The 139,505-nt window shown below is 46.1% G+C and overlaps 1 protein-coding gene across 2 annotated transcripts; it reads right to left on the bottom strand.

Annotated features, from left to right (window-relative positions):
- Positions 1 to 21,554: 21,554 nt before the first annotated feature.
- On the bottom strand, positions 21,555 to 127,728 carry LOC120931125 (cartilage intermediate layer protein). Of its 2 annotated transcripts, XM_040342289.1 has the most exons (9): positions 127,635 to 127,728; positions 90,307 to 90,423; positions 63,991 to 64,083; positions 63,566 to 63,835; positions 50,727 to 50,912; positions 41,418 to 41,726; positions 30,900 to 31,008; positions 27,997 to 28,154; positions 21,555 to 24,523 (listed from the first exon to the last, which is right to left on the bottom strand). In XM_040342289.1, exons 2-9 carry the CDS (start codon positions 90,365 to 90,367, stop codon positions 22,176 to 22,178), a joined length of 3,534 nt encoding a protein of 1,177 aa, XP_040198223.1. In that variant the 5' UTR covers positions 90,368 to 90,423; positions 127,635 to 127,728; the 3' UTR covers positions 21,555 to 22,175. The 2 variants fall into 2 exon arrangements, with proteins under 2 accessions (XP_040198223.1, XP_040198224.1); XM_040342290.1 differs by lacking the exon at positions 63,566 to 63,835.
- Positions 127,729 to 139,505: the final 11,777 nt, after the last annotated feature.

The following is a 139,505-nucleotide window of genomic DNA, read 5'->3' as shown; positions in this document are numbered from 1 at the left end:
CAGCATTGCCATAATGTCCATGGGGCCTGACTGGACCCCTGGCTCAGGTATGGATGGCGTGGGTCGCCCCGCAGCCGAAGACGGCCCAGCTTCATCATCCTCATCACCACCTGTGGATGACACCAAAAAAAAAATTGTTGCTGGTGCAACACACTTCTCACATGTTCAATTCTACCCCCTCCCATGATGCACAGCAGATATGAAACAAAAATAATAGTTCCATGTTCACTTCTACCCCCAAATATGTTCACTTCTACCCCCTCCCATGATGCACAGCAGATATGAAACAAAAAAACTTACCAGTCCCCAAGTTCCCAACAGTGGAGTCGTACCCTGCAAGTCCCTCCACCTGCTCCTGCACTAGAGTTTGGGCAATAATCTCCTCCTCCTGATTTAGTCGGATCTTACATCGCGGTCCACCTCCCGTGCCACCGGTATGTTTGCGGATAAGAGCCAGTTTCTCCCGGACCCTGCGCCTCATGTCATTTAGTTTTTTCTGGATGTCATCCCAGGAACGCTCTTGATTACCCAGGGCATTGATGTCCAGGGTTATGGCTTCATAGATAGCCCTCCTTTGGGCAACGGTGGTGTTTGGCCGCTGGGCACCATATAGGACTTCTTTATGGCGCTGGAGTGCAGCAATTAGGATGTCCATCTCCGCAGCCACGAAGTTGGCCTTTCTTTTTTTAGTTCCTTTGGGAGGTGCCATCTCTTCAAAATGGGCTAAATTTCCTTGCTCAGGGGGGGTTGGAAAAGCAGGATGAAATTCAGCAAAGAACCTGCGCAAGTCTGCTCCTATTTATTTGCTCAGTGCAAGCAGCTGAGCAGGATTTGCCCTGAAAGTATGATAGGCGCAGTTTGACGCATGCGCAGACGGAAGCGGCATAACTGCGCATGCGCGCGCCCGGCGCAAACCTCTGCTGAGCCGAAAAAAGCTCATTTACATAGGGGCACACCCACTTTCACTTGCGCGGCCTTGCACCCTCAGCTTTGCCTTAAACAGGAGCAAATTAAATGAACAAACGATTCCTGAATCAGGTGGCAATTTGGCTAAATTGCCCCAGCGCAGAGAAATTCAGCTGAGCAGCTCATGTGTAAGTAATGGGCAAATCTACCTGAATCTGGGCCAATGTTCTGATAAAAAAGAGCAACTAGTATGCAGCATGGAACTGTACAGCTCAATTCTGATGACACCGCAGTGAGAGGTATTAATGATCAGTGAAGCCACCACCACATAGATAGCCTCTTACCAGATGGCTAAGAGGGAATAGCCTTAAACAAGATACACCGCTCTCCAGGGGAATCCTAATCACGTTCATCCAAGGGAGAGATCTCCAGGGGAGAAGAACCTGCTATCCAGCGAATCCAATCCTCCACACAGAGAAAGAGTGGCAGCCCGTCCACTCAGAGATCACGTGTTCACGTTGTCCCCAGAATAGAAATACACTAATAGTGTGATACCGTTTGAGGGTGTTTATTAAATAAAAAAGAATGTACTTACAAAGGTTGTAAAAACATCAAGCATAAAAACAAGTGCCGGCCGGCAACGAAAGCCCTTCCTCGTTCACATAAAGCGCGGTAGCGTCACTGAATGCATGTCCCAGACGCGTTTCGTCATAGGCTGACTGTCAGGGACTTACCTTCCAAAATCGTCAGCCCAGCATTGGGCTGAGACAGCGGCGTGCATCAGCGGGACGTGCGCGTGCGTCAGCGGCGCGCGTGCGTGCACGTGCGCAGCGGGAGCGCGCGCGTGCACGTGAACCCTCCTTGGTGCCAAAACGCCTTTAAAAGCTCAGTCCTTGCTTCCTGCAAGTTGCTGTCTGATCTGCAGTCCCTGATTGAACTTGAACCTGAGAACCTGTTTACCTGATTTGAACTTCTGATTGAACTTTGTGACCCGGCTTGTTTGACCATCCGTACCTCTCCGATCCTGACCCCGGCTTCCATTGACCATCTCTTCAGATTGACCTACCGTTGCCAGACCTTCCTGCTTGTACCCTGATTACTCTTCTGCCTGCTGCATCTGATTACCTGAACCATCTGTTGTGACCCGGCTTACCTGACTCTGCTTCCGTCTGCTGTCATTGATCCAATCATCTTCCAGCCTACCCTTCCAGAGGAAGTCAGCACCTGCTTCACCTACCCAGCACGCCGGCACTCCTACCCCGCCAGGCTCCTGAGTCTGCTGTCCCCAATCCGGCAGCTCACGAGCCGGAGCTGTAAGAGAGGCCTCCTCCTACCATCGGGCTCTGGCTACCAGGTACGTGATACATAATAGTATCAGACAGCCATGACAGAGCCTTCAGGAGTGGCCCCGGCCATGGAGGAGATTTGTAAACACCTTGCATCTCTCACACAAGCTGTAAAGAACCTACAGGACGGCTACATGCGACTGGAAGGTCAAGTACAGAACCTATCCGGAGACGCAGCTCCTACATCCGCTGCCAGATCATCTCCATCGGCCGCTGCTCCATCCGTAGTAATGCTACCGCCCAAACCCAGAGTTCCGATGCCAGAGCGATTCACCGGGGATCGTTCCAAATTCCGGGATTTCCGTAATGCCTGTCAATTATATTTTGCCCTTCAACCAAGAACTTTTTCCCTAGAAGCCACTAAAGTGGGATTTGTGGTTTCTCTTCTTCAAGGAGAGCCCCCAGCCTGGGCACACCGATTATTGGAAGAAAATGGCACCAACACAGAGACTTTACTAGCCTTCTTTCGGGTCATGGCACAAATGTATGATGATCCTCAGCGGACTACCACTGCCGAGGCCGCCCTGCTCGCACTTCAACAAGGCCGCCGAGCAGTAGAGGATTATGTCGCGGACTTCCGCCGCTGGAGTGCGGACACCCAGTGGAACAGCGCAGCTCTGCGACACCAGTTCCGCCTGGGACTTTCAGAGGCCTTAAAAGATGAACTGGCTCGCATCGGGGTTCCTGATACCTTAGAAGATTTGATCGACAAGGCTATTCAGATTGATCGACGTCTACGAGAACGACGGGCTGAACGTTCTTCTCATCTGAGTCGTCCAGTTTGGGTCACTACCAAAGCACCCATGCCTGCATCCCGATATCAACCACCTGTCTGCCCAAGTCCTGCCAGCTCTCCTCCAGATACTTCTGAGCCTATGCAACTCGGAGTCATGCGACCCACATTGCCTCCAGAAGAACGAGCACGCCGTCGTCAACTGAATCTATGCCTATACTGCGGTGAGCCCGGTCATTATGTCGCCAACTGCCCCATCAAGATGCGTAAGTGCCGTTCCTCTGTTTCTCTCAACGTTTCCGCTCTCCCAGTCAATACAACCCACCTTGCTCTCTCTCTGTCTTTACAGCTCCAAGGAAGAACGATTCCGGTCAACGCAATTATTGACTCCGGGGCCTGCAGCTGCTTCATTGATGCCGCCTTTGCCAACCTACACAATATTCCTCTTCGAAGAAAGAACTTCAGACTTTCCGTTTTTCTAGCTGATGGATCCCACATTAAATCAGGACAAGTAACACAAGAAACCCTTCCTCTACTTGCTACTACTTCCGCTGATCATAAAGAATTATTAATTTTGGATGTGATCTCCTCTCCTCTATTCCCTGTGATTCTTGGCATTCCCTGGCTCCAGATTCATAACCCTCAGGTTGATTGGTCCTCTGGAACTTTACGATTTCCTTCCCGGTACTGTCAAGAATATTGTTTACCTAAAGTACCTAGCTTTTCTCCCACTCTGCTATGCCTGAACACCGGTCCCAGTTTGCTCCAGTCCGTCCCGGAACATTATCACGAGTTCCTCGATGTGTTCAGGAAAAAGGGGGCCGACTCCCTACCACCTCACCGTCCTTATGACTGCCCGATAGAACTGCTTCCTGGGGCTGAGATCCCTTTTGGGCGCATCTTTCCATTATCCGAGAAAGAACAAGATGCTCTGAAAATTTATATTGACGAAAACCTAAACAAGGGGTTCATTCGGCCGTCCACCTCACCGGCGGGTGCTGGAATATTTTTTGTTGCCAAAAAGGATCAGACCCTTCGCCCATGCATCGACTATCGGGAACTCAACAACATCACGGTTAAAAACCGATACCCGTTGCCCCTAATACCTGAATTATTCCAAAAACTAAGATCCGCCACTATTTTCACCAAGCTGGACCTGAGGGGGGCTTATAATTTAATTCGCATCAGAGACGGTGATGAGTGGAAAACTGCCTTTCGCACTCGGTATGGCCACTACGAGTACCTCGTCATGCCTTTTGGGTTATGCAACGCTCCCGCTACCTTTCAGCATTTTGTCAACGACGTGTTTAGAGACTTTTTAGACATCTTCGTCATCGTCTACCTGGATGATATACTGGTTTTCTCTGGCTCGTTAGACAAACATCGGGAGCATGTCTGCAGAGTTTTAAACCGGCTCCGCCTGCATGGCTTATACGCAAAGGCAGAAAAATGCGAATTTGAGTTACACACCATTCAGTTCCTGGGTCTGGTGATCTCCCCGACGGGAATCGAGATGGACCCAAAGAAAGTGTCTGCCATTCTGGACTGGCCAGTTCCTCTAGATAAAAAGGGACTACAAAGATTTATAGGATTCGCAAATTTCTATAGACGCTTTATTAAAGGTTTTTCTTCCATCGTTGCTCCCATTACACAGCTTACCAGACAAAATTTCCGTTTCCACTGGAACCCCGAGGCTCAGAAGGCATTTGACACTTTGAAGGGACTCTTCACTTCTGCCCCGATCCTCAGTCACCCCAACCCGGTTCTACCCTTTCTCCTTGAGGTGGATGCTTCTGAAGTCGCTGTAGGGGCCGTTATATCTCAACGACTTGGGAACAAGGACTTAGTACACCCGGTGGGCTTCTTCTCCCGAAAACTCTCCCCTGCGGAGAGAAATTACGACGTAGGTGATCGTGAATTATTGGCCATCAAGGCCGCATTAGAAGAGTGGAGATACCTGTTGGAAGGTGCTGCACATCCCGTGCTAATTTATACGGACCATAAAAACTTAGAATATTTAAGAACTGCTAAACGATTGAAACCTCGACAGGCCCGCTGGGCTCTCTTCTTCTCCCGTTTCTGTTTCCACATCACCTATCGTCCTGGATCAAAGAATATCAAGCCAGATGCTCTGTCCCGAATGTTTGACAACCCAAAGGACACCTCTACCCCTGACACCATTCTTCCAGAAAACAGCTTTCTGCTATTACATGCCGATCTTATATCATTACTTAGAGGAGCGTCTTCTGAATCTTCAAAACCTCCCAATATTTCTTTAGAGTCCAGAGATGGATTATTTTGGAAAGGAAGCCAAATTTTTGTACCTGAAAAGACCCGAGTTGAATTTTTAAAACATCTGCACGATCACCCACTGGCAGGACATTTTGGGGTTCGCAAAACTCTGGAACTAGTACGCCGCACCTTCTGGTGGCCCGGCTTGGAGGATTTTTGCAAGTCCTATATCAGATCTTGCCCTATCTGTAACCGGAACAAGACACCCCGAAACCAAGCTTGGGGGCTACTGAAACCACTACCTGTGCCCGATCGACCATGGAAAATGATCGCCATGGATTTTATTGTAGAACTTCCCTGCTCTGAGGGTTGTTCTGTCATTTTTGTGATTGTGGACCGTTTGACCAAAATGGCCCATTTTCTTCCTTTAAAGAATACACCTTCTGCCATTGAGACTGCTCGTGTATTCATTAAAGAAATCGTCAGACTACATGGGGTGCCCTCCAACATCGTGTCAGATAGAGGAGTTCAATTTACCACTCGGTTCTGGAAAGCTCTCTGCAAGACGCTACAGATTGAACTTGCTCTATCCTCGGCCTATCATCCTCAGACCAATGGGCAAACTGAAAGAACCAATCAGACTTTGGAACAGTACATCAGGTGTTTTACAACGTTCTCCCAAGATGACTGGGTGTCTCTGTTACCCCTAGCAGAATTTGCGTATTATAACGCCAGTCATTCTGCTACGGGGCAATCTCCCTTTTTTGCCAATTATGGTTTAAACTTAACCTTTTTACCAGACTTTCTTTCAGAGTCCTCAGTTCTGGCTGTACAGAGCACTATGGAGTTCCTCAACCGCAATAACCAACTGTTACGGGAGACGGTGACCAAGGCCCAGGCTGACAGTAAGAGGTTCTTTGACAGAAAAAGGAGAGGTGAGCTGGATCTGAGACCAGGAGACCAGGTATGGCTTTCTACGAACAATCTTAGACTAGCCTGTCCGTCCAAGAAATTGGGACCAAAATTTTTGGGACCCTTTCCGGTCAAGAGAAAGATCAATACAGTTTCATATGAACTATCCTTATCTGATTCTCTTAAAGTGCATCCTGTGTTCCATGTCTCTTTGTTAAAACCCGCAGTTCCGGATCCTTTTCCTAATAGGGGGTCCTAACCTCCCGAACCGATCCATGTCGATGGCAACGAGGAATTTGTGGTAGAGACTGTCCTGGATTGTAGGAAAAGACAAGGACAAAACCAATTCCTGATCAAGTGGAAAGGTTATGGACCAGAAGACAATTCCTGGGAACCCGAAGGTAATATCCATGCCAAAAGACTAATACGTGCATTTTTTCTCGCTCACCCTGACAAAGTGGCCCGACTGGGCATCCGGAGGTTGCCCCTTGGGGGGTGGCAATGTCAGGGACTTACCTTCCAAAATCGTCAGCCCAGCATTGGGCTGAGACAGCGGCGTGCATCAGCGGGACGTGCACGTGCGTCAGCGGCGCGCGCGTGCACGTGCGCAGCGGGAGCGCGCACGTGCACGTGAACCCTCCTTGGCGCCAAAACGCCTTTAAAAGCTCAGTCCTTGCTTCCTGCAAGTTGCTGTCTGATCTGCAGTCCCTGATTGAACTTGAACCTGAGAACCTGTTTACCTGATTTGAACTTTGTGACCCGGCTTGTTTGACCATCCGTACCTTTTCGATCCTGACCCCGGCTTCCATTGACCACCTCTTCAGATTGACCTACCGTTGCCAGACCTTCCTGCTTGTACCCTGATTACTCTTCTGCCTGCTGCATCTGATTACCTGAACCATCTGTTGTGACCCGGCTTACCTGACTCTGCTTCCGTCTGCTGTCATTGATCCAATCATCTTCCAGCCTACCCTTCCAGAGGAAGTCAGCACCTGCTTCACCTACCCAGCATGCCGGCACTCCTACCCCGCCAGGCTCCTGAGTCTGCTGTCCCCAATCCGGCAGCTCACGAGCCGGAGCTGTAAGAGAGGCCTCCTCCTACCATCGGGCTCTGGCTACCAGGTACGTGATACATAACACTGACGTTATCAATGGGGTTGGGCTAGACAGTGACTCACCGCTATAAATAACCCACCTCGATCTGACATGCAAGGAAAGGTTGAAGCCAAAGCCGCCATCTTAAATGAGGGAAGGCGGCAATATTATGCCATACCTGACTCCTGTGTAGAGACAAGCTGAGTCCGTATTAAATTTAATTGTAAGTGTAGGATCGTAGACACCCTTATCCTGTGTATCGCAACACTCAGAACTATTAACAAAAATAATAAAAACTGGTTAGATTATGACCAGTTGTGATGGGAAAAACGACCAAAAACATAATATTGTAATAATGTGAAAAGAACACTATACGTGCCAATGGATGACCCCTAGTGGGCACCACTAGTAATTTCAACTAGAATGGTCGAAAATTTAAATTCGACTCAAGAAAAAAAAAAAAAAAAAAAGTGACCGTGCTATAAATTTAAATATAAAATATAAACCGTGTCATATTCCTGTACCGATAGATAAAGGCTGCATCGAAACAATACATAGTGTAAACCAACTTACTGGTGGCCAAAAACTTTAAAATGGCCACTAATAAGATAATATGAAAATGTGAAAAAAAAATTAAAATGAAAATATGTGAATAAAAGATTAATATATAATATTACATAATTACATATGGAATGAACCATGTGAAGTGAAGAAAATGCAATAAAAAGAAAACGGACAGTAAAAAATATTTTTATGGAACGCCAACAAATGTGAAGAATATATTAAAAATTCATTTAATGTGAAAAAGATTGTGTGTGTGAAAATAATTAGAATAAAATATTAATTCACCCCAGGAAAGCCTATTTAATAGCTTTCAGAAGAACCGCCAATCTGTGCATGTCACAACTAGGTAGGGGACCCAAAATCAAATCATCACATAAGAATTTAAAAAAAGTTGGATCAAGCATCATTAATAAAAATTGGATCAAGCATTGTTAATAAAAGCATTCACGTCAGTGTCTATATTAAGACCGTAAGGGGTATATGTTTTCAATCTGTGTATCCAGGCCATTTCACATTTTGAAATTTCTCTCACCAGAGAGCTACCCCGCCAATTCGGTTTGTATCTATCAATCCCTAGAAAAAGAGTCCCCTTAGGGTCCTGGTCATGCTTAAGGCGATAGTGCTTAGACACTGAGTGATTTTTAAAACCAGTAAGGATATTGGTGATGTGTTCGTTGAGGCGTACTTTAAGTGGACGCTTAGTCCGGCCCACGTACTGTAGGCCGCACGGGCACTGCAGTACATAAACCACCCCTTCAGTAGCACAAGTAATGAGTGGCTTTATAATGTGTGTCCTTTGAGTGGCTGTGCACAAAAAAGACGTAGATCTCCTGCTCCTACAAGAATTAATGGAACACACTCTGCATCTCCTACATTGGTAGAAACCTGAGAGTTGATCAAAAAAGCCCATAGTGGGAACTAGGGGATTGAGAACGTTAGGTGCAATGAGCCCACGTAGGGCAGGGACGCCCTTAAAAATAACCCTGGGCTTTTCAGGTAGCAGCTCTTTTAACACCACATCATTCCTAGCGATGTGCCAGTGTTTATTAATTAAGTGTTTAATACTCCTGTGCTGGATGGAGTATGAAGTGACAAAAGGCACACCCACTGGAAATGCATCACGATCGTGGGGGCTCTTCTCAGTCAGCAAATCCTCACGGTTCATGGTCCTAACGGATTCCAGAGTGTCACCTAAAAAGCCCCTCTGGTAACCCTTGTCTAGGAAACGGCAAGTCAATACATCAGCCTGTTTCAGGAAATCCTGAGAATCTGAACAATTCCGACGAAGTCGCAAGTATTGACTCTTGGGCACCACTTTGAGCCAAGAACTATGGTGGCAACTCTTTATGGGAATAAATGAATTGCGGTCAGTCACCTTAAAAAACGTGGAGGTGACAAAACGGTTTTCCACTATCCGAATATTTAGATCAAGATAATGAATTTCCGTCTGACTAGCTTCAAACTTAAGATGAATCCCTCTTTGGTTATGGTTCAAAGAGCCCATAAACTCAACCAGATCGGCATGTGGCCTTCCCACAGGAGGAGGATGTCATCAATGTACCTAGCCCAAAGGGCTATCTGGGGTACATCCTCGGAATAGATGACATCCTCCTCCCACTTGGCCATAAAAAGATTGGCTAAGCTAGGTGCGTATTTAGCGCCCATAGCTACGCCCGTTTCTTGTCTATAAAAATTGCCCTCCAGCCAAAAATAATTAGAAGCAGCAGCAAACTTTAAAAGAGACATAAGAAATTGAATCTGTTTGGTAGGAATAGAGGCGCCCTTGACAAGGAAATATTCCACAGCCTCGAGTCCCAGTTTGTGGGGGATAATAGTGTACAATGACGTGACGTCAATGGTGACCATCCATACGTCAGTTTTTGGGGTAATACCAGACAAAAGGTTGATGATGTGCCTCGAGTCTTTGACATAGGATGGCAAAGTCTGAACCAGCGGTTGCAAAAAGAAATCCACATATCTGCCCACCCGGGACGTGATGGAATCGATCCCACTAACAATGGGACGTCCCGGGGGGCAGATTGGGTCCTTATGCAACTTCGGCAGATAATAGATTGTAGGGGTCCGAGGAGCCTTAGGTATTAAGTAAAGCCTCTCTTTTGAGGTTAAGATCCCTTCATAAAACCACTGGCCACCAACGCCTCAAGTTCCCTTTTATACCGGGACTTAGGATCACATGGTAGTACTGAATAAGTGTTGGTATCACTCACAATATTGAACATTTCGTTAAGGTAGTCGTCCCTGTCAAGGACGACAATACCCCCCCCCCCTTATCAGCTGGTCTGATAACTAGCTCCTTATTCCTACAGAGAGAGTCTAATCCCTCCTGTAGGGTTAATCCTATCAAGGTCTCGTAATAGAACGTCTCTAAATACCCTTAACGATGGTGCCAAAGGGCCTGGAGGGTTAAAGAGAGACGAATTAGACAACCCCGAATTAATGTATTCATTGGACACAGTCTGGCTAGTGGAAATACCTGCCATGTACCGTTTAATACTGAGTTTTCTAATAAATTTATGTACATCCATATATGTATGGAATTTATCCATACTTTTAGGTGGCGCAAATTTCAGGCCTTGATCCAAAATCAGCTGTTTAGAGGTAGTTAAAACTTTAGAACTAAGATTGAATATTCCCTGCCCTGTTGTTAAGTTCTTGGTCGTTTGTGCTGCTCTGACCCGCCTCCCCCCTCTGACCCCTCTCCTCTTTCTCCCTGACGTTTTTTTCCTTGTGTGGGTTTGTGAAAACCCCATCTATTGGAGGCATTGGGCACAATGGGGGCCCTGTTAGGGGGCCTATTGGGACCCTGTTGATTGTAGGACCCATATCCCCCGCCCCGATATTGGTGTTGGGGATAGTGACTAGTGGTGTTCCTCCACTCACCGTCAGGTCCATCTCTGTCCATTAGGGGGAAGAAAGAGTTATGTGTGGGGATATTATAATCCCACTCAGGTCCCCCTCCAGAATGATAATAGGAGTGTGACTGTGGGTCCCAATCATGATCAGGACCTTGTCTCCATCCATCGATTTGTTCAGTATGGGGTCCCCTTCCTCTCTGGTTACCATAACTCCACCCCCTACCCCTAGTTTGCTGACCACCGGGGCGAAATGATGCACCCAGATACTGGAATCCAGATTCCTGGGCGTAACCAGCCCCACTAGGAGCCCGGGGGCGGTTAGAAGCAGATGGAGCTCTCCCTCTTTGGTTACTAGAGCCCCTTCTTGGGGATTGATACGGGGGGTAGCTACCCATTTTAGGATACGGTGGGCCCCGTTTGGGGGCTAAAGGTTGGGGCAGTGAAAAACTGGGAGGCCCAACCGCTCCCATCTGTGATGATGAAACCTCCATATCTGTAGTGGCTGCCTTAGCCTGTTCCTCCAACAATTTTTTTTGCCAACTAAATACAATACTCTCATGGTAATCACCCAGATCTCTATTGTACTTCTTCTTTTTCTTGGCCCGTTGGTCCCTATCCTCTTTTTCAAGAGTTTTGAGGAGATTTGGTGATTTTACTTTGTAATCCTCACTGTCCTTGAGTGGATTAAGTTTTTCCTTGATGAGTTTTATTTCATCGTCAAGTTTGGACAATTTAATGGTTTTTCTCCCCACCAGAAATTTTAAAAAGGAGACCCCAGCCTGGTTAAAATATTTATACCATTCCTCAAGGTCCATGTCACCCTTCTGAGGGGCCACATCCCACCTTAAGCTTCTAGGGACCATTTGGTAGCCAAATTTTTTTTTCTTGAGTCGAATTTAAATTTTCGACCATTCTAGTTGAAATTACTAGTGGTGTCCACTAGGGGTCATCCATTGGCACGTATAGTGTTCTTTTCACATTATTACAATATTATGTTTTTGGTCATTTTTCCCATCACAACTGGTCATAATCTAACCAGTTTTTATTATTTTTGTTAATAGTTCTGAGTGTTGCGATACACAGGATAAGGGTGTCTACGATCCTACACTTACAATTAAATTTAATACGGACTCAGCTTGTCTCTACACAGGAGTCAGGTATGGGATAATATTGCCGCCTTCCCTCATTTAAGATGGCGGCTTTGGCTTCAACCTTTCCTTGCATGTCAGATCGAGGTGGGTTATTTATAGCGGTGAGTCACTGTCTAGCCCAACCCCATTGATAACGTCAGCCTATGACGAAACGCGTCTGGGACGTGCATTCAGTGACGCTACCGCGCTTTATGTGAACGAGGAAGGGCTTTCGTTGCCGGCCGGCACTTGTTTTTATGCTTGATGTTTTTACAACCTTTGTAAGTACATTCTTTTTTATTTAATAAACACCCTCAAACGGTATCACACTATTAGTGTATTTCTATTCTGGGGACAACGTGAACACGTGATCTCTGAGTGGACGGGCTGCCACTCTTTCTCTGTGTGGAGGATTGGATTCGCTGGATAGCAGGTTCTTCTCCCCTGGAGATCTCTCCCTTGGATGAACGTGATTAGGATTCCCCTGGAGAGCGGTGTATCTTGTTTAAGGCTATTCCCTCTTAGCCATCTGGTAAGAGGCTATCTATGTGGTGGTGGCTTCACTGATCATTAATACCTCTCACTGCGGTGTCATCAGAATTGAGCTGTACAGTTCCATGCTGCATACTAGTTGCTCTTTTTTATCAGAACATTGACTTTGGACTAATTCAGCTATTAGTTATTTTTAAACATTTGATTTCATGCTTTAAAGTACATTGAACATTTTTCCAGTCTCATAGCTGGTTACTATAGTTGGCGCAGTTTTTTTCCTTTTTTCCATATATGTACAGTAAAACCTTGGATTGCGAGCATAATTCGTTCCAGAAACATTCTTGTAATCCAAAGCACTTGTATATCAAAGCATTTTTTTTTACAAGGTATAAAAGAGAAGAGAGGGGCATCTAAGTGTAGCAATAAGTTACTAAATGTTGTACCTTCATTAACCACTTAAGACCCGGACCTTTATGCAGGTAAAGGACTTGGCCCCTTTTTGCGATTTGGCACTGCGTCGCTTTAACTGACAATTGCGCGGTCGTGCGACGTGGCTCCCAAACAAAATTAGCGTGCTTTTTTCACCACAAATAGAGCTTTCTTTTGGTGGTATTTGATCGTTTTTTTTTTTTTTGCGCTATAAACAAAAATAGAGCGTCAATTTTGAAAAAAATGCAATATTTTTTACATTTTGCTATAATAAATATCCCCAAAAAATATATATAAAAAAAAAATTTCCTCAGTTTAGGCCGATACGTATTCTTCTACATATTTTTGGTAAAAAAACCCGTAATAAGCGTTTATCGGTTGGTTTGCGCAAAATGTATAGCGTTTACAAAATAGGAGATAGTTTTATTGCATTTTTATAAAAAAAAATTTTTTTACTACTAATGGCGTCGATCAGCGATTTTTTTCGTGACTGCGACATTATGGCGGACACTTCGGACAATTTTGACACATTTTTGGGACCATTGTCATTTTCACAGCAAAAAATGTATTTAAAATGCATTGTTTACTGTGAAAATGACAGTTGCAGTTTTGGAGTTAACCACAGGGGGTGCTGAAGGAGTTATGTTTCACCTAGTGTGTGTTTACAACTGTAGGGGGGTGTGGCTGTAGGAGTGACGTCATCGATTGTTCCCCCTATAAAAGGGATGACACGATCGATGCCGCCGCCACAGTGAAGCACGGGGAAGCTGTGTCTACATGCGGCTCTCCCCGTTCTTCAGCTCTGGGGACCGATCGCGGGACCCCAGCGGCGATCGGATCCCGGAGCTTCAGACCGGGTCGTGGGCGCGCGCTCGCGACCCACGGCTGGGTACATGTACAGGACGTACCTGTACGTACATGTGCCCAGCCGTGCCATTCTGCTGACGTATATGTGCAGGAGGCGGTCCTTAAGTGGTTAAATGTAACCATATTGCTACACTAAGGCCTCGTACACACGATAGGTTAACTAGAGGACAACGGTCCAAACCCATCGTGTTTTACGTCACCGCGTTCTGACACGATCGTTTTTTTAATGATGTGTAGGCACGACTGACCATCAGTCAGCTTCATCGGTTAACCGACGACAACGGTCCATCAGACCATTCTCATCGAATGGACCGATCGTGTGTACGAGGCTTTAGAGGCTCCTCTTTTTTTTTTTTATACTCAGTGGCCCAGATTCAAGTAGCAATTGCGCCTGTGTAACCATAGGTTACACAGCGCAATTGCTTACTTGCTCCGGCGTTACGAATGCTCCCGATTCAGGAACATCGTAACGCCGACTGCAGCCTAAAATCTGCGTGGCATAAGGCTCTTATGCCACGCATATTTTAGGCTGCATTCTTGCGATGACCGCTAGGGGGAGCTCCCATTGTGCTCAGTGTATAGTATGCAAATTGCATACTAACACCGATTCACAATGTTGCGCGAGCCCTGCGTACGCAAGTTACGTCGTTTCCGTACGGCGTCTTTAGCGTAAGGCTGCCCCTTCTAATAGTAGGGGCAGCCAATGCTAAAGGATACCCGTCGTTCCCGCATTGCGATATTTGAAATCTACGTCGTTTGCGTAAGTGATTCGTGAATGGCGCTGGACGCCATTCACGTTCACTTTGAAGCAAATGACGTCCTTGCGACGTCATTTGCCGAAATGCACATCGGGAAAGTTTCCCGACGGCGCATGCGCTTTACGATCGGCGCGGGAACGCGCCTAATTTAAATGATTCCCGGCCCCTGCGGGATCATTTAAATTGCGCGCGCTTACGCCGGGCAATATTGCCGGCGCGCCCCTCGCAATTTACGGAGCTACTGCTGCTGCGGGGGCGCAGGGCAAAATCGTTGCCCTGTGCCTCCGTAATTTATGTGCAAATCTTACTGAATCTGGGCCAGTGGTGACATGACGCTACTCTTATATCAAGACATCGCTTGTATACCAAGGCAAAATTTATTAAAACATTTTGCTTGTCTTGCAAAACGCTCTCAAACCAAGTTACTCTCAAACCAAGGTTTTACTGTATTTCGTTGGTGTATTTAGCTATACGTTTGATTGCTTTTTGATTTTTCACCATCCTGCAATGACCCATCAAAAAGAACATTCAGACACAATTAAAATGAAATGAAAGTAGGAAATAAATACTTTGTTATTTACATTTTTTTTCAAGTACAGAATTACAGTTAAACATTTTTTTTTTACTTGAATAATATTCCCCAAAGGAACAGCCATTTCAAGAGAGGAAGTCATCAAACCAGCATGCACAATTTGAACTGATGGAGAGAACACATTTCAGTCCTAACATTTATTGAAACCATATTTTTTTTTCCAGATTATTTGGCAAAAAGCCGCCGGCGTGATCCCATCTCCAGTCCAGGGACCAGTAATTGCTTTTCTTTATTGCACAATCCAGTTTGAACTCTGCTCACCTTATTTTAGGCGCTATTTTGTAATGAAAAGCAAATTTATTTAACATTTTATTTGAAAAATAAAAACAAAACAAAAAATACTTGATATACTTCAAAAGAATGAGTAAGTCCAGAAATCGGGATGACATTGGAGGGCAAAATAAATTAGGTGAAATTTGTTATAAATTCGGGGAAGTGGGAACATATTTCTTTCATGACGTTAATACAGAAAACAGAGATACATCCTCTAATGCAGTGGTTCTCAACCTTTCTGGTGCCGTGACCCCTTGATAAAATTTCCTAAGTTGTGGGGACCCCTAACAGTAAAAATTTTTGTAGCGTGGGTTGTCAACACCCAAGGGAAAACAAGGAATTTGCACCCATAACCCTTACATTTGTGAAGTATTAACACCCCTTAGGTACATTTTAGTATGTACCAGTCTTTGTTCTCCTTTCTTTCCCTTTTATCTCTCTATCCTAATTTCTTCTTTTTTTTCCCTCATCTCTCAATCTAGTCGTCTCTCTTGCTCTCTCTCTCTTCATCTTTCTCTCCCTTTTTATTTGTTGTTCCCCCTCTTTTCCTATAATTTCCTTTCCACGTATGCTCTATTTTTATTCCTTCCCTTACTCCTTGGGGTGGGGAGTTGGGATGAGTGGCAGTGCTGGTGGGAGAGTTGGGATGAGTGGCAGTGCTGGTGGGAGAGTTGGGATGAGTGGCAGTGCTGGTGGGAGAGTTGGGATCAGTGGCAGTGCTGGTGGGAGAGTTGGGATCAGTGGCAGTGCTGGTGGGAGAGTTGGGATGAGTGGCAGTGCTGGTGGGAGAGTTGGGATGAGTGGCAGTGCTGGTGGGAGAGTTGGCATAAGTGGCAGTGCTGGTGGGAGAGTTGGCATAAGTGGCAGTGCTGGTGGGAGAGTTGGGATGAGTGACAGTGCTGGTGGGAGAGTTGGGATGAGTGGCAGTGCTGGTGGGAGAGTTGGGATGAGTGACAGTGCTGGTGGGAGAGTTGGGATGAGTGGCAGTGCTGGTGGGAGAGTTGGGATGAGTGGCAGTGCTGGTGGGAGAGTTGGGATGAGTGGCAGTGCTGGTGGGAGAGTTGGGATGAGTGGCAGTGCTGGTGGGAGAGTTGGGATGAGTGGCTGTGCTGGTGGGAGAATTGGGATGAGTGGCAGTGCTGGTGGGAGAGTTAGGATGAGTGGCACTGCTGGTGGGAGAGTTGGGATGAGTGGCAGTGCTGGTGGGAGAGTTGGGATGAGTGGCAGTGCTGGTGGGAGAGTTGGGATGAGTGGCAGTGCTGGTGGGAGAGTTGGGATGAGTGGCAGTGCTGGTGGGAGAGTTGGGATGAGTGGCAGTGCTGGTGGGAGAGTTGGGATGAGTGGCAGTGCTGGTGGGAGAGTTAGGATGAGTGGCACTGCTGGTGGGAGAGTTGGGATGAGTGGCAGTGCTGGTGGGAGAGTTGGGATGAGTGGCAGTGCTGGTGGGAGAGTTGGGATAAGTGACAGTGCTGGTGGGAGAGTTGGGATGAGTGGCAGTGCTGGTGGGAGAGTTGGGATGAGTGGCAGTGCTGGTGGGAGAGTTGGGATGAGTGGCAGTTCCTCTCGGGAGAGTTGGGATGAGTGGCAGTGCTGGTGGGAGAGTTGGGATGAGTGGCTGTGCTGGTGGGAGAATTGGGATGAGTGCCAGTGCTGGTGACAGAGTTCTGATCAGCCAACTTAGGTGCTCGCGATAAAGGTCATTGGCTGATCTGAGAACTGTAGTGGGGACTTTTGATGGGAACTATAATCACAGGTAGTGTCTCCCTCTTCACATTCCTCACCAGTCAGCTGACCTAGAGTCTCTGCCCCCTCGGCCATTATGTGAACTGAATGGGCAGCTGCAAAGAGGCTGAGTGGGCAGCTGTGGACTCCAGGGACAGCCCCGCTGGGTGGCTGCAAAAGAGGTGCGGGCTTCAGGTACAGCCCAGGATTTGGTGACCCCTGGCAAATCTATTTGTTTGTTGAATTCCTGGCAAATCATCATTTGACCCCCGAGGGGGTCCCGACCCCAGGTTGAGAACCAATGCTCTAATGAGTTATAACCTCCACTGACATGTCAAGACACGATATAAATGGATTCCATTTGATTTTTGTTTGATCACATGGTGCAGCGATGTACATGAGCCAATAACAACCAATCAAAATTTAAAGGTGCAAAAAAATGTTAAAGGGCTGCCATGGGGTCCTAAAGACCACCACTCTTTGTTGAATATTTATTAAATATATATAAAGTATCCAGAGGTGTAACTAGAACCTTCAGGACCCTGATGGAAGAAGCATTGAAGCGTTCCCCCCTTTAAAGAAGCATGATTTTTATACTTTTTATATATATACAGTGAAACCTCGGATTATGAGTAACGCGGTTAACGAGCGTTTCGCAATACGAGCACTGTTTACTGTTTTAAAAAAATCCTGACTCGGTTTGCGAGTGTTGCCTCACGAAACGAGCAGGATTCAAGCCAAAGTGGTGTTCAGTACCGCTTTTAGCCTGAGGTGGGGGGCGCCAGAGACAAGCGGAGCCAATCGGAAATGCTCGGAAAACTGCGGAAATACTCTGTTCCTGAGCCTTTCCGAGTTCAGCTAAGATGTCCTTGGGCCTTTCGGAGCGTTTCCAAAGGTCTCCAGCACCACCACCCCCACCTCTGACCACATGCGGTATTGCATGCCATTGAAGTCAATGCGGAACTAATTATTTTCGTTTCCATTGACTTTTATGGGGAAACTCGCTTTGATATGTGAAAGCTTTGGATTACGAGCATTCACCCAGAATGGATTATGCTCGTAATCCAAAGTTCCACTGTAATATACATATATCAGCAAAACATTTCAAACTCAACTTAAAGTGGAAGTTAACCCTCCTATCGTTTTAAGCCAAGGAAGCTGCCATCGTGACCTCTGTTTAATCTACAACTGGCATGATGCTGTACATCAGCTATGACACCAGCCATTGGATGGTTTGTCTTGGTTACATTCCCGGCACGTGGCGGAAATGTAAGTAATTTGAAATGGTTAATTGGATGGCTTTACTTCCGCTTTAAAGCAGATCTCAACCCAAAAAGGGAAGCTCTGCTTGTTTGTTTCCTCCTCCCTCCACTGCCACATTTGGCACCTTCCGAGGGGAAGCAGGTACCTGTTTTTAACAGGTACTCGTCCCCACTTCTGGGAGACCTTGCCACGGCGAGGTCCCCATGAAGTTCGGCCCTCCATCTTCCTTCTACCGCCACCGTGCCACTCAAAATGTGCAGCACGCTTTGCGCATAAGCAGTAGGGAAACGGCTATGAAGTCGTAAGGCTTTTCAGCCGGTTTCCCTTACAAGAAATAGATAGGTTGGCGCAGCCTATTGCATTAGGGTGTGCACCCCAAAGCTCAAACACATATGGATTGTAAATATTTACCGGCCTCATCCCCGCTCTCCATCCTGAAACAATGGGATGAAGGGGGAGCAAGGGAGCACATGGGGGACGCGGGCAACAGAAGGAAGATGAACAGGGATGGGGGTGGCATATCTTAGTACCGATCCCCTATATTTTCCTCCTGTAGCTGCCTACTTTCAGCTGCTGCAGGAGGAAAACCTCAGATCGGTTCCACTAAATTTCACCCCTCCGCCACCTCTCCTGCCCAGGTTCTGAGGAAGGATTGATTGTGGTTTACCTGTCACCTGCCCACCATTGATAGGTTGCCAATCCCAGGATTAGGGTGTGCCTAGGCTCACCTGGCACACCCCTTGCGCACGCCTATGCAGAGAAGGTAAGTTAAATTTTTTTTTAAAAAAAAATTCGTTTTAATTTCATCTTTACAATCACTTTAAATAAGAAAGTGTTGAAGCCATTGGGTTAGCTCAGTGTTTCTCAACTCCAGTCCTCAAGGCGCCCCAACAGGTCATGTTTTCAGGCTTTCCATTATTTTGCACAGGTGATTTCATCAGTTTCACTGCCTTAGTAACTACCACAGCCGTTTCAACTGAGGGAAATCCTGAAAACATGACCTGTTGGTGCGCCTTGAGGACTGGAAATGAGAAACACTGGGTTAGCTTATAAGCCAAACAACTAGTAGAAATGGCAGCCCCAATATTTATCTTAGGAAAGGATACTTATTTTTAACGGTAATATACAAAATATTGTCCAAAGTATTGGGACGCCTGTCTTTACACACACATCCCAGTCTTAGTCCGTAGGGTTCAATATTGAGTTGGCCCACTTTTTGCAGCTATAACAGCTTCAGCTCTTCTTGGAAGGCTGTCCACACGGTTTAGGAGGGTGTCTATGGGAATGTTTGACCATTCTTCCAGAAGCGCATTTCTGAGGTCAGTATCTGATGTTGGACCTCGCAGTCTCCGCTCTAACTTATCCCAAAGGTGTTCTATCGGGTTCCTTCACCCCAAGCCAGTCAAGTTCCTCCACCCCAAACTCGCTCATCCATGTCTTAATTGACCTTGCTTTGTGCACTGGTGCGCAGTCATGTTGGAACAGGAAGGTGCCATCCCCAAACTGTTCCCACAAAGTTGGGAGCATGAAATTGTCCAAAATGTCTTGGTATGCTGACGCCATAAGAGTTCCCTTCACTGGAACTAAGGGGCCAAGCCCAACCCGGAAAAAAACAACCCCACACCATAATCCCCCCTCCACCAAATGATTTGGACCAGTGCACAAATCAAGGTCCATAAAGACATGGAGGAGCGAGTTTGAGGGGGAGGGAGGAACTTGACTGGCCTGCACAGAGAACCTGACCTCAACCCAACAGAACACCTTTGGGATGAATTAGAGTGGAGGCTGCGAGCCAGGCCTTCTCATCCACATTTGTACTGGTGTGTCCCTATATGTGAAGCTGAAGGAGGCAACACTGCTGGGCTCTGAGGAAGAAGGTATCCCTTCGAAACACGTCAGCCGGCAGTGGCCTTTTGAAATCTCCTCTGGTACCATCTGGAGTCTGTGGTCTTCAGGCCAAACACTGTCATCCAGAGATTACTCTTATCGTGAGTTTTTTTTACCATCTGTTTGTGAGTAGTTCTTTATACTTTACTTTTAATAAAATATACCTAAGATAGGGGGAGCAAGGGAGCACATGGGGGACCCAAGCAACAGAAGGAAGATGAATAGGGATAGGGGTGGCATATATTAGTACCGATCACCTATATTTTCCTCCTGTAGCAGCCTACTTTCAGCTGCTGCAGGAGGAAAATACAGATCGGTTCCACTAAATTTCACCCCTCCGCCACCTCTCCTGCCCAGGTTCTGAGGAAGGATTGTGGTTTACCTGTCACCTGCCCGCCATTGATAGGTTGCCAATCCCAAGGTTGGTGCGCCCTCTTTTTCTTTTCTCATCCACATCAGTGTCTAACCTCACAAATGCGCTTCTGGAAGAATGGGCAAACATTCCCATAGACACACTCCTAAACCTTGTGGACAGCCTTCCCAGAAGAGTTAAAGCTGTTATAGCTGCAAAGGGTGGGGCCAACTCAATACTAAACCCTACGGACTAAGGCTGAGATGCGAATAAAGGGCCAGATTCACAAATGAGATACGATGGCGTATCTACTGATACGCCGTCGTACCTCTGTTTCTAACTATGCGACTGATTCATAGAATCAGTTACGCATAGATAGCCCTAAGATCCGACAGGTGTAATTGAATTACACTGTCGGATCTTAAGGATGCAATTCTAGGCCGGCCGCTAGGTGGCGAGGCCATTGCGGCCGGCGTAGAATATGCAAATGAAGACTTACGGCGATCCCCGAACGTCCCGAACGGCCCGTCGATCTAAATCTACGTAGTTTCCGTCGAGTTACGTCGCGTAAAACTAGGGCTGAGTCCTATTTGACTAAGCCATGGTAAGTATGGCCGTCGTTCCCGCGTCGAAATTTAAACCTCAACGTCGTTTGCGTAAGACGTCCGTGAATGGCGCTGGACGCCATTTACGTTAACGTCTAAGCAAATAACGTCGGTGCGACGTCAGTTAGCGCAATGCACGTCGGGTAATTTACCCCACGGAGCATGCGCAGTACGTCCGGCGCGGGAGCGCGCCAAATCTAAATGGGACTCGCCCCATTATTGGGTACGCCTTGCGCCGGACGGATTTAAGTTACACCGCTGCAAATTTCCAGGTAAGTGCTTTGTGGATCGGGCACTAACTTGGGAAATTTGCGGCGGTGTAACTTAAATGGGAAAAGTTAAGTTGCGCCGCCTGGCTGTGGATCTGGCCCAAAGTTCATGCATGTGTAAAGGCAGGCGTCCCAATACTTTTGACAATAAAGTGTATCTATTGGAACTGTAATTTTGCTTTAATGCAGCATAATAGCTTTATAGCAGAGTGCTTCCAAAGCTAGGCTTCATAAGGACACAATAGCCGTTCTCTCTTGTAAACTGGAATTTATAGACTACTTGTGTCTGCAGCATTCTCATAGACTGTAATAGATCATGTAAAGATCATCATTGGGCCCATGTACAAGGAAGGGTATTTTTTTACATTTATCAGCCAATTCTCTGGAGGAGGAGGGGATTGCATTGCTGAAAAGTACAAACTACAGGATGACAGTAGGAAGGAAGTCATTAAGTCGGACAGACATACTATAATTTAGGTCTTCTCAGATGAAATACTAGAGGTAAAGAGTCTGTGTGCCATTAGTGATCTCAATCAAAGAAAGAAAAGTATTTTCTGAAGTTCTCCCCCGACTGCGGAAAGGTTGGAAGTTAGTAGATCGGTGACAGGTCATTATTTTATTTCCTTTTTACATGAGTTATGTTGATTCCTGTGGTTCTTGGGTGACCAATGGAGAAAGCCTTGAGTACAGGTATTGATAAGTGTATATATTCAGTTTATTCATTTGTAACTTTTTCCAAAACCATCTCGGCCAATGACTTTTAAAATGGACTCATCACTTGTGTTAGCCATGGCCATTAACAGAACACTTTTTAGCATGTCAATGAAGGCAAATGGTATGCTATAAAAACTGACTTGGCGTTCGTTCACTCTCTACTGGGTATTGCTGCGCTGTCTGGTAGCTAAGAGAGCCCTTAGTCTATTTGTTAACCTAGGTCCACTGCTTTCTCTTTGTTGTCTTCCATTTCTGCCACCCTGTCTGGCGGCGCTTGCAGCGGCCAGTCCATTCCCAGCACGGAACACACTCTGCTGCCCAACATCTCTGTCCAAGCAGTTAAAAGTAAGAGCTACTCCTACATTGCTCTTCATGACCCTTGAAGTCCCATCAGAAGTGCCATCAAAGCATCTGCCAAGGGCAATCTCTTTAGCAGTTCTTGGATCCTGATCAGTGACCGTGTAGATACCATAATTGTGCCCAAGAGGGTCAAGAGGAGCTAACATTGTATACTCATTGGTGTCGTTGTTGACAGCCATGGGTACGTGGTTGATAAGATATTCATGCAGCATGGTGTTAATGGCTTCTCTTTGACAACTTCCTTGTGGAACAATCTTCACCAGTGTACGGTCAACTCGATCTTGATCGTACAACATGCCACTACATTTGAATTCAATGCATGCTGAAGACAGATTGGATTCCTCCATATCTCTGGTACTACGCACATCTCTAATGCCATACAGCTGACCAACTGTCTGGGGGTGTGTGCCACCCGTGTTTCTAGACCTCACAATAATCTCCTGAGGACCAATAATCTTAACTTTCATGTAGCAAGCTCTATACTCCATTGGCTTTGGCCACCAAGCTAAATAGTCTGCAGTCCAGCTCATTGGGTCATCTTCGTTAAAAGATACAGAATTGAAGTCATACCGGTCACCTTCCACTCTGTAGAATCGAAAATGTGCAGCATTGTAGGGTGCCTCTTCACACTCTAGAAGTTTGTCGTAAGCATAAACAGGACCGTTACTCTCTTCGGCAGCATTGGGACTTGGTTTAGCTACATTGATGCTAAAAGCTGTCTTCTTGACCTTGGGATCGTCATGATCGGTTCTTCTGTAATTCAGTTTATTCAGATAGGGCTGTGGAACACCAATAATATTTGGGTTGAATTTGGGAGAAGACTCTACTGGCTCCAGTTCTTCTCCTCCCAGTGTGGCTGTTACAAATGCCGAGTAGGCATCTGGGCTTTGGTCATCACAAAACGCAGGCAAACAGGCTCCATTCGAGCCAGTTATGGCACTGTCAAAACGACCCCAAGCACGGGGATTGGAAGAGAATCCTGGTGTAGGTTCCATATTTATTAAGTTCACCACTACACCTTCTATTTGTTCACTTGGTAGAAACCTTTCGCTTCGGTAGGCACGGATTTTAACATAACATCTTCGACTTTCAGGAACATCAAGGTTAAAAAGTCTTCTCTCTCTTATTTCCATGTTGCCAACAAGGAAAGTTCTCTCCTCTCTTTTACCACGTCGAACTGCACCTTGCACAAAGTCTCCTTCTTCCTCCCAGAGCCCAGTTTCTGGGTTTAGGGACCATAACTTCATTTTCTCAAGGTGTTCCGACATTTTGACTTGTGTGGAGTCAAGGAAGACTTTAACTGCTCCTGCATTCAAAGATTCTATACCTTTCTCATCAGTAAAGTCAACAGAGAACATTCCATAAGATCTTAGTGGCATGGTATCTCCTTCCGCATTGACAAAGTTTAAGTCACTCTGTGCAGCAGGAGCAGTTGATACATTTCGTGGATCCAAAAATGTGACGCTGGCTTTGACCTTTCCATTGTAGGGCTCTCCATTCTGTCGATAGAAAGAGTTTGGTGGAATTTCCAGTTCGGCTATCGGGTCACTGTTTTCTACTTCTCCGAGTGCTATCTGATTTGTATTCATTGAGTCTAATATCACCGGTTCTTTTCGCCTTAGAAGATGAATCTCATGAAAGACGGTGCCCCCCTTTTTATTGAATGGAAGAACTTTTGTGGTGTTAACAAATTTCTGTAGCCGGTCAACAAATGTCAGAACCAACCTTTCTGTGTCTGCAGGAACTTGGATGGAGAATGTGCCTTTATATCCTGTCATGCTGACTCTGGCATTTCCCATGTATATGTGCCCAAATCTCATGGGCTCCCCTGTATCAGAAGCAATTGCTCTTCCACGGACAATTATTTTGGTCTCTGCGCACTTGAGACAACCACACTCAACAGCCACTTTCACTGGAAGAACATAGCCTTGACATGAGATCTCTTTCTCTTGTGTCTTAGTGGTTCCACAACAGTAAGGTACTGCATCTTTACACCGCAGTCCATTCTCCAGATCTCCAGGACAGGAAGTGGAGGGGCACTTTCCCACATTGTAGTAAAAAGAATTGGTGCCGTTTTGAAAACAGTCATGAGGAAGCCTAATGAGATGTTTCTCTGGTTTGGAATTGCAGGCATGTTCTTCATTAGCTGAAAAAAATAAACATTGAAAATAATTATTGAAAAAAATTATAAACACAGAGGGCCAGATTCACGTAGCTCAGCGGATCTATAGATCCGCTCGTTCTACGTGAATTAAGATCCGCTCCCGCAAGTTTAGGAGGCAAGTGGCTAATTCACAAACCACTTACCTCCAAACTTGCGACGGCGGATCCTAAATCCCCCAGCGGAATTCAAATTCCGCGGCTAGGGGAGTGTCATATTTAAATCAGGCGCGCTCCCGCGCCGATTTAAATACGCATGCGTCGTCCGGGGAATTTCCCGGCGTGCATTGCTCCCACTGACGTCAATAGGACGTCAGTGGTTTCGATGCGTACGCAAACTACGTAGTTCCGTATTCGAGAACGACTTACGGAAACTACGTAAAAAAATACAAATCGACGCGGGAACGACGGCCATACTTAACAATACTTACCCCTGCTTTTAGCATGGGTAAGTATACGACGGGTACCGCGCTACGGAAACGACGTAAGAACACAGCGTCGGGTCCGCGTACGTTCGTGAATTTCGCGTATCTCGCTGATTTACATATTATTCAGTGTAAATCAGCGGGAACGCCCCCGGCGCCATTTTTAATTCAAAAAAAAGATCCGACAGTGTAACACAGTGTGACACTGTCGGATCTCAGCCCTATCTATGCGTATCTGATTCTATGAATCAGGTGCATAGATAGGACTAGAAAAAATCCGAGATACGATGGTGTATCTGAGATACACCGTCGTATCTGCTTCGTGAATCTGGGCCTATAATTATATATATAATACTATATAAAACTATTAATACAACACTAAACAATAGTTGTTGTATTAATACACTATCATCTAGATTACAGGTGTCAAACACAAGGCCCGCGGGCCGAATCTGGCCCTCCAGGCCATTTCATGTGGCCTTCACACCCCTGCAAAGAAAGATAACGTATATGGACAGCCGCACACTCCAATAAGTCTAAAAAAGACGTGGCCTTTATTGGATAAAAAGAAATGCACTACAAAAAAACAGCATACAGTGGGAAATAAACAGTTGACGCGTTTCACATTAAATTTCAATGCTTATTCATAGCTATGAGGGCCCTCACACCCCCCTTATCTACGCTCCCACCTGGTCTCAGCAGTCAGCAGCATAGAGGACAGGACTCCTCCACCAGATCCTACACTTCTCTGTGAAGCCCTCCTGGCAGTAGCACAAGGCAAGGAGGTGCACATATGTAAGGGATAGTAGGGGGATGCTTGACTTCTGATGGTGGGGGGGGGGGGGCCTGACATATGATGTAAGGTGGGTGGGGTGCTAATACAACCAGCCCTTTGAGGGAAACCATAATGCTGATGTGGCCCGCAAGGAAATGGAGTTTGACACCCCTGATCTAGATCAACGGTCTCCAAACTGCGGCTGGATGTGGCCCTTTGCTTGCCTTTGACCAGCCCTTGAGGCACTTTTCCATTCCATCCGCTAACACCAATGATGGGGCACCATTCCTACCACTGACACCAATGATGGGACACTTATCCTTCGACAGACACCAAGGACTGGGCATTATTCCTCCCACTAACACCAATGATGGGGCACCATTACTACCACTGACACCAATGATGGGGCACCATTACTACCACTGACACCAATGATGGGACACTTATCCTTCAACAGACACCAACGACTGGGCATTATTCCTCCCACTAACACCAATGATGGGGCACCATTCCTCCCACAGATGCCAATGATAGGGCACTATTCCTCCCCTAACTACTGTAGAGCTGTATTACATTAAAGTATAATTGAAGGCAAAACTTTTGTTTTAGTTCTGGATAGAGGGGAGAAGGATTAGAACCACTGTCAGGTTTTTATTGCTGTCTGTGCCCCTGTTAGCAAGATGTACCCTCTCTATTGTCCTGGTGACTTTTATCATTGAAAGTGAAAGAATATCCCAAATTTTCGGAGCCAGCAGATGGAGCTCTAGGCTCTTTTTCACATGTTTACCTGTCTATCCTAAGCCTGATGTTTTCAGAGCAGAAATTCATCCCTTTCCCTTTTTCCGAATCCTCACCTTCCAGACTGCCCTTTATGATGCCTAAATTTAAAAATGACAGAGCTTCTGCTATGCTCTTGCTTTTGAAAACCCACAATGCTCTGTAAATCATAAATCATGTGTCACAATGCATTCCGACTTTATACTTGGATACTTGGATACTTTATACTTGGATACTATAAATAAATACTAAATAACACATATAAAATAGTTTCAAAGGCATTACATAAAAATAGCCCAAACCATTACACACGCTATTTAACCACTTCCCGACTGCCGCATGTAGATATACGTCGGCAGAATGGCACGTACAGGCACATTGGCGTACCTGTACGTCCCTGCCTAGACGTGGGTCGGGACCCCCCCCCCCCGCTACATGCAGAGGTCGGATTCCCGCGGGGAGCGATCCGGGACGACGGCGCGGCTATTCGTTTATAGCCGCTCCGTCGCGATCGCTCCCCGGAGCTGAAGAACGGGGAGAGCCGTATGTAAACACGGCTTCCCCGTGCTTCACTGTGGCGGCTGCATCGATCGAGTGATCCTTTTTATAGGGAGACTCGATCGATGACGTCAATCCTACAGCCACACCCCCCTACAGTTGCAAACACACACTAGGTGAACACTAAATCCTACAGCGCCCCCTGTGGTTAACTCCCAAACTGCAACTGTCATTTTCACAATAAACAATGCAATTTAAATGCATTTTTTGTTGTGAAAATGACAATGGTCCCAAAAATGTGTCAAAATTGTCCGAAGTGTCCGCCATAATGTCGCAGTCACGAAAAAAATCGCTGATCGCCGCCATTAGTAGTAAAAAAAAAATAATGAATAAAAATGCAATAAAACTATCCCCTATTTTGTAAACGCTATAAATTTTGCGCAAACCAATCGATAAACGCTTATTGCGATTTTTTTTACCAAAAATATGTAGAATAATACGTATCGGCCTAAACTGGAGGAAAACATTTTTTTATATATGTTTTTGGGGGATATTTATTATAGCAAATAGTAAAAAATATTGAATTTTTTTCAAAATTGTCGCTCTATTTTTGTTTATAGCGCAAAAAATAAAAACCGCAGAGGTGATCAAATACCACCAAAAGAAAGCTCTATTTGTGGGGAAAAAAGGACGCCAATTTTGTTTGGGAGCCACGTCGCACGAGCGCGCAATTGTCTGTTAAAGCGACGCAGTGCCGAATTGTAAAAACCCCTTGGGTCATGTAGCAGCATATTGGTCCAGTCCTTAAGTGGTTAAGGAGAACTCTCACCAAAGTTTTTTTTTTTCGTCCCCCAAACAACCAAGTACATATGGGACCAAGTACAACACGCTCTTGGTCCCCATAGGAGTTAAATACGTTTAAACATGTTGGTGAGACATCTTCTTTATCACATGAAGTAAGCTCCACCCTTTGTTTCATCTCACCAATGAGCTTGAGCTTGGCAGGACTGGATTTCACGAATCCAGCATCATTCTTGGCCTTGCAGTAGTACTCCCCAGCCTGGCTCGTTTTCAGCTTCCTCAGAACAAGTTGGTTATTGGATTTATAAATGCTTTGATCCAGCAAAGTGCCATTATGGTACCTGTAAAATAAGAATGATAAGAGTTCTGATATTAATATAAAATGTCTTTAGTAACATACATTCCCAGCTGCAACTCTTCTACGCTTCCGCGGGTGTGCTGATTAGGAACCTGCTAACAGAATAACATTAACCATTAGACTACCGCCTGCCGTCAAATGACGGCGGCACGATAAGCCTCTCCTTCTGGGAGGACGTCATATGACGTCTTTGCCTTCCCGAGCCACTAGGGGGCTATGCCCGGGCCACTAGGGGGCTGTGCCCGACGGCCGCGATGGCCGCCGGGCACCCGCGATTGCCCAGTAACTGAGCAGGACCGTGGATCTCGGTGTGTAAACACAGAGATCCACGTCCTGTCAGGGAGAGGAGACCGATGGTGTGTCCCTTGTACATAGGGACAGGGCGCCGCCATTAGGAATTTTGGGGCCCCTTACACAGCTTCAGGCATGGGCCCCCTGGAGCAGAGAACCAGGGGGGTGCTGCCGCTGCAAATTGAGAAGTGGGGGGAGTGTCACAAGTTGAGAAGTGGGGGGGCGCCGCAAATTGAGAATAGGAGGGCCGTCGCAAATTGAGAAGCTGGGGGGGGGGGGGGGGGGTGCTGCTGCTGCAAATTGAGGGGTCGGGGGGCTTTGGGTGCTGACGAAAAAAAAGGGGGATGCCATCCGGGGCCCTGAGGACCACCGGCCCCTTAGAGGTTGGGGCGGGGGGGCTTTGGGTGCTGTGACGAAAAAAATAAAAAATACATAAATGAAAAAGAAAGAAAAAAAGGGGGATGCCATCAGGGGCCCTGGGGACCACCGGGCCCCTTACAGGTCTACTGCCTGTACCCCCCCCTGATGGCGGCCCTGCATAGGGACACAGATCGGTAACCTTCCCCAGTCAGTGCCCTCCCCCCACAGTTATAATCACTCCCTAGGGAACACATTTAACCCCTTCAGCGCCCCCTAGTGTTAACCCCTTCCCTGCCAGTCACATTTACACAGTAACAGTGCAGTTTTATAGCACTAATCGCTGTATAAATGTGAATGGCCCCAAAAGTGTCCAATAAAATCGCAGATCAACCCCATTACTAGTAAAAAAATTAAAAATAAAAATGCCATAAATCTATCACCTATTTTGTAGACGCTATAACTTTTGCGCAAACCAATCAATATACGCTACCAAAAATATGTAGAAGAATAAGAATTTTAAATTTTTTTGATATTTATTAAATCAAAAAGTAAAAAATATTTAGCCAGATTCAGAGAACGTTACGCCGGCGTATCAGTAGATACACCGTCGTAACTCTGAATCTGCGCCGTCGTAAATTTAAGTGTATTCTCAAATTGAGATACACTTAAATCTAGCTAAGATACGACCGCGGGCGCCGTTGTATCTTAGCTGTCTATTTAGGCCAGCCGCTGGGGGCGTGTACGTGGATTTACGCCTAGAATGCGTAAATCAGCGAGATACGCCTATTCATGAACGTACGCTTGCCCGTCGCAGTAAAGATACGCCGCTTACGTAAGGCGTTTTCAGGCCTAAAGTTATTCCACCAAAAAGATGGCGCAGCCAATGTTAAAGGGGTGGTTCACCCTAAAAACTACTTTTTTTTTATTACACTGGCCCCCCACATTACAATACGATTAAGGCTATTATTATTTTTTTGATGCTGTACATACCTTTGTACAGCATATTCACCCGTGGCTTCCGGCTTGCGAGTCCCGCGGGAGTGGGCGTTCCTAACATGTCTGATTGACATTTTGACCAAAAACGAGCTCCCCCCCGTCGCGTAAGCCGCGTCACGGTAGGCGAAAGGAGCCAAACGGCGAGTCGGCGCTATACTGCGCATGCGCATCGCCGTTAGGCTCCTTTCGCCAATCGTGACGCGGCTTACGCGACGGGGGGGGAGTTCGGTTTTGGTCAAAATGTCAATCACAGACATGTTGGGAACGCCCACTCCCGCGGGACTCGCAACCCCGAAGCCACGGGTGAATATGCTGTACAAAGGTATGTACAGCATCAAAAAAAAATAATAGCCTTAATCGTATTGTAATGTGGGGGGCCAGTGTAATAAAAACAAGTAGTTTTTAGGGTGAACCACCCCTTTAAGTATGGCCGTCGGAACCGCGTCAAATTTTAAAAATTTTACGTTGTTTGCGTAAGTTGTCCGTGAATGGGGCTGGGCGTAATTTACGTTCACGTCAAAACCAATAAGTCTTTGCGGCGTAATTTGGAGCATGCGCACTAGGATATGTCCACGGACGGCGCATGCGCCGTCCGTTCAAAACGTCAATCACGTCGGGTCACGATTCATTAGCATAAAACATGCCCAGCTCTTCACAATTTGAATTAGGCGCGCTTAGGCCGGCACATTTACGCTACGCCACTGTAACTTAGGACGCAAGTGCTTTGTGAATACAGCACTTGCCTCTCTAACTTACGGCGGCGTAGCGTATGTGAGATACGCAGCGCCTGCCTAACGCTAGGCTCATCTACGTGAATCCAGCTAATTGTGTTTTTTTTTTAAATTGTCGCTCTTCTTTTGTTTATAGCGCAAAAAAAAAAAAAAAAAACGCAGAGATGATCAAATACCACCAAAAGAAAGCTCTATTTGTGGGGGGGAAAAAACATAAAGATTTCATTTGGATACAGTGTTGCATGACTGCGCAATTGTCATTCAAAGTGCAACAGCCTTGAAAACTAAAAATTGGTCTGGGCAGGAAGGGGGTGAAAATGCCCTGTATGGAAGGGGTTAACATTACTCACCACAGGTACTGTTCTATGGCTGGTTCACCTACAGCATTACAGCAGAACGTCACACTTTGACCCACTCTTCTGACTTTGGTCTCTGGGTTCTCCATTATATAAGGCTTTTCTGAGAGAGGGAAAAAAATTAAAGAATGTAAAGTAGTTTTGAATTGTGGTAAATAAAATAATGAATCAATAATCAAAAATTATTTTGGGCCAGATTCTCAAAAGAATTACGCCGGTGTATTTACATATACACCGGCGTAATTCGAAAATCCCGCCGGCGTATCATTGTTTTGTATTCTCAAAACAAGGGGCCAGATTCACAAAAGAGATACGATGGAGTATCTCAGATACACCATCGTATCTCGGATTTTTACTGGTCCTATCTATGCGCCTGATTCATAGAATCAGTTACGCATAGATAGGGCTGAGATCCGACAGTGTCACACTGTGTTACACTGTCAGATCTTTTTTTTGATTTAAAAATGGCGCCGGGGGCGTTCCCGCTGATTTACACTGAATAATATGTAAATCAGCGAGATACGCGAAATTCACGAACGTACGCGGACCCGACGCTGTGTTCTTACGTCGTTTCCGTAGCGCGGTACCCGTCGTATACTTACCCCTGCTAAAAGCAGGGGTAAGTATTGTTAAGTATGGCCGTCGTTCCCGCGTCGATTTTGAAATTTCCTACGTCGTTTGCGTACGCCGATTCACGAACACGCGCGTCGCAAGTCCCGCTCACGTCGCAACCACTGACGTCCTATTGACGTCAGTGGGAGCAATGCACGTCGGGAAATTCCCCGGACGACGCATGCGTATTTAAATCGGCGCGGGAGCGCGCCTGATTTAAATATGACACTCCCCTAGCCGCGGAATTTGAATTCCGCTGGGGGAGTTAGGATCCGCCGTCGTAAGTTTGGAGGTAAGTGTGTTGTGAATTTGACACTTTCCTCACAAACTTGCGAGGGCGGATCTTAAAACACATAGGTTACACGGATCTAAAGATCCGCTAACCTTTGTGAATCTGGCCCAAGATATGCCAGAATTAGGCTAGAATCCGACAGGTGTAAGTCACTTACACTGTCGGATCCTAAATGCAATACTACGCTGGGCGCTAGGTGGCTTTTACGTCGATTTCAGCGTCGCATATGCAAATGAGCCGAATACGCCGATTCCCGAACGTTTTTGCGCCGCCTCGTCGTCGTTTACGTCGTTTCCGTAAGCGTAAACGTACCCCTGCTATATGAGGGGTAAGTTTACGAAGGTCCGTCGTATGCCATGTTAAGTATGGCGTCGGGACAGCGTCGTCTTTTTCCGTCGTTTCCGTCGTTTTACTAAGTCGTTCGCGAATAGGGCTTTACGTTAATGACGCTCACGTCGGCTTTAATGACGTTTTCCGTCATGAGCTGGAGCATGCGCACTGGGCTATTTTTACGGCCGGCGCATGCGCAGTGCGATCGGCGCGGGGCGCGCTTAATTTAAATACAAGCCGCCCCCTTTGAATTACGCGGCCTTACGCAGGGCCATTTACACTACGCCGCCGCAAACTACGGAGCAAGTGCTTTGAGAATACGGCACTTGCTCCAGTAAGTTCCGGCGGCGTGGTGTAAATGGCTTACGCTACGCCACCACAGATTCTACGAGAATCTTGCCCTTTGTGTTTTCATATGCAATCAGCAGGTTGAGCTATACATCACCCTTTTCTGAGAGAAGACCATAGTTTACAGAGCTCAGTAGCTCAAGATTAAATTTACACACATGAATGTGAATGAGATAGTGTTGGTGGAGCACCAGACCCACAAGGTAAATGTAATGAAGTGCGTGGTCTCCAGTTCTAAGAGGCAGCTCTCTAACATATGGGGTCTCCCTACGGGGTTGATTTATTAAAACTGAAGCTTTCAAAATATGGTGCAGCTGCGCCTGGTAACCAATCAGCTTCTAACTTTAGCTAAAACCTGGAAGCTGATTGATTTCTATGCAGAACTGCATCAGATTTTTCACTTTTCAGTTTTAATAAATCAACCCCGATGGGTTCCCAGAGAGGTCCAAAGAAGATGGAAAGGATGAGGTGAGAGCACCACAAGTTTACAGTAAGTCCAGTACAGTGGAACCTCGGATTACGAGCATAAGCCATTCCAAGAGAATGCTCGTAATCCAAAGCACTCGCATATCAAAGCAAGTTTCCTCATTGAAGTCAATGGAGACAAAAATAATTTATTCCTCATTGTCTTCAATGGCATTCAATACCGCATGCGGCAGTAGAGCCTCGTAAACAGCCAGAAAGGCCAGAGGACAGCTAGGCTGACCTCGGCAAACCTCAGAAAGGCTCGGGAACGTAGCATATCCTAGTCTTTCCGAGCATTTCTGAATGGCACTGATCGACTACGCTCGGCTCGGCTCCGGCGCCCCCCCACCCCACCTCAGGCCGAACGCGGTACTGCAAACCAATTAGGCCTGAATCCTGCTCATTTTGCGAGACAACACTCGCAAACCGAGTCAGGATTTTTCAAAATACAGTACTCGTATTGCGAAACGCTCGTTAACCACGTAACTCGCAATCCGAAGGTCCACTGTATACGTTTATTGTTCTTGACGTCCGCACTGCCTTTCATATTAAAGCGGAGGTTCACCCGCACATGACACTATTTCCCCCTAGATGGATGCTCGTTTTGTCTAGGGGAATCGGCTAGTTGTTTTAAAATATGATCCGTACTTACCGTTTACGAGATGCATCTTCTCCGCCGCTTCCGGGTATGGGCTGCGGGACTGGGCGTTCCTATTTTGATTGACAGTCTTCCGAGAGGCTTCCGACGGTCGCATCCATCGCGTTACGATTTTCCGAAAGAAGCCGAACGTCGGTGCGCAGGCGCAGTATAGAGCCGCACCGACGTTCGGCTTCTTTCGGCTATGAGTGACGCGATGGATGCGACCGTCGGAAGCCTCTCGGAAGACTGTCAATCAAGAAGGAACGCCCGCTCCCGAAGACCCATACCCGGAAGCGACGGAGAAGATGCATCTCGAAAACGGTAAGTTTCATATTTTAAAACAACTAGCCGATTCCCCTAGACAAAACGAGCAGGAATCTAAGGGGAAAATAGAAAAAAAAACATAATTGGGTGAACTCCCGCTTTAATCTATTTTTATTTTCCTGTATTTGTTCTATCACTGCCAGTACTCTTCTCTGATAAAGGGGAAGCTGTGAGCCTCTGAAACACATTGGAGGTACCCTTTTTTAAGACCAGGGGTCTCCAAACTTTCTAAACAAAGGGCAAATTTACTGTCCTTCAAACTTTATGGGGGCTGGACTGTGGCGAGTTGGAGTAGAAAATGTCCGGGTGTCAATGGGAGTGAACAATGCCATTATGCCCCATCTTTCGTATTAGGGGGAGGAATAGTGTCCCATTGTTGTTATTGGGAGGAATGGTGACCCATCATTGGTGTCAGTGGGAGGAATAATGCTCAATCGTTGGTGTCAGTGGGAGAAATAGTGCCCCATCATTGATGTTAGAGTGGTCAGAATAGGGCTTCATCATTGGTGTCAGTGGTAGGAATAAGGCCTTATCATTGGTAACAGTGGGAGGAATAGTGCTCCATTGTTGGTGTCAGTGGTAGGAATAAGGCCTTATCATTGGTAACAGTGGGAGGAATAGTGCTCCATTGTTGGTGTCAGTGGTAGGAATAAGGCCTTATGATTGGTAACAGTGGGAGGAATAGTGCTCCATTGTTGGTGTCAGTGGTAGGAATAAGGCCTTATCATTGGTAACAGTGGGAGGAATAGTGCCCAATTGTTGGTGTCAGTGGGAAGAATAAGGCCTTATCATTGGTAACCATGGGTAGGAATAGTCCTCCATTGTTGGTGTCAGTGGTAGGAATAAGGCCTTATCTTTGGGGTGGATTCAGTAAGCAATTGCGTCTGCGTATCCATAGTTACGCAGCGCAATTGCTTAGTTGCGCCGGCTTAACGACTTTTCTGTATTCAGAAAGCTTGTTACGCCGACTGCAGCCTAAGATATGACTGCCATAAGGCTCTTATGCCATCGTATCGTAGGCTGCATTCTTACGATGGCCGCTAGGTGGCGTTCCTGTAGTAGTCAGCGTAGAGTATGCAAATTGCATAATAACGCTGATTCACAACCGTACGCGCGCCCTACGTACGCATTTTACGTCGTTTGCGTTCGTCGGGTTCCGCGTAAGGCTGCTCCTGCTATTAGCAGGGGCAGCCAATGCTAAGTATACCCGTCGTTCCCGCGTCGCGATGTTTGAAAATTACGTCGTTTGCGTAAGTGAATCGTGAATGGCGCTGGACGCCATTTACGTTCACGTTAAAGCAAATGACGTCCTTGCGACATCATTTGCCGCAATGCACGTCGGGAAAGTTTCCCGACGGAGCATGCGCACTACGTTTTTATTTAAATGATCCACGCCCCCTACGGGATCATTTAAATTACGCATGCTTACGCCGGCCATTTTTAAGGAGCGCCCGCGCAAATTACGTAGCTACTGCTTCATGAATGAAGCGTAGCGCAGGTAATTTACAGAGGCGCAGCGTTAAAACGGTATGCTGCGCCTCCGTAAGAGGGCGCAAGTCGTACCTGAATCCACCCCATTGGTAACAGTAGAAGGAATAGTGCTCCATTGTTGGTGTCAGTGGTAGGAATAAGGCCTTATCATTGGTAACAGTGGGAGGAATAGTGCCCAATTGTTGGTGTCAGTGGTAGGAATAAGGCCTTATCATTAATAACAGTCAGTGGCGTCTCCAGCTTTCATATTTTGAGGGGGCACATGGGGGGGACAGGGAAAAAAGTAGGGGGGGGGCAACTATAAAGTGCAATTATATATATATATATATATATATATATATATATATATATATATATATATATATATATATCTCCTGGGGCCCTTTCCTTCGGTTGTGGGGCCCTTTATTATGATCCCGCAACGAGACGCTTTTACATGTTTTGCAGTGAGCCTCCTTCCTACTGTATTGGGGCCCACCCAGGGTGGCATAAAACAAGAGGTATGTCACCAGCACAGTCCTTCTTGAAGTCGCTCTCCTCCCTGCCAATGAGGATGCAGGGAGAAGGAGCAGATCGGGCGGCGGCCGTGGCTATGCAAGCGGCTCTCGCATTATGCATTGCACAGTGTCAGTGAGCAGAGGGAGGTGGAGTAATGCCCGCTGGGACACTCTGCCTCTCAGAAGAGCCTGTTTCGACTCCGTGGCGACCCAAGCAAGATTGGGGGCACCCACTTGTAACGCTATTAGCGTTAATTTGTGTACAAGGAGCGCAGCTTTACCTACTATGACAGCTGCGCTCCATTCACGAAGACATCCGCGTCACTTCCGGTACGCGGACGTCTGCGCTCCACGCTGGAACGCGGAAGTGCGTTCCAGTGTGTGGCGTTCGGCGTGCATGGGAGACCGGGCTATTTAAACCTCCAGCACTGGCGGCAGGTTGTTGGAATATTCCTGTTGGACCCTGCCGCCACCTGGAGACCCTCCACCAACCCATAGCAATCTTGAAGTTCACTTGTGGGACACTTGCATCCAGATCTCATTACTATACTGGATAGAAGGACCACCAGCTCTGCACCTGTGCTAACTTTCCCAGTCTAGACTACCTCCTAACCGCAAGTATATAGAGCATATTACTGCATGTTGGGATTACCATCTACTCCTGTGCAAACAGACCTGGTCCACACTACCTCTTAAACTGCATAAGTATATAGAGCATATTACTGCATATTGGGATTACCATCTACTCCTGTGCAAATAGACCTGGTCCACACTACCTCTTAAACTGCATAAGTATATAGAGCATATTACTGCATATTGGGATTACCATCTACTCCTGTGCAAATAGACCTGGTCCACACTACCTCTTAAACTGCATAAGTATATAGAGCATATTACTGCATATTGGGATTACCATCTACTCCTGTGCAAACAGACCTGGTCCACACTACCTCTTAAACTGCATAAGTATATAGGGCCAGATCCTCAAAAGAGATACGGCGGCGTAACTGCTGTTACGCCGTCGTATCCCTGGTCCTAACTATGGAACTGATCCACAGACTCAGTTTCCCATAGTTAGGACGAAGATCCGACATGTGTAATTGAATTACACTGTCGGATCTTAAGGATGCAATTCTAGGCCGGCCGCTAGGTGGCGAGGCCATTGAGGCCGGCGTAGAATATGCAAATGACCAGTTACGGCGATCCACGAACGCTCCGACGGGCCCGACGCTCTAAATCTACGTCGTTTACGTCGAGTTCCGCCGCGTAAAACTAGGGCTAAGCCCTAGTTGTCCTAAGCCATGTTAAGTATGGCCGTCGTTCCCGCGTCGAATTTTAAATTCTACGTCGTTTGCGTAAGACGTCCGTGAATGGCGCTGGACGCCATTTACGGTAACGTCTAAGCAAATGACGTCGGAGCGACGTCAGTTAGCGCAATGCACGTCGGGTAATTTACCCGACGGAGCATGCGCAGTACGTCCGGCGCGGGAGCGCGCCTAATTTAAATGGGACTCGCCCATTTGAATAGGAACGCCTTGCGCCGGACGGATTTAAGTTACAGCGCCGCAAAATTCCAGGTAAGTGCTTTGTGGATCGGCACCTAACTTTGGAATTTTGCGGCGGAGTAACTTAAATCAGAAAAGTTACGTTGCGCCAAGGCTTTGTGGATAACCCCCATAGAGCATATTACTGCATATTGGGATTACCATCTACTCCTATGCAAACAGACCTGGTCCACACTACCTCTTAAACTGCATAAGTATATAGAGCATATTACTGCATATTGGGATTACCATCTACTCCTGTGCAAACAGACCTGGTCCACACTACCTCTTAAACTGCTTGTGTTTAAAGACTATTTTGCCACACAGATAGTGTTGCTACCCATACTCTGGGCTATCTCCTTCTCACTCTCTCAGAAATGCATATTAACTGTTGAGATACTTGCTCTAATTATATTGGGACTTCTTTCTATATGTTATATCAAGAGTGCTAATTTTCTCTATGACTCAAATTCACTACCTATATATTCAGAAAGCACCTACTAAAGACTTATCCTTTTTATTTCTCTAGATAAAGGTTACAACATAGTTTAACAAGTATTAAACTATTACTACATGTTTTGCTCCAATCAGAGGATATGATGATATAGACCCCATACTCTTATAGTTCAGTGAGAGTGAGCTGGTGGTTAATTCTGATAGGCCTCTTCAGCTGGAGTTTAAACTTGAGACAGAGTGTTCTCAGAATCAGGGTCGTAACATAATATTCCAACCCCTTTAAAAAAAAAAAAAAAAAAAAAAAGAGAACATTCAAGATGGATCCAGCTGAACTTGCGAATCATTTAGTTACACTCTCTCAAAGAGTGGATAACCTGACTGCTAACATGAATGAATTGCGTGTTCAGAATGATACCTTACGCAATCTCAATCATGCACATGCTAGAGACAGACCTGAAGCTAAGGTCTGCCCACCAGAACTTTTTTCTGGTGAAAGGAAGAATTATAGACAATTCATTAGTTCATGCCGTTTGATGTATGAATTACGTCCGCGCACTTATTACTCTGATAGAATAAAGATCCTCACTTTAATTACCTATCTCAGAGGTGAACCCAGAGTGTGGGCTGATACATACATAGAAGAACATGGAGATCTTTTGGGAGCTTTTGATACTTTCATTAATGAGATGTCTCTCTTATATGAAGATCCTAACAAACAGCTAACAGCTGAAAATTCAATCAGAACCCTCAAACAGGGAAAGAGGCCTGTGGAGGACTTTATTTCAGAATTTAAATGCTGGAGCAGGGAGACCCAATGGTCAGAGATTGCTCTTAGAAATCAATTTCGTTTGGGATTATCAGAGGCTATGAAGGATGAGCTTGCTCGCGTTGTGCTTCCTGATACTCTAGAAGATCTCATGCACCTATCAGTGACTATCGATCGCCGTCTGCGTGAGAGAAAGGCGGAACGTGCAAACACATACCCAGTTACTTCCTTCAGGAGATTCAGATCGCCTTCAAAAGAGTCTCCAATGGAACTTGGAACTATAAGAGGACCTTTGACTCCAGCAGAAAAGCAACGCCGTAGAGCCAATAATCTTTGTCTTTATTGTTCAGCTCCAGACCACATCGTCTCTACCTGTCCTCTACTTAAGAAAAACTCTGAAGGTAAATTTTCCCACATTAATAAATTAGACTCATCCCTTTCCACATCTAATCGATATATCTTTATCCTTCTTACTCTACAGTGGGATCAAGAAGAGATTTCCATTGAAGCAATGGTCGACAGCGGAGCCTGCGGCAACTTTATAGATTCAAGTATTGTAGAATCAAATAAAATTCCCTGTGTGTTTAAGCAAAATCCAGTGTAACTCACTTTTATTGATGGGTCCAGTTCAACTCAAGATTCCTTCAAAGAAACTTGGCCGTCAGTACACGGGACCTTTTCCAATTTCCCACATCATCAATAATAATGCTGTCAGATTAATTTTACCCTCCGATTGGAAGATTCATCCATCCTTCCATGTTTCATTAATTAAACCTTACAAACCAAACCCTTTTCCAAACAGAGATCCACAACCTCCTCCACCAGTTCAAGTTTTTGGTGAGACTGAATATCAAGTAGAGAAGATTTTGGATTCTAGGAGGAGAGGTTCTTCCATTCAATACTTGATTCGTTGGAAAGGCTATTCTCCCACAGATGATTCCTGGGAATGCTCATCAGATATTCATGCCCCTAGACTTATTAAGCAGTTCCATCACAAATATCCTGATAAACCATCTCCTATTAGGCGCCCCGGATGGGTCCCCTTGAGGAGGGGAGTATGTAACGCTATTAGCGTTAATTTGTGTACAAGGAGCGCAGCTTTACCTACTATGACAGCTGCGCTCCATTCACGAAGACATCCGCGTCACTTCCGGTACGCGGACGTCTGCGCTCCACGCTGGAACGCGGAAGTGCGTTCCAGTGTGTGGCGTTCGGCGTGCATGGGAGACCGGGCTATTTAAACCTCCAGCACTGGCGGCAGGGTGTTGGAATATTCCTGTTGGACCCTGCCGCCACCTGGAGACCCTCCACCAACCCATAGCAATCTTGAAGTTCACTTGTGGGACACTTGCATCCAGATCTCATTACTATACTGGATAGAAGGACCACCAGCTCTGCACCTGTGCTAACTTTCCCAGTCTAGACTACCTCCTAACCGCAAGTATATAGAGCATATTACTGCATGTTGGGATTACCATCTACTCCTGTGCAAACAGACCTGGTCCACACTACCTCTTAAACTGCATAAGTATATAGAGCATATTACTGCATATTGGGATTACCATCTACTCCTGTGCAAATAGACCTGGTCCACACTACCTCTTAAACTGCATAAGTATATAGAGCATATTACTGCATATTGGGATTACCATCTACTCCTGTGCAAATAGACCTGGTCCACACTACCTCTTAAACTGCATAAGTATATAGAGCATATTACTGCATATTGGGATTACCATCTACTCCTGTGCAAACAGACCTGGTCCACACTACCTCTTAAACTGCATAAGTATATAGAGCATATTACTGCATATTGGGATTACCATCTACTCCTATGCAAACAGACCTGGTCCACACTACCTCTTAAACTGCATAAGTATATAGAGCATATTACTGCATATTGGGATTACCATCTACTCCTGTGCAAACAGACCTGGTCCACACTACCTCTTAAACTGCTTGTGTTTAAAGACTATTTTGCCACACAGATAGTGTTGCTACCCATACTCTGGGCTATCTCCTTCTCACTCTCTCAGAAATGCATATTAACTGTTGAGATACTTGCTCTAATTATATTGGGACTTCTTTCTATATGTTATATCAAGAGTGCTAATTTTCTCTATGACTCAAATTCACTACCTATATATTCAGAAAGCACCTACTAAAGACTTATCCTTTTTATTTCTCTAGATAAAGGTTACAACATAGTTTAACAAGTATTAAACTATTACTACATGTTTTGCTCCAATCAGAGGATATGATGATATAGACCCCATACTCTTATAGTTCAGTGAGAGTGAGCTGGTGGTTAATTCTGATAGGCCTCTACAGCTGGAGTCTAAACTTGAGACAGAGTGTTCTCAGAATCAGGGTCGTAACACCACTAGATATAGAAACAAAAGGTGTTTTAATTGAGGGGGGGGGGGGGGGGCACAGCATAATGTTGGGGGGGGGTCAGGGCCCCTTCTGGCCCCCCTTAGTGATGCCACTGGTAACAGTGGGAGAAATAGTGCCCCATTGTTGGTGTCAGTGGAGAAGATGGCACAGTAAAGTAAAAGAAAACCTGAAAAAATTGCCTGTTGGGGGTACTTGAGGACTGAGGTTGAGAACCACTGCTCCAGGGCAATGAGCATGCAGCCCGGAAAACTTTCAGGGCTCCATTAGACCCCATTTACCAAAATGATAATCGCCCCTTTGGGAACCACCGAGGTTCATACCCCAGATATCGACAAGAGGAGCAATCTCACCTTTCCTCTTCAATGTGACGGCGATAGAGTCGGAGGTGCTGTTACTCTTGGGTATCTTCAGGTTGACCACGGAATATTTTTCCATTTTCAGCTGTAGTGTGCTGTCAGGACACAATCCCACCGCTCGGAACTTCCCCAGGGAGTCTGATATAGCTTTCAGTTTGGGTTTTTTAGAGATGATATAGACGTTTGCGCCCACAGCAGGAGCTCCATCCGGAAGTGTTACTGTGCCATACAAGACTTGGTTTTTGCATTCGCAGACACTGCAGTCAGCACTCGCTTTACCTACAGGACAGCTCATATTGCATTCTGTCCAGTACAAGAGAAATAAGAAATGACACATTAGTACAGTTCATAAATATAATAAAAATTAACCTACGCTTATCCCACCCCTTCTCAAACAAAGTGATTAACTACTTACGGACCGCTGTCATTATACGTCGGCTCTTTGACGTTAAATACCGGGGTTACGCCAGCAGATAGGTATCTTTTTAAACAGCGGGCAGTCCGCTTTCAGATAAAAGTGGTCTCTGCAGTGGATTCGCCACAAGATTTTATCAGGGGCGCGAGAGGCCCCCCCCTCCCGCCGCTCCCCAGTGGTCTCTGACGCTTACTGAAGCTGTCAGTAGCAGTGGAGACAATTGGGTCCTTTCCCCTCTGAGGCATGAAGTTGAGTGAGAGAAAGATGGCCCCCACTCGGCTCCATACCATTGGATGACAGAAGCGACGTCAAACATCTGTTCCACCCAATGGCCTTAACCACTTTCATACCGCGTCATTGTGAAATGACGGCGGCAGGAACCCCTCGCCGATCCGGGTGGACGTCATATGACGTCCTGTATTCCCGGCGATCTAGAGCGCGCGCGCCCGCGGCAGCGCTCGTGACCCGGCGCGCGTGCCCGGCGGCCGCGATTGCCGCCGGGTGCCCGCGATTGTCGTTAATCACGGCAGGACTGTGGATCTGTGTGTGTAATGATGGGGTGTAAACACACAGATCCACCTCCTGTCAGCGGTGAGGAGACCAATGTGTGTTCCCAGTACGGAGGAACACACATCGGTCTCCTCCCCTTGAGAGTCCCCTCCCCCCTACAGTTATAACACACCTTAGGGAACATATTAACCCCTTCAACGTCCCCTAGTGGTTAACCCCTTCCCTGCCAGTCACATTTACACAGTAATCAATGCATATTTATAGAATTAATTGCTGTATAAATGTGAATGGTCCCAAAAACGTGTCAAAAGTGTCCGATGTGTTCGCCGCAATGTCACGGTCACAGTAAAAAAATCGCAAATCGCCACCAATACTAGTAAAAAAATTAATAAAATAAAAATGCCATAAATCTATCACCTATTTTGTAGACGCCATAACTTTTGTGCAAACCAATCAATATACGATTATTGCGATTTTTTTTTTACCAAAAATATGTAGAAGAATACGTATCGGCCTAAACTGAGGAAAAAAATGCTTTTTTTTTTTTTTTTTAATTGTGATATTTATTAAATAAAAAAGTAAAAAATACTGTGTTTTTTTTTTTTAAATTGTCGCTCTTCTTTTGTTTATAGCGCAAAAAATAAAAACCGCAGAGATGATCAAATACCACCAAACGAAAGCTCTATTTGTGGGGGGAAAAAAGATTTAGTTTGGGTACAGTGTTGCATGACCACGCAATTGTCATTCAAAGTGCAACAGCGCTGAAAACTAAAAATTGGTCTGGGCAGGAAGGGGGTGAAAATGCCCTGTATGGAAGGGGTTAAAGGATACTTTTTTTTTTTTTTTTATAAAATTTTTTTGCTTTTAAGTGTAAATGTGAGATCTGAGGTCTTTTTGACCACAGATCTCACATTTAAGAGGTCCTGTCGTGCTTTTTTTCTATTACAAGCGATGCTTACATTCCGAACGCATACGCAAGTCGTGCTCGCATATGAAAACCACACATGTGAGGTATCGACGTGATCTTTGAAGCAAGAGCAATAATTCTAGCAAAAGACCCCCTCTGTAACTCAAAACCAGGGCCGGTTCAAATTTTTTTGCCAACTCAGGCGAAGGCGCATTTTGAGCCCCTCCCCCCCCCCCCCTGGCGCACACGCACGCACAGGGCACAACACATCAGGGTATAGTGCACATCAGGGCACAGCACATCAGGACACATAAGAGCACAGTGAACATCAGGGCATAGCACATCAGGGTACAGCACACCAGGCCACATCAGGGTAAAGGGCACAGCACATCAGGGCACAGGTCACAGTACATCAGGGCACACGACATTGAGGCACAGCAGACTGGGGCACAGGACATCAGGGCACGGGACATCAGGACACATGGCACATCAGGGCACGGGGCACTTGGCTCACATCAGGGCATATTGGCACACATCGGGGCATATTGGAGCACATTGGGACATATTAGAGCACATTGGGGAACAGCGTTTACCCGGCAGCCAGTATGCAGGAAGCATCTGTGATAAGTTTTCTCTCATGTCACGCTGACCCGGCGGCCTCTCCTCTCTTCTCGTCCATCCCAGATGATGTCACAAGCAAATGGGAATGGACGAGAAGAGAGGAGGGGCCGCCGGGGCTGGCGCCGTAAGGCAAGTGCCCATGTTGCCTTGCGCTAGCGCCGGCCCTGCTCAAAACTGGTAACTTGTAGACATTTTTTAACTTCACCTATGCAGATTTTTAAGGGTAAAAGTTTGTCGCCATTCCACGAGCGGGCGCAATTTTGAAGCGTGACATGTTGGGTATCAATTTACTCGGCGTGACATTATCTTTCACAATATAGAAAAAAATTAGGCTAACTTTACTGTTGTCTTATTTTTTTATTTAAAAACCTGTATTTTTTCCAAAAATAATTGTATTTGTAAGACCACTGCAAATACGGTGTGACATGAAGTATTGTGAAGACCGCCGTTTTATTCTCTAGGGTGTCTGAAAAAAAATATATATATATATACTTATGTAATATTTGGGTCTCTGGTGAATGCTCTCCTTGCCCGACCCGGTCAGTTTAGGTGTCTTGGTAGGTTTGCAGTTGAATGAATGAAAAAAAAAAAAAAAAAAAAAAACTTATATAGCGCGGCACATGCGAACTGAATCGCCTCTGTGCCATACTCTTTCTATTTTCGGATGATGGATTGAACAGAAGCTCCGTGAGATGTTCAAAGCTTGGGAGATTTTTTTTATAACCTAACCCTGCTTTATACTTCTCCACAACTTTATCCCTGACCTGTCTGGTGTGTTCCTCGGCCTTCATGAGGCTCTTTGTTCATTAAGGTTCTCTAACAAACCTCTGAGGGCTTCACAGAACAGCTGTATTTTATACTGAGATAAAATTACACACAGGTGAACTCTATTTACTAATTGGGTGACTTCTGAAGGCAATTGGTTCTGCTAGATTTTAGTTAGGGGTATCAGAGTAAAGGGGGCTGAATATGAATGCAGGCCACACTTTTCACATATTTATGTAGCGCCCTGCTCCAGATGACCAATGTTCAAATTTAGTGAGTGTGAGCTGATAATTAGCTCAGACTTTGTTAATTAAGGCTAAATCAGCCCCTGTTCCAGCTCTGACTGTGCTTGGAGGGATTTCCCTTTGTTTTCCTATGGGTGGCGTTGCCACCATGGGCCAGTGTTGGATCTCAAGCAGGTCAGGGTGTATTGAGTGTCTTTCTTCGCGAACAGCCCAGTGGGAGTGGTCTCCCCACTGGGCATGCTGGGGAAGGATACTCAAGGGGCAGAAGCCATTTTTTGGGGCCCTTTTCCGCCTCGTGGCCCTCCTGGCGCCAGGTATGTGCTGCATGATTTTTGTCCTCGGGACCATGCTGGCCCGAGGCTGCGTTCCCACCAGGTAGGCCCCGTTGTCCAGACTGGGGCCTATGCTCTGGAGGGTGATCCTGTGCTGTCTGTCCTGAGGGAAGAAGCCACTCAATGGAGGAAACCAGGGGAAGACCTTTCCCGGAAAGGACCGAGCGGAAGGCTGGTACTTTGGGAGAGGCCTGGTAACCTTATTGGAGGATGCACCGTACTCTACAAAACCTTAGGCTTCGTACACACGACCGAACATGTCCGCTGAAACTGGTCCGGCGGACCAGTTTCCGCGGACATGTTCGGTCGTGTGTATGGCCGACCGGACAATTTTCCGGCGGATCGGAAAGGTTTCCAGCGGACAAATGTTTCTTAGCATGCTAAGAAACATGTCCGCTGGAAGCCTGTCCGTCGGACATATTCGGTCGTCTGTACGACTCACCGGACATGTCCGCTTGGCCGAAAGCCCTCGCATGCGTCGAAGTGATTCGACGCATGCGTGGAAGCATTTACCTTCCAGGGTCGCGCACGTCGACGCTCCATCGTCGCGGCGACGGCGCGGCCACGTCACCGCGTATCCCCTCGTATGTCCCCTCGTGTGTGTACGAGGCCTTACAGTTATGGGTTGGCTTAAAGGCTCTAAGACTGTAAGGCTGGATCTCCGGGTACCAAATCCTGTGGCAGAGGATTCCGGACTGTTCACTTTGTTTGCAACCAGTCTGTGGCAGAGACTGTTACTGATCGTTGTTCGTGCTTCATTCCGGCTGCTAGGCCATGGGAGAGGGGCCTATTTGGGTGAGCAATACCCACTCGAGAGGAAGTGGTGAGTGACTAAATTCATAGCTCCCAACTGTCCCTGATTTTGAGGGACTGTCCCTGATTTGGAGCAATGTCCCTCTGTCCCTCATTCCTCCTCATTTGTCCCTCATTTTGGTCTGATCTATATAAATGTATATAAAATGCACTTTTTAGCTATCAAAAAGTGTTTCCCAGCGCTAAACATTTCTTCTGATTTCTAAATTGCTGCATTTGTAAATTCTAGGGTTGTCCCGATACCACTTTTTTAGGACTGAGTACAAGTACCGATACTTTTTTTTATGTACTCGCCGATACCGAATACCGATACTTTTTTTTATGTACTCGCCGATACCAAATACCGATACTTTTTTTTTAATGTGTCCCCAAATGCAGCCATGTCCCCCCACATATGCAGCCATGTGCCCAAACATATCCAGCCATGTCCCCAAACATGTTGCAGCCATGTCCCCAAACATATGCAGCCATGTCCCCAAACATATTGCAGCCATGTCCCCAAACATATTGCAGCCGTGTCCCCCATATATGCAGCCATGTCCCCCACATATGCAGCCATGTCCCCAAACATATGCAGCCATGTCCCCAAACATATGCAGCCATGTCCCCAAACATATGCAGCCATGTCCCCAAACATATTGCAGCCATGTCCCAAAACATATTGCAGCCATGTCCCCAAACATATTGCAGCCATGTCCCCAAACATATTGCAGCCATGTCCCCAAACATATTGCAGCCATGTCCCCAAACATATGCAGCCATGTCCCCCATATACGCAGCCATGTCCCCAAACATATTGCAGCCATGTCCCCAAACATATGCAGCCATGTCCCCAAACATATTGCAGCCATGTCCCCAAACATATGCAGCCATGTCCCCAAACATATGCAGCCATGTCCCCAAACATATTGCAGCCATGTCCCCAAACATATTGCAGCCATGTCCCCCATATACGCAGCCATGTCCCCAAACATATTGCAGCCATGTCCCCAAACATATTGCAGCCATGTCCCCAAACATATTGCAGCCATGTCCCCAAACATATGCAGCCATGTCCCCCACATATTGCAGCCATGTCCCCCATATATGCAGCCATGTCCCCAAACATATTGCAGCCATGTCCCCCACATATCCAGCCATGTCCCCCCACATGCAGCCATGTCCCCCGTACCTAAATGATGCCGCCGCCGCGCTAATCACCGCGCGGGGAACATTACAGTCAGCTTTCGTTTGAATAAGCTGTTTTCCCTGCCGCGCTGTGTATAGAGACACTCCCCCTTGCTCGCGATTGGACAGATCCGTCCAATCCCGAGCAAGGGGGAGTGTCTATGCGCGGCGGGGAAAACAGCTATTCAAACGAAAGCTGACTCTAATGTTCCCCGCGCGGTGATTAACGCGGCAGCGGCGGCGGCTTTGCGATATACAACGGCAGGGGGGGGGCAAGTATTCTATTTAGGCATCGGGGGGTATTTGCGGGAGTACAAGTACTCCCGCAAATACTCGGTATCGGTCCCGATACTGATACTGGTATCGGTATCGGGACAACCCTAGTAAATTCCAAAAGACAATATAAAGAAATGGTAGTTGTAAAGAAGTACTGGGTTTACATAATCTTGTTTTTTGTATGATTCTCCTTTAAGGGGGTGTGGCAAGGGGTGTGCCCTATGCCTGCATACTTTTGCTGATAGGTGTCCCTCATTCACATCTCAGAAAGTTGGGAGGTATGTAAATTGGAACTTAGAAGTTTTCCCCAGTGATCTGTGCTATGCACCTGAACTTTCCCCTGCTCCTCCATCCTTCTTGCAAGTTATGAGAAAAATAAAACCTAACAGCTAAAGGTTTTACAACTTGTGTGGACATTGGGGTTCTTTACAGACTTTCTTCCCCTAGACAACGAACGTTGAGGTAACGTGCAAGACCCAAAACGAATCCAGCAGCTCCAATGGGGGCAGTGCTACATTTATTTGTTTAAAAAAATGGAAAACCATTTATCATTTTCCTTCCACTTCACAATTATGTGCCACTTTGTGTTGGTCTATCACATAAAATCCCCAAAAAATACATTTACGTTTTTGGTTGTAACATGAGAACATTTGGAAAATTTTGAGGGGTATGAATACTTTTTCAAGGCACTGTACACCCCCTCCAACTTTCTTTTTACAAATAAATGTCCTTTTATGTGACAGAGTGCAACAAATGCCATGCTGGTGGAAAGGAAGCTTCAAAGTATCTGGGGCGCACACCTTAGTAAATGCCTGGTGCCAGGAGGAAATATTCTTTGGCCAGTCAAAGGGTCCTCAACAGTGGCGGCTGGTGCTCAAAATGTTTGGGGGGGCGCAAACGAAAAAACAAACAAAAAAAAAAACAATTGCAGCCTCACTGTGCCCATCAAATTCAGCCACTGGGCCCATCAAATGCAGCCACTGTGCCATCAATTGTCACCACTGTGCCATGCCATCAATCGCAGCCACTGTGCCATCAATTGTCACCACTGTGCCATGCCATCAAACACAGCCACTGTGCCATCAATTGTCTCCACTGTGCCAAGCCATCAAACGCAGCCACTGTGCCCATCAATTGTCGCACTGTGCCATGCCATCAAACACAGCCACTGTGCCATCAATTGTCATCACTGTGCCATGCCATCAAACGCAGCCACTGTGCCATGCCATCAAACAAAGCCACTGTGCCCATCAATTGTCGCCACTGTGCCAATTGTCACCACTGTGCCACTGTGCCCTTTAATTGTCGCCACTGTGCCAATTGATGCCACTGTGCCCTTTAATTGTTGCCACTGTGCCCATTGTCGCCACTGTGCCAATTGATGCCACTGTCACTGTGCCAAATGTTGCCACTGCGCCAATTGATCCCACTGTCACTGTGCCGATTGTCGCCACTGTGCCAATTGATTCCACTGCCACTGTGCCCATTGTCGCCACTGTGCCCATTGTCGCCACTGTCACTGTGCCAATTTTTTTGTCCCCCTCCGCCCGGCACTTACCTTTCTGGGGTCGGCCATCCTCTTTCCACGTCCCTCGATGTCTTCTCCCGCCCTCGATGGCGCTTCAGCCAATCAGGTTACCGGTAACCAGACCTGGTGCACCTGATTGGCTGAGAGGCCTGTCAGTCTTATCCAAGGAACGCACCCCCCGTACGTCCCTTAGATAAGTATCTGGAAGCCAAATACAGCCTGATAGGCACTTCCACACAGCCAACCAGCTGCCGTTATTCAGATGGCCGGCGCTCACCATCCGGCCGGCCATCTGATTAGTCGGCGGCAGGGGCAACAATACATAGATTCATGCAATGCATGAATCTATGTATTGTAATCAGTGGCGGCAGTGGCGTCACTAGGGTTGGTGTCACCCGGTGCGGTAAAACATGGTGTCACCCCCCTCTGTCTAGGCTGCCCAGCACCAAGCAGGCAGCGCACGGGCAGCACCCCAAACCAGCCCCTGTAAATGATAGTATAGGGCAGTATAGTGGCAGGTTAGGGTAGTATAGAGTGGTATAGTGGCAGGTTGGTGTAGTGGGGTGGTATAGGACAGGTTAAGGTGGTATAGGGCATGTTGGGGTGATATAGGGTAGTTTGGGGTGGTATAGGGCAAGTTAGGGTTGCGGTAAGGCAGGTTGGGTGGTATAGGGCAAGTTAGGGTGGTACAGGGCATTTTGGGGTGGTATAGTGCAAGTTAGGGTGGCATAGGGCAAGTTGGGATGGCATGGGAAAGGTTAGGGTGGTACAGGGCAAGTTAAGGTGGCATTGGGCAGGTTGGGGTAGTATAGGGCAAGTTATGGTGGCATAGGGCAGATTGAGGTGGTACAGGGCAAGTTAGGGTGGCACAGGGCAAGTTGGGGTGGCATGGGAAAGTTTGGGGTGGCACAGGGCAGGCTGGGGTGGTACAGGGCAGGCTGGGGTGGCACAGGGCAGGCTGGGTGGTACAGGGCAGGCTGGGTGGTACAGGGCAGGCTGGGGTGGTACAGGGCTGTTTGGGGGGGGGGGGTACAGGGCAGGCTGGGGTGGTATAGGGCTGTTTGGGGTGGTACGGGGCAGGCTGGCGTGGTACAGGGCTGTTTGGGGGGGGGTACAGGGCAGGCTGGGGTGGTATAGGGCTGTTTGGGGTGGTACAGGGCAGGCTGGGTGATACAGGGCAGGCTGGGGTGGTACAGGACAGGCTGGGGTGGCACAGAGCAGGCTGGGATGGTACAGGGCAGGCTGGGATGGTACAGGGCTGTTTGGGGGGGTACAGGGCAGGCTGGGGTGGTATAGGGCTGTTTGGGGTGGTACAGGGCAGGCTGGGTGATACAGGGCAGGCTGGGGTGGTACAGGACAGGCTGGGGTGGCACAGAGCAGGCTGGGGTGGTACAGGGCAGGCTGGGATTGCACAGGGCAGGCTGGGCATGTCAGCTAAAAAAAATAAGGGTGTCACCCGGTGCGGACCGCACCTCCCTAGCAATGCCTCTGAGTGGCGGTGCGAGAGCCAGAGGGGGCGGCACTCCGGCGCCCTCTATGGACGCACCGCCACTGGGACTCCTCAAACAAGTAAAGGTATTCCATATCTGCACTCAGAACAAAGATCTGGGCGTGGATGTGGAATACTTTTGAATGGAAAGAAAAACGTAATCTCATCATGATATAGTAAATTCTTCAGCAGTTGCAGATATAAAATCGTATGTGTGTTTCCGACTCTCGATTACCTGTACATGGCTGCCCAGTACACCTGCGTCCCTCCTCTGTGGGGCCATTACAGTGTTCTTGCCAATGGTCCTCTGCTAAGCACGTCCTTCTCCGGATCTGCATGCCTGTGCTGCCACATTTGGCGGAACACTCGCTCCAAGCTGACCATTCTGACCAAGGTTCTTTTGGGAGAGAGGTTGTTAAAACTGAAACAAATGGACATGTTTTGTTATAGAGATATACATTGGAATATCCATGTACCTACAATATCCAGAGAGAAGGAAATAAAAGAAAGGAAAATATGTAAATAGTTGGTGGCAGAAAATGGCAACTGCTTCATCCTAGGATCTCTATAAAGTGGAACACAGACACATTTTGGTTGATTTACTAACAGGGCCGAGAATCGTCATGCAATAAATTGTATCGGGGTTCATCTGAAGTGTAGAACCTTTCATCAACTTCAGTCCAGCCACTGGAGTATGTTTCAGGGCTTTCTTGTCCACTTTTATATATAAATGGTTCCTTACAGGAAGATTCTAACATGGGTTGCACAATCATGATGTTGGTTGCCAGCAAAATGTGTACCCAGGGCTGGAGGCTTCATCCCACGCAATAATCTAGCAAATCTACGGGCTCCAGAACCCATACCAGGCTTTACGAACCTTGGAAAAAACTGATACCAGTATTCTCCCAATGATGGGCAAATCCCAGAGCCTCTCAACCTACACGAGTGCCAGTTTTCTCCCAATGAGACATACATCTCGGAACTCCTCAACCTACACGAGTGCCAGTTTTCTCCCAATGAGACATACATCTCGGAACCCCTCAACCTACATGAATGCCAGTTCCCTCCCAATGAGACGAACATCACAGAGCCCCTCAAAATACTTGGGTGCCAGTTTTCTTTCAATGAGACATACATCCCAGAGCCACTCAACCCACTGCAGTGCCTATTTTCTCCCAATGAGACATACATTCCAAAGCCCCTCAACCTACTTAAGAGCCAATTTTCTCCCAATGAGACACACTTCCCAGAGCCCTTCAACCTACTTGAGTACCAGTTTTCTCACAATGGCACACATCCCAGAGTCCTTAAACTTACTTGAGTGCCAATTTTTTCCCAATGAGAAACACATACCGGAGCCCCTCAACCTACTGCAGTGCCAATTTTCTCCCAATGAGACATACATCCCAGAGCCCCTCAACCTACTTGAGTGCCAGTTTTCTCACAGTGAGACACAAATCCCAGAGTCCTTCAACCTATATGAATCCCAGTTCTCTTACAATGGAACACATATCCCAGAGCAGCTCAACCTACTTAAGTGCCAATTTTCTTCCAATGAGACATACATCCCAGAGCCCTTCCATCTACTTGAGTACCAGTTTTCTCACAATGGGACACACATCCCAGAGCCAATTAACCTACATGAGAGCCAGTTTACTCCCAATGAGACATACATCTCCGAACTCCTTAACCAACACGAGTGCCAGTTTTCTCCCAATGAGACATACATCTCGGAACCCCTCAACCTACATGAATGCCAGTTCTCTCCCAATGAGAAGAACATCACAGAGCCCCTCACAAAACTTGGGTGCCAGTTTTCTTTCAATGGAACACATATCCCAGAGCACCTCAACCTACTTAAGTGCCAATTTTCTTCCAATGAGACATACATCACAGAGCCCTTCCACCTACTTGAGTACCAGTTTTCTCACAATGGGACACACATCCCAGAGCCAATTAACCTACATGAGTGCCAGTTTTCTCCCAATGAGACATACATCTCGGAACCCCTCAACCTACATGAATGCCAGTTCTCTCCCAATGAGACGAACATCACAGAGCCCCTCAACATACTTGGGTGCCAGTTTTCTTTCAATGAGACATACATCCCAGAGCCCCTCAACCCACTGCAGTGCCTATTTTCTCCCAATGAGACATACATTCCAAAGCCCCTCAACCTACTTAAGAGCCAATTTTCTCCCAATGAGACACACTTCCCAGAGCCCTTCAACCTACTTGAGTACCAGTTTTCTCACAATGGGACACACATCCCAGAGTCCTTAAACCTACTTGAGCGCCAATTTTTTCCCAATGAGAAACACATCCCGGAGCCCCTCAACCTACTGCAGTGCCAATTTTCTCCCAATGAGACATACATCCCAGAGCCCCTCAACCTACTTGAGTGCCAGTTTTCTCACAGTGAGACACAAATCCCAGAGTCCTTCAACCTATATGAATGCCAGTTCTCTTACAATGGGACACATATCCCAGAGCACCTCAACCTACTTAAGTGCCAATGTTCTTCCAATGAGACATACATCCCAGAGCCCTTCCACCTACTTGAGTACCAGTTTTCTCACAATGGGACACACATCCCAGAGCCAATTAACCTACATGAGAGCCAGTTTACTACCAATGAGACATACATCCCAATGCCCCCAACCTACATAAGTGTCAGTTTTCGCCCAGTGAGACATACATTCTGGAGCCCCTCAAACTTCTTGAGTGCCTGTTCTCTCCCAGTGAGACACATGTCCCAGAACCCCTCAACCTACTTGAGTGACACTTTTCTCACAGTGAAACACAAATCCCAGAGTCCCAGAATGCCAGTTCTCTTACAATGGGACACATATCCCAGAGCACCTCAACCTACTTAAGTGCCAATTTTCTTCCAATGAGACATACATCGCAGATTCCTTCCACCTACTTGAGTACCAGTTTTCTCCCAATGGGACATGCATCCCAGAGTCCTTCAACCTACATGAATGCCAGTCTTCTTCCAATGAGACACATTCCATAGCCCCTCAACCTACATGAGTGCCAACTTTCTCCCAATGAGACATTTTTCCTGGAGTCCCTCAAACTATAGAAGTACCAGTTTTCTCCCAATGAGAGACACATCCTGGAGCCCCTCAAACTTTTTGAGTGCCAGTTCTTTCCCAGTGAGACGCACATCCCAGAGCTCCTCAACCTACTGTACATGAGTGTCATTATTCTCCCAATGAGACACATATCCTGGAGCCCCTCAAACTATACGTGTGACAATTTTTTTTACCAATGTGACACACATTCTGGAGCCCCCCTACATGAGTGAGAACCCTTGGTGACACCCACCATGCATTTTTAAGCCCCCCCCCACTTCAAATCAAATTAACCACTTGAGACCCGCGCTATTGACAAAAGACGTCAACAGCGCGGTTCTCAGGTGCCAAGTGGACGTCTTTGGACGTCATTTGAAAGCATTACCCGCGGGCGCCACTGGGGGGCGCGCGGTGGGTAACCACTGTGCCGCCGCATCGCTGGGGAGCTGATGCGTGTACCTGGCGGCCGCGATGTCCGCCGGGTACACGCGATCGTCGGTGACACGGTCGGTAACAGCAGGGACGTGGAGCTCTGTGTGTAAACACAGAGCTCCACGTGCTGTTAGAGGGGAGGAGACCGATCTGTGTCCCTTTACATAGAGACACAGCATCGGTCACCTCCCCCAGTCACCCCCCACACAGTTAGAACACACCTAGGATACACATTTAACCCCTTCCTCACCCCCTAGTGTTAACCCCTTCCCTGCCAGTCACATGTATACAGTAATTAGTGCATTTTTATAGCACTGATCGCTGTATAAATGTGAATGGTCCCAAAATTGTGTCAAAAGTGTCCGATACGTCCGTCGCAATATCGCAGTCCCAATAAAAATCGCAAATCTCCGCCATTACTAGTAAAAAAAATTATGAAAAAAATCATAATTCTGTTCCCCATTTTGTAGGCGCTATAACTTTTGCGCAAACCAGTCGCTAATTGCGATTTTTATTTATTTTTTACAAAAATACGTCGAAAAATACGTATCGGCCTTAACTGAGAAAAAAAATAGTTTTTTTAAAAAAAAATTGGGATATTTATTATAGCAACAAGTAAAAAAAAATATATATTTTTTAAATTGTCGCTCTTTTTTTGTTTATAGCGCAAAAAATAAAAACCGCAGAGGTGATCAAATACCACCAAAATAAAGCTCTATTTGTGGGGAAAAAAGGACGTCAATTTTGTCTGGGAGCCACGTTGCACGACCGCGCAAATGTCAGTTAAAGAGACGCAGTGCCAGAAGCTGAAATTTCGCCTGGGAACGAAGGGGGTTTATGTGCCCAGTAAGCAAGTGGTTAAACCCTTAAAGCTGTGCAGATTAAAGAACAATGTAGCACAACATCATACACTTTGACAGTGTTTTTTTTTTTTACTATAGGCAAATCCACTTTGCACTACAAGTGCAAAGTGCACTTGAAATTGCACTGAAAGTGCACTTGGAAGTGTAGTCGCTGTAGATCCGAGGGATACATGCAAGTAAGATAAAAAAACAGCATTTTAGCTTGCACATGATTGGATAAAAAAACAGAACAGCTTTCCCCCATTTCAGATCTACCCCTCAGATTTACAGCGACTGTACTTCCTAGTGCAATTTCAGTGCAATTTCAAGTGCACTTTGCACTTGCAGTGCAAAGTGGATTTGCCTTTCGTAAATAACCCCCCAATGTTTTACTGAAGTGTGATGTAATCGGAACTTGTGTTCAATTTAATCATCCAATCACATGCAAGAAAAATTCACTCCTTATAATATTCCATTGCATGTGTTTGGATATGTGAGGTGAACACAGTTTCTAATCAGAAATCGTTTTGTTTGCCCGCTATCTTATAGTTACTTTCATAGGCATGCGCACAGGGTGTGCCGGCTGTGTCCAGGCACATAATCACCCCATGCGCATTAGTATCATCACTCTGTGTAGCAGCAGGCACATGGGAAAGATCTCCCTCTTACCAGCTCTGCCATGAGAGAAGTGATTACACTCTTCTCTTTCACTATGCCGGCAGTGAGATAAATGTGCCGGGGTCATATATATGTAGGCATGCATGCGTGTTTGAGCTTTCGCGTGCACACCCTAATGCAATAGGCTGCGCACACCTATGGTTACTTTATCTGCATAAAAAGGAAAATTTAAGCCAGCGCCACTAAAGCATAAGCAGAGGCAAACAGGTAAACACACATCTGTAATACATATCAGTGAACTGCTTTAAATCAGTGGTCTCCAAACTGCGGCCCTGGGGCCAGATGCGGCCCTTTGCTTTCCATGTATCCGGCCCTTGATGCTCTTTCTACTGACACCAACAATGGGGCAAAAATCCTCCCATTGTCACCAACAATAGGGCTCATAAATCCTCCCACTGTCACTAACAATGGGGCCTAGATCCTCCCACCGTCACCAACAATGGTGTCATAAATCCTCCCACTGTCACCAACAATGAGGCCCATAAATCCTTCCACTGTCACCAACAATGGGGCCTAGATCCTCCCACTGTCACCAACAATGGTGTCATAAATCCTCCCACTGTCACCAACAATGAGGCCCATAAATCCTTCCACTGTCACCAACAATGGGGCCTTGATCCTCCCACTGTCTCCAACAATGGGGCCAAAAATTCTCCCACTGTCACCAACAATGGGGCCTAGATCCTCCCACTGTTACCAACAATGGGGCCTAGATCCTTCCACTGTTACCAACAATGGGGCCTAGATCCTTCCACTGTCACCAACTGTTTCTCCCCCTAATACCAAAAATGGGGCATTGTTTTCCCCCACTGGGCACAGTCCGGCCCCCCTAAAGTCTGAAGAACAGTGAACTGGCCCTTTGCTGAGAAAGTTTGGAGACCCCTGCTTTAAATCAATAAAAAAATCAATCAACCAGCACAGGGAATAGCCTAATATCATTGCTTTTTTTGCCCTGTTCGCACAGAATTAATGCATATGCACTTTCCCCGGATGAATTACTATGTGATTTTTTTTTAAATTAAATACACCCCATACAGTGTACACAATTCCTCCAGTTTCCGGGGGTACAAGGGAACAATATTTAACATTTGGTCAGTTTTTAAAGTCATAGTTAGGTGTAAATTGAAGGTATTGTTTAATAACATTGCATACAAATATTGCTTGTGTAGCAATAATACAGGTGAAACTCGAAAAAGTTGAATATCGTGCAAAATGTTATTTATTTCACAAATGCAACTTAAAAGATGAAACTAATATAGGAGAGAGACTCATTACATGCAAAGCAAGATAGTTCAAGCCGTGATTTCTCATAATTGTGATGATTGTGGCTTACAGCTCATGAAAACCCCAAAACCCCAATCTCCAAAAATTAGAATATTGTGAAAAGGTGGAATATTCTCGGCTCAAAGTGTCTCACTCTAATCAGCTAATGAAGCCATAACACCTGCAAAGGGTTCCTGAGCCTTTAAATGGTTTCTCAGTCTGGTTCAGTAGGAATCACAATCATGGGAAAGACTGCTGACCCGACAGTTGTGCAGAAAACCATCATTGACACCCTCCATAAGGAGGGAGAGCCTCAAGAAGTTGGATGTTCCCAAAGTGCTGTATCAAAGCACATTAATAGAAAGTTATGTGGAAGGGAAAAGTGTGGAAGAAAAAGGTGCACAAGCAGCAGGGATGACCGCAGCCTGGAGAGGATTGTCAGGAAAGGCCATTCACAAGTGTTGGGGGCTTTCACAAGGAGTGGACTGAGGCTGGAGTCGGTGCATCAAGAGCACCACACACAGACGGATCCTGGACATGGGCTTCAAATGTCGTATTCCTCTTGTCAGGCCTCCTGAACATCAAACAACGTCAGAAGCGTCTTCCTGGGCTAAAGGAAGACACACCTGGTCTGGTGCTCAGGGGCCCAAAGTTCTCTTTTCTGAGCAAATTTTGCACCTCATTTGGAAACCAAGGAGCCGGAGTATGGGGAGGCACACACTGCAAGATGCTTGAAGTCCAGTGTGAAGTTTCCACAGTCTGTGATGGTTTGGGGAGCCGTGTCATCTGCAGGTGTTGGTCCTCTGTGCTTCATTAAGTCCGGGGTCACCGCAGCCGTCTACCAGGAGATTTTGGAGCACTTCATGCTTCCTCCCGCAGACGAGCTCTATAGGGATGATGACTTCATTTTCCAGCAGGACTTGGCACCTCCCCCACACTGCCAAAAGCACCAAAACCTGGTACAATGACCATGGGATTATTGTGCTTGATTGGCCAGCAAACTAGCCTGACCTGAACCCCATAGAGAATCTATGGGGCATTGCCAAGAGAAAGATGAGAGACATGAGGCCGAACAATGGAACAGCTGAAGGCCACTATTGAAGCATCCTGGTCTTCCATAACACCTCAGTAGTGCCACAGGCTGATAGCTTCCATGCCACGCCGCATTGAGGGGCCCAAACCAAGTACTGAGTATTAGACATGTGCCTTCGTTTTCGTCCGAATGCATTTTTGTCCAAATTTCAGGTATTTTCGTTATCGTTTTAACAAACGATAACGAAAGCACAGAGAACGAAAACCGAAAGATCCGACATAAACAAATGCTTTATTTTCGTTTTCGTTGCGGTTGAATGCGCCTGACCTTAACTCTATTAGTGCAATATTATTCTACATAAAGAGAAAAGATTCGACATAGAGAGAAAAGATTCGACATTATAGAGACATAAAAAAGAGTCGACATAGAGAGAAAAGATTTGACATAGAGAGACGTGAAGATTCGACATAGAGAGACATAAAGATTCGACAGAGAGACATGAAGATTCGACATAGAGAGACATGAAGATTCGACATAGAGAGACATGAAGATTCGACATAGAGAGACATGAAGAGTCGAATTATTATTATTATTTTTTTAAAGATTCTGTCGAATCTTCTTTTTTTTTTCTTCTTAGAACATTCGACAGACACCATAAGCCTTCAGTGACAGATTCGACCTTAATTGTGCCTAACCTTAACTCTATTAGTCCAATATTATTCTACATAAAGAGAAAAGATTCGACATAGAGAGAAAAGATTCGACATTATAGAGACATGAAGAAGAGTCGACATAGAGAGAAAAGATTCGACATAGAGAGACATGAAGATTCGACATAGAGAGACATGAAGTGTCGATTTTTTTTTTTTTTTTAAAGATTCTGTCGAATCTTCTTTTTTTTTCTTTTTTTTTTTCTTAGAACATTCGTCAGACACCATAAGCCTTCAGTGACAGATTCGACCTTAATTGTGCCTAACCTTAACTCTATTAGTCCAATATAATTCTACATAAAGAGAAAAGATTCGACATAGAGAGAAAAGATTCGACATTATAGAGACATGAAGAAGAGTCGACATAGAGAGAAAAGATTCGACATAGAGAGACATGAAGTGTCGAATTTTTTTTTTTTTTAAAGATTCTATAGAATCTTCTTTTTTTTTCTTTTTTTTCTTCTTAGAACATTCGACAGACACCATAAGCCTTCAATGACAGATTCAACCTTAATTTTGATTTTCGGACGAATGCATTTTTTAACGAAAAACGAAATAAATAAAAACGAATTTCGGGAGTAACTAAATAAATTTATTTTTCGGACGAAAACGTAATTACGAAACAAAATATTTCAGTGTGCACATGTCTACTGAGTACATGTGCATGCCTCTACTTTTCAGAGGTCCGATATTGTTCTATGTACAATCTTTGTTTTATTGATTGCATGTAATATTCTAATTTTCGGAGATTGTGGATTTGGGGTCTTCATGAGCTGTAAGCCATAATCATCACAATTATGACAAATCACGGCTTGAACTATCTTTCTTTGCATGTAATGAGTCCCTCTCATATATTAGTTTCACCTTTTAAGTTGCATTAGTGAAATACATGAACTTTTGCACGATATTCAAATTTTAGAGTTTCACCTGTATATGTGATCATTTTTTGATAAAAGCAGAGTTACCCTTTAAAGCTGAACTCCAGGCATACAGCCAAAAACACAGCAATGCATATGTGAACTGTTTTACCTGCCACGGGATTTGATTATCTGTTAAGCCAATCTTCAGCTCCAGGAAGCCCCTACAATACAGCACAATCAAGCCCTGAACTATGTATTTATGCAACAGAGATTGGTCCGACCTCCGCTGGTGCAGTGAAGAAGGTGCTGCACACTAAGGGCTAGATTCAGGTAGCCGGGCGCATTGTTACGGCGGCGTAGCGTATCGTATTTACGCTACGCCACCGTAAATCAGAGAGGCAAGTGCTGTATTCACAAAGCACTTGCCTCCTAAGTTGCGGCGTAGCGTAAATGAGGCCGGCGTAAGCGCTCCTAATTCAAATGAGTATGAGGGGGGCGTGTTTTATGTAAATGGGTGGTGACCCAACGTGATTGTACATATCCCAGTGTGCATTGCTCCAAAGTACGCCGCAAGGACGTATTGGTTTCCACGTGAACATAAATTACGTCCTGCCCTATTCGCGAACGACTTACGCAAACGACGTAAAAAATTCAAAATTCGACGCGGGACATACTTAACATTGCGTACGCCTCATAGAAGCAGGAGCAACGTTACGCCGGAAAAGACTTACGCAAACGACGTAAAAAAATTCTGCCGGGCGCACGTACGTTTGTGAATCGGCGTATCTAGGTCATTTGCATATTCTACGCTGAAAACAACGGAAGCACCACCTAGCGGCCAGCGTAAATATGCACCCTAAGATACGACGCCAGTCGGATCTTAGGCTAATTTCGGCGTATCTTGCTTTCTGAATACAGAAAGAAGATACGTCGGCGCAGCTCTGAATTTACGTGGCGTATCTATAGATACGCCGGCGTAAATCATTGCTGAATCTAGCCCTATTGATGTAGAGGGGTGTCAGGGCAGAAATAGATAATTTCCCTTTACTGCTAACCCCTATTTCTTTGTGTGAACTGCAGGCACATCTTTTACCACTAGGGGTCCCCCTCTGGAACATGTTATATATAGAACTGGCTGGAGGATAGAGGTTGGTTGGAGTAGAGATAGGCGTACTGCAAGAAGTAAGTTCAGTTTATCTGTGTCCCCGTAGGAAGGTCTGGGGGCCTCCAGTCCCAAGATGTAGGAGCTCCATGTACTGGCCTTCCCCTGATGGGGGGTACACTGTGGAAACTCCCCATCCAAGTGGGACATCATTGTTCTGCAATGGACATTGCTGTGCAGTTTATGGACTGTTGTGTCCATAAACGATCGTGTCAGAACGCGGTGACGTAAAACACAACAACGTGCTGAGAAAAATGAAGTTCAATGCTTCCGAGCATGCGTCGACTTGATTCTGAGCATGCGTGGATTTTTTTTTTTTAACATGTTAAAGTTTTAAAGAAATTATAGCAAAATTTACATTGACTTTTTTAGTAGCAATACAATTTCTTATTCATACAATAATATCACCAGTATGTCTGGGTAGGCATCAAATTGCCAATATACTGAACAATGAAGACAAAGGACCTGCCCATGGGTACCAGGAACATGGTCAGCTAGACTTCCCAGCTACACTGCCCAGCAGGCTGATCCATGCTTCTACCATACTCTTCCTGCCCCTTCTGAGCCCGGGCCCTTATGCCCTGTACACACGATCGGTTCATCACGGTCACCCTCTTCTTCAGGAGAAAGGAAAAGGGGGGACCAAACACTGAAAATAATGAAAAACATAAATATAGAGCATAATATTATATTAATAACACACATTATGCATATCATGCAACTGTTCACTTAAAGAAATGGTATAGACGATCTTTACCCAGTTCGCCCAGAGGAATTTGCCTTGGTGCCTCCTTTGTTTGCCGACCTACTTGGATCAGTTATTGAGGTAAAGATCTTCTATACCATTTCTTTAAGCAAATAGTAGCATGATATGCATAATGTGTGTCATTAATATATTATGCTATATATTTATGTTTTTCATGATTTTTAGTGTTTGGTTCCCCCATTTCCTTTCTTCTGAAGAAGCGGGTGATGACGAAACATGTTGAGAGCCCGGTGTTCTACACCTTCATACTATCCTTGGAGGTATCTTTAGGTAGAAGTGACCTCCTAATAGAGGTGTAGTGTCCATTAAGAGGGGCCTACTATGAGTTTGAGTGTCTTTTTTGACCCCCCTTTTTTTTTTAGTAATTTTGACTATTTATGTAAAATAAAATGTATTTGGTTTTAAAGAAGTTGGTTGTAATGTCTCATGAATTGTACTTCTTTACTCCAAAAAAAAAAAAGTCAGGGGGACAATCCAAAGTTTATCCAGTACATTTCAGGGGTCCAAAAAATGCCCCTTTTGTCAGGCCTAGGGAAAACATAAGGACAACTCCATATCAATATCCACTACTCATGACATTTTTGTTGCAGATGATGCCAAAAATATGACTTGTATCTTAATGCAGACTTCTGGGAAAATCAGTGAGCCAATAGCACAAGCAGGAAATTAGATTTCTGGGGGGTGTTCTGTATATCATCTGTATACAGAACACCTCCAGGTTGCCATATTGCATTTTACAGAGAAATACAGAGCTGCAGTTTGAAAAGGAAAGGTCATTTTAAATAATATTCAATTACAATATGTCTTGTGTCGCTATTGTATATGCTATATTATTATTTTTTTTTTCTATTTGCTGGTTTTCTCCCCCACAAAAGTGGATTTACCCCTTAAGATAGTAAAACCAATAAGATAGCCTTGCGAGTCCAGCAATAATTTTCCTCTTTCCAGGCCTCTTTAACCCCACAGACACTCTAGTGCGGGAAATGGCTTATCAACCACCACTAGGAGGTGCTATGATGAGGTGCAAAGCAGAAGTTGCGTTGCTTTTGGCTATTTTAGTGTTTTTTCATAGCATAAATATAAGTAGAAGCTAGGCTCAGGGCCGATCCTAGGCAGGGTGCACAGGGTGCATTGCACCCAGGCGCCTGCAGAGGTGGGGGCGCCGAAGTGCCAGAGTTCTCCCCTCCCTCCTTCTCTCCTTGTTTGTGTCCGTCCAGAACTAGTGTTCTGAGCATAGGTATGTGTCCGTCCAGAACTGATGTGTGAGCATCGGGCAGCCCGTCCAGCCTGGCAGTGCTCGGGGGAGGGGCCGCTCCTCTTCCTGACATGAGAGTTCTAGTTTTCAGTGGTTGCTGAGTGCTGATGTGCAGGAATGAATTCCTAACACTGAGAGTCTTGGATCCCGCACTGTCTCCACCAACTCCAGTTGGAATGCCTCCCACTCCCATCTCTATCTCAGGCTGCACAGAGAGAGAATCAAGGTGAGTCACAGTGTTCAGTGTGCTGTGTGCTAGGGGATGGCATCCCCAGCATCCCTTTACACGTGCTCTGGGCTGCCCCTGCTCTAGATGTTTTATGGCATGATAGATTGCATAGGATACACAGCCCCTGCCCATTCCTGCGCCTAGTCAATCTACAGATGTGATGTATATTGAGATGTAAAGGGGAGGAGTTAGTAAAATGACAACGCCCATGTGGGGGCGCCAGAAATATTTCTGCACCCAGATGCCTATGACCCTAGGATCGGCCCTGGCTAGGCTTTTCCTAATCATAGGCTAATTAACTTGTTGGACTGGTTTATGATCTCAGAACAAGTGATGCTACAGGAAGGAGAGGGAGGGGAAAAAGGACTTGCACAGTCATGTGCTCAAGACAAAGGAGCAGCACTAGTCATTTTTGAGGACTTTTAAAGCAGAAAGAATCACGAAAAGCAAAACAGAAGGGTCCTGGCTCAGAGTACTGCTACACCCTTCCCCAGCCAGAGTGCTGCTGTGCAGGGGATCACAGGAGGCTGATACCAAGACCGCTTCAGTTCCTTATGCTATTTCCATATAAAAATAATAATGTAATACTATTTATAGATTAAAAGCATGCCTGGATGTTTGTATCTCCTGGAATTCAGCTTTAGTATACCGTATATAGAAATGCTAAGCAGCAAACTACGTTTTGCTAAATGTTTTCTGTGTGACCAAAAAAAAGAGAACCAACCACTTTTGTAAATAAGTGAAATAACAGAGGGGGGACTCACCCACTGGGCACAGGAAACGAACGGAATAGTTAGAGCAGTTTTTGCCCTCAGGTTGCTCCTTATTGATGCACCAGAAGCCCCTGGCCAGACTGTAGTGCACCACTTCTCCTGTCTTGCCTGCTGGCACCCACTCTGTGGTCCGAGCCTCCATGCGGAGGGGCTTTTGGCAAACTCGGCTTGGGTAGTAAAATCTGATAGCATCAAGACGTTCATAGTCTCCATTGCCACCTGGGTGGTCAATGTTGAACCAAGTTGTCCACTCCTGAAACTCTGAAATTTATAGGACATGGATTAGGATTAGGTGAACGGGGAAGTAATGTCCATTGACAAGGCACACACAGGAAACCAATGCTTATAGATAGCGCTAAAAAGAATATTCATGAACCACAAAACAGTGACAACACAGAAGTGATGTTTTTTTATACCATCTTTTTTCTTCACTAGAGGGCTGAGACCTTTCTTGCCGACTCGAATTCTTCTTGCGGAGTGATTCAGCACGCCATCGCTATTGCGAGATCCTAGAGTATAAATGAAAGGATATCAGCCCAGGGGAAAAAAATAAATGGTTTATATCTGTTTTAATTTGATAAATTAATAGATCCTTACAAAGACAGATAACGTATATACTCGAGTATAAGCCGATCCGAATATAAGCCGAGGCACCTAATTTTACCACAAAAAACTGGGAAAACATATTTACTTGAGTATAAGCCTAGGGTGTCCATATGCATGCCTTACTGTGCCTTACTGTGTCCATGTGCATGCCTCACTGTGCCCATGCCTCACTGTGCCCATGGCTCACTGTGCCCATGCCTCACTGTGCCAATGCCTCACTGTGTCCATGACTAGACTTATGTTTAACATGGGAGTATATGGAAGAGGTGCCTGGCTTTGAAAAATCGGTGCTCCCCGGCCGTAGGTCCTCCAGACAGCAAACTTTGCACACTTGTAGAGGAGAACATGTGTGCCAAGTTTGGGGTCCAGGGGACCTACGGCCGACCGGTCCCCAAAGTTACCGGAGAAATGACCGTTTAACATGGGAGTCTATGGAAGGGGTGCCGGCTTTGAAAAATCGGTGCTCCCCAGCCGTAGGTCCCCCGGACAATAAACTTTGCACACTTGTAGAGGAAGAGTGGGGCTATAAGTGTGCCAAGTTTGGGATCCAGGGGACCTACGGCCGTTACCAGGTCTCCAAAGTCCGGGAGATCAGGCGCAAAAAGGTGACTCGAGTATAAGCTGAGGGGGGCATTTTCAGCACAAAAAAATGTGCTGAAAAACTCGGCTTATACTCGAGTATATACAGTATATACAGTGTTTTCCCCAGAAAATAAGACCTAGCCCGAAAATAAGACCTAGCATTATTTTCAAGGACGGCTGCAATATAAGCCTTCCCCCGAAATTAAGGCCTAGTTTAAAAAGCTTGTAAAATCCATGTACAATGTGTGTGTTTCTGTAATATAATTGAAGGGGAAGAGAGCTCCGGCGGGTCACAGAAGCGCAGAGCGGCGCTATAACGAAGGTATTTGCCACAATTATATTACAGAAACACACACATTGTACATTATACTGTATACTACTGTAATAGAGCGGAGTATAGGAATTTACAAGCATTTTAACTCAGTTCTCACTGGGGATTCCTGTTAGGCAGAGAGAGGGGGAGAGAAGACATCACATTACATGGTAAGACCTACCCCGAAAATTAAACCTACTGTGGGCCAGATTCTCAGAAGAGATACGACGGTGTATCCAGGGGAGGGCTGGCAGCCTTAAGCCTGGGGGGCCAGTCAAGTCCAGTCAAGTGGCCCTTTGAACCGCTGAATCAGCTCACCGTCCATGGTCCATCTGGTTTTTCAATGCAGCCTCACCAGTGCCCATCAATGCAGCCTGATCACAGGGACAGGTTACACGGGGTGTATGGGGGGGGGGAATGGGGGTCAGCTAGGGGTGGTAGGGTCTCTCACCTCAGTGATCTCAGCAGGTCCTTGCACGCCACGGCCTCCTGGGGGGGGGTAATGCTCCTGGTCCTGGGGTCAAGTTGCAGCCAGCGCCCAGCCCTGCAGCCCTGCGCCCCCTGCGTCCAGACTCCCTGGCATGCCCTGCCTCTGCCTGCTTCCAATTATCCAGTCCCAGGGAGTTCTCCACAACTCCTGGAATGCAACAGCTAGTGGTCTGCCCGACTTCCAAGACCAGAATAAAAAATAAAATGGTAGTGGGCATTTTGAACATAAGTTAGGGCGTCCTGGGAGGCAATTGCCACCCTGCCCCCCGGCCCAGCCCTCCCCTGGGTGTATCTCAGGAAACACCGTCCTATCTCTGTTTTTGGCCCCGGGTATCTATGCGTATGATTCATAGAATCATTTTCGCATAGATACGGCCTAGATCCGACAGGTGTAAGTCACTTACACCGTCGGATCTTAGATGTAATTCTACGCCGGCCGCTAGGTGGCGTTTACGTTCAGTTCTCATTTGACTATGCAAATGAGCCTGATACGCCGATTCCCGAACGAATTTGCGCCGCGTCGTCGTCGTTTACGTTGTTTCCGTAATGCCGCGTACACACCATCACTTTATGTGATGAAAAAAAATGACGTTTTTAAAAACGTCACTTTAATTGACCGTGTGTGGGGGAAAACGTCGTTTTATGTCTTGTAAAAAACGACCAAAAAAAATTGAAGCATGCTTCAATTTTATGTGTCGTTTTTCAAAAGTGCACTTTTTACTTCACAGAAATTGACCGTGTGTAGCAAAAAACGTTGTTTTCTAAGAAGTTTTTTCATCCACGCATGCCCAGAAGCAAGCTTCAATGGTAAAACGTGGTGGAACGTAACCTCACTTTGCAAGATCATTGTGAGAAAACGATGGTGTGTAGGCAACTTCGTCTTTGAAAATTGAAGTTTCAAAAACGTCGTTTTTTACTTCACAGAAAGTGTCGTTTTTTTCCATCACATAAAGTGATGGTGTGTATGCGGCATTAGAGTAAACTTACCCCTGCTATATGAGGGGTAAGTTTACGCCAGTCCGCCGTATGCCATGTTAAGTATGGCGTCGGGTCCGCGTCGTCTTTTTCCGTCGGTTACGTCGTTTTACTAAGTCGTTCGCGAATACGACTTTTCGTCAATGACGCTCACGTCGGCGTCATTGACGTTTTCTGTCGTGAGCTGGAGCATGCGCACTGGGCTTTTTTTCTGCCCGGCGCATGCGCAGTTCGATCGGCGCGGGGGTGCGCTTAATTTGAATACAAGCCACCCCCTTTGAATTACGCGGCTATACGCCGGGCCATTTACACTACGCCGCCGCAAATTACGGAGCAAGGGCTTTGCGAATACGGCACTTGCTCAAGAAATTTGCGGCGGCGTAGTGTAAATGGCTTACACTACGCCAACGCGGGATCTTTGAGAATCTGGCCCTGTGTCTTTTGTTGCCAAAATTCATATAAGACCCAGGCTTATTTTCAGGGAAACATGGTACATATCTAAGTCCATTTATATTTTATATTTCTGTATCTTCCTACTGTACTCCTGTATTTTTATGTAGACTAATACATTTGTTAAATGTTATATGTGCCATTACTTTCCTCCAATCCCCACTGTGTATGACTTATAGGATGTGACATAAGTAAAAATACATATGGCGCTCATGAGCCACTTAATGAACAGCTGCACAATTAATCGTTAAAGAATCGAGATCGCAAATTCTACACCCCCCCCCCCCCTGCAATATCAACCACTTCTTCCCCAGAAGGATTTACCCTTTTCCTGACCAGAGAATTTTTTGTGATTCCGGACACTGCGTCGCTTTAACTGACAATTGCACGGTCGTGCGACGTTGTACCCAAACAAAATTGACATCCTTTTTTCCCCCACAAATAGACATTTCTTTTGGTGGTATTTGAACACCTCTGCGGTTTAAAAAAAACGCAATAAGCATATGTAGTGCCTGGTTACTTTCCAGAACTGGTGCAAGGTTAAATTTAGAGGGGGTCAGAGAGCTTGGGCTGTGCTGTGGGCTCATTCTGTCCTTTCTGGGGTGCTGATCACACCCCAGGTCGGCAGGTGGCAGCAGTGGAGTCAAGGATTGGGTGCTCTTACCCAGCAGCCTATCAGGAGGGTTTGGCCTTGCTGTGCATGCTAGGAGACAGTATTTATGAGGCAGACGTCATCTTCCTGGGTCTCTCCTCGTGTGGCGCCCACCTTTAGGGTAGCCACTCCACGCGCCCCGGCAAATGGCCTTCCGGGCCGGGTTGCGCGTGCAACGCAGAGATCCTGGCTTCGGGACCACGTTGGCCCGGAGCAACTGATCTGCCGCTTGGGGACTCAGTAGTCGACTGAGTCCCACCTAAGGAGGTCCTGGGCTGTCTGTCCAGTTGGAGGAGACTGTACGGTGGAGAGTCTGCCTGAGGAGTACCAAGAGAGGCTGGTGTTCCGATAGGGGCCTGACCATCCATCGGGGACCAGAGGGGCTGGATGTTGGCTGCCTATCAGTCGGTACCCTAATTTAAAACTACCTGAAGGAGATCCAGATGTCAAGTCTGCTAAGGAGGATCTGCTGTTTCAACCATAGGGAGGGTCTGTGGCAGAGACCTATTTTCCCAAGTTCCGAGTGACATTCTGGCTGCCAGGCTGGTGAGAGAGGCCTGTCCGGGTGCACTATACCCACTCGGGCTGGAGTGGTGAAAAAGGAAGTACAGTTGGAAGCAGGACTGTTTCCCTATTGCTCACACCTGAATCTGCTATCTCCACTTTCGCTAACCCCTATTCTTCACCAAGTTTTATTGTTTTTACCCGGCTGGGTAATAAAGAGCACAGAAAAAGACATGCGCCGTCCCGTGGACGCATCCCAGTGCGCATGCTCACAATCACGTCGGAACAACTGCCTAAGATACGCCGGATCACTGCCTACGGCGTGAACATAACCTACACCTAGTCAGGTTATGTTGCTGAGTTACACCTGCCTTATGGGGCTTAACTTTACGCCGGACGTACAACTTACGCGCACCAGTCGTAGCCTTCACGTACGTTCGTGAATTGCCGTATCTCCCTCATTTGCATATTTGAATACAAAATCAATGGGAGCGCCACATGCGTCCAGCGTAAATATGCGCCCACTCTACGCCGGCGTAGGCAAGTTACGTCGGTGAGATGAAGACTGTTTTTAGGCGTATCTTAGTGTGTGGGTCAGGCGCATAGATACGACGGCGCATATTTGCACTTACGCGGCGTATCTGGAGATACGTCAGCACAAGTGCTTTGTGAATCCAGGCCATAGTGTCTACAAAATAGAGGATAGATTTATAGGGCCAGATCCACAAACGAATTACGCCGGCGTATCTATGGATACGCCGCGTAATTTTTAAAATGTCCCGTCGTATCTTTGTTTTGTATCCACAAAACAAGATACGACTGAATCTGGGCTTGATCCGACTGGCGTACGTCTTAGTACGCCGTCGGATCGTAGGTGCATATTTACGCTGGCCGCTAGGTGGCGTTTCCGTCTAATTCCGCGTTGAGTATGCAAATTAGCTAGATACGGCGATCCATGAACGTACGTCCGGCCGGCGCATTTTTTTTACATCGTTTACGTTAGGCTTTTTTCAGTGTATAGTTACCCCTGCTATATGAGGCGTATCCTATGTTAAGTATGGCCGTCGTTCCCGCGTCGAATTTTGAAAATGTTACGTTGTTTGCGTAAGTCGTTTGCGAATAGGGCTTTGCGTAAAATGACGTCAACGTCGTAAGCATTGGCTTGTTGCAGGTTAATTTCGAGCATGCGCACTGGGATACCCCCACGGACGGCACATGCGCAGTTAAAAAAAATACCTGTGTTTTACATAGGAATCTCCCCGTTCTGCCTTTCCTCACCACAATAGCTGGCCGCTGGTAAACATCGAGTTCGCGGGACACACCGGCATGCTCCTGCGGTGTGCCTGCTAGGCGGCAAATTCAAGGGGACGTACGAGTACGCCCTTTTGCCTGCCCGTGCCATTCTGCCGACGCATTTTCCCGATTCTATGTAGAGTTCTCTGCTCAAGCCGACAGCTGTCAAACCCCCCCCCCCCCCCCCCCCCAAAAAAAAAAAACAGGCAGCCTGCCAAGTTTATTACAACATTGCTTAGACAACGATAAAGAGAAACATTGTAACACTTTGTCCTTTTAGATCAAAGGAATGAACTTCGGTCTGCAAATGAGGGAAGTTTAACCAATTAAAGACTAAGGGCCATATTCTTAGAGATCTCCGGCGGCGTAACGTATGTCCTTTACGTTACTCCGCCGCAAGTTTAACTGGCAAGTGCCTGATTCCCAAACCACTTACCTGTAAACTTGCGGCGGCGTAGCGTAAAGTCCACCCGCGCAAGCACTCCTAATTCAAATGATCCTGGTAGGGGGCGTGGATCATTTAAATTAGGCGCGCTCCCGCGCCGATCGTAATGCGCATGCTCCGTCGGGTAAATTACCCGACGTGCATTGCGCTAAATGACGTCTCACGGACGTCATTTGTTTTTACGGTAACGTAAATGGCGTCCATCGCCATTCACGGACGACTTACGCAAACGACGTTAAATTTTCAAATTTCGACGTGGGAACGACGGCCATACTTAACATTGAGTACGCCACCTAGGGGGCATCTTTATCTTTACGCCGCGTATCGCTTACGGAAACAACGTAAAATCACTACGACGGGCAAGCGTACGTTAGAGAATCGGCGTGACTAGTCATTTGCATATTCTACGCTGACCGCAAAGGAAACGCCACCTAGCGGTCAGCATAGATATTGCAGCCTAAGATACAACAGCGCAGGCCGTCGTATCTTAGGCATGTTTAAGTGTATCTCAGTTTGAGAATACACTTAAACATACGACGGCCTTAGAATCGGACTTACGTCGGCGTATCTCTGATACGCCGGCGTAAATTCATAGAGAATATGGCCCTAAACCTTTTTCTGACACTTTATTCTTACAGGTTAAAGTATAACTGAAGGCAAAACTTTTTTTTAATATATTTTTGGATAGGGTGGAGAGGGATTAGAACACCTGTCATTTTTTATTGCTCTCTGTTCCCCCGTTAAGGAGATTCACCCTCTCTATTTGTCCTATTTGTTACCATTATCATTGAAAGTGAAAGTAAAAGAAAATCCCAAATTTTGGGTTGTCCCCAGAAAAGTAATAGAGGGGAAATCTTCCAATGGGGACACTAGTTTTGGTGAGCAGGGGTTCCCCAAGGAATTCCCTTTAATTTGCAGGGATTTCCCTTCACTTCCTGTTTGGCAATGGGACAGGAAGTGAAGTAAAATCTCCGCAATGGGACACGTAGGGCAAAAAATAAACTCACAGGGGTTATAACCCTCCATTACTCTATCCAAAATTAAAAAAAAAAAAAAAGATGTCGCCGGCGGTTGATGTAATAGGTCAGTGGTAGACAACTTTGATTTATTTTGTCTATAAGATGCGTGATGTGATGGCGGATCACTTTTCCATGTTTTGGCAATAAGTCATCTGGCGGCGGAATGTCTCTTAATTTATTCTGATATTTACCCAGGGCGGGGATTCCACTTATGACAGAGAGCCGGACAGACGTTACCATTGAGATTCAGCCAAAGTATATATATGCCAGACCTGTCACTGATCAGGTTCACCGGCAATGGTTTGTGTAGCCTATCCAGCCGTATACTCCTGTGCCACCAGGAAGATGACTTTTTTTTTTTTTTTTTTTTTTTTTTTTTACTGAGCGTAGGCTTCAACGTAAGTAAATATTTTAAGAACAATTTCACCCTCTTGAATAATTTTTATGATGCAATTAATGTCACACAAAAAAAAAAAAGTTTGTAAAATGTTTTTTTTTTTTTAACTCTTATTTAAAGTGATACTCAGGGCCATCTTAATGGCATCATGGGCCCCTGGGCAAAGTAATGCTCTGGGGCCCCTACAATGGAAACAGTGCAGGTAAACAGAAATCAAGTAGGTAGGAGGTAGGGGATATCTAGGCTGTAGTGGGGTCAGAGTGCTGGGGGGGGGGGGTATCTGGGATGTAGAGGGGTCAGAGTGCTGGGGGGGTATCTGGGATGTAGAGGGGTCAGAGTGCTGGGGGGATATCTGGGATGTAGAGGGGTCAGAGTGCTGGGGGGATATCTGGGATGTAGAGGGGTCAGAGTGCTGGGGGTGGGTATCTGGTATGTAGAGGGGTCAGAGTGCTGGGGGGATATCTGGGATGTAGAGGGGTCAGAGTGCTGGGGGGATATCTGGGATGTAGAGGGGTCAGAGTGCTGGGGGGATATCTGGGGTGTAGAGGGGTCAGAGTGCTGGGGGGATATCTGGGATGTAGAGGGGTCAGAGTGCTGGGGGGATATCTGGGATGTAGAGGGGTCAGAGTGCTGGGGGGATATCTGGGATGTAGAGGGGTCAGAGTGCTGGGGGTGGGTATCTGGGATGTAGAGGGGTCAGAGTGCTGGGGGGATATCTGGGATGTAGAGGAGTCAGAGTGCTGGGAGGATATCTGGGATGTAGAGGGGTCAGAGTGCTGGGGGGATATCTGGGGTGTAGAGGGGTCAGAGTGCTGGGGGAATATCTGGGATGTAGAGGGGTCAGAGTGCTGGGGGGATATCTGGGGTGTAGAGGGATCAGAGTGCTGGGGGGGATATCTGGGGTGTAGAGGGGTCAGAGTGCTGGGGGGATATCTGGGGTGTAGAGGGATCAGAGTGCTGGGGGGGATATCTGGGATGTAGAGGGGTCAGAGTGCTGGGGGTGGGTATCTGGGATGTAGAGGGGTCAGAGTGTTGGGGGGATATCTGGGGTGTAGAGGGATCAGAGTGCTGGGGGTGGGTATCTGGGATGTAGAGGGGTCAGAGTGCTGGGGGGATATCTGGGATGTAGAGGGGTCAGAGTGCTGGGGGGGTATCTGGGATGTAGAGGGGTCAGAGTGCTGGGGGGATATCTGGGATGTAGAGGGGTCAGAGTGCTGGGGGGATATCTGGGATGTAGAGGGGTCAGAGTGCTGGGGGGATATCTGGGATGTAGAGGGGTCAGAGTGCTGGGGGGATATCTGGGATGTAGAGGGGTCAGAGTGCTGGGGGGATATCTGGGATGTAGAGGTGTCAGAGTGTTGGGGGGATATCTGGGGTGTAGAGGGATCAGAGTGCTGGGGGTGGGTATCTGGGATGTAGAGGGGTCAGAGTGCTGGGGGGATATCTGGGGTGTAGAGGGATCAGAGTGCTGGGGGGATATCTGGGATGTAGAGGGGTCAGAGTGCTGGGGGGATATCTGGGATGTAGAGGGGTCAGAGTGCTGGGGGGGTATCTGGGATGTAGAGGGGTCAGAGTGCTGGGGGGATATCTGGGATGTAGAGGGGTCAGAGTGCTGGGGGGATATCTGGGGTGTAGAGGGGTCAGAGTGCTGGGGGGATATCTGGGGTGTAGAGGGGTCAGAGTGCTGGGGGGATATCTGGGATGTAGAGGGGTCAGAGTGCTGGGGGGATATCTGGGGTGTAGAGGGATCAGAGTGCTGGGGGGGATATCTGGGGTGTAGAGGGGTCAGAGTGCTGGGGGGATATCTGGGGTGTAGAGGGATCAGAGTGGTGGGGGGGATATCTGGGATGTAGAGGGGTCAGAGTGCTGGGGGTGGGTATCTGGGATGTAGAGGGGTCAGAGTGCTGGAGGGATATCTGGGATGTAGAGGTGTCAGAGTGTTGGGGGGATATCTGGGGTGTAGAGGGATCAGAGTGCTGGGGGTGGGTATCTGGGATGTAGAGGGGTCAGAGTGCTGGGGGGATATCTGGGGTGTAGAGGGATCAGAGTGCTGGGGGGATATCTGGGATGTAGAGGGGTCAGAGTGCTGGGGGGATATCTGGGATGTAGAGGGGTCAGAGTGCTGGGGGGGATATCTGGGATGTAGAGGGGTCAGAGTGCTGGGGGGATATCTGGGATGTAGAGGGTTCAGAGTGCGGGGGGGGGGATATCTGGGATGTAGAGGGGTCAGAGTGCTGGGGGTGGGTATCTGGGATGTAGAGGGGTCAGAGTGCTCAGGGGATATCTGGGGTGTAGAGGGATCAGAGTGCTGGGGGGGATATCTGGGGTGTAGAGGGGTCAGAGTGCTGGGGGGTATCTGGGATGTAGAGGGGTCAGAGTATGGAGGGGAGATCTGGGGTGTAGAGGGGTCAGAGTGCTGGGGGGGGTATCTGGGGTGTAGAGGGGTCAGAGTGCTGGGGGGATATCTGGGATGTAGAGGGGGTCAGAGTGCTGGGGGGATATCTGGGATGTAGAGGGGCAGCCCAGGCTCAAGGACCAGCTGCTTTGGGGAAAGAAGCAGGGCCCCACTATGCAGATGGGGCCCCTGGGCAGTGCCCAGGTGTGCCCTCTCATTAAGACAGCCCTGGTGATACTAAACTGAAAATTAGTTATTACCATAATATGGTGTAGGCGGAGTCAGAGATGATTGACACTAGCTTACATTTTGGCTCTGTTTTTACTTGACAGGTTTTAGCAAATACATTTAATATGATTAACACTGTTTTATATTAAAACTAAGCATTTCTTAGTGAATGTAAATAGTTAGCATATTATATCCTGACCCCATAGTATTTAGCAATAGGAGGACATGGAAGAGGAGGGAGGGAGGGAGGGAGGGGAGTGTCATTTACCACTGTGTATAAGCCCACGTGGGACTCTATAGTCATGTGGTCTGCACAGATAAGAAAAAGGAGGAAATTAAGAGCTTGGAAGGGAACTGAAACTGCAGGATGCTCAGTAGAGGACACCAGCTGGTCTACACAATCTCAGTGGGGGCAATCTTTAGTGGGGACACAGAGAATATGGGAGGGGCAGCTAAAGGCAGGATCAACCAGGTATATTTCACGCTACACAAAATGAAAGCTTTAGGCCCGGATTCACAAAGCACTTACGCCGACGTATCTCCAGATACGCCTTCGTAAGTACAAGAAAGAGAAAAAAGTTTAAAAAAAGTATCAAGAAAAAGTATAAAAAATGTAAAGGAAGAGAAAATATAGAAAAAAAGAGAAATAGTATCAAAAGGAGAAAAAAGGTTTGACAAAAAAAGAGAAAAAAGTAAAGAAAGAGAATCAAAAAAGAGAAAAAGTATTAAAAAGGACAAAACTGTTTAAAAATAATGAAAAAAAAGTGTAAAAAAGTGTAAAAAGTATAAAAAAATTGAAAAAGTATCAAAAAAGAGAAAAAAGTTTAACAGTATAAAAACATAAACAGTGTAAAATGTATCAAAAAAGAGAAAAAGTATCGAAAGAATTAAACAAAGAAAAGAGTTTTAAAAATGATATAAAAAAAGAAAACTTATAAAAAGTATCAAAAAAGAGAAAAAGTATAGGGACTCATTAATGATGGGAATAGTACCACTGGATTGGCACAGGGCCAATGAGGTGTCTTTATTTAAAAATTGAACAGAGGGCCAGATTCTCAAAAGAATTACACCGGTGTATCTACAGATACACCGGCGTAATTCGAAAATCCCGCCGGTGTATCATTGTTTTGTATTCTCAAAACAAGATACGCCGGAATTAGGCTAGGATCCGACTGGTGTAAGTCACTTACACCGTCGGATCCTAAATGCAATACTACGCTGGCCGCTAGGTGGCTTTTACGTCGATTTCAGCGTTGCATATGCAAATGAGCCGAATACGCCGATTCCCGAACGTTTTTGCGCCGCTTCGCCGTAGTTTACGTTGTTTCCGTAAGCGTAAGGTTACCCCTGCTATATGAGGGGTAACCTTACGTCGGTCCGCCGTATGCCATGTTAAGTATGGCCGTCGGGACAGCGTCGGGTTTTTCCGTCATTTACGTAACTCGTCGCGAATAGGGCTGTGCATTAATTACGTTCACGTCGCAACCAATGTATTTGCGGCGTACTACGGAGCATGCGCAGTGGCCTACGTTTAAGGCCGGCGCATGCGCAATTCGTTCGGCACGGGGGCACGCTTAATTTAAATACAAGCCGCCCCTTTGAATTACGTGGCGATACGCCGGGCCATTTACACCACGCCGCCGCAAATTACGGAGCAAGTGCTTGGAGAATACGGCACTTGCTCCAGTAAGTTGCGGCGGCGTAGTGTAAATAGCTTAAGCTACGCTACGCCGGAATCTACGAGAATCTGGCCCAGACTCTTTACCAAGTAACTATAGACCTGTTAGTTTAACTTCTATAGTTGGGAAGATACTGGAGAGATTAATAAAAGACCACATAGTTCTTGCTGGAAAAAAAAAAGTATAAAAAATATCAAAATAGTAAAAAGTCAAGAAAAAGTATCAAAAAGAGAAAAAAGTATAAAAAGAATCAAAAAAGAGGAAAGAGTTAAAAAAAGAGTAAAAAAAAAAAAAGAAAGAAAAAAGTATAAAAAGTATCAAGAAAAGAGAAAAAGTTTTAAAAAATATCAAAACTGAAAAAAGTAAAAAAAAGAAGTGTCGAAAAGAGAAAAAGTATAAAAGCAGGAAATCATTATTAATTATCAAAGATATATTATGTTGGGCTTATATTATTTAGAAGATATCTTATGGTAGACTTACTTTTGAGCTAGTTTTGGGCAAATGGCGTACGTCTACTTATTTTTTTTTTTATTGGAAAATGTTATTTAAAGAATCCACCATGTGTCTGGAGAAGACAATTCTTCATCTATTATTTGACAGCAATGAATGTCAGGCTCCCAAAATATAACCATGGCCACTTGATCTGAAGTCTTCTATAGATAGACCTGGTGAGAAGGTTGTGTTTTAAGGATAATAATGGCCCCAGAATTCCAGAGATGGACGGCGGCCGCGTCAGGAATCACACAACAGCTGCACTCCGCAGAGAAAAGCTAATTCAGGAAGTGAAGACGGCACTCATGTGATTGACTTCCTCCCCTGTTCTCTGGGGGTCACTGGTGACTGTGGGGCCCATTACTCTGCTATGGTTCAAGCGGTATTCAACCCAAAACCAAAAATGTGATATTTTGTAGCTTACCAATTTTTAGATTTGGCAGCTGCATTATGGATCATTAGCGGTTGGGAGGGGGCAGCAAAACTCCACAGCTGAGCCGTGGTTTTACCATGCCCCAACCACTCCCTCTTTAGCTGCAACCGGGGATGTACACACGCTACAGCTGTGACGCTTTGCTTCGTTACTGCGGCAGGAATTATACCTTCTGTTGCGTTTCGCGACTGCCAGATGCAATACATTTAAGTGATTTAACCACTTCAGCCCCGGAAAAATTTACCCCCTTCCTTACCAGAGCACTTTTTGCGATTCGGCACTGCGTCGCTTTACCTGAAAATTGCGCGGTCGTGCGACGTTGTACCCAAACAAAATTGACGGCCTTTTGGTGGTATTTGATCACCTCTGCGTTTTTTTTTTGTGCTATAAACAAAAATAGCGCAACAATTTTTAAAAAAATTCTATATTTTTTACTTCTTAAATATCTTAAATATTACCAAAAAAATCGATAAAAACATTTTTTTTCCTCAGTTTGGGCCGATAAGTATTCTTCTACATATTTTTGGTAAAAGAAATCGCAATAAGCATTTATTGATTGGTTTGCGCAAAAGTTATAGCGTTTACAAAATAGGGGATAGTTTTATGGCATTTTTATTAATAGTTTTTTGGTTACTAGTAATGGCGGCGATCAGCGATTTTTTTCGTGACTGCGACATTAGATCGGACACTTTTGACACATTTTTGGGACCTTTCACATTTATACAGCGATTTAGTGCTATAAAACTGCACTGATTACTGTATAAATGTGACTGGCAGTGAAGGGCTTAACACTAGGGGGCGCTGAAGGGGTTTAGTATGTTCCCTAGTGTGTGATTCTAACTGTAGGGGGAGGGGACTCACAAGGGCAGGAGACCGATGTGTGTTCCTCTGTACTGGGAACACACATCAGTCTCCTCACCTCTGACAGGAGGTGGATCTGTGTGTTTACACCCCATCATTACACACACAGATCCACGGTCCTGCCGTGATTGCCGGCAATCACAGGTGCCCGGCGGACATCGCTGCCGCCGGGGCACGCGCACTGGGTCACGAGCGATGCCGCGGAGCGCACGCGCGCCCCCTAGACGGCCGGGAAGCCCAGGACGTCATATAACGTCCACCCGGGATAGGAGATCACATATGTGTAGAACAAGGGGGGGAATGAAGGTGGGACTCTGTGTGAGGCAATGAGGGATAGATTCATGTGCCTCTATCCCTAATGTATTTGAACAAGGGGGGGGGAGATTGGTGGGACTTTAAATGAAGCACACTGCTAAAAATTAAAAATGCGTTTATGTTTATTGATTCCTGATACATAATTGTATACTGGTAATGACTGTAATAATAATAGTATAGGATAACAAATTAATGGTTGATGTGCATACACATATATTCCAGCATAGATAAGATTAGTAAATACATATAACCATATATTGCCATAGCCACAGTAAACAGTTGAATCTCAGACATAGTTTTGCAATGTGATAGCATGTAACCGTCGTTGAGTATCTCTACGCGTTTCATGGGTTTTCCCAATCATCAGGAGCGGTTCAAAGCAAAATGATCTATTATAAAACATAACAATGAGAATAAGTGCCATATACCTTCATGGATGGGACAAGGGGGAATGGTTGAAAGAGGGGGAATGAAACATATATATATTAATGTTGACGGCTGGAGAAGCCATGGATATGCCACCCCCCCGGAGCTGAGGCTACATAGTCCAAGGCCACGCTGGCTGACCAAACACAATGTGACGACATATCAATGGGTGTGACACGTGTGCAGCCGCCTCGGATCACGCAACATGACGTTGGTGGATACCCTCGGTTTGCTGGCATGACCAACATTTTTCACTGATGGAACACTCTCCCACTTTTACCTCTATACAGCGTGCAGGTTGCACGAGGTCTGGTTATTTCCACTCCACGGTTCCAAGGTATTCACTCAATTTCTGCCCTCCTATCACTATTTCTGGTGAGGTTTAGGTTCCCTCCTACACAGTGGTGTCACTTTGTCACAGGCTTTCACAATTTTCTATGCCCTTTGAGCTATAGTCTATTTCTCCGCCCACGTGCAGGTTGTATCATTTATTATACATTGTCTCCTCCACAGAAATTGTCTGGGAATCTTATACAGTATTTACAAATACTATGTATCCTGCCCCGTGGGCCTCACACCCATTGATATGTCGTCACATTGTGGTCAGCCAGCGTGGCCTTGGACTATGTAGCCTCAGCTCCGAGGGGATGGCATATCCATGGCTTCTCCAGCCGTCAAGATTACTATATATATCATTATATTACCCTCAGGTAAGAGTGTTTTGGAAATGTTTCATTCCCCCTCTTTCAACCATTCCCCCTTGTCCCATCCATGAAGGTATATGGCACTTATTCTCATTATTATGTTTTATTATAGATAATTTTGCTTTTAACCGCTCCTTATGATTGGGAAAACCCATGAAACGCGTAGAGATACTCAACGACTGTTACATGCTATCACATGGCAAAACTATGTCTGAGATTCAACTGTTTACTGTGGCTATGGCAATATATGGTTATATGTATTTATTTATTTACTAATCTTATCTATGCTGGAATATATGTGTATGCACATCAACCATTAATTTGTTATCCTATACTATTATTATTACAGTCATTACCAGTATACAATTATGTATCAGGAATCAATAAACATAAACGCATTTTGAATTTTTAGCAGTGTGCTTCATTTAAAGTCCCACCAATCCCCCCCCCCCCTTGTTCAGATCCCATATGTGGACGTCATATGACTATGGGTGGGTAGGGAAGTGGTTAAGTTAAAATTGTTACTGCCCTAACCCAATAAAGAAGAATAAAGAAAACAGCTGCTACATAGGAATGTGACAAAAATTCGAAGTAAAAGATGTTGTGGAATGTAGCGCTAGAAGTGATGTACAGTGAGAGTGTACCAGTGATATGTAAGTGGTAATTGGTTGATAGAAATCAATCTCCAATATAATAATCATACGTAAGTGAATAGAAACTCATATAAATCAAGTCCAAAAAGGGAATTAATCCTGACGTGAGCATAAACAGTCCACCACAAAGAAGTGGTTATTCCCAAGCAAATACTGGTGATAGAGACAAGCATGTAGGACATCCGGAATAATATGTCATCCAACCAATAAGAGGAGTATGTACTCTTACCGGAAAAGGTGGACTCGAGTGTCAGCAACAACTAGTCAGTCAAGCAGGGGTGCCCGGATCGGCAGGTCTCCAAAGCGATCAAAGAAGCCCAAGGAACTCCAAAAGCAACTCCAAAGGATCGTGTGGGTAACCGCCAAGATGAAATTCTGATGACCAAACTGGACAGCCAAAACACTCTAATCCAGGTGGTTTGAAAATAAAAAAATGCCTCCAATGGTGTAGGTCAAAAACGAGTGTTTTTAATTAAAAAAAAACAAAAAAAAAACATATATACTCGAGTATAAGGCGACCAGAATATAAGCCTAGGCACCTAATTTTACCACTAAAAAAATGGCAAAACGTATTGACTCGAGAATAAGCCTAGGGTGTCCATCTGCATGCCTCACTGTGCCTCACTTTGCCTCACTGTGTCCATGTGCATGCCTCACTGTGCCCATGCCTCACTGTGCCCATGACTAGACTGACATTTAACATGGGAGTCTATGGAAGGGGTGCCCGGCTTTGAAAAATCAGTGCTCCCCAGCCGTAGGTCCCCCGCACAACAATCTTTGTACACTGTAGAGGAAGAGTGGGGCTAGATTTCTGCCAAGTTTGGGGTCCAGGGAAAAATTGTGCTGAAAATCTCGGCTTATACTCTAGTATATACGGTACATGGATAAAATGTGATCACAGAGTAAAAGAAATGCGGGGAGCAATAAGCCAAGCCTGACGTGTTTCGTCCAAATAGGACTTCTACTGGAGCAGATAGAAGTCCTATTTTCTGAAACTCGAGTCCACCTTTTCGCTGAAACTCGAGTCCACCTTTTCGCTGAAACTCGAGTCCACCTTTTCGCTGAAACTCGAGTCCACCTTTTCGCTGAAACTCGAGTCCACCTTTTCGCTGAAACTCGAGTCCACCTTTTCGCTAAAACTCGAGTCCACCTTTTCGCTAAAACTCAAGTCCACCTTTTCGCTGAAACTCGAGTCCACCTTTTCGCTGACACTCGAGTCCACCTTTTCGCTGACACTCGAGTCCACCTTTTCGCTGACACTCGAGTCCACCTTTTCCGGTAAGAGTACATACTCCTCTTATTGGTTGGATGACATATTATTCCGGATGTTCTACATGCTTGTCTATATCACCAGTATTTGCTTGGGAATAACCACTTCTTTGTGGTGGACTGTTTATGCTCACTTCAGGATTGATTCCCTTTTTGGACTTGATTTATATGTGTTTCTATTCACTTATGTATGATTATTATATTGGAGATTGATTTCTATCAACCAATTACCACTTACATATCACTGGTACACTCTCACTGTACATCACTTCTAGCTCTACATTCCACATCATCTAATTCATTTAAGTGAATGAGGCCACTCTGCAAGTGCCCCGTAACAGCGTGCAATGCATGTGGCTGTGGCCGCGGCGTGCTGGTGTGCAGTCCAAGGGGTTAAAGCAGACAGTAAAGAGGCAAAACAACGCCTCCTCGCCATCTGTCAAACCCCTCTGAAAAGCAAAATAAGTGCAAAAGAAGGTTGACCGCACTCCAGTCTTCAGAGAAATTAGAGCTTTATGCATTAAAATCTAGTTATGGTGGCGATCAGCGACTTGTAGCCAGACTGCGATATGGTAGCGGACAAATCAGACACTACCTGACACGTTTTTGGGGACCAGTGACACTAATACAGTGATCAGTGCTAATAATATGCACTGTCACTGTACTGACACTGGCTGGGAAGGGGCTAAACATCAGGGGCACTCAAAAGGTTAAGTGTGTGCCTAGGTAGTGCTTGCTAACTGTGTGCCTAGCTAATGTTTCAGTGTAGTGGGGGAGGTGCTTTTACTAGGGGAAGGCATGGATCGGTGTTTCTGCTTTGCAGGAAACACAGGATCCATGCCTTCTGTACTGACTGAATGACAGTCTGCCTAGTTTACATAAGCAGACTGCCATTCTGCCTGTGTACTGAATGATCAGCGGGACGTGCTGATAAGCTCCCGCTGGTTTTGACAGGTACCCTCTGCCACTTCCGGCTGACTGCGACGCAGCAAAGTCATACAGAATTACATACATTCACAATGCCCAGCGCGGTTCGAGCATGCGCAGTTGGAAATGGCTTCACAGCCGGTTAAACTTCCCTGAAATGGCAGCGGCAGCACCTGAGAGTTGATTAAAAAAAAAGACCGGTTGAAGACACCGCTGGATCCCTGGACAGGTAAGTGTCCTAATATTAAAAGTCAGCAGCTACAGTATTTGTACCTGCTGACTTTTCATGTTTTCTGAAGGAGCCCGGAGCTCCTCTTTCAGCTTAGTTAGGTTTGCCTTCCACTTTAAAGCGGAGGTCCGGCGTTAAAAAAAAATAAAAACAAACGTCAGCAGCTACAAACACTGTAGCTGCTGACTTTTAATAAGGAGACTTACCTGTCCGGGGTACCCGCGATGTTGGCAGCCGAAGCCGAACAATCGCTCGAGTCTCGGCTTCCCCCGCCGCCATCCTCGGTGAGGGAATCGGGAAGTGAAGCGTTGTGGCATCACTGCCCGATTCCCTATTGCGCATGCGTGAGTCGCGCGGCGCTACGTGAATGGGCGGATGTCTCCTGGGACACACACAAGGTCCCAGAAGACACCGCTCCCCATTTCCCAGGAGGCAGCGCGACAAGGAGAAGAAAGAAGACCACCGCGGACAAGGAAGAGGCAGATTAGGACGATCTGCCTAGTAACAGCCATTTCTGGTAAGTATAATTTTTTTTTTAAAAATTTAATTAATTTTTTCAATTTTTTTGTAGCATTTTTAGCTATTTTTTTTTTTAGGGTGGACATCCGCTTTAACCACTTAAGGACCGCCTCCTGCACATATACGTCGGCAGAATGTCACGGCTGGGCACAAGCACGTACAGGTACGTCCTCTTTAAGTGCCCAGCCATGTCCCGCGACCCGGTCCAAAGCTCCATGACCGCGGCCGCGGGACCCGCGGACCCGATCGACGCTGGAGTCCCGCGATCGGTCCCCGGAGCTGAAGAACGGGGAGAACTGTGTGTAAACACGGCTTCCCCGTTCATCACTGTGGCGCTGTCATTGATCGTGTGTTCCCTGATATAGGGAAGCACGATCAATGACGTCACACGTCCAGCCCCGCCCCCCTACAGTTAGAAACACATATGAGGTCACACCTAACCCCTTCAGTGCCCCCTAGTGGTTAACTCCCAAACTGCAATTGTCATTTTCACAGTAAACAGTAAGTAGCATTTTTATAGCATTTTTTGCTGTGAAAATGACAATGGTCCCAAAAATGTGTCAAACTTGTCAGATGTGTCCGCTATTATGTCGCGGTCACGAAAAAAATCGCTTATCGCCGCCAATAGTAGTAAAAAAAAAATATTAATGAAAATACAATAAAACTATCCCCTATTTTGTAAACACTATTAGCCAGATTCACGTAGAGTTACGCCGGCGTATCAGTAGATACGCCGTCGTAACTCCGAATCTGCGCCGTCGTATATTTAAGTGTATTCTCAAATTGAGATACACTTAAATGTAGCTAAGATACGACCGCCGGCGCCGTCGTATCTTAGCTGTCTATTTGCGCCGGCCGCTAGGGGCGTGTACGCTGATTTACGCCTAGAATGCGTAAATCAGCGAGATACGCCTATTCACGAACGTACGCTTGCCCGTCGCAGTAAAGATACGCCATTTACGTAAGGCGTTTTCAGGCGTAAAGATATTCCACCAAAAAGATGACGCAGCCAATGTTAAGTATGGACGTCAGAACCGCGTCAAATTTTTTAATTTTTACGTCGCTTGCGTAAGTCGTCCGTGAATGGGGCTGGGCGTAATTTACGTTCACGTCAAAACCAATGAGTCTTTGCGGCGTAATTTGGAGCATGCGCACTGGGATATGTCCACGGACGGCGCATGCGCCGCTCTTTCAAAACGTCAATCTTGTCGGGTCACGATTCATTAGCATAAAACCCGCCCACCTCTTCACAATTTGAATGAGGCGCGCTTACGCCGGCACATTTACGCTACGCCGCAACTTAGGATGCAAGTGCTTTGTTAATACAGCACTTGCCTCTCTAACTTACGGCGGCGTAGCGTATATGAGATACGCTACGCCTGCCTAACGTTAGGCAGGTCTACCTGAATCTGGCTATATAAATTTTGCGCAAACCAATCGATAAACGCTTATTGCGATTTTTTTTTTTACCAAAAATAAGTAGAAGAATACGTATCGGCCTAAACTGAGGGAAAAAAAATAATTTTATATATGTTTTTGGGGGATATTTATTATAGCAAAAAGTAAAAAATGTTGCTTTTGTTTCAAAATCGTCGCTCTTTTTTTGTTTATAGCGCAAAAAATAAAAATCGCAGAGGTGATCAAATACCACCAAAAGAAAGCTCTATTTGTGGGGAAAAAAGGACGCCAATTTTGTTTGGGAGCCACGTCGCGCGAGCGCGCAATTGTCAGTTAAAGCGACGCAGTGCCGAATTGCAAAAACTGGCCAGGTCCTTTACCTGCATTTTGGTCCGGGGCTTAAGTGGTTAAGCTTTCAGTTAGCACTTGCTGCCATTAGAAGTTCATTAACAAGTTCAGCAGAAATTCAGTAATGAAATGCGGAATACTTTTTTTTTTTTTTTCAAGAAAATAACTTCTAACCCCAACATTTGCAGAGAGATGAATTGATGTTTCTGGAGTTGAGGGAATCCCATAGCTGGGAAATACACGTCCCTTAGAATACAGCCAGGAGGAAATCAATCAATAATGATACATTAGAAATGAGTTTAAAAGGTAAGTCCCTGCAGTGTACACTGCAAGGTACAAGGGAAGAATAAATTATTGATTCTTTCGGAATTTCTTTGAACGTTTATTATTTAGCGCTCTTCTATGAGGGATTGTACATTTAGTAGAGATCGTTATACTATTAGCAGTTATAGGCCCGGATTCAGAAAGCAGTTACGACGGCGTATCTCCAGATACGCCGTCGTAATTCTGAGTGCGGGCCGTCGCAACTCGGCGCCTGATTCATAGAATCAGATACGCCTCACAGTTGCCTAGATACGAGCGGCGTAAGTCTCTTACGCCGTCGTACCTCAGGGTGCAATATTTACGTTGACCACTAGGGGCGCTTTCCAAGACTTCCGCGTTGAATATGCAAATTAGGTAGGTACGCCGATTCAGAAACGTACGACCACCCGGCGCATTTTTTTTACGTCGTTTAGGCTTTTTCCGGCGTAAAGTTACCCCTGCTATATGAGGCGTAGCCAATGTTAAGTATGGACGTCGGGCCAGCATCGAATTTTCCGTCGATTACGTCATTTGCGTAAGTCGTTCGCGAATAGGGCTTTGCGTAAGTTACGTTCACATCGAAACCAATGAGGCTTTGCGGCGTAATTTGGAGCATGCGCACTGGGATACGTCCACGGACGGCGCATACGCCATTCGTAAAAAGCGTCATTTACGTGGGGTCACGAGTAATTAACATAAAACACGCCCACCTCCTCCACATTTGAATTCGGCGGGCTTACGCCGGCCCAGTTACACTACGCCGCCGTAACTTACAGCGCAAGTTCTTTCTGAATACGGGACCTGCCGCTGTAAGTTACGGCGGCGTAGTGTATCTGAGATACGCTACGCCCGCCGAAAGATACGCAAATGTATCTGAATCCGGGCCATAAGAGTCTTATGCCGCGTACACACGACTGTTTTTCGGGTTGTAAAAAATGAAATTTTTAAGGGTCTAGAAACAACTATGTTTTTTTTCAACCCGATCGTTAAAACGGCCTTGCCTACACACGACCGTGAAAAAAAAAAATGCTCTAGCAAAGCGCGGTGAAGTACAACACGTACGACGGCACTATAAAGGGGACGTTCCATTCGGATGGCGCCACCCTTGGGGCTGCTTTTGCTTAAACCGCGCTTTTCTGTCTGTTACAGCGTGATGAACGAGCGCTCCCATCTCATAACTTGCTTCTGAGCATGCACGTTTTTTTTCATGTGGTTAAAGCCCACACACGACCATTTTTTACGACGTTAAAAACGACAACGTTAAAAACGTTGTGAAAAAATTAAAGCATGTTCAAAATTTTTAATGGCCATTTTTTACATTGTGAAAAATGCTCTGGAGCCCACACATGATCGTTTTTAATGACATTAAAAAAAAACGTAATTTTTTACAACCTGAAAAACGGTCGTGTGTACGCAGCATTAACCACTTAACGACCTCCGCATGTATATATACGTCCACAGAATGGCATGTACAGGCAGATGGGCGTACCCGTACGTCCCTGCCTTTCCGCGGGTCGGGGGTCCGATCAGGACCCCCCCCCCCCCCGTGTTACATGCGGCGGTCGGTAGCTCTGGGAGCGATCCGGGATGAGGGGGCGGCTATTTGTTTCTAGCCACCCCCCCCCCCCCCCGCGATCGCTCCCCGGAGCAGAATGACGGGGAGAGCCGTATGTAAACACGGCTTCCCCGTGCTTCACTGTGGCGGCGCATCGATCGTGTGATCCCTTTTATAGGGAGACTCGATCGATGACGTCAGTCCTACAGCCACACCCCCTACAGTTGTAAACACACACTAGGTGAACCCTAACTCCTACAGCGCCCCCTGTGGTTAACTCCCAAACTGCAACTGTCATTTCCACAATAAACAATGCAATTTAAATGCATTTTTTGCTGTGAAAATGATAATGGTCCCAAAAATGTGTCAAAATTGTGCAAAGTGTCCGCCATAACGTCACAGTCATGAAAAAAATCGCTGATCGCCGCCATTAGTAGTAAAAATTTTTTTTTTATAAAAATGCAATAAAACTATCCCCTATTTTGTAAACGCTATACATTTTGCTCAAACCAACCGATAAACGCTTATTGCGATTTTTTTACCAAAAATATGTAGAAGAATACGTATCGGCCTAAACTGAGGAAATTTTTTTTTTATATATATATTTTTGGGGGATATTTATTATAGCAAAAAGTAAAAAATATTGATTTTTTTTCAAAACTGTCGTTCTATTTTTGTTTATAGTGCAAAAAATAAAAAACGCAGAGGTGATCAAATACCACCAAAAGAAAGCTCTATTTGTGGGGAAAAAAGGACGCCAATTTTGTTTTTGGAGCCATGTCGCACGACCGCGCAATTGTCTGTTAAAGCGTCGCAGTGCCGAATCGCAAAACCTGGCCTGGGCTTTTAGCTGCATTTTGGTCCGGGTCTTAAGTGGTTAAAGTGATTATATATGAAGCCAAAAACTTGCTTTTATTTTATATCATTGTTCATTTGTAGCCTACATATTGTCTGGATTGCCATAGTTTGCCTGCACATTGTCAAGTCACTGATAATTAGAGGACCATATTATTACAATATATTCTCCTGCAGGCCTTTCACTATCAATAACCCCACTATTACCCTCATCATAGGCCTGCGCACAGGGTGTGCCAGGTGTGCCTGGGCACACCCTAATCACCCTTTGTGGTGCACATTCCTGGTGTTTAGACTCCCGATATTTCACTAAAGACCCCTATTGGGGCTCCTAAAAAACGTTTTTAACCACTTCCATACAGGGCACGTATACACCTTCCCGCCCAGACCAATTTTTAGCTTTCAGCGCTGTTGCACTTTGAATGACAATTGCGCGGTCGTGCTACACTGTACCCAAACTAAATTTTTATCATTTTGTACCCACAAATAGAGCTTGCTTTTGGTGGTATTTGATCACCTCTGGGATATTTATTTTCTGCAAAAAAAAATAAAAAAATACCGAAAATTTCAAAAAAATAAGTTTTTTTTGTTTCTGTTATAAAACATTGTAAATAAGTAAGTTTTCTCCTTCACTGATGGGCACTGATGGTACTGCACTGACGGGCACTGATAAGGCGGCTCTGATGGGCACCGATGAGGTGGCACTGATGTGGTGGCATTGATGGGCACTAATATGCAGCACTGATGGGCGGCACGGATGGGCACTGATAGGCGGCACGGATAGGCGGCACGGATGGGCTTGGATAGACGGCACGGATGGGCACAGATAGATGGCACAGATGGGCACAGATAGGCGGCACGGCTGGGCACGGACGGGCACGGATAGGCGGCACGGACGGGCACGGATAGGCGGCATGGATGGGCACTGATAGGCGGCATGGATGGGCACTGATAGGCGGCACGGATGGGCACTGATAGGTGGCACGGATGGGCACTGATAGGCGGCACGGATGGGCACTGATAGGCGGCATGGATGGGCACTGATAGGTGGCATGGATGGGCACTGATAGATGGCACGGATGGGCATAGATGGGCACTATTGTATGTGTTGTACTAATGGATGCCAATCAGTGCCAAACACTGATTGGCATCCATTTTTTGTGTCCTCCTCATCCCTGGTGGTCTAGGGTGGCATCCTTTTTTTTTTATCCCTGGTGGTCTATATGGCCATCCCTGGTGGTCCAGTGGGCATCCTCGGGGGGAGGGCTGTGCTGATGATCGATCAGCACAAACCCCCCCGTCACAGGAGCAGCCGATCGGCTCTCCTCTACTCGCGTCTGACAGATTACCGGCTTTTCCTATTTACATCGTGATCAGCCGTGATTGGACACGGCTGATCACGTGGTAAAGAGTCTCCGTGAGAGACTCTTTACCTTGATCGGTGTTGCGGGGTGTCAGACTGACACCCTGCAACAACGATCGCCGCGATGCGCGCCCCCGGGGCTCAGAATCCTGAGGACGTCATATGACGTCCAGTCAGGATTCTACAACCACTTTGCCGAAGTCAATATGTCATTGGCGGGCGGCAAGTGATTAAAAACCCCCAAAAAATTTTAAAAAAATAATTGTAAAAAAAAAAAAAATATATTTTTATGTCTAAATATGAGATGTGAGGTCTTTTTGACCCCAGATCTCATATTTAAGAGGACCTGTCATGCTTTTTTCTATTACAAGGGATGTTTACATTCCTTGTAATAGGAATAAAAGTGATCAATTTTTTTTTTTCCAGTGTAAAAAAATAATAAAATAAATAAAAATAAATAAGAAAAAAAAAAAGTTTTAAAGCGCCCTGTCCCGACGAGCTCGCGAGCAGAAGCGAACTCATACGTGAGTAGCGTCCGCATATGAAAACGATATTCAAACCACACATGTGAGGTATCGCCATGATCGTTAGAGCGAGAGCAATAATTCTAGCCCTAGACCTCCTCTGTAGCTCAAAACATGCAACCATTAGAATTTTTAAAACGTCGCCTATCGAGATTTTTAAGGGTAAAAGTTTGACGCCATGCCACGAGTGGGCGCAATTTTTAAGCGTGACATGTTGGGTATCATTTTACTCGGCGTAACATTATCTTTCACAATATGTAAAAAAATTGGGCTAGATTTATTGCTGTCTTATTTTTTAATTAAAAAAAAGTGAATTTTTTCCAAAAAAAGTGCGCTTGTAAGACCGCTGCGCAAATACGGTGCGACAAAAAGTATTGCAATGATCGTCATTTTATTCTCTAGGGTGTTAGAAAAAAAAAAGATATAATGTTTGAGGGTTTTAAGTAATTTTTTAGCAAAAAAAAATGTTTTAGTCTTGTAAACACCGAATCTGAAAGAGTGGTTAATGCAGTGCTAAAAGTCATTGGCCCGGATTCAGGTAGATGTGCGCTTTTTTTACGGAGGCGCAGGGCAACGTTTTTGCCCTGCGCCCCCGCAAATTTACTGCGCTGCCCTTGATTCACGGAGCAGTAGCTCCGTAAATTCCGTGGGCGCGCCGGCAAAATGCCCGGCGTAAGCGCGCGCAATTTAAATGATCCCGTAGGGGGCGGGAATCATTTAAATTAGGCGCGTTCCCGCGCCGATCGTAGAGCGCATGCTCCGTCGGGAAACTTTCCCGACGTGCATTGCGGCAAATGACGTCGCAAGGACGTCATTTGCTTCAAAGTGAACGTGAATGGCGTCCAGCGCCATTCACGAATCACTTACGCAAACTACGTAAATTTTAAATTTTGCGACGCGGGAACGACGGGTATACGTAACATTGGCTGCCCCTGCTATTAGCGAAAGATGCCGTACGGAAACAACGTAAACTGCGTACGCAGGGCTCGCGTAACGTTGTGAATCGGCGTTAGTATGCAATTTGCATACTATACGCTGAGCACAACGGGAACGCCACCTAGCGGCCATCGCAAGAATACAGCCTAAGATATGCGGGCATAAGAGCCTTATGCCGCGCATATCTTAGGCTGCAGTCGGCGTAACGAGGTTCCTGAATCAGGAGCATTCATTACGCCGGGGCAAGTAAGCAATTGCGCTGTGTAACTATGGTTACACAGGTGCAATTGCTTCTTGAATCCGGGCCATTGTTAAAAGTTGATGGAAACAATTAGCGCATTCATGTTGTCAAAGTTTCTACAATCAGTCATCAGGTATGAGAGAAAGTTATCATTCTGACATTTAGCCGGCAGCTGCGGAAGAAGAGAAAACATAATTGCCCAAAATATTTCCTGGTTGACAGCAAGGAAATCTGGAATTTCCATTTCTCCCTCTTGATTTATGGAAGACATGTGCAGCCGCCGGTGCGGATGGTTTCCTCTTGATGAGAGGTATGTCTCTGATTCGGGACGCTTGTTATCACGTCAGTACTAACCTTGTCCAGACACATAGGCCACCTCCAAGAACAGCAGGCAAGCCAGCAAACCGGACCTCATCTTACTCTGGGGTTGTCCTCTCTCCGGGATCACGCGGGTGGGAGATGTCAGAGCACCTGCCAAAACATTTTAACAACATCCTCTTAACGCTGTTCTGTAATGAAACACTCTACACACTCTACATATTATTACCAGATCCAGGAATCCCAAATGACCAAACATTGCTTTCTAATAGGGATGAGCTTCGTGTTCGAGTCGAACGTATATCGTATGTTCGATTGTTCTTCGAAATACGAACAAAACGGGTCATTCACGCCAAATTCGAGTGACGCGCCACGGGCCTATAATTCACTGCGGCTAATGATTGGCCAAGCATGCACTATGACCCGCATGCTTGGCCAGTCACAGCGCCGCCAGTACAGAGAGCCGTAATTGGCCAAAGCCACGGTGGCTTTGGCCAATTATGGTTTAGGGCATGGGTGCTCAACCTGTGGCCCTCCAGCTTTTGCGGAACTATAAGTCCCATGAGGCATTGCAAGCCGCTGACAGTTACAAGCATGACTCCCAAAGTCAGAGGCATGATGGGAATTGTAGTTTTGCAACAGCTGGAGGGCCACAGGTTGAGCACCCATGGTTTAGGGGGTTTAGTACATGCCCCACACTATAAAAGGCCGCCTGCAGGTCGGCCATGTGTAGTGTTTTCCGGCGCTGGTTAGAGAATAGATCGGTCAGAGAGAGAGAGAGAGAGAGTCATTTTTTCTAGGTAGATAGAGCAGGCAGGTAATGTTACAGTGTGTAGAGGATATATATACATCCCAGGTGTTGTACATATATTTATACACTGTATAGCTTAGCTAGATCAGTTCTTCCTAATTTACTGGCAGGTAGTTGATTGTGCTAGCTGCAGTATTCTCACGTGTTGTATTGCCTGTGTCCTCTGCAGTGTGCACCTAAAGCTACACAGGCATGCTATAGACACCCAGCAGGTATAATATTTAAACTAATTTTTCATTTTTTTTTAACTTAAGCATCATGATGCTTAACCACTTAACGACCGCCGCATGTAAATGTACGTCCACAGAATGGCACGTACAGGCATATGGGCATACAATTACGTCCCTGCCTTTCCGCGGGTCGGGGGTCCGATTGGGGGTCCCGCGGGGAGCGATCCAGGACGATGGCGCGGCTATTCGTTTATAGCCGCTCCGTCGCGATCGCTCCCCGGAGCTGAAGAACGGGGAGAGCCGTATGTAAACACGGCTTCCCCGTGCTTCACTGTGGCGGCTGCATCGATTGTGTCATCCCTTTTATAGGGAGACTTGATCGATGATGTCAGTCCTACAGCCACACCCCCTACAGTTGTAAACACACACTAGGTGAACCCTAACTCCTACAGCGCCCCCCTGTGGTTAACTCCCAAACTGCAACTGTCATGTTCACAATAAACAATGCAATTTAAATGCATTTTTTGCTGTGAAAATGACAATGGTCCCAAAAATGTGTCAAAATTGTCTGAATTGTCCGCCATAATGTCGCAGTCGCGGAAAAAATCGCTGATCGCCGCCATTAGTAGTAAAAAAAAAATAATAAAAATGCAATAAAACTATCCCCTATTTTGTAAACGCTATAAATTTTGCGCAAACCAATCGATAAACGCTTATTGCGATTTTTTTTACCAAAAATATGTAGAAGAATACGTATCGGCCTAAACTGAGGAAAAAAAAAATTATATATGTTTTTTGGGGATATTTATTATAGCAAAAAGTAAAAAATATTGCATTTTTTTCAAAATTGTCGCTCTATTTTTGTTTATAGCGCAAAAAATAAAAACCGCAGAGGTGATCAAATACCACCAAAAGAAAGCTGTATTTGTGTGGAAAAAAAGGACGCCAATTTTGTTTGGGAGCCACGTCGCACGACCGCGAAATTGTCTTTTAAAGCGACACAGTGCCGAATCGCAAAACCTGGCTTGGGCATTTAGCTGCCTAAAGGTCCGGGGCTTAACCGGTTAAATAAAAAATAAATAAAAAAATTAAAAATTCCTTTAAATATTGTACCTGCTGGGTGTCTATAGTATGCCTGTGAAAACGTCTTTGAGAACCCGGGTCTTGCCCCAGGGAACATGTATCAATGGAATTTTTTTAAAAAAAATGGTTGTTTTTTCTGGAACAGTGTTTTTAATGATGCTGCATCATTATAATCGCTGCTCCAGAAAAAACGACCGTTTTTAAAACTTTTTTCCATTGATACATGTTCCCTGGGGCAAGACCCGGGTTCTCAAAGACGTTTTCCGTCAATAACTTGCATATGGGGCTTTAAAATGAGCACTTTTGAATTTGAACGTTCGAGTCCCATTGACGTCAATGGGGTTCTAAATGTTCGCGCGAACGTTCGGTCCGTTCAAAGGTTCTGGTGCGAACCGAACGCGGGGGGGTTCGGCTCATCCCTACTTTCTAATAACAGATCACTGCATTGGGACACTTGGTTCCTGAGTCATAGCACCCCATGTCCTTGTGTAGGGATCTGCTGCCCTCTACTGCCAGCTGCTAATATCACACTGTAATGTAAAATGATGTAAATCACTTCCTGACTCAGGGGGGTAGTTGGGAGAAGATCCTGGAAGGAGGAAGGGGAGAGAGAGAAGGTCTCAGCCACATGTCCTGTCTATGCTGCTAATACCAAATCAAGAAGGATGATCATGCAAGTATTTCAATGCTCTAATACAGGGATCTCCAAACTGCTGCATGTGGACCGGATGTGGCCCTTTGCACGCCTTTATCCGGCCCTTGGGAATTCCTCCCACAGATAAGAAGCGTTGTTCCTCCCACTGATATTGACAATAGGGCACTATTCCTCCCACTGATACCAATGACCTCCTGTCCTGCAGACTCAGCACTTTCTGCTTACCCACTCCATCTCCAGCTTCTTCCCAGCAGCAGCACAAGGTAAAAGGGGGGGGGGTGCACTGTGATGTAAGGGAGGGTGGGGGACTCTTGACTTCTGATGGTGGGGGTAGCTCTTCACATCTGATGTAAGGGAGGGTCTAGTCTTACAGATACAACCGGCCCTTTGAGGGTGACCACAATGGTGATACAGAAAGCGATGAGATTGAGCTTCACACCCCCCCCCCCCCGGATCACCCCTGATCATTCCAATGGGCAGGGGCAGTGTAGCAGCGCTGTAGATGCTGCTTGTAGGACTTTTTTCCCCGTCCTGCAAGTGCACCACACCCAGTGTGAAAGCACTCAGACTTTCACACTGTGGAGGCATGAGAGGCAGTTTTCAGGCGCTTTAACCACTTCAACCCCCGGACCATTTGGCTGGCCAAAGACCAGGCCACTTTTTGCGATTCGGCACTGCGTCGCTTTAACTGACAATTGCGCGGTCGTGCGACGTGGCTCCCAAACAAAATTGACGTCCTTTTTTCCCCCCACAAATAGAGCTTTCTTTTGGTGGTATTTGATCACCTCTGCGGTTTTTATTTTTTAAAGCGACGCAGTGCCGAATCGCAAAAAGTGCTCTGGTCTTTGACCAGCAATATGGTCCGGGGGGTTAAGTGGTTAAGAAAGTTGAAAAACAGACTTACTGGCTGGATCACAAGGGGAAAATAAAGTAATAAAAGAAAACGAATGCAGCCACCACATCTAAGGAATGGTAAGCTGCAATAGGATACATCTCTGTCTTTGGGTTTTCAGCATAAAATATTCTACTTCAATATTTCTCTAATAAGTAACAAGCCTGTGTTGAGGACATGATTGATATCCTGCATGCTACAGATTTATAAATCTTGGGCCAGATTCTCGTATCCTGGCGTAAAACTATGCGGGCGTAACGTATCTCGTTTACGCTACGCGGCCACAAGTTTTACGGGCAAGAGCTTTATTCACAAAGCACTTGCCTGTAAAGTTGCGGCGGCGTAGCGTAAATCCTCCGGCGCAAGCCCGCCTAATTCAAATGATCCAGGTAGGGGGTGTGGATCATTTAAATTAGGCATGTTCCCGCGCCGAACGTACTGCGCATGCGCCGTCCCTGAAATTTCCCGACGTGCATTGCGCTAAATGACGTCGCAAGGACGTCATTGGTTTTGACGTTAACGTAAATGGCGTCTAGCGCCATTCATGGACGACTTACGCAAACGACGTACATTTTTAAATTTCGACGCGGGAACGACGGCCATACTTAACATTGGTTGCCCCTCATATAGCAGGGGCAACTTTACGCGTCGCAAATCTAACGTAAACGTCGTAACTTCACTGCGTCGACCGCGCGTACGTTCGGTAATTTGCATACAGACGGAGGCGACACCTAGCGGCGAAAAAAAAAATTGCATTTAAGATCCGACAGCGTAAGAGCCTTACGCCTGTCAGATCTAATGGATATCTATGCGTAACTGATTCTAATGCCGCGTACAGACGGTCGTTTTATGCGATGTAAAAAAACGACGTTTTTAAAAAACGTCAATTTAATTGACCGTGTGTGGGAGAAAACGTCATTTTATGTCTTCTGTAAAACGACCCAAAAAAATTGAAGCATGCTTCAATTTTATGTGTCGTTTTTCAAAACGTCGTTTTTTACTTCACAGAAATTGACCAGGGGCCATATTCTCATAGAAGTTACGATGGAGTATCTCAGGATACTCCATCGTATCTCCCTTTTTTGGCCCGTGTATCTATGCGACTGATTCTTAGAATCATTTTCGCATAGATACACTTAAGATCCGCCATGTGTAAGTCACTTACACTGGCGGATCTTAAATGTAATGACGCCGGCCGCCGCTAGATGGCATTTACGTGAAGAACTCATTTGCGTATGCAAATGATCCTTCTACGCCGATTCCCGAACGAGTTCGCGTCGCGTAACCGTCGCTAACGTCGTTTGCGTAAGCGGAAACTTACTCCTGCTATATGAGGAGTAAGTTTCCGCAAGTCCCACGTAGGCCATGTTACGGATGGCGTCGGGTCCGCGTCGTGTTTTTTCGTCGGGTACGTCGTTTTACTAAGTCGTTCTTTAATACGACCTTACGTCAATGACGCACACGTCGGCGTCATTGACGTTTTCCGCCGAGAACTGGAGCATGCGCACTGGGCTTTTTGAAGCCCGGCGCATGCGCAGTTAATTAGAATCGGGGGCGTGCTTAATTTGAATACAAGCCGCCCCCTTGGAGATCCGCCAGGCTACGCCGGGGCATTTACACTCCGCCGTCCCAACTTATGGAGCAAGTGTTTGGGGAATACAGCACTTGCTCCTGTAAGTTGGGACAGCGGAGTGTAAGTGCCTTAAGTGCAGCCCGCAGATTTTTAGAGAGAATATGGGCCCGTGTGTAGCAAAAAACGACGTTTCAAACAACGTTTTTACACCCGCGCATGCCCAGAAGCTAGTTATGAAGCGAGCTTCAATGGAAAAAACGTGGTGAGAACGTAACCTCGCTTTGCTAGAGCACTGTGAAAAAACGATGGTGTGTAGGCAACATCGTTTTTGAAAATTGAAGTTTCAAAAACGTTGTTTTTTACTTCACAGAAAACGTCGTTTTTTTACATCGCATAAAATGACCGTCTGTACGCGGCATTAGAATCAGTCGCATAGATACGCCGGCCCAGATTAGGACTTGCGACGGCGCAAATGGCGTTGCGCCGTCGTAAGCCCTTTGAGAATCTGGCCCCTTGTTTTCTTGCACAACATTATTTGCCTCTAATTGATTCTGCAGGACCGCGGCCTTTCCCTGTGTTCCCAGGGTCTTGGTGCAGATATGGAAATAAAACACCGTCTCTCGGGGGCCCCTGGCGGGTCAAGGTATTTGCTGAAATGTTTAATGTGGATGTTTTTCGGCACACAGACATTCTCCTCCATGTTATTAGGTAGTTCTGGGATATACATTTCCACCCACACACACCGCAGATACAATTGTTATAGCAGTTCATGTTTAACCACTTTACAACCGCGCCTATTTTGGCACTTCTCTCCTTCATGTAAAAATCACGCTTTTTTTGCTAGAAAATTAATCAGAACCCCCGAACATTATATATATATTTTTTTAGCAGACTAAAAATAGGGAATAAAGTGGCGGTCATTGCAACTTTTTTACTTGCACGGTATTTGCGCAATAGTTTCATGAATTAAAAAATAACAAAACAGTAAAGTTAGCCCAATTTTTTTGTATAATGTGAAAGATGAAAGATGATGTTACGCCGAGTAAATAGATACCTAACGTGTCACGCTTTAAAATTGCGCACACTCACGGAATGGCGCCAAACTTCGGTACTTAAAAATTAAAAAAAATTTCCTTTAGTGACCCTTTGGGCTAGATTCACATAGATCAGCGGATCTTTAGATCCGCTCGATCTACCCGATTTAAGATCCGCTCCCGCAAGTTTGCGAGGCAAGTGGGTAATTCACAAACCACTTACCTCCAAACTTGCGGCGGCGGATCGTAAATCCCCCAGCGGAATTCAAATTCCGCGGCTAGGGGGAGTGTACTATTTAAATCAGGCGCGTTCCCGCGCCGATTTAAATGAGCATGCGCCGTCCGCGGAATTTCCCGGCGTGCATTGCTCCCACTGACGTCGCTAGGACGTCAGTGGTTTCGACGCTTACGTAAACAACGTCCATCCGTATTCGAGAACGACTTACGCAAACGACGTAAAAAAAAATTAATTCGACGCAGGAACGACGGCTATACTTAACATTGGCTGCGCCTCATAGAAGCAAGGGTAAGTATACGCCGGGAAAGCCGCTACGGAAACGTCGTAACAACACTGCGTCGGGTCCGCGTACGTTCGTGAATTTGCGTATCTCGCTGATTTACATATTATTCAACGTAAATCAAAATTGAAAATAAGATCCGACGGTGTAACACAGTTACACCTGTCGGATCTTAGCCCTATCTATGCGTAACTGATTCTATGAATCAGGCGCATAGATAGGACCAGTGTAAGTCAGAGATACGACGGTGTATCAGGAGATACACCGTCGTATCTCTTTGTGAATCTGGCCCTTTAAGTCTGGAATTGCTGCACTTCTCTCTTCTGCAGCTGGGTGGCCGGGTACCAGGAGACATTAGATAAGAGAAGGGCAAAGCAAGGACAGATTAGGAGTATATGGGGTATCTCAGGCAATGGAGGTTTTTTTTTTAAATCCCTTGGCCTGCTGGGAGAACCCTTTATATTTGGGCAGGGTCAGGTGATCATTGTTCTGTGCCACCTGGATGGCGCTGTCTGGGTGGACGTGTGTTGTACAGCCCGGGCTGCTAGGCCCGGAGATTGGGTCTAGCCCAGGCACATCTGTCTGTTAGACTGTCTGAGGGCCTATCCAGAAGCAAGAGTGCAGCGCAGGGTTGGGATTGTGGCTTGCAGTCCAACCAGAAGTGACGGTTCTGCCGGCCGGGGAGCCTGTCGTGGTCAGAGGTAGAGGGGAAGCCACTAAAGGTCCAAGGGTCCATCGACCTTATTATCAGGGACCACAGTGAGCAGCTGAAGCAAGTACCGAAGCATTATTCTCACCAACCGGGGACCTTGAAAAATCGGGAAACTTCAGCAGGTGTCAAACCAGGGACCCAACCAGCGGAGGTGAAGCTTGCAGAGCAGCCTTGTGTGTCAAGCCAGGGACTGAGGAGGGAAGCGGGGATGACACTTGAGAAGTATCTGGAGTGCCAAGCTAGGGATTGAGCAGGGAAGCGGGGGTGATGCTTGAGAAGTATCTGGAGTGCCAAGCAAGCTAGGGACCCAGCAGGGAAGAGGGGGTGACGCTTGAGAAGTATCTGGAGTGCCAAGCTAGGGACCCAGCAGGGAAGCGGGGTGACGCTTGCGAAGTATCTGGAGTGTCAAGCTAGGGACCCAGCAGGGAAGCGGGGGTGACGCTTGAGAAGTATCTGGAGTGCCAAGCTAGGGACCCAGCAGGGAAGAGGGGGTGACGCTTGAGAAGTATCTGGAGTGCCAAGCTAGGGACCCAGCAGGGAAGTGGGGTGACGCTTGAGAAGTATCTGGAGTGCCAAGCGAGGGACCCAGCAGGGAAGCGGGGGTGACGCTTGAGAAGTATCTGGAGTGCCAAGCTAGGGACCCAGCAGGGAAGCGGGGGTGACGCTTGAGAAGTATCTGGAGTGCCAAGCTAGGGACCCAGCAGGGAAGCGGGGGTGACGCTTGAGAAGTATCTGGAGTGCCAAGCTAGGGACCCAGCAGGGAAGTGGGGGTGACGCTTGAGAAGTATCTGAAGTGCCAAGCTAGGGACCCAGCAGGGAAGCGGGGGTAACGCTTGAGAAGTATCTGGAGTGCCAAGCTAGGGACCCAGCAGGGAAGTGGGGGTGACGCTTGAGGAAGATACTTGAGGGAAGATTGGAGGAGCTCAGTGGCAGTGAATCAGCAAGTCTAGTGAGAGAGACTGGGAGCTCCGTAGGTTGAGAACCTACAAGAAGTGACTGTAGAAAAAGTAAAGGAGTTTGTTACTACTTGTGTTAGGAACTGTTCTAAGACTGCTGCTGCCAGTCGCATTTTCTAACATCGTCTCTAGTCGGCTTTTTCCGGCGTATAGTTAAAGCTGGTATTTTGCGGCGTATAGATAGACTTGCCATGTTAAGTATGGCCGTCGTACTGGGTAAAATCGGGTGATGTGGGGTGAAGTGATTGAATCCTGGAGAGGAATGGGAGGCGGAACACTTGACAAACTTCCGGTGGTCTCATGGGAGGGAGAGTGGGAGCTGAGCAAAAAGGGGGGGGGGGGTTAGGGTGTTATGTTAACTTAATGGCGGGGTGTGTAAGTAGGCCATGTTGGCCTTTCACCGGCCCAGTGTTGTGCTGGGGCGGCTGCCTTTTTATTTTATGTTGTTTTTTGTTTTTGTGTTATATAAACTGTCAAAATCAATAAAAAGAATTTTACAAAAAAAAAAAAGTATGGCCGTCGTTCCCGCGTCGAAATTTGAATTTTTTTTCTTGCGTAAGTCTTCCGTGAATAGGGATGGACGTAACTCACGTCTAAGTTCAAAAAATTACGTCGTTGCGACGTCATTTCGCGCAAAGCACGGCGGGAAATTTCAAAACGGAGCATGCGCAGTTCAATCGGCGCGGGGACGCGCTTCATTTAAATGAATCACGCCCCCTACCCGCCGATTTGAATTCCGCCGCCAGAAATACACTAAGCTGCCGTAACTTAAGGCGTGAATTCTTTGAGGATTCGAAGATCCGCCAGGTAAGGTACGACGGCGTAGCGTATCTCTGATACGCTGCGCGGATCTAATTCTATGTGGATCTGCCCCTCTGAGTCTGCTAATTAACATTGCAACTAACTAAGGGTGTCCTGGCCCTAACCCTCTCTCCCAAAGTTCTGTTCTAGAGAAATAAAATCTCTTTGCATTCAAGAAGTGTCTGGCACCCATGAATCTATCTTGCATCACACCCACTATGCCTTACGACCCACTCTGTACAGAAGAATGTCAGCAGCTCTTGGCTCTGGAGGTTCTCATTAGACAAAAGGAGGCCTAGGATCTTGCTACATAGAGGAATCAGGACTCAGGACCTCATAGTGATATAAAGATCTATATAGAGGAATCAGGACCTCCTCCCTCCTGCTGGTGATCCTTCTAGTGATATAAAGATCTATGTAGAGGAATCAGGACCTCCTTCCGCCTTCTGGTGACCCCTCTAGTGATATAAAGATCTATATAGAGGAATCAGGACCTCCTTCTAGACATGTGCATGACGAAAAAATGTGTTTAGTTTCATTTAGATTTGTTAATCTAGTTATTTTGTTTCTTTAAATTCGGTTGATTCGTTCAATTCGTATTCGGGGATTTATATTTGGAATTCGTTTTATGTCTTTTTTTCTAACTTTCTTTGAATTTACAGATTTTTTTCGATTCACAACACATTGGAATTCATAAATTTTAAATCGGTCGAATCGAAAACTTTGGATTTTGTTTTTTTCCGATCTAAATGTGTCAAAGCGAACAAACAAAAGAAAAATCTTCATCAAATGATTGCAATGACTCTTTAAATCACCTTTGGCCTAACAAAAACAGTATTATTTCGAAATGGTACTCTAATAACACACACACAGGCCCGGATTCACAAAGCACTTACGCCAACGTATCTCGAGATACGCCGCGTACGTGTAACTATGCGCCGTCGTATCTGTGCGCCGTGCCCACAAAACTAGATATGCCTGAAAATAGGCTTCATCCGACCGACGTAACTTGCCTACGACGGCGTATCGTGGGCGCATATTTACGCTGGCCGCCTCATTGCAAATATTCAAATGAGGGAGATACGTCGATTCATGAACGTAGTTGCGCTCGGCGCATAATATACGCGGTTTGCGTAAGGCTTACGTCCGGCGTATAGTTATTCCCCATCTATGAGGCACAACTCAAGCAAAGGTATGGACCAGGGAACAGCCGTCATAGTTTACGTAGTTTACGTAGTAGTACGTGAATAGGGCTGGGCGTAGGTTACGTTCACGTCGTAGGCAGTGATCCATCGTATCTTAGTTCCGACGTGATTCTGCGCATGCGCACTGGGTTGCGTCCACGGGACGGCGCATGCGCGGTACGTTATTCGTATCTTTATGACGCTCAGTCCATCATTTACATGGGGTCACGCCTCATTTGCATGGCTCACGCCCACTTCCACCTACGCTGGCTTACGCCGAGGAAACCCAGCGTAGATTTGGGGGCGAATGATTTTGTGAATCCAGTGCTTGCATCTGTGCGCTGCGTCGGCATAGCGTATATTGGATACGCTACGCCCGCATAAATATGCGCCGATGTATGTGAATCCGGGCCACAGTCTTTGTTTTTGGAAACATGTTAACAGTTCGAATTTGACTGTAATTCAATGTAAAATTCGATTCAAATTTCAATTAAAATTTTGGAAATTTGGATGAATTTAATTTCATCATTTGGAGAATTCTGCAAACTTTGTAATTCAGGTATTCGAACATATCTGAATCTTTGAAGAATGAAAAACTTGTCAGAATATTTATTCGGAACAAAACTAACCGCACATGTCTACCTCCTTCCTGCTGCTGGTGATCCCTCTAGTGGTACCTAAATATCTGTATACAGGAATCAGGACCTCATCTTCCTGCTGTTGATCCCTTTTTTGATATCTAAAAATCTTATATAGAGGACCTCCTTCCCCCTAATGGTGATCCCCTCTAGTGATATAAAGATCTATTCTGAAGAGTCGTGACCTCCTTCCTCCTGCTAGTGATCCCTTTAGTGATACCTGAGGCCGCGTACACACGACCGGTCAAAACCGATGAGAATGGACCGAAGTTCAGTTTCGTAGGTCCAAACCGACCGTGTGTATGGCCCATCGGTCTTTGGTCCTTCGGACCAAAATTTTAAAACTTGCTTTAAAATCGAACCGATGGACCGCTGACCGATCGGTCAAAACCGATGGTTAGTACAGAAAGCATCGGTTCAAAACCCGCGCATGCTCAGAATCAAGTCGACACATGCTTGGAAGCATTGAACTTCGTTTTTTTCAGTACGTCGTTGTGTTTTACATCACCGCTTTCTGACCCGATCGGATTTTGAACTGATGGTGTGTACACACATCAGACCATCAGGCCACTTCAGCGGTGGACCGATGAAAGTGATCCGTCGGACCATTCTCATCGGATGAACCGGTCGTGTGTATGCGGCCTAAAGATCTTTATAGAGGAATCAGGACCTCCTTCTTCCTGCTGGAGATCCCTCTAGCAATAACAAAAAATCTATATAACGGAATCAGAACCTCCATCCTCCTGCCGGTTACCCCTCTAGTGAAAACTGAAGATCTATATAGAAGAATCAGGACCTCTGTTCTACAGCTGGTGAGCCCTCTAGTGATAACTAAAGATCTACTAAGATTCTACTTACAATTACATGTAGAGTCCCTCAAGGATCACCCCTGTTGCCCATACTCTTCAACATCTACCTCCGCCCTCTCCTCAAAATTATCAGCAAACAGGATCTGCTCTATCACTCTTATGCTAATCACACCCAACTCTACCTTTGCGTCACTGGCAAAAAAGACCAAAACCACACACTAGACAATTGGATGACGGAGAGTTCCCTGAAATCTAATGGATCCAAAACAGAACTTCTCTTTCTTCACGCAAACCGAAAGAAAAACTCTAGGACGACATGGTCACCACCCACCATGCTTGGACAAACCATCACCCAAGCACCAAAGTCAAAAGCCTCAGAGTCATCTTTGACTCAGACATGACTATGGAGTCACAAATAGGATCAGTAGTCAGCGGATCCCATCATCTTCTCCACCTGCTACGTAGACTCATCCCCTTCATCCCAGAAGAGGACACAGCAGCAACTATGCAAACTCCCTCTACCTCGGACTACCAAAATACCAGATTTTGCGTCTACAAGTCCTCCAGAACACGGCAGCCAGACTGATAACAGGGGAAAAAAACCTGTGAATCAATCACCCCGTCCCTGAGGTCCCTTCCATGGCTAACCGTAAAGCATAGGGTCACATTCAAGACCCTCTGCCTCACTCACAAATGCGCACAAGGAAAAGCCCTGCAATACCTATGCGAGAAAATGAAACACTACAACCCTGGTCACGCCCTTCGGTCGTCGAATCAAAACCTGCTCTGCATCCCCAAGATTCGCTACAAATCTAAAGGAGAACGAAGGTTTGGAGTTCAAGGGCCACGGCTATGGAACGCGCTACCAACGATCATCCGCACGGAAGAAAACCATTGCGCCTTCAGGAAAAAAATTAAACCCACCTCTTCCGAAAGGATCAGGACGACTCGGGATGCAAATCTCCTTGAGGCGATTTAGTTTGCATTTGCAGCGCTATACAAGTTCTCACTCATTCACTATATAAAGGAATCAGAACCTCCATTCTCCAGCTGCTGAGCCCTCTAGGGTAAGGTGACCAGATTTTTTAAATGAAATCCGGGGACATATATATATATTTTTTTAATTGTTTTTATTGAAATATTTCACATAGTACAAAAGAAAACAAAACAAACAAAACAAAGCACATATAGCTCAATTGCGTACAGTACACACAGGGAAATATCTGGTACAGTAGATTGCTGCAGTGCGTTCATGTTAACAAGTATACAGGAATGGGGGTGAGGGTGTATCCGATCTCATTCTAGGCGTAGCCCCAGTGAGCCCATAAATCGGCTCAGCCGAGACCACTCACAGGGGTCAGGTCACAAGACAATTACTCCAATCATGCTATTCAGCCAGCAGTCTCAGACTCTGCCAGCCAGGCACGCCAAACTTTGTCGTATTTCTGCGGGCAGCCACGATTGGCATATGTGTCTCTGTACAGGGGAAGGCTGGTGTTCACCAGACGCCTCCACTGCACCAGAGAGGGGGGTGTGGGTTTCTTCCAGTGCATGGCAATATTTTTACATGCGTAAAAAAGCAACAGACTGATCAAAGTGCATTTTGCGGAGGTCGGAACAATGTTCTCAATTATACCCAGGAGACATACCTCCATTTCCAAGGGCAACTGAACCACAGCAATTTTATTAGTCATTTCCAGCACCGCCTCCCAGTATTGTTTCACCGCAGGGCACCGCCAGAAGATGTGGGAGAAGTCGCCAGGGGAGGCGCCGCACCTCCAACACTCCGGGGAATGTGCGGGGTTCATCTTGTGAAGCCTGTGTGGGGTGAAGTATGCTCTGTGAACAATCTTATATTGCACCAACCTGTCTCGAATAGAGACCAGTGTGCGAAAAGGGAGATCCCAGACATCATCCCAGTCGTCAGCATCCAATGTAGGAATGTCCCCCTGCCATCTGGATCACAGCCCGTCAAGGGGAGGGAGAGACACAAAGAGCAGGTACGAGTACAAATGCGAGGTGGGTTTTACATCACAGTTAAATCTAAGTGTTCTCTCCAACTCCGACTGGGCCACGATGCAGAACGACAGCGGGAACTGTGCTGTGAAAGCATGTGGAATCTAAAAAGATAATGGAGGGGTAAGTTAAATGTGGAAGAGAGCTCAGTGAAGGGTATCAACTTATTTTGTGAGACGATGTGCAAGACTAGTTTAACGCCATACTTCGACCACGCAAAGGGATCTAAAAGTTTATAGAAGTGGGTTAAGCTAGGATTTATCCAGATCAGGGCATTAGGGGAAACTTCAGAGGGTTTGCACTTCTCAATGGCTAGACCAGTTTGCCACGCCCGCAGGGTGGTAAGCATGGAGGGGGTCAGGGGGTACGGCGCACAGGGGCCCCGGAACAGCAAAAGCTGGAGGGCCTCCAACGAACCAACCAACGAAGCCTCCAGGGCAGTGGATGCGTTCGTCCCATACAGCAGCAACCACCAAGCCGCAGTCACCAACTGGGTGGCCAGGTAGTACTTATAGCAGTCCGGGAATGCCATGCCACCCTGCGTCCGCGGCCTCATTAATGTTGCTAGTCTGTACCTGGGCGGGGAGGGGCCCCAAATGAAAGAAGAGAAAATTTGAGTGGTGGAAGAGGTAAATAAGCTTAGGGACAATCTTCATCTTAATAAGATTCACCCTTCCCCAAACAGACAGAGGGAGATTGCTTCATGCCTTAAGCTTGGATTGGGCTTCTAGCAGTACCGGAGACAGATTAAGCAAAATAAAATCAGAGGCCGAGGCAGAGACGTGTACACCTAGATATTTAAAAGAACTGACCCAGCAGAGAGGGCTATCAGGCGGGGAGGTGGATCTGGCCGCCTGGTTAATTGGGAAGAGCAGGGACTTGGACCAATTCACCTTGAGTCCAGTGTCTGAGGCAAATGTCTCAAGAACAGTCAGTGCACCCCGCAGCGAGGGGCCCGTGTCATTAAGGAAAAGTAACATGTCGTCCGCGTACAGGGCCACCCTCTCCTCCAGCAAGCCCACCCGGAGACCTTTAATATGCGGTGAGGTGCGGAGAGCCTTCCGCCACTGGTTCAATGGCAAGGGCAAATAGGGCCGGAGAAAGAGGTTAACCCTGTCTAGTTCCCCTGAAGAGCCTAAAGGGGACGGATAGTCCACCACCCAGGCGCACCGAGGAAGTGGGGGTCTTGTATATCACCTGGAGCCACTTGATAAAAAGTAAAGGGAATCCCATCCTACGCAAAGTTTCCCATAAAAAGGGCCACTCCACCGTGTCGAAAGCCTTTTCAATGTCTAACAAGGCCACAGTTCTCGTTCCTTCAGTAATATGTTGATTGTGTATATTAGTGAAAAGCCTCCTGAGGTTGACCTCGGGGGCATGAAACCCGTCTGGTCCGAATCTATCACCGTGGGCAACATGGGATATAACCGAAGGGCAAGAAGTTTAGTCAGTATTTTAAAGTCTGTATTTAGAAGTGCAATGGGTCGGTACGAAGCACAGGAGGTGGGGTCCTTGGGAGGTTTGTATATACGCGACATATTTTTTTTTACTAGTAATGGTGGCAATCAAAGACTCTCTACCCGTCGCCGCCGCCACCCGCCTCACAGCCTGTCAAGCCTTACTCTCCGGGTATTGGCTACTACTGGGTGGGGAGCGGGGGAAGATCACTCCACCAGTGAAGGCGAGGAGATAAGCAGGCAGGCGGCTGGCCGGGACTTGAGCCAAGGCAGAAGAACATGCGAGCGACGCTGAATGGGCATGAGCCCAAAACTGAAGAAATATTTCCTCCGCTCCGACCAGCACATGATCATCAGTAAGGGGCACAGATAATGGAAAACAATAGACCCCCCCCCTAAGCTAGTAGAAGCGGGGGTCGGGTGTAATTAAGATTTTTTTGAATTAATCCTGCACTGACTGTCCTTGAATTTGCCCCAGCCCCTTTTCAAATCCAATCCGGGGACAAAACTGGGGACAGACTTGGTCTGGGGACAGTGTCCTCAATCCAGGGACTGTCCCTGAAAACCGGGGATGTCTGGTCACCCTACTCTAGGGATACCTAAAGATCTACAGTATATACGGGAATCAGGACCTCCTTCTTCCTGCTGGAGATCCCTCTAGTGATAACTAAGGAAATTAAAGAGGAATCAAGACCTCCTTCCTCCGGCTGGTGATTGTTCTAGTGATGCATCTTAGAATTCTATTTGCTTTTCCCACTGCATGGCCACACTGCCCATTTTGCAATAATCTGAAATAAGTACCCCAAAATATTTTTCCTTATATGTTGCTCTAGCACTGTGAGGAAGATAGGTGAAATTGTTCACTGACTTTATATGCCAATTTTATCTCCTCAATGAAAAAACATCCAATTTCTTAATTAACCTGAAATTCTTTTTTAAGTTGGGTGGAAAGACAACCCTTAGTGTCCGTTGAGACATTACATCAGTTGCGATGTGCTTAGCCCTCAGTAACAGCCTAGTTCCTATTGACATTTCATGTTGTTTCCATCCATGTCTCACATAGCTTGGAAAGTCCATAAAGCCATCTGCTGCCTACACCCTCTTCTATATCCATTCAAAAGGTATCAAAGCCAAAATTTGTCCAGAGGCTGCAAATCCAGAGGTATTTAAAAGCCATTAACGGCTGGTTCACATACCTCAACACGGCCAAGAACAACCTCCAGATATCAGCAAGAGGGCAGCTCATCTGCAGAGTTCATCAGATGGAGCAGAAAACGTTTAGCAGATTTGAGAAACACATTTGGGATCTGGAATTCCTCTTGTTCAACTTTTCACACTGATATAATCTAATATATATAATCTAATGCAAAAGGGAAACGATTTGCCATGGTTTTCACTGCAGCCAAGTACATGATTGTTTTTAAAATGATACATTGGAATTTTTATTGCTAGTTTTGATTGCTTAAAGCAGGGGTGGCCAACCGGTGGCCCGGGGGGCCACATGTGGCCCGCGGAGCCCTCTGATGTGGCCCGCGGAGCCCTCTGATGTGGCCCGCGGAGCCCTCTGATGTGGCCCGCGACCTCCTGCTCTGGAATGGTGGGTTGGCAAGCAAAGATCGCAGGTTGCCGACCCGCCATACCACAGCATCAGTGTTGTGAATAAAGCTGGTGGCAGAGGAAGAAAACGGCTGCGGAGCAGAGCCCCATAAGCCGATGAGTCCTCTACAACACCGGCTTTTGCCACAGGCGGGGTCTAAGGCAAAGTTCAGCTAACCCGCAGGATAGACACAGCGCCACTCGCGGTGTGGGTAAACCGCAGCACAACAGTGTGAAAGCAGTCTTAGGCACTTTTCACATGATCAGCCCGACCAAATGGGACCCTCAATTCACCTCTACAGAGCGACACATGCCCGTTTACGCCAGCCTACCTTCAATCTGAAAAACATTTGTTCCCTTCTATCTGGGCGGATTAGAGGGCCTATAGAGTAGCCGTGACCTGTCATCCGTCCGCTCCGCTCATTGTGGCCCTCGACTGGTCACCAAGTTGCTTAAGTGGCCCTCACTCTTCAAAAGGTTGGGCACCCCTGACTTAAAGTGAATATGTGGCCAGGCTATAGATGTTTAAGAATTTGCATCTTCACAACAAGCCCTCACTAACTTCTGTAGCTACATTCACTGTGCAGCAATTCATCCTCAAATTTCAGAGTAAAGGGGCTAAAGTCAAGTTCTAGTTCATTTTTTAAAGCTGAACTCCAGGAGAAGAAAAACATGCTCCTTTGTAGAACTTGGTGATTAAATACCACCAGAAGAAAGCTCTGTCTCGAAAAAATTACCAAAATATCATATGTGTACATCGTTGCATGATCGCGCGACTGTTATTCAAAGTGCAAAAGAACTGAAAGCTGAAAATTGGCCTGGGCAGGAAGGGGGTGGAAGTGCCCAAGGCAAGTGGTTAAAGCGGAGTTCCACCTAAAAATGCTTTTCGGAACCCTCTCCCCCTCTGGTGTCACATTTGGCACCTTTCAGGGGGGAAAGGGGAGCAGATGCCTGTTTTATACAGGTATTTGCTCCCACTTCCGGGCATAGATAGCCGCAGATAATGCGGGTAAGTACCCCACGTCCGGCGCCTCCCCCGCTGTCTTCTGGGAGACACAGGTCCCAGAAGACAGCAGGAACCATTCGGATCGAGCAGCGCGACTCGCGCATGCGTAGAATCCGAGAGCCGAGGGACCGATCGACTTCAGGGGCTGACTTTGCGGGCGCCCTGGACAGGTAAGTGTTCTTATCTTAAAAGTCAGCAGCTGCAGTATTTGTAGTTGATGACTTAACCGCTTGCCGACCGCCGCATGTATATGTACGTCCACAGAATGGCACGTACAGGCATATGGGTGTACATGTACGTCCCTGCCTTTCCGCGGGTCGGGGGTCCGATCGGGATCCCCCCGCTACATGCGGCGGTCGGATACCCGCGGGGAGCGATCCGGGACGAGGGCGCGGCTATTCGTTTCCAGCCGCCCCCTCGCGATCGCTCCCCGGAGCTGAAGAGCGGGGAGAGCCGTATGTAAACACGGCTTCCCCGTGCTTCACTGTGGCGGCTGCATCGATCGAGTGATCGCTTTTATAGGGAGACTCGATCGATGACGTCAGACCTACAGCCACACCCCCCTACAGTTGTAAACACACACTGGGTGAACCCTAACTCCTACAGCGCCCCCTGTGGTTAACTCCCAAACTGCAACTGTCATTTTCACAGTAAACAATGCAATTTAAATGCATTTTTTGCTGTGAAAATGACAATGATCCCAAAAATGTGTAAAAATTGTCCGAAGTGTCCGCCATAATGCCGCAGTCACGAAAAAAATCACTGATCGCCGCCATTAGTAGTAAAAAAAAAAAAAAAAAAAATACCCCCTATTTTGTAAACGCTATAAATTTTGCGCAAACCAATCGATAAACGCTTTGCGATTTTTTTTTACCAAAAATAGGTAGAAGAATACGTATCGGCCTAAACTGAGGAAAAAAAAAATTATATATGTTTTTGGGGGATATTTATTATAACAAAAGGTAAAAAATATTGCATTTTTTTCAAAATTGTCGCTCTATTTTTGTTTATAGCGCAAAAAAATAAAAACCGCAGAGGTGATCAAATACCACCAAAAGAAAGCTCTATTTGTGGGGAAAAAAGACGCCAATTTTGTTTGGGAGCCACGTCGCACGCAATTGTCTGTTAAAGCGACGCAGTGCCGAATTGTAAAAACGCCTTTGGGCATTTAGCAGCATATTGGTCCGGGGCTTAAGTGGTTAAAAAAAAAAAAAATTGGCGGACCTCCGCTTTAAGCTGGTATCTTAGATCTTTGACACAGTGTTCTTTACTTTTAGATTTGGTGATATTGAATATTGCTCTGGATGCATTCTACTCATTGGGCATGCCTGTGTTCTTAGATATTACTGTAAAGCCAAGGGGACCACCATAAGCATTCTGACTTTCACAAGTAATGACATAACTTTGAGCATCAAATTCCAAAAGCTGGGTAATGTGCTGCCGCCCTTGCAAAAGCACCCTCAAGGGCATTGGAAGTGTGCTTTGTTGCTCGCTGAAATTCTCCAACACAAGGAGAATGTAATAGAATCTCTCTGTGTATGCAATAAATTTACAAGAATAGACATACAACAGGACATAAAAGGCTTTAGTTTTGACACAGCACATGAGAACTTCAACATCAACTCTAGAAAAAAACTCTTCTCCGGAGTGAACTTTGGCTGTTTTTTTGCTCAGACCAGGCGACTCTGGATTTAAGCGCCTTGAGGTGATTCGGTTCGCATTTGTCAGCGCTATACAAGTTACTCACTCACCAATGTCTGAACATTTACCCAATTGATGAGTGCTGAACATCAGGTATAATTGTTGTATTAATTCCACTATCACACATGATGAGATTCGGCACTGCGTCGTTTTAACCACTTAACGCCCGCCGCACGACTATTTACGTCCGCAAAATGGCACGGACAGGCAGAAGGGCGTATATATACGTCCTTGCCTTTCCGCGGGTCGGGGGTCCAATCGGGACCCCCCCCACTACATGCGACGGTCGGATTCCAGCAGGGAACGATCCGGGATGACGGCGCGGCTATTCGCGATCGCTCCCTGGAGCTGAAGAACGGGGAGAGCCGTATGTAAACACGTGCTTCACTGTGGCGGCTGCATCGATCGAGTGATCGCTTTTATAGGGAGACTCGATCGATGATGTCAGACCTACAGCCACACCCCCCTACAGTTGTAAACACACACTAGGTGAACCCTAACTCCTACAGCGCCCCCTGTGGTTAACTCCCAAACTGCAACTGTCATTTTCACAATAAACAGTGCAATTTAAATGCATTTTTTTGCTGTGAAAATGACAATGGTCCCAAAAATGTGTCAAAATTGTCCGAAGTGTCCGCCATAATGTCGCAGTCACAAAAAAAAAATCACTGATCGCCGCCATTAGTAGTAAAAAAATAAATAAAAAAATAATAAAACTATCCCCTATTTTGTAAACGCTATAAATTTTGCGCAAACCAATCGATAAACGCTTATTGCGATTTTTTTTTCCCAAAAATAGGTAGAAGAATACGTATCGGCCTAAACTGAGGACATTTCTTTTTTATATATGTTTTTGGGGGATATTTATTATAGCAAAAAGTAAAAAATATTGCATTTTTTTCAAAATTGTCGCTATATTTTTGTTTATAGCGCAAAAAATAAAAACCGCAGAGGTGATCAAATACCACCAAAAGAAAGCTCTATTTCTGGGGAAAAAAAGGACGCCAATTTTGTTTGGGAGCCGCGTCGCACGACAGCGCAATTGTCTGTTAAAGCGACGCAGTGCCGAATTGTAAAAACCCCTTGGGTCATTTAGCAGCATATTGGTCCGGTTCTTAAGTGGTTAAGCTTTTGATTTTCTATTCTCAGTAGTATAACGGTGTAATATACTCCGAAGAAGAAAGGTTCTAATCCCGATGGGGAAAGCGCGCACTCTCTGTGCTGGTAGAAGGCAGGAAGTATTTTTATGTCAGATAACTTTGCAAGCCTTGAAATTCGGAATCTTCTGCATTGCTTTTAGCCTTATAGAAATGAATTCTATGAGACATGAAAAGCCAATGTGCTGCTTGTTAAACTCTGCGTCTAATCACGGCCCATTCTAAGCAGATGATTGCACGGAGGTGTGTGACATCATTCTGTAAAATCCGCAATTGTCTAAAGATGTCATGACAACTCAGGTATTTATAGAAATCAGTAGCAGGAAAATGAAATGTATTTCAGATCTAAAAGAGAAAGAACCCTTCCTTGTCTCTCTCGGCTCATTAAACTGTAAAACTATTCATAGGCTGAGAATGTTTGCCGCTTGATCTATTCAGCAGCTAAAATAGATGTCTGGATGTGTAGGTGGACGTTATGTATACAAGTCTTTAAAGCAGTGGCGGCTGCCCCCCTAATCCATAGTTCCCAACTGTCCCTGATTTCGAGGGACAGTCCCTGATTTGATGTCCCTCATTCCTTCTCATTTGCCCCTCATTTTGGTCTGATCTCTATAGTTAGGGTGACCAGACATCCCCGGATTGAGGACACTGTCCCCAGCAGTGGCGGCTGGTGCTCAAATTCTTTGGGGGGCGCAAATGAAAAAAAAAATTGCAGCCTCACTGTGCCCATCAAATGCAGCCACTGTGCCATCAATTGTCACCACTGTGCCATGCCATCAAACGCAGCCACTGTGCCATCAATTGTCACCACTGTTCCATGCCATCAAACACAGCCACTGTGCCATCAATTCGCACCACTGTGCCATGCCATCAAATGCAGTCACTATGCCATGCCATCAAACGCAGCCACTGTGTCATCAATTGTCACCACTGTGCCATGCCATCAAATGCAGCCACTGTGCCATCAGTTGTCACCACTGTGCCATGCCATCAAACGCAGCCACTGTTCCATCAATTGTCACCACTGTGCCATGCCATCAAACGCAGCCACTGTGCCATCAATTGTCACCACTGTTCCATGCCATCAAACACAGCCACTGTGCCATCAATTCGCACCACTGTGCCATGCCATCAAATGCAGTCACTGTGCCATGCCATCAAACGCAGCCACTGTGTCATCAATTGTCACCACTGTGCCATGCCATCAAATGCAGCCACTGTGCCATCAATTCGCACCACTGTGCCATCACATCAAACGCAGTCACTGTGCCATGCCATCAAACGCAGTCACTGTGCCATGCCATCAAACGTAGCCACTGTGCCATCAATTGTCACCACTGTGCCATGCCATCAAACGCAGTCACTGTGCAATGCCATCAAACGCAGTCACTGTGCCATGCCATCAAACACAGCCACTGTGCCATCAATTGTCACCACTGTGCCATGCCATCAAACGCAGCCACCGTGCCCCTCAATTGTCGCCACTGTGCCAATTGTCACCACTGTGCCCTTTAATTGTCGCCACTGTGCCCAGTGTTGCCACTGTGCATGTCACTGTGCCCTTTAATTGTTGCCACTGTGCCCATTGTCACCACTGTGCCCATTGTCACCACTGTGCCCTTTTCACCACTGTGCCCATTGATGCCACTGTGCCCTTTGTCGCCTCTGTGCCCATTGTCGCCGCTGTGCCCTGTAAAATGCACTTACCTTACTCCTTATGTCCTCTTCTCCCGCCTTGGTGACGCTTCAGCCAATCAGGTTACTGATAACCAGAATCGGGGAACCTGATTGGCTGAGACGGCCGTCAGTCTTATCCAAGGGACGCACCCCCCGTGCGTTCCGAGACTAAGACATCCGGGAGCCGAGGGCTGGCTCTGATAGGCACTTCCGCACAGCCAACCAGCTGCCGTTATTCAGGTGGCCGGCACAAAATTTTCCGGTCATCTGAATAGACCAGTGGCAGCTGGCAACAATAACATACATTCATGCAATGCATGAATGTATGTTATTAGACTCAGTGGCGGGCGAGAGCCAGAGGGGGCGGCGCTCCAGCGCCCTCTATGGACGAACCGCCACTGTTTTGGTCTGATCTCTATAGTTAGGGTGACCAGACATCCCCGGTTTCCGGGGACAGTTCCCGGATTGAGGACACTGTCCCAAGACCAAGTCTGTCCCCGGTTTTGTCCCAGCATTGGATTTGAACAGGGGCTGGGGCACTTTCAATGACAGTCAGTGCAGAATAAAAATAAAAAATCTGAATTACACACTCCCGCTCCGCCGCTCCTACTAGCTTAGGGGGGTGTGTTTTTTTCCATTATCTGTGCCCCTTTCTGATGATCATGTGCTGGTAGGGGCGGAGGGAATATTTCTTCAGTTTCGGGCGCATGCCCATTCATCTCCGCTCGCATGTTCTTCTGCCTTGGCTCAAGTGCCGGCCAGCCGCCTGCCTGCTTATCTCCTTGCCTTCCCTGGCGGAGTGATCTTCCTCCGCTCCCCATCCAGTAGTAGCCGGGGGCCTGGAGAGGAAGGCTTGACAGGCTGTGAGGCGGACGGCGATGGGCAGAGAGTCGCTGATTGCCGCCATTGCTAGTAAAAAAAAATATGTCCCCGGGTTTCATTGAAAAAATCTGGTCACCTTATCTATAGTTGTATATAAAATGCACTTTTTATCTTTCAAAAAGTGTTCCCAAGGCTAAACCTTTCATCCGATTTCTAAATTGCTGCATTTGTAAATTTTAAAAGCCAATATAAAGGAATAATAGTGGTAAAAAAAAGTCCTTGTGGATTTCATTAACCTTTTTTTTTTTTTTTGGTTAATTCTCCTTTAACCACTTCAGCCCCGGACCATTTGGCTGGCCAAAGACCAGGCCACTTTTTGCAATTCGGCACTGCGTCGCTTTAACTGACAATGGCACGGTTGTGCGACGTGGCTCCCACACAAAATTGACATCCTTTTATTCCCATTCCTTTTATTCCCACAAAAATTCCTTTGGTGGTATTTAACCACCTCGGCGTTTTTTTTTTTTGCGCTATAAACAAAAAAAGAGCGACAATTTTTGAAAAAAAATCAAAAATTTTTACTTTTTGCTATAATAAATATCCCCCAAAAATATAAAAAAACGAAATTGTCCTAATTTGAGGCCGATACGTATTCTTCTACATATTTTTGGTAAAAAAAAAAAAAAACGCAATAAGCGTTTATTGATTGGTTTGCGCAAAAGTTATAGCGTCTACAAAATAGGGGATAGATTTATGGCATTTTTAATGTAGCACTTACCCCCCGAAGGAGCTGCTGATTTGTTTTGAGTGGCATGTTACCTCATGCATCTCCGCCGTCTAGGGTATTTGATGAGAGTTGCAGTAAATGGAATGTCCACACAACAGGTGTCTTTTCTGTGCTTTTTATTACCCAGCCGGGTAAAAACAGTAGAAGTCGGTGAAGAGTAGAGAAATAGTAGAAATGGGAATGGCAGATTCAGGTGTATATAATAGGGAAACAGTCCTGCTTTCAACAACGATTTCTGTTTCACCACCCCAGCCAGGATGGGTATAGCGCACCTGGACAGGCCTCTCTCACAAGCCTGGCAGCCAGGATGTCACTCGAAACTTGGGGATAAGTCTCTGCCACAGACCCTCCCAATGGTTGCAAACTTGGGGTTAAGTCTCTGCGACAGACCCTCCCAATGGTTGCAAACTTGGGGTTAAGTCTCTGCGACAGACCCTCCCAATGGTTGCAAACTTGGGGTTAAGTCTCTGCCACAGACCCTCCCAATGGTTGCAAACTTGGGGTTAAGTCTCTGCCACAGACCCTCCCAAGGGTTGCAAACTTGGGGTTAAGTCTCTGCCACAGACCCTCCCAAGGGTTGAAAATAATGAAGACAATAATGGTCCAGAATCCTCTTTTAGTAGATTCAACACCCGGATCTCCCTCAGGTAGTTTTAGTCAGGTTACCGACTGATAGGCGACCGACGTCCAGCCTCTCAGCACCCGGTTTCCTTGGTCCCAGGTGGATGATCAAGACCCTCTTGGAACACCAGCCTCTCTTGTCACTCCTCAGGCAGACTCTCCACTGAACAGCTTCCTCTAACAGGACTAACGCTTAGGACCTCTTCAGATTGGGGCCCCAGCCACAGCTCAAATGTTCCAGACCAACGTGGTCCCGGGAACCAGGAACACCGCGTAGCACGCACACCCCGGAAGGCCATTTTTGTCGTGGTGCCGTGGTATGGCTACCCTGAAGGTGGGCGCCACACGTGAAGAAGGACCCACTAAAATGGTGTCTGCCTCATAAATACCCTTCCCCAGCATGCACAGCAAGGAAACCCTCTTCCTGATAGGCTGCTGGAAAAAAGCATCCAAATCCCTGACTCCACTGATGCCACCCGTCGGCCTGGGGTGAGATCAGCATGAACCCACAGCACAGCCAAAGCTGAGACAGAGGCTTCAAATTTGAACAAATTAACATGGTCAGAGTTACTTAAAGCGGGAGTTCACCCATTTGTAAAAAAAAAAAATTCTCCCCTTAGCTTCCTGCTCGTTCGGTCTAGGGGAATCGGCTATTTGTATTAAAATATGATCCGTACTTACCCGTTTTCGAGATGCATCTTCTTCCGTCGCTTCCGGGTATGGGTCTTCGGGAGCGGGCGTTCCTTCTTGATTGACAGCCTTCCGAGAGGCTTCCGACGGTCGCATCCATCGCGTCACTCGTAGCCGAAAGAAGCCGAACGTCGGTGCGGCTCTATACTGCGCCTGCGCACCGACGTTCGGCTTCTTTCGGAAAATCGTGACGCGATGGATGCGACCGTCGGAAGCCTCTCGGAAGCCTGTCAATCAAGAAGGAACGCCCATTCCCGAAGCCCATACCCGGAAGCGACGGAGAGGATGCATCTCGTAAACGGGTAAGTACTGCACATATTTTAAAATAAATAGCCGATTCCCCTAGTAAAAACGAGCAGGAATCTAAGGGGGAAAAGTGCCCTCTAAGGGTGAACCCCCGCTTTAACTCTCTGACCCCCTCTAAATTTACACTAGCACCGGTTCTGAAAAGTAACCAGGCGCTACACAATCCCACCACTTGAATAGACACTGTCCCCAGTGTCTGAACAAAAAAGAAATGGTGTTCAGTCCTGAACACCTTACCTGAATCTGCTTAACAGTAAAGTGAAAAGAAAAGGGATAAAGAGAATATAAAGATTTAAAACATTTTTACAATATTCACAGTGATACATTTGACGTAAAATGCCTGTCTATCTAGTCTGCCCCATTCTCAGACAGTCTTGATAGATGATCAAGAAACCTGCAAAACAAAAATAGAAAAATATACACACAAACATTTACATTTCCTACAGCCACTAAGGGTGAATGAAGCTGCACCTTTGCCAACTAAGGCGAAGCCTCCTTCCTCCCAAAGAGACATATAACAAAAAAAAAAAATAAGTGCTGGAACCTTTCTCCAACTATAAAGGCCTAAAAAGATAGGGCCAGATCCACAAAAACCTGGCGCAACTTAAAAAATCCCATTTAAGTTACACTGCCTTAAAATTTCTACCTAAGTGCCCGATCGACAAAGCACTTACCTAGAAATTTCAGGCCGTGTAACTAAAATTCCGCCGGCGCAAGGCGTTCCTATTCAAATGGGGCGAGTCCCATTTAAATGAGGCGCGCTCCCGCGCCGGCCGTACTGCGCATGCGCAAAGTTACGTTACGCCAAGTTTTGTGGATCGCGCCGGCTTAAAAAAGTTGCGTCGGGAAAAAAAAAAAAAATTTACAGCGTCGCTCGGCATGCATTCCTGAGGGAGAACTCCATGCCAATTTTCAAAGAAAAAAACGGCATGGGTTCACCCCCCAGGAGCATACCAGGCCCTTAGGTCTGGTATGGGTTGTAAGGAGACCCCCCTACGCCGAAAAATCGACGTAGGGGGTCCCCCTACAATCCATACCAGACCCGTATCCAAAGCACGCTACCCGGCCGGTCAGGAAAGGGAGTGGGGACGAGCGAGCGCCCCCCCCCTCCTGAGCCGTGCCAGGCCGCATGCCCTCAACATGGGGGGGTTGGGTGCTCTGGGGCAGGGGGGCGCACTGCGGGCCCCCCCACCCCAGAGCACCCTGTCCCCATGTTGATGAGGACAGGACCTCTTCCCGACAACCCTTGCCGTTGGTTGTCGGGGTCTGCGGGCGGGGTGCTTATCGGAATCTGGGAGTCCCCTCAAGTAAGGGGGCCCCCAGATACCGGCCCCCCACCCTAAGTGAATGGATATGGGGTACATCATACCCCTACCCATTCACCTGGAGGCAAAGTGATAGTTATTAAACACACGACACAAGGGTTTTTAAAATAATTTATTAGTCTGCTCCGGAGGCCCCCCCTGTCTTCTTTATTAGCTCTAATACCAGGGGGGGCTTCTTCTTCCACTCTCCGGGGGTCTTCTTCCACTCTCCGGGGGGGGTTTCTTCTTCCGCTCTCCGGGGGGGGTCTTCTTCCGCTCTCCGGGGGTCTTCTTCTATCTCCGCCGCTCTCCGCTGTTGACTCGGCGAACCCCGGTTCTTCTGCAGCTGTCCGGTGCCTTCTTCTTCAGCGCTGGCTGCCTGCTATCATTGTGTGTTAGCTCAATTACTAGCAGGCAGCCATCGCGGTCTTCTGTGACGTCAGGTTCTTCTTCTCCCTTCTTCCGATGTTGACTCGTCGCCTCTTGTCACTGTAATGATGGAAGCGCGCCTTGCATCCCATTTATATAGGCATCACCATCCCATCATGCTCCGGTAGGTACCCACGTGGTGGGTGCACGTGGGTAGGCACCCACCACGTGGGTACCTGCCGGAGCATGATGGGACGGTGATGCCTATATAAATGGGATGCAAGGCGCGCTTCCATCATTACAGTGACAAGAGGCGACGAGTCAACATCGGAAGAAGGGAGAAGAAGAACCTGACGTCACAGAAGACCGCGATGGCTGCCTGCTAGTAATTGAGCTAACACACAAAGATAGCAGGCAGCCAGCGCTGAAGGAGAAGGCACCGGACAGCTGCAGAAGAACCGGGGTTCGCCGAGTCAACAGCGGAGAGCGGCGGAGATAGAAGAAGACCCCCGGAGAGCGGAAGAAGACCCCCCCGGAGAGCGGAAGAAGAAACCCCCCCCGGAGAGTGGAAGAAGACCCCCGGAGAGTGGAAGAAGAAGCCCCCCCTGGTATTAGAGCTAATAAAGAAGACAGGGGGGGCCTCCGGAGCAGACTAATAAATTATTTTAAAAACCCTTGTGTTGTGTGTTTAATAACTTTTACTTTTTGCCTACAGGTGAATGGGTAGGGGTACGATATACCCCGTATCCATTCACTTAGGGTGGGGGGCCGGTATCTGGGGGCCCCCTTATTTGAGGGGACTCCCAGATTCCGATAAGCACCCCGCCCGCAGACCCCGACAACCAACGGCAAGGGTTGTCGGGAAGAGGTCCTGTCCTCATCAACATGGGGACAGGGTGCTCTGGGGTGGGGAGGCCCGCAGTGCGCCCCCCTGCCCCAGAGCACCCAACCCCCCCATGTTGAGGGCATGCGGCCTGGCACGGCTCAGGAGGGGGGGGCGCTCGCTCGTCCCCACTCCCTTTCCTGACCGGCCGGGTAGCGTGCTTTGGATACGGGTCTGGTATGGATTGTAGGGGGACCCCCTACGTCGATTTTTCGGCGTAGGGGGGTCTCCTTACAACCCATACCAGACCTAAGGGCCTGGTATACTCCTGGGGGGGAACCCATGCCGGTTTTGTTTTTACAAATTGCCGTGGAGTTCTCCCTCGGGAATGCATACCAAATGCTGTCGCTTGAATGGGCTTTTACATGGTGTTACTAGTTTACACTTTGTAACACCAGCCCTAGTTTTACACTTGCAAACTAAAACTTACGGCGAAAAAACAAAGCTGAAAAGCTTTGTGGATCGCCTTAAGTGCTAATTTGCATACTAGAAGCGGCATTTCGACTCGAAATGCCCCCAGCGGCGGATGCGGTACTGCATCCTAAGATTCGGCAGTGTAATTCAATTACACATGCCGGATCTTCTGCCTAACTTTGGAAAACTGCTTCTGTGGATCAGTTCCAAAGTTAGGACAAGGGATACGATGGAGTAACAGCAGTTACTCCGTCGTATCTCTTTTGTGGATCTGGCCCATAAAACGTTGCAGAACACCGCCCTCTAGCGGCAGCATCCCGATACATCAAGTGCGGCATAGTCCATGCTCAAAAAGTAGGACACATCAGGAAACTTTCTCTTCTTTTATTTTGTTGAATGAAGCCCACAGGAACCTAATCCTAAACTAACTAAACATATTATTCCCTCCCCCGAAGTTCGTCACATCACAGCCAAAATGTGGATCAGGAGAAGAAAAATAAAAACAAAAATGGAAAAGTGGTTGTTCCTGTCCAGGACTTCTTCAAGCAGCAAGAAAAAAACACAACACTGCAGGTATTGAGCCTACAGGTAGAACCTGGGATCTGGCAGAGTGATGACGTCACCTTGGTCATTCAGTGTAGTGACTGAGTAGACCCGATCAACTTTTCCAGGGCTTTTGATGACCACTCTGTCATGGTAGATGTACCGGCCAGGACTCCAATCCTTCAGGCAACCTTCAAACCAATGGCCAAGGGAAATAAAAGCATACTCCGTATTGCGATCAGCCTTTGGTACACCCAAGTACTCCCAAATGGCGTCTTTACAGCACTCCTCCCTCAGTGTCTCAATCAGCGACATGAGGGCTGCCGGCACATATGGGAATTCCCAATCATAGTCCAGGGCCACCTTCTTTATAACTATGCGTTGAAGGTGGGCTAGTTTTGGCAGCATACGGGGGTGTCCGAGTCCTGGCATGACCAGGGTATCCGGAGCTATCCGCCCGTGTCGTGGTATCCCGGGTTTAGAAGCACGGGACCCTCTGCCCCATTGTAGCTCGGGCATCTCCGGCTCAAACCATTGATCTTCGCCCACATCAGAGGAGGAATCAAGCTCAGAACTGTTATACTCAGCGGGCAGGCAGACAGTTTCACAACAGAAGTACTGACCTTGTCCTTGGCTCTGGCCTCAACAGGGGCAATGCTCTCTCTGGAGTCCTTTTCATGTCTGCACATGGGTAGGCCTCGACCACAGCCGTGGGAGACCTTTACGGGGCCCACCTTTCCAGAAGTGAGCCAAGCAGGGACCACCGCCATACACACAGTCTCGGTGGCAGCATCCACCTTCACAGCAGGCACTCTTTCTTTAGTCTAACAGTCACTTACTTTGAGGGACACCATCGGAGTGGCGGCCGACGACATGGTGGCTGTAGCAGTGGTATGTCATAGGGAACGATGATCAGTGATGTCACACGCACAGCCACGCCCCCCACAGTAAGAATCACTCCCTTAGGGCACACTCAACCCCTTCAGCGCCCCCTAGAGGTTAACCCCTTCACTGCCAGTGTTATTTTTATAGTAATCAGTGCATTTTTATAGCACTGTTCGCTGCAAAAATTACAATGGTCCAAAATAGTGTCAAAAGTGTCCGATCGCCGCCATTACTAGAAAAAAAAAATATTAATAAAAATGCAATAAAACTATCCCCTATTTTGTAGACGCTATGGGCCAGATTCACATCAGAAATACGCCGGCAAATCTACTGATACGCCGGCGTATTTTCAAATTTGCCGCGTCGTATCTTGATTTGGAATCCTCAAACCAAGATACGACGGCTTTTGGCATAGATCCGACAGGCGTACGGCTTTGTACGCCTTTGGATCGTAGGTGTAATTCTCCGGCGGCCGCTGGGTGGAGTTTGCGTCGTTTTCCAGCGTCAGGTATGCAAATTAGCTGTTTACGGCGATCCACGAAGGTACGCGCGTTCATCGCATTCTCTTAGTCGGTTTTTCCCGTCGCAATCTTAAGCCTGCTATTTCATGGCTTAGATTTAGACCAGCCATGTTAAATTATGGCCATCGTTCCCGCGTCAAATTTCAAATTTTTTTTTTTGCGTAAGACGTCCGGGAATACGAAAGGACCTAACGCACGTCGCCGTTCAAAAAACACGTCGTGGCGCCGTAATTTCGCGCAAAGCACGGCGGGAAATTTCCTAACGGAGCATGCGCAGAACGTTCGGCGCCGGAACGCGCCTAATTGAATTAGGCGGGCTTGCGCCGGACGGCTTCACGTTACGCCGCTGCAAGTTTACAGGCAAGTGCTTTGTGAATCAAGAACTTACCTCGAAAACTTGCGGCGGCGTAACGTAAAGGGCATACGTTACGCCTCCGTAATTATTCATGAATCTGGCCCTATAAATTTTGCGCAATCCAATCAATGAACGCTTATTGCGATTTTTTTTACCAAAAGTAGGTAGAAGAATACGTATCGGCCTAAACTGAGAAAAAAAGTATTTTTTGGGGATATTTATTTTAGCAAAAAGTACAAAATATTGAATTTTTTTCAAAATTGTCGCTCTATTTTTGTTTATAGCTCAAAAAATAAAAACCGCACAGGTGATCGAATACCACCAAAAGAAAGCTCTATCTGTGGGGCCAGATCCACGTAGCGTGGCGCATTGTTCCGTCCGGCGTAGCGTATCTCTGATACACTACGCCGCCGTAACTTACAGCGTATTTTCCTTATCCTGAAAGAATTTGCGCCCTAAGTTACGGCGGCGTAGTGTAACTTTGTCGGCGTAAGGGCGCGCAATTCAAATGAATGAGATGGGGGCGTGTTTTATGCTAATACGTCTTGACCCGACGTAAATGACTTTTTTTAACGGCGCATGCGCCGTCCGTGGGGGTATCCCAGTGCTCATGCTTGAAATTAACCCACAACAAGCCAATGCTTACGACGTGAACGCAAACAACGTAAAATTTTCAAAATTCGACGGGGGACGACGTCCATGCTTAACATAGGATACGCCGCATATAGCAGGGGTTACTATACGCTGAAAAAAGCCTTACGGAAACGACGTAAAAAAATGCGCCGGCCGGACGTACGTTCGTGGATCGCCGTATCTAGCCAATTTGCATACTCGACGCGGAAATTGACGGAAACGCCACCTAGCGGCCAGCGGAAATATGCACCTTAGATCCGACGGCGTACTAAGACATACGCCAGTCGGATCTAGCCCTGCTTCAGGCGTATCTTGTTTTGTGGATACAAAACAAAGATACGCCAGAGCAAAATAGAAGTTACGCGGCGTATCAATAGATACGCCAGCGTAACTCCTTTGTGGATCTGGCCCTAGGTCTTTAAACTGCATAATGGTCCGGGGCTCAAGTGGTTAAATGTAACCATTTTGCTACACTTAGAGGCGCCTCTCTTCTCTTTTATACTCTGTGGCTCCTGCTGGATTTTGCTTCTAATCCCCTTGTGGAGACTTCCATTTGTGGATGGACATTTTATGGTTACAGAACTTATCACATTGCTATAATCTTTTTATATGGACTATAAACTGAAGGACTCATGAATAAATGGTTGTGGAACGAATCATTTGAGTTTCCATTATTTCTTATGGGGAAATTCGCTTTGATATAAGAGTGCTTTGGATTACAAGCATGCTCCTGGAACTAAATATGCTCGCAATCCAAGGTTTTACTGTATTGTGATTTTAGTTGCTACAAACTGTAAAACATCCTATGTAACTTTCCCAAAATTTATATGTGTAACTATTCAATGAATGTTGATTTGATCCCACTAAACTAAACATTCGAAAATGGAATGGAAATTCCTAAAATGATTACAAAAAAAAAAAAAAATCTTATGATTCACAGAAACCTTACAATGATGATACAATGACATTTCACAGTATTGGGATCCTAGTTGCCACAAACTGTAAAAACAATAAATGGAACTTTTCAAAAAAAAGAAAAAAAAGAATTGTAACAATTCAAAATGATTACTTAAATCCTTATAGTGTGCAGAAACCTTTAAATGTACATGTAGCATGTTAAATGTCAGGTTACAAATCAGTCTATTGGGATCTTAGGGCCAGATTCACATAGAAGAGCGGCGGCGTAACGTTACACCGCCGCAAGTTTTCATCGCAAGTGCCTGATTCACCAAGCACTTGCGATGAAAACCTACGCCGGCGGCCTCCGGTGCAAGGCGGGCCAATTTAAATGGGCGTGTGCCATTTAAATTAGGCGCGCTCCCGCGCCAGACCTACCGCGCATGCTCCGTTTCCGAACTCCCGTTGTGCATTGCGCGCCGTGACGTAATTTTTTCGAATGGCGACGCGCGTAGCGTAATTCCGTATTCCCGGACGGCTTACGCAAACGACGTTGATTTTTAAATTTTGACGCGGGAACGACGGCCATACTTTAGACAGCAATACGCTTGCTGACTAAAGTTAGGGCACCTAAAACGACGACTAACTTTGCGACGGGAAACTAGACTAGCGGCGACGTAGCGAACGCGAAAATCCATCGTGAATCGCCGTAACTCCTAATTTGCATACCCGACGCTGGTTTACGACGCAAACTCCCCCCAGCGGCGGCCGCGGTACTGCATCCTAAGATCCGACAGTGTAAAACAATTACACCTGTCGGATCTTCTGGCTATCTATGCGTAACTGATTCTATGAATCAGTCGCATAGATAGAAACAGAGATACGACGGTGTATGTCCACTGTGAATCTGGCCCTTACATCCCACACTGTTGTGTCCATACGAAAAAAAAAAAAGCATACCGAAAAGCACATGCAGAACCATCACAGAAAGCTATGCTCTGAATGTCTGGCATTTTGTATGTATAGCTTTGTGTGAGAGCCGATATTCACACATCAAACCTTTAAAAAGAAATTGTACCATTTTAAACACTCATGCTAATTTATATTAATAACACTACAAAAATAACACTACAAAAATAAAACTACTACTAATATGACTACTACTGCAAACAACTAGAATCTATATAAAAAATAATAATAATAATAATAATAATACATATATATATATATATATATATATATATATATATATATATATATATATATATATGCTAATTCATATGATTAAAACTACAATAACAACTATTACTACTAATATGATTACTACTGCAAACAACTAGAATCTATAAAAAAAAAAGAAAGAAAATAAAATAATATATATATATATATATATATACTAATTTATATTATTACAACTACAACAATAATAACAACTATTTCTACTAATATGACTACTTCTGCAAACAACTATAATCTATAAGAAAATATAATAATAATAATGATATATATCTATGCTAATTTCTATTATTACAACTACAACAACAATAACAACTATTACTTCTAATACGACTACTACTGCAAACAACTATAATCTATAAAAAATAATAATTATAAATATATATATATATATATATATATATATATATATATATATATATATATAAAAGTATATAGCCAAGGTATCCAATGTTACCATTTTAAGTACTCATCATAATTTATATTATTACAGCTACTACCATAACAACTTCTATAACTACTACTACTTTAATGAAAACAACTATTATTCCGCGTACACACGATCGATTCGTCTGATGAAAACGGTTTTTGTATCCATCGGTGAAAAAAATAGGAACTTGTTTTAAAATTATCTGATGGTTAAAAAAAACGATAGAAAAAAACGATCGTCTGTGGGCACGTCCATCGGTTAAAAATCCAGCGAATGCTCAGAATCAAGTCGACGCATTCTCGGAAGCATTGAACTTCATTTCTCTCGGCACATCGTTGTGTTTTACGTCACCGCGTTCTGACACGATCGTTTTTTTAACTGATGGTGTGTAGGCAAGACTGATGAAAGTCAGCTTCATCAGATATCTGATGAAAAAATCCATCAGACCGTTTTCATCGGATGAACCGATCGTGTGTACATGGCATTACTACTAATATGACTACTATTGCAAGCAACTATAATCTATAAAAAAATATATAATAATAATAAATAATAATATTATTATATATATCTATATATATATATGAGTATATAGCCAAGGTATCCAAGGTTACCATTTTAAGTACTCATCATAATTTACATTATTACAACTACAACAACAATAACAACTATTACTACTAATATGACTACTATTGCAAGCAACTATAATCTATAAAAAATATATAATAATAATATTATATATATCTATATAGATAGAGGGGCAGATCCACATACCTTTCCACCGGGCGCAGCGTATCCAAGATACGCTACGCCGCCGTAACTTATCTTTTTTTTTCGAATCCTGAAAGAATTTTCGCCGTAAGTTACGGCGGCGTAGTGTATCTCTCGCGGCGTAAGGGCGCGGAATTCTAATTGATGTAATGGGGGCGTGTTTTATGTAAATACGTCGTGACCCAACGTAAACAAAGTTTTTTTTTTAACTGCGCATGCGCCGTCCCTGGGGGTATCCCAGTGCACATGCTTGGAATTAAACCGGAACCAGCCAATGCTTACGACGGTGACGTCATTCTACGCAAATTCCTATTCGCGAACGACGTACGCAAACGACGTAAAAAATTCAAAATTGTACGCGGGAACGACGGCCATACTTAACATTGAGTACGCCTCATAATAGCAGCTTTAACTATACGCCGGAAAAACCTGAACGCAAACGTTGTAAAAAAATGCGCCGGGCCGACGTACGTTCGTGGATCGCCGTAAATAGCTAATTTGCATACTCGACGCGGAAATCGACGGGAACGCCACCTAGCGGCCGCCGAAAAATTGCAGCTTAGATCCGACGGCGTACTAAGACGTACGCCTGTCGGATCTAGCCGAGATGCCGTCGTATCTTGTTTTGTGGATACCAAAACAAAGATATGACGCGCAAAATTTGAAATTACGCGGCGTATCAGTAGATACGCCGGCATAATTTCTTTGAGGATCTGCCCCAGAGTATATAGCCAAGGTATCCAATGTTACCATTTTAAGTACTCATCATAATTCATATTATTACAGCTACTACCATAACAACTACTAATATATATATATGAGTATATAGCCAAGGTATCCAAGGCTACCATTTTAAGTACTCATCATAATTTACATTATTACAACTACAACAACAATAACAACTATTACTACTAATATGACTACTACTGCAAACAACTATAATCTAAGAAATAATAAAAAATAATAATATTTAATAAATATATATATATATATATATATATATATATATATATATATATATATATATATATATATATATATATATATATATATATATAAATAAGGTATCCAATATTACCATTTAAAGTACTCATCATAATTTACATTATTACAACTACAACAACAATAACAACTATTACTACTAATATGACTACTACTGCAAACAACTATAATCTAAGAAATAATAAAAAATAATAATATTTAATAAATATATATATATATATATATATATATATATAAATAAGGTATCCAATATTACCATTTAAAGTACTCATCATAATTTATATTGTTACAGCTACTACCATAACAACTACTATAACTACTACTACTACTTTAATGAAAACAACTATTACTACTAAAATGACTACTATTGCAAACAACTATAATCTATAAAAAAATATATAATAATAATAATAATAATAATAATAATAATAATACTATTATATATATATCTATATAGATAGAGTATATAGCCAAGGTATCCAATGTTACCATTTTAAGTACTCATCATTATTCATATTATTGCAGCTACTACCATAACAACTTCTAAAACTACTACTACTACTTTTATGAAAACAACTATCATCTACAAAAATGTCATCATTTCCAATGTTACAATTTTAAATACACATGCCAATTTATATAAATGAATTTACATCTATAATATGTTTCTTTAACTTTACAGCTTTAAAACTTTACAACTTTAACTTTAGCTAAACATTTAGCTAATGTATATAAATAAATAAATGTTTATTATCACAACTGCAACAACTATTATTGTTACTACCACTATTTCCACTACTGCCATGACTACTATCTATAATATATATAATTTATCTATACAATTGTAGAGTGGTATAATCCCACTATTAATGCCCCAAATGTATTCCATGTCCATAAATGTTCTTTTTTTTTTGTTTTTTTTGTTTTTTTTGTTATAAAATATATTTTTTATATTGCAAATAAATTCCAAATAGCTTTTTAATATTTCAACAGTATAGCATATATCACCCTAAGGAATTTGTTGCGAATAACCCGACATCTATTGTCTTTGCAAGAAATAAAGATGTTTATATGATTTATGTGCAACTACTTTTGAGCTGCCTTTTTAAATTAACTAAAAAAAAAAATTGCAAGTTGTCCGAATAAATCTGCTAAAGCTTCTGCCAACACTAATACATGTACACACACTACACTACAAAAGTCTTATAGTATATACATATATTATATATATATAATATATTTAAAAGGAGTTACATATAAACTTAAAATCAATATAATATCCTAATAAACAGCAAAGTTCAAAATAATTAGTGTTTATAAGGTGTTTATATGATTACTGTTACTGAATGTTAAAAACAAGCTACTGATTTTAGTGAACGAATTAGTAATTTCATAGCATGGGTCAGCACTCAGAAAGTGTATTTTCAACCAAGTTGAGTCCATCCTTACCGAAGCAGACTGTTTCCAGTAGTCGTGCAGAGCTGTGATCTCACTGCTGTGCTGTGCGGGGGTCTTTTTTATATAGCAGCTCAGCCAGCAGCCTGGGAGTGGCGAGCAGCCACAGGACACAGAAGAAACCAGATCTGAGAGAGCAAAAAAACAAAAAAAACAAAATCAAAAAAAAAATCACCGCCTGTAGATGGCTCACAGGGCAAAGGGCATCCCTAGAAGTAACTTTGCATCTTTATAAAGCCAGATTTAGGTGGATAAGACTTTGAATTATAACTACAATAATAATAACTATAATAATAAGTATAATAACTACAATATAAGAAAAATTTAAGTATATTTTCTTTAAAAAATAATATATACATATATATATATATATATATATATATATATATATATATATATATATATATATATATATATAGATATAAAGGGGCAGATCCACGTACATCGGCGCATATTTGCGTCGGGCGTAGCGTATCTAAGATACACTACGCCGCCGTAACTTACTTTTTTTTTGGAATCCTCAAAGAAAGTGCGCCGTAAGTTACGGCGGCGTAGTGTATCTTAGGCGGCGTAAGGGCGCTCAAATCAAATCGATGTAATGGGGACGTGTTTTATGTAAATACGTCGTGACCCGACGTAAACTACGTTTTTTTTTTAACGGCGCATGCGCCGTCCGTGGGGGTATCCCAGTGCGCATGCTCGAAATTAAACCGGAACAAGCCAATGTTTACGACGGTGACGTCATTCTACGCAAATCCCTATTCGCGAACGACTTACGCAGACAACGTAAAAAATTCAAAATTCGACGCGGGAACGACGGCCATACTTAACATTGAGTACGCCTCATAATAGCAGGGGTAACTATACGCCGGAAAAAGCCGAACGCAAACGCCGTAAAAAAATGCGCCGGCCGGACGTACGTTCGTGGATCGCCGTAAATAGCTAATTTGCATACTCGACGCGTAATTCGACAGAAACGCCACCTAGCGGCGGCCGAAAAAATGCACCTAAGATCCGACGGTGTACTAAGACGTACGCCTGTCGGATCGATCCCAGATGCAGTCGTATCTTGTTTTGTTAAAGTTTGCGGATGTTCCTATTTAATCCACGATTAATACTTATTTTATGTCCTTCCGTGACGCAAGCCATTAGGTATCATACAGATGGCAGCATCTGAGAATAATATTCAAGGCTATGCAGCCAAATTTGGATCCGGAGAACGCCAACTTAGGCCATGAGTGGTACATATTTATTTGTTTCAATAATAATTAGCTAGAAATAAATTCATAATTATAAAAATGGAACTAAATTCTCTTAACCACTTCAGCCCCGAAGAATTGGACACTTTTTACGATCCGGCACTGCGTCGCTTTAACTGACGAATGCGCGGTCGTGCGACGTGGCCTTTCCAAACAAAATTTACGTTCTTTTTTTCCCACAAATAAGCTTTCTTTTGGTGGTATTTGATCACCTCTGCGGTTTTTATTTTTTGTGCTATAAACAAAAATAGAGCGACAATTTTGAAAAAAAAAAAGCAATATATTTTACTTTTTGCTATAATAAATATCCCCCAAAAATATACAAAAAAAACAAAGGGCCAGATTCACAAAAGAGATACGACGGCGTATCTCCTGATACGCCGTCGTATCTCTGAGAGTATCAATGCGGCTGATTCATAGAATCAGTTACGCATAGATAGCCATAAGATCCGACAGGTGTAATTGACTTACACCGTCGGATCTTAGGATGCAATACCTCGCTGGGTGGAGTTTGCGAGGTTTTCCAGCGTCGGTTATGCAAATTAGCTTTTACGGTGATCCACGAAGGTACGCGCGTTCGTTACGTCGTCGCTAGTCGGTTTTTCCCGTCGCAAAGTTACGAGTCCTATTTAGATGGCTTAACATTAGACCATCCATGTTAAAGTATGGCCGTCGTTCCAGCGTCGAATTTCAAATTTTCTTTTTGCGTAAGACGTCCGGGAATACGAAAGTACGTTGCGCACGTCGCCATTCAAAAAACACGTCGGGGCGCCGTAATTTCACGCAATGCATGTCGGGAAATTTCCTAACGGAGCATGCGCAGAACGTTCGGCGCGAGAACACGCCTAATTTAAATGGTACACGCCCCATTTAAATTAGGTCTTTACGTTACTCCGCCGCAAGTTTATACTCAAGTGCTTTGTGAATCAAGCACTTACGAGGAAAACTTGCGGCGGTGTAACTTAAAGACGATACGTTACGCCGCCGCAGTTCTCTATGAATCTGGCCCACAGCTTTTACAAAAATAGGGGATAGTTTTATGGCATTTTTATTAATATTTTTTTTTTTACTAATAATGGCGACGATCAGCGATTTTTATTGTGACTGCGACATTATGGCGGACACATCGGCCCCTTTAACGCAATTTTTGGGCCATTGTCATGTATACAGCGATCAGTGCTATAAAAATGCACTGATTACTGTGTAAATGTCACTGGCAGGGAAGTGGTTGACCACTAGGGGTTCGAGGAAGGGGTTAAGTGTGTCCTAGGGAGTGATTCTAACTGTGTGGGGGCTGGGCTACAACTGACACGTCACTGCTCACAGGGAGCAGTAGATCACTGTCCTGTCACAAGGCTGAACAGGGAGATGGCTTGTTTACACAGGCATCCCCCCGTTCTGCCGCTCCGTAACAGGATTGCGGGACACCGGTGGACATCGAGTCCGCAGCGCAGGTCTCGCGGGCACGGTCATTGAGCTTGTGGCAGGGGCCCGCACGGCGTGAAATTGTAAGTGACGTATATATACGTTACCGTACTTTGCACAGCCGTGCCATTCTGCCGACGTAAAAGTGTGTGACACGGTCGGCAAGTGGTTAATCAAGATGAACCTTTTAATCATTATGCTGCTAATAATAATGATGATAATTAATAAGAGAAGGTCGGGGGGGGGGGGGGGGGGAATGTCTTCTTTGTTCTTGTTTAATGCTGTTATAGGCCCTTGAAAGCGTAATTTCACTTTGTCAATCAACATTGACCATTTTTAATCCTTATACTGCTAACATTAGTAAATATATAGGAAGATATATTATATTTACTTGTTTTAACATTTTTTCTTTTACATTGCTTCAGTTGCTTCCTGTTTTTTTTTCCCTAGGCAAATGATGTCTTACATCCCAGGAATCTTCGGGAGTGGGGGGAAGGAGAAGGGGTTTTCTCAGCTAAGCACACCCATCCATGGGTGTCCGAAGGGAAGGGCAAGGGGGGTCAAGTGCCCCCCGGAATCAGGGATCGGATCTTAAATTCAGCACAGTTACGTCGCTATTGGGGTGCAGGCAGCCCGCACCCGGGTGCCACCCGCCAGTGGGGTGACACCATCAAGGTGCTGTCAAGCCCCCCCCCCATCAGTGTAGTGTGACTGCGGGCTCTTTTGCCTGCTCAGTCCATCAGAGATCTCAGTGTCGCTGTGGCAGGAGAAAGGCAAGCTGGGGGCTATCAGAGGTTTCCCCACTCGCCCCCCTTTCTCCTGTCAGAGGGAAGAGACGGCGGCTCTCAATGGGTTCCCCGCCCAGCTTCCTGCCCGCTCCGTTCCTTCCCCATTGGCCATAACTGAGGGACAATCAAAGGAGACTAAGAGAGGAGAGCATCATGGGACATGTAGTCCCAAAGATTGGCGGCCTCATTTTCCACAGGGAGGAGGCTACAGCTCGACCAAGAGAGAGATTTAGAGGCTGCAGCCTGGAAAAAAGCTAAGGAAGTGTGCTGGGCGGAAGCCAGAGAGAGAGCCACGCTGCCCAGCGTCACTAGAGAGCCACTCTGCCCAGCCCCATCAGAGAGAGAGCCACGCTGCCCAGCGCCACCAGAGAGAGCCACGCTGCCCAGCGCCACCAGATAGAGAGCCATGCTGCCTAGCGCCACCAGAGAGAGAGCCATGCTGCCCAGCGCCACCAGAGTGAGAACCATGCTGCCCAGCGCCACCAGAGAGAGAGCCAGGCTGCCCAGCGCCACCAGAGAGAGAGCCAGGCTGCCCAGCGCCACCAGAGAGAGCCAGGCTGCCCAGCGCCACCAGAGAGAGCCAGGCTGCCCAGCGCCACCAGAGAGAGAGCCACGCTGCCCAGTGCCACCAGAGAGAGAGCCACGCTGCCCAGTGCCACCAGAGAGAGAGCCACGCTGCCCAGTGCCACCAGAGAGAGCCAGGCTGCCCAGCGCCACCAGAGAGAGAGCCACGCTGCCCAGTACCACCAGAGAGAGAGCCACGCTGCCCAGCGCCACCAGAAAGAAAGCCACGCTACCCAGCGCCACCAGAGAGAGAGCCAGGCTGCCCAGCGCCACCAGAGAGAGAGCTACGCTGCCCAGCGCCACCAGAGAGAGAGCTACGCTGCCCAGCGCCACCAGAGAGAGAGCCACGCTGCCCAGCGCCACCAGAGAGAGAGCCACGCTGCCCAGCGCCACCAGAGAGAGAGCCAGGCTGCCCAGCGCCACCAGAGAGAGAGACACGCTGCCCAGCGCCACCAGAGTGAGAGCCATGCTGCCCAGTGCCACGAGAGAGAGCCACACTGCCTGATCACCACCAGAGAGAGAAAGACTGAGCCACTGCCAGGGTACAGACATGCTACACTACTGACAAGAGTTGCCCTTGGGGAACCCAGAGTGAGCGATCGTCCAGCCGGAGGGATCACTGCTGTAGTTTTGCTGGGTCTGGTAAGAGGGCCTGTTGGCCATTATCCATTACTTATCCTGGGGACAGTACTACGTCTGCCGTCTCTGACTATGATAATGTGATAATGACATTGTCGAAAAGGGGCAGTACATGGGTGACCCTAAAATGATGCCCCCCCCTGAAAAAGTTCTGTGGACGCCCATTCACCCTTCTGCCTGAAAGCCTGAGCTAAGGGCAGATGAATTCCAGGAAGTAAACGCTACATAAATCATCTGCCCTTACTCAAGATGGCCACGGCCAGAAATGCTAGGAAGGGTGTTTTTCAAAGTGAGTGAGTGAGTGAAAAACTTGTAAAACGCAACACATGCGAACTGAATCGCCTCTGGGCGCTGTTTCCATCCCATGATTTCTCCAAAAAAAAAAAAAGCACGGAGACATGTGTAGCGCCCCCTTTACTTTCAGTAAGGGCACTACGCTAAAGTTAGTGGGAGAATGAGAGAGTTAAGTTGCTCTCATTCTTAATTATGTAAAATTTGGCTGTCACCAAATCTGGATTGTTCTATGGGTCAGGCAGCGTTCCAGGGATGCGGTACCATCCCTGGGCGGTAGATGGCTCCAGAGAGATCCAGGCGGAGCCGCTTCTTCCCAGCAGCCAATGAGAGGAGTTGCGCCTCGCTGTGCATGCTGGGAGGGGGTATTTCTGTGGCGGAGGCCGTTGTTCTGGGTTCTTCGTGGGTTCCTGGTTCCGGGTGCGGCACCCACCTTTAGGGTGTGCGCGCAATCGCGGGCCCCACCACTATGGCCTAACTGGCCTGGGGTCGCGCGCCACGTGGAGTTCCTGACTCTGGGCCCTCCTGGCCTGGAGCAACTGATGCCACTAAGGTGCCCGAGTGACTTACTGGGTCCCCACTTCTACTGAGGAGATCCCAGGCTGTATGCCGTTCAGTGGGGGATCGGCTTGAGGAGAACCCGGAGGCAGGTTATCCAAAAAGGCTTGAACGAACCATCGGGGATCTGGTGACCGGACATTGACATGTACACTTGCACTGTCAACCGGTGACCCCAACGTGAATTGACTGGGAGGATTCGCTCTGCTGTTCCCGTTATCAGCATTGAGCCTGTGGCAGAGGCCTCATCTGGCGTCCTAAATTAATCAGAGCCAACGCGGTGGCAGAGACTTGTTCCTCCCAGCAACTTAAGGTGACACTCCGGCTGCCAGGCTCATGGCAGGGGTCTGTCCAGGGGCACTTCACCCACTCTGACTGGAGTGGTGACGTATTGCTACAGCTGCGGAAAAGCAGGACTGCTTTTCCTTATCCAAGGCCTGATACTGCAAAGTTACTTTATTTCATCAACCTTTCCTGCCTACCTCAAGTTGATGTTGGTCATGTTGGGCCAAGAAATAAAGCATTCAGAAAACTTCAACTACAGATGGGACATTCGATTATTGCTCTGCTCACTACCTTCACCCCTAGACATCACAGAGAGGTAACTTAATACGCCGATCCCAAAACAATCAGCGGCTCCTGAGGGGGTAGCGCTACACATGGATGGGGGAGTTTGGTTTGATTATTAAAAATGCATTAAACAGCGTGTTCAGCTTTGGTGCTCAGATGCAATTTAGTTCTGAATTTTTTTTTTAACATTAGATTGGGCCTAATTACGGGAAGCAGAATCGGGTGTTTTGTTTAAAATCAATGCAGTACTTACCGTTTTAGAGAGATCTTCTCCGCCGCTTCCGGGTATGGTCTTCGGGACTGGACGTTCCTATTTGATTGACAGCCTTCCGACGGTCGCATACAGCTCGTCACGAGTTGCCGAACGTCGGTGCGGCTCTATACGGCGCCTGCGCACCGACGTTCGGCTACTTTCGGAAACGGGTGACTATGCGACGGTCGGAAGGCTGTCAATCAAATAGGAACGCCCAGTCCCGAAGACCATACCCGGAAGCCACGGAGAACATCTATCTCTAAAACGGTAAGTACTGCATTGATTTTAAACAAAACACCCGATTCTGCTTCCCGTAATTAGGCCCAATCTAATGTTAAAAATGTATTTTTTGGGGGAACCTCCACTTTAAATAAACCAGGGGAGTATTATGGCATACAAAGAAGAATTATTATACAGCAATAGATGAGAAAAAAATATGTTTTGGGACTTTAAATGAGGCAGTTACCAAAGGGGTAACTGCCTTCATCCCTAACATCATTTTTAAAAACAGGAAGAGCGAGAAGTGGGACTTTATATGAAGCACACAGCTGCAAAAAAAGGAAGTATAGGAAAATTATGTTTATTTATATTGTATAATCTCATATAACACATTCTGGGCATAAAACCTCTAAACAATAAACTTTTGATCATTTTCAACACAAAGTGCAATTGTGGCTGTGTGATCGGTCTAGCTCAGTGGTTTTCAACCTGGGGGTCGGGACCCCCTCAGGGGTCGAATGATGATTTGCCAGGGGTCACCGAATCCTGGGCTGTTCCTGAAGCCCGCGTTGCTCTCCCAGTCGTTTTACGGCTGCCCAGCAGGGCTGTCCCTGGAGCCCATGGCCGCCCCTCAGCCCATTCAGTTCACGGCATGGCTGGGGGGCAGAGATTAGAGGTCAACTGACTGGTGAGGAATGTGAAGTGGGAGGGGCTGGAGGAGACCCTATCTCCTAATTTTGGCATAGGTGTCACTGCTACGAGACACCACAAAGTCAGAGACACAGTGAAGCCAGAGACACCGTGAGAGGGGGAGGAACAAAAAAAAGGGGAGAGTAATAATAAGAAAGATGGCTAGAGAGAGGGATGGGGGGAAAAAAACAAGAAATTAGTATAAAGAGAGATAAAAGGGAAAGAAAGGAGAACAAAGAGAAAGAGTGGTGCATCCTAAAATGTACCCCTAAGGGGTTTTAATACCGTACGAGTGGAAGGGTCACAGGGAGAGCTAAATGTCCATGGGTTAAGGGCGCAAATTACTTGTCTTGCCTTGGGTTCTGACAACCCATGCTACGAAAATAATTTTACTGTTAGGGGTCCCTACAACTTGGGAAAGGGGTCACGACACTAGCAAGGTTGAGAACCACTGGTCTAGCTGGTCCGTAAGTCCGGAAGCTGTGATGCGCGGTATGGGCTTCCCCCTTCCCCCGTCTCCTTGTGACGCGGGACCTTGAAGCCCACAACCTGGAACTAACATGCAGCAAAACCCATCTCCACCATCAGGAGCTCTGGTGAACACCAGTTAGACCCTGCGCCCTGGCTAAGTCTGCGTCATCTGCCAGGGTGACCTTCTTGCATACTTATGCTGTTGATCGGTGGGGGCCTCTCTACTGCTATAGCTACTGGCTTCCGAGCCTGACCCCAGAACCATGACCCCTTGTTTTGTCACAGTGAATGATGAAAAAAAATGTTGGCTGTCAAAGAAAACACAAAAGTTCCCAAACAGTGTTAGGCCTTGTACACATGATAGGATAGCCAGAGGACAACGGTCTGAAGGTTAACCTATGAAGCTGACTGATGGTCCGTCGTGCGTACACACCATCAGTTAAAAAACCGATCGTGTCAGAACGCGGTGACGTAAAACACAACGATGTGCTGAAAAAAACGAAGTTCAATGCTTCCAAGCATGCTTTGACTTGATTCTGAGCATGCGCAGGTTTTTAACCAACGGTTTTGCGTACTAACGATAGGTTTTGACCTATCGGTTAGGCGTCCATCGGTTCAATTTTAAAGCAAGTTCTCATTTTTATGACCGAAGGTAAAAGAACCTATGGGGCCTATACACGATCGATTTGGACTGATGAAAACGGTCCTTCAGACCGTTCTCCTCTGGCGATCCTATCGTGTGTATGAGGCCTTAGTCTCTTACCAGACCCAGGTTAGTGCTTTGATTTAGTAAAGTCAAGTTCAAGTCAGACAGGGAGAGAAGTTGCTGTGATCTCTCTCTGTCTCTCAATCCTGCTGAGACAGTCCCTCCTTTCCTTCCTGACGAGCAGTAGAAGTGCTCACCAGCACATTCTGACTTCACCAGGCATCCAAATCACCACCTTATGCCCTCCCAGGGAGAAGGTTCTTGGTCTCTGCTTCTCTGAGTTCTCTCCCAATTGTGGTCAGCTATGGCAAGGATCCGTTCAGCCAGCAGCAGCTCAGTCTTTCCCCACCTGATTGCTCACCAGATACTGCTGGCCAGTAACTCTCCTGATCCAGCAATTAGCTTCCCTGTGCAGGTTTATACAGGAAAGCAATTTGCTGACTCACACCGATGTGCCAGCATTTCTTCGTGGAGCCGAGGCACCGGGTTTTGCAGTCATCTTGGATTACAGTGGAGGCTCCAGTGCTATTGCAGTTGGTTTATTTTATTTATTTTTTTAAGTTCCGGATAACATCATAGGCAGGAATTCTCAGACCCCAAGTTATTCTCTGTCTCTTGACTGTGACGACTTTCCACTCTTCCACAGCCTGGACTTCTTGATCTGTCCAGGTCTCAAAAATCTTATTCCCCTGATTGCAATGGGACTTTTCCAGAATAGAACCTTAACTTGCTTTATACATAATTGCTGGATTCTGCGTTTCTAGTAGCCTTCTCATATCAGGCGGAAGCATTAGCTGAAACACGTGAATCTGACTCTATAGAACCGGAACTTTCTGGGGGTCTATTTGGCATACTTGGCTGTGTAAGCTTGTGGGTTGGGGCCTAATGCACCCTAAAGGGGAACGCTGGAAACTTTGTTTACTAATGTCCAACGGTCAAAAATTCCGACCGTGTGTAGGCTCCATCAGACTTTTGCTGTTGAAATTTCCACCAGCAAAAGTTTGAGAGCTGGTTCTCAATTCATCCATTCATCTGTATGCAATTCCAACGGGAAAAAAACACACGCATGCTCGGAAACAATTCGACGCATGCTCGGAAGCAGTGAACTTATTTTTCCCACCTCGTCGTTGTGTTGTACGTCACTGTGTTCTTAACGCTCGAAAGTTCAGAGAACGCAGATCGCCGCCATTACTAGTAAAAAAATAATAAAAATAAAAATGCCACAAATCCATCCCCTATTTTGTAGACGCTATCATTTTTACGCAAACCAATCAATATACGCTTATTGTAATATTTTTTTTTTTATCAAAAATATGTAGTCTGGATGGAGTCTATACAAATTCTAGAGACTGTCCTACAATTTTACCGTGGCCAGAACATGGACTTTTCCTTGAGCGAACTCAAACTTTAGTGTATAGCGATGTTTCATACTTATCAGTACCATTATTGTTGAATTTTATGTCATTTAACATTCCAGAGAGTTGCCCAAAATCAATGGGATTATGGTTTAAAACGGTCTTTCAAACACATATAAACTTATTTTGGGATGCTACACAAGGGCTTAATTTTAAGAAAGTCTCAAAGAGGGATCTGGGTACTGATATCATATCAGGCCTCAGTTTGGGTAGTTCAATTTGGAATAGGGTTGATATAGACAGCCTAAATATGAGAGGACTACATTTTGTGGGTGGATTACAGCAGATACTGCTTAAAGGGGGAAGAGTGGATTTAAACGCTCTAGCTGAAATGAAAGTAGATATTCAGAACATTCACACCATTGCTGCAGATTTGCAGAACATTCAAATGTCAGTGAGTGCACGGAATAAAACACTTCAAACCAATATTGTATCCAAATCTATAGTTTGTGGTATCATAGGAAACTTGCTGAGTGAACACCTGAGCCTAGGGCTTAGAGAAATCAAACAAGGAGAATGGCCAAAGATAATGAACTCGACTTTATTATTCCATCTTATCAAAGACAGTGGTGTTACTTGTAGGAACTTTGCCCTTGCCAAAGTAAGGAGCCTGGATACTCTTTGCAATAAAGATCGCATTGGAAAGCAGGAAATACCTCTGACCGTCGACATCCCTACATGGTCAACAACACCCTTACCCATACCACCCCAACAAGCACGGATTCTGCGGGATTATCCCGCACTGACTGCATATTCCCGCAGTCCCGCAAAAGGGTTAAATTTCCCGCACAGAGAGGATCCGAGAGCCCCCCCCGCTCAGTACTGAGTGTAAGAGGAGGCGGGCGGAGCTGAATAGGCAGTACTGCTGGATGAGGCGGGTGGAGCTGTGAATGGCAGCCTATAGGAGGAGGCGGGCGGAGCTGAACGGCAGCCGTACTATTGGAGGAGGCGGGCGTAGCAGAATGGACAGGACTGCTGGAGGAGGAACTGTAGCGGCGCGTCGATGACAGCTGAGGAGACAATCTGTGCTAAGGTAAGAGGCATCCACTCCCCCCCCCGCTCAACAACTTATACCCCCCCGCTGCTCAACAACTCCGATTCCCGCCCCCCCGCTCAACAACTTCGATTTCCGCCCCCCCCTCAACAACTTCGATTCCCCCGCTCATCAACAACTGTCCCGCAGCGGAATTTTTAAATGTTGGGAGGTATGCCTTACCCGTATACAAGATGATCGTTCTTGGTGAGGTGGAGGTGAGAAATGGCACTAATATACTGAAACAACTGCTACCGCAAAGCAGACTTGTCGTCAAGGACAACCAAGTGTGGAAAACCATGGATCCCAACTGCTGTACCAGACGTGCCCAGGCCTGGCTTTGTTCCTGTTCTTTTGAGCGGCTGGAGTACATAGATGGCTGTGCTGCTACACACTCTGGAAACTGCATGGTTCAATTGCAAAAATTTGAACCGGCCTGGAAGAGAATAATTCATGGAGAAGACTCGAGGGTCTGTGCATTGGGGGTTCCCTCATTCACTTGGCAGAAACAAGTTCAGTGCCGGACACCTATCACAGGCTGGTGTGTGAACCTCACAGATGGACTGTTAACAATTGGAGAGGAAGACATTCGAGCTAATATCCAGATAAATCAAGTATCTATGGACATTGAGCAAACTGATCTTGGCAAATGGGACTCTATGATTTCTCCTTTATTTAAGAAAATACCACCACTTACAGTTGAGTTGGATACATTATTTAAGAGGGATAGTAGGAAAATTATAGAATTACAAGAACTGGTGAAGGAAAACCTCATCAGTTCTAATAAAATTACTAAGGAATTTCAGGAGCCCTGGTGGAGCATACCCAATAACACTTTTACTCACCCGCTATTGAGAACTCTTTCCATAATTTTTGTGTTTATTCAATTTGTATTAATATGTTTTTTGTTTGGTTTATATTGTTGTGGTAGAAGACAATTAAGAATAATTCAGAAAAGTAAGGAAAACCTAGAGATGGCTTCAA

Source organism: Rana temporaria, chromosome 3 (assembly GCF_905171775.1).
Source record: "Rana temporaria chromosome 3, aRanTem1.1, whole genome shotgun sequence".
NCBI classification, from domain to species: Eukaryota; Metazoa; Chordata; class Amphibia; order Anura; family Ranidae; genus Rana; species Rana temporaria.
The sequence above is the reverse complement of the archived record's forward strand: the minus strand, read 5'-3'. Positions and strand labels throughout refer to the sequence as shown.

Bases quoted from the DNA above. Each gene is read 5' to 3' on its own strand.
- LOC120931125 (XM_040342289.1), bottom strand. From the start codon at position 90,367: ATGAGGTCCGGTTTGCTGGCTTGCCTGCTGTTCTTGGAGGTGGCCTAT. The intron at 64,084-90,306 runs GTTAGTACTGAC...TTTATACTCTAG, and splicing joins GGCCTATGTGTCTGGACAAG to GATCTCGCAATAGCGATGGC. The intron at 41,727-50,726 runs GTAATCGAGAGT...TGTACTGGACAG, and splicing joins TACTGGGCAGCCATGTACAG to AATGCAATATGAGCTGTCCT.